The sequence below is a fragment of the Neolamprologus multifasciatus genome, chromosome 23 (assembly GCF_963576455.1).
Source record: "Neolamprologus multifasciatus chromosome 23, fNeoMul1.2, whole genome shotgun sequence".
NCBI classification, from domain to species: Eukaryota; Metazoa; Chordata; class Actinopteri; order Cichliformes; family Cichlidae; genus Neolamprologus; species Neolamprologus multifasciatus.
Genome location: NC_140460.1, coordinates 26,699,461 through 26,821,912, shown reverse-complemented (window position 1 = coordinate 26,821,912; position 122,452 = coordinate 26,699,461). Strand labels below are relative to the sequence as shown.

The window sequence follows — 122,452 nt, the reverse complement described above, 5'->3', positions numbered from 1 at the left end:
CTCCACTGTCAAACAGGTAACTGTCAAGTTGTCCTCACAGAGAAAAATCAGGAATTACAAACACAAAACAAGGAAAAGTACATTTTAAGGAGTGATTTGAAAGTAGATGGTGGGCTTAGTTCCTCTGCTAACTGTGGGAAAATTTTGGAGGTTCTCAGTAAATTTGTATTGCAGGTAGAATCAAGTCCATGCATGTAATAAAACATTTATTTCTATATAGTGCTGTGCAAAAGTCTTGACCCACCCTTCATTTGTTTGTATTTTGATTTAGATTTTTGTTGTATGTTGTTCGGAAAATGGTGCAGCGATTTAATAAAACATGTAAACATACAAGAGCAAAAACAATTCATACAATTCTAACAAGCTTGAAAATCAATATTTGTGTGTTTGGCATTATTTTCATGCTAAAGAAGGAAACCGTCACCAATCAGATGTTTTTAGATGGTATTACACGGGTGATCAAAATCTGATGGTGCTTGTGTGGTTCCTCTCTCCTGACCTTTCCTGTACATACTGTACATATCTCTCCATCAGACCAGAGTTTCAATCCAGTTCTTATGTAATTTGGCATACTTCAGCCTTTTATCCCTGTTTCTCCTCCTTAAGAACAGTTGGGGTCTTTGCTAAGTTGTCTGTTATGTGTAAACATGACACTGGCTCATTTATTGAGCTTGGTGCCTTTTTTATGCCTGAATGATTCGTAGTGTTAAGGGGCTTAAACAAACAAACAAAAAAGATTCCTCTGAAAATGTTCAGATACAAGGACTGGACTAAAAAGAACAGAAAAGCTTTTATTTTTAAGCCAAATGTTCTTCAAGGAGCCTGAAGAACTAATCCTCAAGACTACTACAAAAAATTAATAAATAAATAATCAAACAATTTGTACACAATACTGTCTCCCTTTGTTTAATCCGGTGTAATGAGTGTGGTGCATTTCATCCTTTGAGTTTTAAATGAGCTGGATGCGGGAGGTGGAATTCAAGAAATTTTCAACAGTCCAAACACAATGAGGAGAAGGCATGTTCTGTTTGCGATAGAAAATATTTTAATGTGCAACATTTCTTAGTTGGAGACCTTGGTCATCACACCCAGGATACAGGTGGAATTCCTTGTGATCGAGGACAGATCCTCCTTTCAAGTTTAATGAAAGGACCTCAACTTTGGAAACTGATTGGTTAAGGACGTAATTAACATCATATAGACAAGCCATAATATTGAACGAGGGGAACGTATAGTGGTGTATCACCTGTATAACAGCGGATGATAATCTGTACTTGCAGATAATAACAATGTGATAGAGACTTTAAAAAAATTATAATTATGGTTCATGCTTGTGGATGTGTCTAATGAGGACTTTTGTTTTAGGTGCTTCATTGTCAAGTATAAAAATATATACTTTTGTACTTTCACTTAAGCAAATTGGAGTCTAAACTGTCTTTTTTCAGTACTTCTTAAAACGGTTACTCACTATAACTGTTTTTGTAGGAAAGGTCATAGTTTAAAGGTATTTTGAGAAGATTTTCACTTTGAATAACAGATGTTCCTTTTTTACAGGTCAAAAAGAGCTTGTTGCATGTCAAGGGTGGCTCAATAAATCCCACTGGCATCACTGCTCTTTTTTTTTTTCCTGCTGGAAGGGGGAAAATCCATCCGGCGTATCCAGATCCTTGAACAATAATCTCAGTGTTTTGGGTACAATGAGATGCCTTAGACCTGTTTTCATGTGGAGGAAGGGGAGATCTTGTTGATTTTCAGTAGGAATTGGATTACCAATCAGGAGATTATATTCACTCCTGCCAGATTTTTTTCTTCCCCCAGCTGGTGAGGAAGATTATCTGATTCTTTAATTACTCTTTCAGGTCTTTTTCAGCCTTAAAACTTGCTACCTATGTGTCCTTTGTTGACTTTCCCGATGGTTTATTGTAGAAAAAGTGCAATGTAACATTCATAAACTCTCTCGTGTCTCTTGAAGTAACTGCTTCTCCCTTTTCTTTCAGCCCTCCTCCATGTGTGTTGATAGAAGCTGAAAAAGTTAAGAAGATTTGGCAGCTCAGCAGCAACCAGCCAGCCAGTGAGGGAGGAACAGGTTTCCGGTGGCCAGAGGCAGGCGGCTCACTTGCCTGGGATTAAGTGGGATCGGGAGGGATTACAGCCCTCCCTCCCTCTCTCTCTCTCTCTCCTGTTCAGCTCGATGAAAGCGTAGCGCTCTGTCTGCTCTCCTGGGAATATTTTCCCATCATATAAACATTTACCTGCTGCTGTGCTGGAGCTGACACCGGCAGGAGGAGGGTGACGGCGCGACAAGTCTTCGAGGCTGCAGGTGTAGCGGTAAGCTTTGCCAGGGTTGATTTGTTTGAAGAGAGGAGGGCTTGGATTGGAGGAAGGCCACAGGGATCATCCCGGATAGGTGTTTACTCCTTGAGGAGATCCTACTGGTTTATTCCTTAAAAATATCCACTTTTCCAGCAGCTATCTTGCTCTGTTACGTCTGTCTACCCTCACCCTTTCACTAACTTCACCCTCACAGTGGCTATGTGAGTATTTACAGACATATTGGGGGAAACAAAGGCAAAAAAAAATCCTCTCAGTATTATTCTTTGGTTTTATTATTCGTGTCAAAGTGACCAAATGTACACTGTAAACCATCTCAGATATTGAGATGATTTATAAACTCTGTATTGGCAGCTGCTGTCAGGTGTGCCTTCAAGCACTGATCCTGTTCACACTGGCTGCTGGAGCTGTGGTTGCACCTCTGCATGTTCATAAATGTGGTCCTCAAAGTTTTAACTGCACGTTTCACAGATGTTTTGCAAATTAACTGTAAGTTTGAACAAATCAAGTCTGAACCTGATTATGTGTGTAGAAAGGTTTTAATGTCATGCATGTAGACGATGAAATCACAAATTTAAAATCATTAACCTTCTAACATCCACCAGATCACCTGTGACCTATGTCGGTTCAGGGCTGAGTTAATGTCCACCTAATGTCCACCTCTAACTCTGACAGAAAAACTGTGACAAAACTAACAAAAGTCATTGCATAATGACTGAAACCAGCCCACTGAATGAACAATGGGCTGGGAGGTCAGTTCCTTGATCATATAGGTTGGGGAAACGTTTCTCCCACTGAAAACGCTACGTCCAGATGAACACAATCAACCTTTTGACACAGTTTATCATATTCTGATGGCTGCTTCCAGCAGGATAACACAACATGTCACAAAGCTCAAAATCATCTCAAACTGGAGGAGAGGAGGAGATTGGCATCATGGATGTGCAGCCAACAAATCAGCAGTAACTGTTTGATGCTGTCATTTCAACATGGTCCAAAAGTTTCCAGCAGCTTGGAGTTATTTTTTGGGCAACAAAAGAATCAATGCCGTGCCAGGAAGAGTTAAAGCAAGTCTGAAGGTAAAAGGACATCCAATTCATCTTGGTTAGGTAAGAAAGGCGTAAATCTTACTATAGCCACGTTTGATGTGGTGTGTGACCTTCTTGATGGATGGTACTGTCTAAATATTAATGTAGATACTTCACTTGGAGACCTAAGGATATCATAGACTCTATACAGGGAAGTCACAGTAAACTGAAGGCAGTTGGAGTTGTTGTAGTGTTATTAGTACATCTGTATTGTCTTTTTTTTTTTAATGCAAACCTCTTTTCTGTGCCTGTTTTGTTTTGTTTCTGAATATTTGACTTTTTAGCCCTAACCCTAAACTAGCTGTGGGTGATCTGGTGGATGTTAAGAAGTGAAGCTCATCTTTTAAAGCTGTACCAGCAGACCTTGTGATGTTTCTTGCTTTTTAAAATCTTTTCAAAGACTCGGCCACTCATGACGTGACAGATGTCGGTGGTTTTCATGAGACTCGAGTGACAAGAGGATAAATCTGAGCTCGTTTAAATCGGCGCATGCTATTGTTTCGTGCAGCGGTTCTCAAACTTTGGAGTCAATGCAGGAGGACATGGATGCTCTGGATTACTGAACCCCTGATTTGTTTTTTAAACCCTGTGAAGTCTGACTGCCACCTTAGCTTTCATGTTTTTGAAAAAAGGAAAAAAAAATGCCCTTATTTTTTCGGAAAGAAACTAAATTTTGCCATCTTTTTGCAAAGAACTACTTTGTTATAGCTTAGGGTTGGGGGTTAGGAGTATTTAGACCTCCCAGGGTTAACTGCGGTGAAAAAGATTACACCAGATGTAGCTGCTAGTTGTAAAATCCCTGGATAAGATGGAGCTGCTGGAGCTCTTTTATTCACTCCTGATATTTTTGCGCTAAATAAAAACAGGCTTATAGAGGTTTCAATGCAACTGTTTCATTATCTGAGTAGAAACGTGAGAGTCAAAGGCTCAGATGGTGTTTTGTACAGACTAGTAAGACACAAAAACACAATGCAAAACTAGACAAATGCCACAAGCTGCAGCAACTTCAGAGCTAATGAAGCCTAAAACATCAGAGTAAGTCATCCTGTCAGCCAGATGCTGCTAATCACTTGATTGACTGAATAATTAATAAGTGTGAGTACTTCTATAAATCAGGGTGTTGGGTGAACTTTGGTGTAAAGTTCACCCTAAGATCAGACCGTGCAATGCTCAAACTGGCCTTTTGTGAAATAACCGCCTGTTAAACCTGCAGACCCTCTCCTTCACCCTGCTGAGTTCTCGGTAGCTCTGAGGAACAAAGTCTGCTTTTACTTCACATGTTGTATAATTATTGTAATAATTATTATCATAATAATTGTTATTATTATCAATACTAAGTGGTTTAAGGTTTCCATATATTTAAGGGATATAATATACAGAATATGAAGAGTTAAAACTCAATCAGCTCCACCTTAAAAAGCTCCAGCTCTATGAATCGTCTGATCGAATATTTCAGGATACTTTTGCACAAATCTTATAATAAACTGATTTATCTCCAGGTTACTGCCCGTCCTGGTGAGCAGCAGCAGGTGGTCAGGGTCAAAGGTCAAGCTTTCTGTAACCATGAGGCAGGCGGTGGAGGCTCAGGTGTTAAATCCGCACTGTGAGTTGGGAGAACACGGTCAGTAGGAGTGTTTTATGGTTTACTGATAATGTGCTTGCACACGTTAACCACAGATTCAGCCTTCTGCTAACGTGTCTGAGTTTGTGCTGCAGGTTTGCGTCAGATCCTCTCTGACGTCATAGAGGAGGTGAGGCAGTCTGTGAGTCAGGACATCGACGGAGCAGAGATCCTCCACAGTCTGCTCAATGCCGCCTGGCTGCAGTCACTTCTCAAGGTCTGAAAACTTGAAAAACAGAATTAAAAATCCTGGTTTCAGCTGTTAGGTTTCAGCGTTCCTCATTATACAGGGTGGGCCATTTATATTGATACACCGTAATAACATGGGAATGGTTGGTGATATTAAAGTCCTGTTTGTGGCACATTAGTATATGTGAGGGGGCAAACTCCTCAAGATGGGTGGTGACCATGGTGGCCATTTAGAAGTCGGCTACTTGGATACAACTTTTGTTTTTTCAATAGGAAGAGGGCCATGTGACACATCAAACTTATTGGTAATGTCACAAGAAAAACAATGATGTGCTTGGTTTCAACGTAACTTTATTCTTTCATGAGTTATTTACAAATTTCTCACCACTTATAAAATGTGTTCAATGTGCTGCCCATTGTGTTGGATTGTCAATGCAACCCTCTTCTCCCACTCTTCACTGATAGCAACACCGCAGGAGAAATGCCAGCACAGGCATCCAGTATCCGTAGTTTCAGGAGCTGCACATCTCGTATCTTCACACCATAGACAATTGCCTTCAGATGACCCCAAAGATAAAAGTCTAAGGGGGTCAGATCGGGAGACCTTGGGGGCCATTCAACTGGCCCACAACGACCAATCCACTTTCCAGGAAACTGTTCATCTAGGAATGCTCGGACCTGGCACCCATAATGTGGTGGTGCACCATCTTGCTGGAAAAACTCAGGGAACGTGCCAGCTTCAGTGCATAAAGAGGGAAACACATCATCATGTAGCAATTTCAAATATCCAGTAGCCTTGAGGTTTCCATTGATGAAGAATGGACCCACTATCGTTGTACTCCATATACCACATCAAACCATCACTTTTGTTGTTCCAACAGTCTTGGAGGGATCCATCCAATGTGGGTTAGTGTCAGACCAATAGCGGTGGTTTTGTTTGTTAACTTCACCATTCACATAAAAGTTTGCCTCATCACTGAACAAAATCTTCTGCGTGAACTGAGGGTCCTGTTCCAATTTTTGTTTTGCCCATTCTGCAAATTCTGTGCGCCGATCTGGGTCATCCTCGTTGAGATGCTGCAGTAGCTGGAGTTTGTAAGGGTGTAAGGGATGTTCAACTAATGCCACTCTCCAGTGACATGCGACGAGTGCTACGCTGTGGGCTCTTGCTGAATGAAGCTAGGACAGCCACTGATGTTTCTTCATTAGTGACAGTTTTCTTGCGTCCACATTTTGGCAAATCCAACACTGAACCAGTTACACGAAACTTAGCAAGCAGTTTGCTAACTGTAGCATGGGAGATGGGTGGTCTCGTAGGGTGTCTTGCATTGAAATCTGCTGCAATGACCCAGTTACTGCGTTCACCAGATATCAACACAATTTCGATCTGCTCCTCACGTGTTAACCTCTTCGACATGTCAATGGCTGTGAACAAAGAGAAACTTGTAAATAACTCATGAAAGAATAAAGTTACATTGAAACCAAGCACACCATTGTTTTTCTTGTGACATTATCAATAAGTTTGATGTGTCACATGGCCCTCTTCCTATTGAAAAAACAAAAGTTGTATCCAAGTATCCGACTTCTAAATGGCCACCATGGTCACCACCCATCTTGAGGAGTTTGCCCCCTCACATATACTAATGTGCCACAAACAGGACTTTAATATCACCAACCATTCCCATTTTATTACGGTGTATCCATATAAATGGCCCAACCTGTACTTTGGATAATGCACCAAAATCTTTTATCTTATATGAGGAAAGATGACTTACACCAGATTTATATACAAATAACATAAAATGCAAAAAGCAGGTAATGTAATCTACAGTAAATGCAAAGCCTAAATGTCCTAATTTCCTTTGTTTTAGTTAAGAGACGGTAAAATGTGTCAGTAGACTTTGCAGGGAGATCAAGGGGTGGTTCTACAAGCTGCTGAATCATGGGGGTGTACTTAGTTTATCACGGGACTGCATGCCTCCCTCACAGTATCTAAGGTCAGATGTTTCCTCATTCACTGTAGTTTTGATATTTGTTTTTATTACTTGACTGTTTTCAGGTTTATGAGTGTTTGCAAAGATATCTAAGAGATTCTCCTGCACCAGCTCTGGATTACTCTTCGGGACTCTCGCTTGAGGTTCATCTTCCAAAACAATTTAATGTAGTTATCATGTTCAAATGTTGTTTGGTTGGGTTTTGTTTTTTTTAAGATATTGAATGTTTCTGTCTTTATAGTTGCTGATTGATATCAGGTCCTTACCAAGTTGCTCTGAAGAGGTCAAAGAGCTGTACCATCTTCTGCGACAGCCACACCTGCAGGTTAATCAACCGCTATTGGTTTCATGTTGAAGTACAGAAGACATTAAGGGCCTATAAGGCCCATTGTAGCTCAGGCATATCCGTAAATCCTATTTTTTTGTAGTTAAATTTTCATGTACTCATGTTTAGTGCATATTTTGATTAAAAAGGGGGAATGTCATTGATGATTATGTTGGTTTAAATAAATCAACACCCCTGAGTCATACTGTCAGAACCTTCGAAGCACAGACCAAGGAGGAGGAGTAGCAAGCTTTCATTCATTAGCCTTGTAATCCCGCTGCAAAACTCAAAAACAAGTTTTATTTGTTGTTATTTATCATCATTCTGATCCTTACTTAGAGTTTCTACGGTATCTGACTTTTATCTGATTTTGTGCTCAGCTCAGATAAAATAATAATTATGGGTTATTTTAACATTTATGTAGATGCTGAAAATGACAGCCTCAATCCAGTCTTACACATGGCATAGAAGCTGAGCATTTACTAGTAGCCCTGAAAACCCTCCTTGTTTGATCATCTGTAATAATAATAATTAAATTATTTAAATTTACAATAATGGATTACAAAGCAGTGGGAATTCAGACCTCATCATAGTACATCATAGTCATTTTTATTGTTCTCTGTGCTTGTCCTGCATGCTCAGTGCAGTGTTCGATACTGTCAACAATAATACTCTCTTACAGCGATTAAGAGCACACTGTAGGTATTACAGGTAGTGCACTGCAGTGGTTTGTATCATATCTCTCTAATAGACTCCAATTTGTTCATGTAAATGGAGAGTCCTCTTCACACACTGAGGTTAATTATGGAGTTCCACAGGGTTCTGTGCTAGGACCAATTCTGTTTACATTATACATGCTTCCCTTAGGCAGCATCATCAGAAGGTGTAGCATACAGTGGGGCAAAAAAGTATTTAGTCAGCCACCGATTGTGCAAGTTCCCCCACTTAAAATGATGACAGAGGTCAGTAATTTGCACCAGAGGTACACTTCAACTGTGAGAGACAGAATGTGAAAAAAAAATCCATGAATTCACATGGTAGGATTTGTAAAGAATTTATTCGTAAATCAGGGTGGAAAATAAGTATTTGGTCAATAACAAAAATACAACTCAATACTTTGTAACATAACCTTTGTTGGCAATAACAGAGGTCAAACGTTTACTATAGGTCTTTACCAGGTTTGCACACACAGTAGCTGGTATTTTGGCCCATTCCTCCATGCAGATCTTCTCAAGAGCAGTGATGTTTTGGGGCTGTCGCCGAGCAACACGGACTTTCAACTCCCGCCACAGATTTTCTATGGGGTTGAGGTCTGGAGACTGGCTAGGCCACTCCAGGACTTTCAAATGCTTCTTACGGAGCCACTCCTTTGTTGCCCGGGCGGTGTGTTTTGGATCATTGTCATGTTGGAAGACCCAGCCTCGTTTCATCTTCAAAGTTCTCACTGATGGAAGGAGGTTTTGGCTCAAAATCTCACGATACTTGGCCCCATTCATTCTGTCCTTAACACGGATCAGTCGTCCTGTCCCCTTGGCAGAAAAACAGCCCCATAGCATGATGTTTCCACCCCCATGCTTCACAGTAGGTATGGTGTTCTTGGGATGCAACTCAGTATTCTTCTTCCTCCAAACACGACGAGTTGAGTTTATACCAAAAAGTTCTACTTTGGTTTCATCTGACCACATGACATTCTCCCAATCCTCTGCTGTATCATCCATGTGCTCTCTGGCAAACTTCAGACGGGCCTGGACATGCACTGGCTTCAGCAGCGGAACACGTCTGGCACTGCGGGATTTGATTCCCTGCCGTTGTAGTGTGTTACTGATGGTGACCTTTGTTACTTTGGTCCCAGCTCTCTGCAGGTCATTCACCAGGTCCCCCCGTGTGGTTCTGGGATCTTTGCTCACCGTTCTCATGATCATTTTGACCCCACGGGATGAGATCTTGCGTGGAGCCCCAGATCGAGGGAGATTATCAGTGGTCTTGTATGTCTTCCATTTTCTGATGATTGCTCCCACAGTTGATTTTTCACACCAAGCTGCTTGCCTATTGTAGATTCACTCTTCCCAGTCTGGTGCAGGTCTACAATTCTTTTCCTGGTGTCCTTCGAAAGCTCTTTGGTCTTGGCCATGGCGGAGTTTGGAGTCTGACTGGTTGAGGCTGTGGACAGGTGTCTTTTATACAGATGATGAGGTCAAACAGGTGCCATTCATACAGGTAACGAGTGGGGGACAGAAAAGCTTCTTACAGAAGACGTTACAGGTCTGTGAGAGCCAGGGATTTTCCTTGTTTGAGGTGACCAAATACTTATTTTCCACCCTGATTTACGAATAAATTCTTTACAAATCCTACCATGTGAATTCATGGATTTTTTTTTCACATTCTGTCTCTCACAGTTGAAGTGTACCTCTGGTGCAAATTACTGACCTCTGTCATCATTTTAAGTGGGGGAACTTGCACAATCGGTGGCTGACTAAATACTTTTTTGCCCCACTGTACATTTTTATTCCCATGCAGATGATGCCCATCTTTATCTGTCCATGAAGCCAGATAACATATACCAATTAGTTAAACTGCAAAAATGTGTTAAAGATATGAAGGCTTGGATAATCTCTAATGTCCTGCTTATAAATTTGGATAAAACGGAGGTTATTCTATTAGGCTCTGAAAATCCCAGAAATGTGGTGGCTAACCAGATGCTGACTCTGGGTGACATTACCTTGGCCTTCAGTAACACTGAGAGCAGACTATTGCATTCGATTTTTATCAGGCTGTTCTAAAACTTCCCTGAAAAAGCCTTCAGTTGATCCAAAATGCTGCAACAAGAGTACTGACTTGCTCAAAGGGGGTCATCTGATTGTTGAGCTTTTCTCTCTAATATTGTGGGGTGTTTACCTTACAATATCCAATAAAATACAAGTACAAAGCACTTTGAGGCAACAGTTGCTGTGATTTGGCACTATATAATTGACATTGAATCCAACTGAAAATTCACATTTCTTTTCTGTATTTCATTAGTGAACTATAGTATTAGTGAAACTATGTAGCTAGATTTGCATATGTACCTGTGTCCTTTCTATTGTTATTTGCTACTGTTATTGTTACTGTTCTTAGTCTCAGTCTGGTTTGTCTGTTTTCCATCAAGGCCCTTCTTTCGGCTCATGATACAATAGCCCTGAAGGACTATGAGCCGGTGTTGCCCCCAATGCCAGAAGACCTGCCGGACGATGAGGAGGCCACCCGGATCGTCTGCCTGGTGAAGAATAAACAGCCACTGGTGAGATTCCTGAGCTAATACCTCCTCAACAGGCAAATGAAATCTGGTTTGTACAGATGGTTCTGAGCTGAGTAGAACATCAGTAGACCAGCTGTTTAGGAACTAAGCAAGCTTTTAATGAGGCAAAAAATTTTTGTTAGGTATGAATCTAATTTATTATTATCTCCTTAATTAACAAGCTTACTGGGATGAGGAAAATCAAAACCTTTCAGTTTTCAAATCAAAGAAGAAAGTATGTAAATTAAATATTAATTCAACGTAACTATGGCCAGTCAGTCCCCGAGACAGGGGGAAGTCTCTGGCTGTGTCTAGGGGAAACTGGTCGCAAATAGGAACATGGTGCTGCACCTAAACCCCCTTTTGATTGCTTTGGCTTTGGCTGGAGGTTGCATAGAAGACGCTAACAAACATTCACTAAATACTTGCTAATTGGCTGCAGGCTGTGAAGAGTGCAACACAAACTTACAACAGAGACCCTTCATCTTCAAAATACGTCACTGAATGATGGTCAGTGTTTTCCATGCAAACTATGGCCAACTCCAGCAATTCAATTCAATTCAATTCAATTCAATTCAATTCAATTCAATTCAATTTTATTTATATAGCGCCAAATCACAACAAATGTCGCCTCAAGGCGCTTCATAGATACAGAGAAAAGCCCAACAATCATATGACCCCCTATGAGCAAGCACTTTGGCGACAGTGGGAAGGAAAAACTCCCTTTTAACAGGAAGAAACCTCCGGCAGAACCAGGCTCAGGGAGGGGCGGCCATCTGCTGCAACCGGTTGGGGTGAGAGAAGGAAGACAGGATAAAAGACATGCTGTGGAAGAGAGACAGAGATTAATAACAGATACGATTCAATACAGAGAGGTCTGTTAACACATAGTGAGTGAGAAAGGTGACTGGAAAGGAAAAACTCAATGCATCATGGGAATCCCCCGGCAGCCTACATCTATTGCAGCATAACTAAGGGAGGATTCAGGGTCACCTGGTCCAGCCCTAACTATATGCTTTAGCAAAAAGGAAAGTTTTAAGCCTAATCTTAAAAGTAGAGATAGTGTCTGTCTCCCGAATCCAAACTGGAAGCTGGTTCCACAGAAGAGGGGCCTGAAAACTGAAGGCTCTCCCTCCCATTCTACTTTTAAATACTCTAGGAACAACAAGTAGGCCTGCAGAGCGAGAGCGAAGTGCTCTAATAGGGTGATATGGTACTACAAGGTCATTAAGATAAGATGGGGCCTGATTATTTAAGACCTTGTATGTGAGGAGCAGGATTTTGAATTCAATTCTGGATTTAACAGGAAGCCAATGAAGGGAAGCCAAAACAGGAGAAATATGCTCTCTCTTTCCAGTCCCTGTCAGTACTCTTGCTGCAGCATTTTGGATTAACTGAAGGCTTTTCAGTGAGTTTTTTGGACATCCTGATAATAATGAATTGCAGTAGTCCAGCCTGGAAGTAATAAATGCATGAACTAGTTTTTCAGCGTCACTCTGAGACAGGATATTTCTAATTTTAGAGATGTTGCGCAAATGGAAGAACGCAGTCTTACATATTTGTTTAATATGTGCGTTGAAGGACATATCCTGGTCAAAAATGACTCCAAGGTTCCTCACAGTGTTACTGGAGGCCAAGGTAATGCCATCCAGAGTAAGAATCTGGTTAGATACCATATTTCTAAGCTTTTCAGCGCCGAGTACAATGACCTCAGTTTTATCTGAGTTAAGAAGCAGAAAGTTAGTGGCCATCCAAGTCTTTATGTCTTTAAGACATTCCTGCAGTTTAACTAATTGGTGTGTGTTATCTGGCTTCATGGACAGATAGAGCTGGGTGTCATCTGCATAGCAGTGAAAATGTATGCTATGTCTTCTAATGATGCTGCCTAGGGGAAGCATGTATAATGTAAACAGAATTGGTCCTAGCACTGAACCCTGTGGAACTCCATAATTAACCTCAGTGTGTGAAGAGGACTCTCCATTTACATGCACAAATTGGAGTCTATTAGATAGATATGATACAAACCACTGCAGTGCAATACCTGTAATACCTACAGCATGTTCTAATCGCTCTAATAGGATATTATGGTCAACAGTATCGAATGCTGCACTAAGGTCAAGAAGGACAAGCACAGAGATGAGTCCACTGTCAGAGGCCATAAGAAGATCATTTGTAACCTTCACTAAAGCTGTTTCTGTGCTGTGATGAACTCTGAAACCTGACTGAAACTCTTCAAATAAACCATTCCTCTGCAGATGATCTGTTAGCTGTTTGACAACTACTCTTTCAAGGATTTTTGATATGAAAGGAAGGTTGGAGATTGGCCTATAATTAGCTAAGACTGCTGGGTCTAGAGATGGCTTTTTGAGTAAAGGTTTAACTGCAGCCACCTTGAAGGCCTGTGGTACATAGCCGATTATTAGAGATAGGTTGATCGAAGAATTAATCAATGGCAGGACTTCTTTGAGCAGTTTTGTAGGAATGGGGTCTAAAAGACACGTTGATGGTTTGGAGGAAGTAATTATTGAAGTTAACTCAGAAAGATCAATTGGAGAAAAAGAGTCTAACTTAACATCAATGAAACTAAGAGTAGCTGTAGGATTGTGGCATTACCAATAATCATTGTGGGATGATTATTGGTAATTTTTTCTCTAATGATAAAAATTTTATTTGTGAAGAAGTTCATGAAGTCATCACTAGTTAACGTTAAAGGGATGGTTGGCTCAAAAGAGCTCTGACTGTTTGTCAGCCTGGCTACAGTGCTGAAGAGAAACCTGGGGTTGTTCTTATTTTCTTCAATCAGTGATGAGTAGTAAGCTGTTCTGGCTTTGCGGAGGGCTTTCTTATAAAGCAACAAACTATTTCTCCAGGCTAAATGATGATCCTCTAAATTTGTGACACGCCATTTCCTCTCCAGATTACGAGTCATCTGCTTTAGGGTACGTGTTTGAGAATTATACCACGGGGTCAGGTACTTCTGATTAGAGACCTTAGTTTTCACAGGAGCTACAGTATCCAGAGTCGTACGTAGTGAGGAGGTGAAATTATTAACAAGATAATCGACCTCTGTTGGGGTAGCGTTCAGATAGCTGCTCTGCTCTGTGTTGGTACAGGGCATTGACGATGATAACAGTGGCTGGATTATATTCTTAAACTTAGTTACAGCGCTTTCAGAAAGACATCTACTTTGATAAAGTCCACTCTCCACTGCTGCGTAATCAATTATTGTAAATGTAAATGTTATCAAGAAATGATCAGACAGGAGAGGGTTTTCAGGAAACACTGTTAAATGTTCAGTTTCTATGCCATATGTTAAAACAAGATCTAGAGTGTGATTAAAGTGGTGGGTGGGTTCTTTTACATTTTGAGAGAAACCAATTGAGTCTAACAACAGATTAAATGCCATGTTGAGGCTGTCATTTTTAGCATCAACATGGATGTTAAAATCACCCACAATAATTATTTTATCTGAGCTCAGAACTAAATTAGATATAAAGTCTGAGAAATCAGACAGAAACTCTGTGTAAGGCCCAGGTGGACGATAGATGATAACAAGTAAGACTGGTTTCTGAGTTTCACAGCTGGGGTGGACGAGGCTAAGCATCAGGCTTTCAAATGAATTAAAAGTCTGTCTTGGTCTTTCATTAATTAATAGACTGGTGTGAAAAATTGCTGCCACACCGCCCCCTCGACCTGTGCTTCGAGATTTCTGGTAGTTAGAATGACTCGGGGGTGTTGATTCATTTAAACTAACATAATCATCCTGCTGCAACCAGGTTTCTGTAAGGCAGAGTAAATCAATTTGTTGATCAATTATTAAGTCATGTACTAACAGAGACTTGGAGGAGAGAGACCTAATATTTAATAATCCACATTTCACTGTTTTACTCTTTGGTTCAGATGTGGATACTGTATTGTTCTTTCTTTGTAAATGTTTAAGTTGTTTGTTGCTGGTTTTTAGTTTGTTTTTTGTCTTTTTGGAAGCAGACACAGTCTCTATGGAGATGGGTTTTTGGGGGGGTAGCAGGAGGAGAGAAGCTGCAGAGAGGCGTGTAAGACTGCAACTCTGCTTCCTGGTCCCAACTCTGGATAGTCATGTTTTGAGGGGTTTAATAAATTTGTCCATATTTCTAGAAATGAGAGCTGCTCCATCCAAAGTGGGATGGATGCCGTCTCTCCTAACAAGACCAGGTTTCCTCCAGAAGGTTTGCCAATTATCTATGAAGCCCACATCGTTTCTGGGACACCACTCAGACAGCCAGCAATTTAAGGAGAACATGCGGCTAAACATGTCACTCCTGGTCTGATTGGGGAGGGGACCAGAGAAAACTACAGAGTCCGACATTGTTTTGGCAAAGTTGCACACCGATTCAATATGGATTTTAGTGACCTCCGATTGGCGTAACCGGGTGTCATTACTGCCGACGTGAATTATGATTTTACTGAATTTACGTTTACCCTTAGCCAGCAGTTTTAAATTTCCTTCAATGTCGCCTGCTCTGGCCCCTGGAAGACAATTGACTATGGTTGCCGGTGTCTCTAGCTTCACATGTCTGAGAACAGAATCACCAATTACCAGAGTTTGACCCCCAGCGGGTGTATCACCGAGTGGAGAAAAACGGTTAGACACATGAACCTGGTGGTGTACCTGGGGCTTCTGTTTAGGACTACGCTTCCTCCTCACAGTTACCCAGCCATCTTTCCCCAGCTGCTTGGGGTCTGCCGGGGAACAGCTAGCGGGGCCTACGCTATCTTCGGCTGCACCAGCTACAGGGGCCTGGCTAGCTAAGGGTGAGAGCAGGGTGCAAAGCCGAGTCTCCAGATCAGTAATCCTGGCCTCCAGAGCTGCAAATATGCTACATTTGTTACAGATATCATTACTGCTAAAGGAGGCCGAGGAGTAACTAAACATCTGACACAATGAGCAAGAAAGTGCAGAAGGGACAGGTGAAGTAGCCATGGTGCTAACGGGTCGGCTACGAGCTAAGCTAGCGAAACAGTACAGAGACAGTTAGGGTTGCCAACCGTCCCTTAAAAAACGGAATCGTCCCGTATTTAGAAACAAAAGTACACGTCCCGTATTGAGCTAATAAGGGACGCACTTTGTCCCGTAATACAGTGAGAATCAAAAGTAGTCTATAAGTTTTAATGTAATTAACGCTTTGTTTGAAAACATAATTCCCAGCCCCGCCCCTGCTTTGTGACCAATGAGCTGACAGCACACTTATGACAATTCGAGTATGACAATTCAGATTACCGCTCATCTCATTGGTTGAGGAAAGGTCGCTTGCGGAGAAAATACCGGAAGACAACAGATGACCACAACAAAAAGCATGGCCAACAGGGAAACAAACGCCGACACTGCGGTGCAAGTCTCAGACGACAGTACACCTGAAGCTGGGCAAACACTGCGATTTTCAAACTGCACGATTGGCTCGCATGGGTTATAAGTTCGTAGGTCACGATGCAGGTCTCACACTATACCGCCCGATGCTCTGATGCGACCTGAGTCACACTGTGCCTCCATAAAATGAAGGTTATAACAGAAAATCTGTCGCTCGCTCTCCCTCTTTGTCTTTCACTCACACAGACACGCACCACCATCAACTTTGCTAAATTACTAATGACAAACATGATCAGGCAGCTGTGATTGAGCAGCAATGTAAATCCAACTATTTTCACGGTTGTTGTGGTCGTGATAATTTGGTGATGCCACATCGAAAAGGCTCGGATGAGCTTTCCAAAGTTCTACAAGTTGTGCCTCCATCGCTTGAGTCCAGATCACACGCTGCACAGCCGTGCTGCTCCGTCTTTTTCACCGACGTTTACGTGTTTGCGCGTGAGCAGTGTGAGCGGCTGCGGTGACACCCTCACGAGCGATTGATGATCGGGAGCTGGTCGTGAGGTGTTAATCGTTACCCTTCTCGTTACCCCACGTATACTACACGATGCACGATGAAGGCCAAAATCGGGCCGATCACCAAATTGGTCGCACGACTCAAAAATCGGCTCAAAATGGGCCAAAAATCGCACAGTGTGAGCCAGGCATTAGACCAGCAATGTTTGTTCCTCTCAGAGAAAGAAAAAAAGGCTGCAAAAGTGCAGGGAAGAATGGGAAAAGGAAAACACCTGGCTGGAAAAGTGCACGATAACATCTATAAAGCGCACTGCACTGTGTGCCGGCGCACTTTTTCCATAGGTGCTTCTAATGGTGGGCACATGAAGAACATGAGGGGCGTGAAAGCTCGGGGAACCCTTAACCAATTTTTGTCTACCAGGCCACGGCAGAACCAGATATGGTAAACACTGGTTTGTTTGTTTTTAAACCCTCTGGTTAAGGTTAAAATGGGCATGTGCAGTGAATATCAGCGCTATGTGGCCAGAAGTGTGATAATATAATTTATTTTGTGTAATAAACAACTGCAAGGATAGATGATTACAACAAATAGATGAGTAATACATAAAAGTAATACATAGATGAATAATGATGATGAGTTATGACGCGTAATCATGGGAACAAGTGGGTTTACAAACGGGAGCAAAAGCTGAAATAATGCCTCTGCTGAAGCCAATTGCACTAAATGCACTAAATGTGCACTGTTACAAGAATATTTTTCTTTCTATTGTTTTCTATTAATTTATATAATTTTAAGTTAAGCAGGACAGAGTTCTTTTAAAGAAAGATTTACTTTTATTATCAAAAGTTAAGCATGACAGGCTTCTGTTTAAGAAAGAGACCTGTTTTATTGTGTTAATGTTGTCATTTTGAGCTAAAAATAAATGGCTAAATGATTTTTGTTTCCCATGTGTTGATATCACAAAGAATACGCATCTACTTAAATCAAATTCAAGTCAAATGGTTAAAAAAAATAATTTCACACACAAAAAAAGAGCTAAAAAATTCACCACACTGGGAAGGGTGAAGACAACTGGGTCGCCCGGCCCTGGCCACGAGGTGTCCCTTATTTATTTTTCAGGGAGTTGGCAACCCTAGAGACAGTGAGTGAATACTTTGGCTATAAATTAGGTAGTGAGTACAGAGAAAGTGTGCTTCGGATGAAGCACGTGAAGATTATACTGTGAAAAAAGAATGTATTTAAAAGTTGTTAATTAAACTGCTAAGCAAATAAGCTACTCAGAAACACCACTGTGTTTGAGCAGGAACAGGAAGCGATACTATACCACAGAGCGAGCGAACACCAAGTGACAGCCATCTGCTAGTGTCTAAAGCAATCATAAGTAGGTTTTGAGTGCAGAGTTATTTTTGTGTACTGTTATTATGAAGGGATAGAGTCCAAAACAGTTTATTTTAAACATATTTATTTCTGATTTAATGCTGGATAACTTACATAGGAGTCTTTGGGGTTTGCTCCAGTTACCACTTTAAGCTTTGGCTTCATTTTGAAAGTGCTGCTTTGTTTGTTGTGTGCAGTGCATGACCTAAATAGAGGCATCCATACTTTTGAACTTACAAAAAGTTCATTGTATTTTAGGTGGATGCAGAAGTGGATATAAAACCAAAATCATGTGGAGAAGCATGAAGGAGTTACCTTTTTTTCAGGACTGCGTATGTAGGCAGATGCTCCTGAATATTTTAATATGTTGGGTTTTTGGCCAACTCAAAATAAGTCAAACAGCTGACAGTGAGCAGATGTTTGATTCATAATCTGTCATTTGTATAATTGTCTGTTGATGCTACAGATAAATTTCGAAAAGCAAAAGCCACTGGAATAGAAAGGAAACAAGACAGTTAGGAGACATCTGATGCTAATTTATCATCTATCTCTATATGTCTTAAATGCATGCAAATGATTACTTGTTCAAACCTTGCTTTATCCGAGTGGAACATGATTCTGTTGTCTCACAGCTTTGCAACCACCACAAAGTTGGCAAGCTGTTGCCCAATGCTTGTCCTCCCTGTGCAAAAAGCCCCAGAGGGGGGATCCGCCATCACTTGAACACCTTGAGGCATTTGACCCGGCAGAAGCTTCACAGGGGGACAGGGTTCGGGGTCCAGAACCCCTCAGCTCAGAGTTGGATGCTAAAAGCAAATGATTCGTCGTGGTGCAGAGTCCGGAGAGGAAGCTACCCGCCAACCAAGCCAATGCATCACCTGACAGAGGCTCGACCATACCCGTTACCACAATGTAAGCCTATGACTGGCTGCCAGGTGTGCTGCAGCACGCCGATGAGCCAGTGCAGAGTTTGTTACTCCAACATGTTGTGGGAGCAAAGCTCAAATCGCTCTGCACCTTCAGTCTGCAGTTCGGTCCTGATTGGTAAGGAAAGATCTGGGCCTTGTTTTCCAATGAGTACATCTTTGAACTGCTTTTATTTCAACCTCTAAGATGCTTTTGGAAAACAAGCTGGTTCTTCATCACTTCTAATTGCACTGTCTTCATCCATTCATCCATCCCATCCACTCATGGATTAATAATGTCTGTTTTCTCATTGGAGACGTGGACGAGCTCAACAGTGGAGACGAGTACGAAGTAGGACAGTCCACCGGTGCTCCATCACCATTTCCCCAACGTTTGACCATGACTCCCCCATGTCTCAGCATGCATGATTACCTCCAGCCAGGCCTGTCTCCAAGGTTCAGAACTAAAAGCCCTTGCATCCGAACAGCCCCACCCAGCCCCATGCGGCCTCACCGCATACTGGAGGTGCCGCCCGTGGAGCTCGTCAAACAGGAGAGTCTGGACGAGCTGAGGACGACTGTACAGTTGGCCGCCAGCTCCATGGAGAGCAGCACCAAAGACATAAAGCACCTTGGGGAGAGGATGGCAGCAGCCACAGAGCACATGTCGGTGACAGTGCAGGACAACTCGCAGGCTTTGCTCCTCCTCACGCAGGTTGTGGACCGGTTGCAGACGCTCCTCACAGCCACCAGATCTGAAGTAAACACCCTTAAAGCTGCTGAGCAGGAAGGCACTTTGAAGAAAAGCCCAACTCAAAAGCCTCAAGGGCACCAGTCCCCATGTTCCTTCAGCTCCTCCTCCAGCTCCCTCAGCAGCTCCTTGGACCCTCCTTCCACCTCCCAGTTGGGCAGCTGCCAGTCTCCGTCTTGTCGTGGATCTCCCTGGGACACAGTGAAATCAAAAAACTCTCCTGTGGCACAGAAGAAGCACAGCCACACTGATCTGGAAACATCCAAACATCAGCTTACAAATGGCCTGTTTGATGAGAAGTTCAGTCCCTTGAAAGGAGGTCGCTCAAACCAGAGGAAGAAAAAGAAGAGGAAGAAGGCGACATGAGAGCTGTCCAGAAAGTGGCCTTCTTTGGGTCCTTTGTAGGAGCACCGAGGCTACCCTGCAAACAGTGGTAGTTCATGTTTCTTTTGTCTGTTTCATTACATTTCATCTGTGGCAAATCAGCTCCAGTTTCCCTTCGTTTGTGTCACTATTACGTTATTTAGGCCTGAATTAAACCTTCAAGTCTCTTCTTGCATATCCATCGGAGCCACATGTGTCCATTTTATCTTCATTTGTCTGACCTGGCAGCAACTGTTTATTCTGTTTTTTTATTACGTCTTTCTCAGGGAGCAACTATAAAAAGAAACGAGATCACAGGAGAGATTTTTATAGCTCGGGTGATTCACGGAGGGCTTGCGGATCGCAGTGGTGAGCCTTTTTTTTTTTTTTTACCCCCGTTTAACCCCCTATAGCTAATGTTTGTTGTTTAGATGAGTAAACCCTAACTCTAATCTTAACTCTAGACTTTCACTGGAGGATTCCTAGATTAAGCCTAGTGCCAGACTAAAAGAAAACATCAGTGACGATCTACACTGGAAAACATCTGACACGTAGAGCTTAAAGTTATGCATTAATGCAAAACTGAACTTTCTGTGCTGAGGACAAATTGTTTGCAAACATCTGTTTTGGGGCCTTTAACTTCATCTTGCACTCTTTATTCTGCAGATGTACACAGACCATCTGATTGTGTTCATTTTCAATGTTGGGATGATTCATGTAGGAAGACACAAAAAATGTTCCTGGTCAATCTGCTTCCAAATTCTAGTGCTAGTTGCAATCAAGCACTTTATATAAAACATTGATCTCATCTATTGATTCGTGGAGCTCCAGGTTGAGATTTTTTTTTGGTCCATAATACAGTAACTTTACCTTTCTTTATTATGTAGTTTTCACAAGTGAAGACAAAATTAGCACCATGTTGAACTTTTTACTGAGGTCATGAATAAGGTGGTGGGTAGGGTCTGCACTCCTAGACAAAAGGATGGATCTTTGCTTCCAGAGAAGCTTTCCCCTGCTGACCATTAGGGGAAAAAAATGCAGGTTTATTGTATTTCTGCTTTGGCATCACTTTTCAGACCCAAAGCTTATACTATATGGGCAAAAGGGCTGGGCCATCTCCACATTAAATCTACAGGAGCTGCTCAGCCACGAAGCTCCCAGCTCATAGGTTTTGTGCTGATGTTAATGCTGGAGGAGATTTGGAGCTCTACAGTTATCATAAAGACAGGTTGCATGGCTAGGTGAATGATTTTATACACCTGTGCCAATGGGACTCAAAATACCTGAATTCAAATAGTAAAAGGTGTGGCCCCGTACTTTTGTCCATGCAGTGTACATCTATATTTGTTTTTGTCACATTTTGGGAGCATTTATAAGACAATCCTAACAAAGTAAAAGGTTCAGAACCAGAGACATGGACTGGTTGGGTTGGAGAAAGTTTTCTTGATGTTCATGCAGACAGGACTTTCTTCTTCTGGTTACAGACACATCCTCATGTGGCTTTTACCTTTACCATGAAAATAAATGTAACTTTAGACAATTTTAAAACATCCACACTGGTTATATAGTATACTAAAGAAGCTCTGACAGCGATTGGACCTGTAAGCTTTTAAATGACAAGTTGTGCTTAAATTTGATTGCTTTTGTTATTGATTATAACAATGTATTGATCATATTTTTCGTTGAGGTTTTAGTGTATTACAAACAAGAAAAACTACAGTAGATTAAAGCACATAAAAGTTAACAAAACTAAAGAAAACATGAAATGAAAAACTGATATCTTTTTTAATGCATGTTTGCGTTTGTGTGTACATAGGTCTACTCCATGCAGGGGACCGGATCATAGAGGTGAACGGTTTTCCTGTGGACGGGATGGAGCCTGAACAAGTTATCCAAGTTGTGGTGGGTCACTTGTTCATCAAATAAAATGTGCTCTTGCTGTTGTGTATTGTTTGCATCCAACATTGGTTCTGTTCATGCTCCATTTTGTTTTCTTACAACCAATCAGCAAGCTCGGTCGCATGGCACCATTATGTTTAAAGTCATTCCCATCACAGAAAGGCCGGTCCACAACCAGACCATGGTGAGTCATTTACCACAGCTCAATTATTATTGCCTCTGTTCACATAAAAAATATTCACCCCTATTTTGTGTGTTTCTCTTTGCTAGCTATACGTACGGGCCATGACTGACTACAGCCCTCAGCAGGACCCGGCCATCCCTTGCGCCGATGCCGGCATGAGCTTCAGAAGAGGCGACATCCTGGAAATTGTGGACCAGACAGATGCCCTCTGGTGGCAGGCAAAGAAACTACCCAGCAGCACAGCATGTGCTGGCCTCATCCCCTCCACCAACCTCCTCAAACGGTCAGATATGGTTCTTTTAAGCATGCTCTTCCAATCTTGGACTGCATGTAATAGGTTTTTATTTTGCTGTTTGGTTATTTTTATGGGTAAGGTGTTAAAATTCCCTGATTCATTCAATTCCATCTCCTAAAAGTCATCTTTAATTCAGTTCAATTCAATTTAACAGTATTGAGATACGAATTAATTAAAATGAACTGATTAAAAGAAGAAGAAAGAAAGCAACAATCCCTTCCCCTTTGAACAAGCACTTGGCGACAGTGGGGACAAAAAACTCCCTTTAAAAAGGAAGAAACCTCCAGCAGATCCAGGCTCAGAGAGGAGCGGCCATCTACCGCGACCAGTTAATGGGTTGTAAATTTATATACAACAAACATACTATAATATCTGCTTATTTTTCTTTTTGTTTTCCTTTTGGGGCTTTTCCTCTGACATATTCTGACTTTGACCCTTAAGATCTACTTGTTTGGTAACGCTGGCCTCTTCAGCTTGTTCTTCTTGAATTGACTGCTGCACGGTCTCATTTCGAGCCTGAGGATTTTCTAATTCAGTAAAACTGACCTCTTTTTCTTGCTATTATATGTCCAGACATGATCGAAATGTTGTGATGCTTACCAGGTCTTTAAAATGAGATAAATACAAGTTCAGATAAAGCATAAAATATGACATAAATATTACACTGTGTGTTTATTTGTTTAACAGAAATTCAAGCCAAAATAGAGAAGCAGTGTGTGAAAAACTAAGTACAGTCTACTGCTTCCATAATTAGGAGGGTAATTAGCACCCAGGTGCTGATAATCAAATACAATTTCTTTGTATGAGCACCTCTTTAAAGCAGAAGTGTTGGCAGTTTGCCGGTCTGGAGCATTCACTTATGTGATGTGTTTGTTGCTGGGATGTCAACTCTTGGGAAGATTGTGGTCCTGGGCACATTGCAGTGATTGACCATGACTTCCTCTGTATATCAAAGTATTCTAGAATCAAATGGGAGGGCGTCTGTCTGACAGCTGAAGCTTGGCTGAAACTGATCATGCAACAAGACCAGATTACTCTCTGTTATGTCCTACAATGTATAACCTCAGACAGCATGTCCTTTATCAGGTTAGGATTACATGAAAAAACAAAATTCATATTTGGCTTATTCCAGGATGGCCATGTCTGCACGAACAAGTGATAAAAGTGAGACTTTAAATAATAATGAAATGCTCTTCCACTGGGTTTGAAGCTTTAAATTTCTGATTTAGATTTTGTCGTTTGACATATTCAGATGACTGGATGGATGGAGCTTATCAGCTAATGCTTAAGGCTATTTAGCTAGCAGTAATATTTGTGATCCCAGTTTGGGTTAAAGCAAAGTATACTGAGCAGCCAACTCTTTATAGTAACCTCTAGTACAATTGAATGCTGAGCAAGGAATCTGAACTGAATCAGACTGAAAAGGGACATGTATTGAATGTATTCAGTGAGACTTAAAACAAGTAATTTAGATCATTTACTCCCCAAGAAATTGTTTCCTGGAGTCATACATGAAGTAAAAAATCAAATATAATTTGAATATATATATCAGGTCATCGGGTGGCTGTAGCTCAGGTGGCGGAGCAGGTCAGCCACTAATCAGAAGGTCGGTGGTTCGATCCCAGGCTGCCTCCTGGCTGCATGCCAAATATCCTTGGGCAAGATACTAACCCCATGTTTGCCTACTGGTGGTGGTCAGAGGGCCCGGTGGCGCCAGTGTCCTGCAGCCTCGCCTCTGTCAGTGCGCCCCAGGGCGGCTGTGGCTACAATGTAGCTTGCCAGTGTGTGAATGTGTGGGTGAATGACTGAATGTAGTGTAAAGTGCTTTGGGGTCCTTAGGGACTGAGTAAAAGCGCTATACAAATGCAGGCCGTTTACCATTTACCATATAATTTGGGAGCATCGCCTAGAAATGTCTTTTTTGACATCTCATAATATTTTACAGGAGGCATAAAAGTTGTCTCATCTTACTCTGTTTCTGCTTGTTGTAACAGGAAGCAGAGGGAGTTCTGGTGGTCACAGCCTTACCAGCCACACACCTGCATTCAGACCTGTGAGTGCGCTCAGGTTTTCTTTTAATCATCATTAAAGTCACTGCTTTACAGCTTCACAGATGAGTTTTCTTTGTTTTCTTCTCCATGCTTACTGAAGTGAGCACTGTAGAGGAAGGTAAGAATAGACTACATTAAACTTAATCAAACTTGAATCGTTCTATAACTGATCTGACCTTAATTATCTGTTTTTCCAACCACAGAGGAAGACTTAATTGCCATTGATGACAAATGTGTGGAAGCAGGTAAACCTTTACCTTCCATTTACTGTGTAATGTGGCTTTTATTCATCTTTTACACACAAACTAACTAACCACACAAAAACGTCTTTGCTTCTCTGTCTTTAACTTGTGTCTGTTTGTGTTTCCTGCCCCGATAGACGAGGAGGCATTTGATTCTGGTAGGTAAGTCTTTGCTGATGTAATCCGTTCTGTCCCTGAATTTGTTTCGTGCCCTTCAAAGGAAATTTTTATTGTTGTTTCTTTTCCAAACGTTCCTGCTGCCTGATGGGGGAATGTCAGAGGAGCTCAGAGAAGGTGAGAAAAGCTTAAAGAATTGTGTTCTTATCTGCCTCCCAAGAGTAAATTTATACATTTCTTTAATTTAATTAGTTATTTTAATTAGTAATTTTAATTAATTAAAAGAGCAGATCTCCTGACTTGTTATGGAGATAGGTCACATGTTCTTACTTGGACTGATATTAAATCATATATTAAAACAATAAAATTCAATAGTACAGGAGCCAGTATAGAAACACAAAATATGAGTCCTCTGTTTTATAATTGGTGTGTTGCATTTTAAGAAATGTAGCACTTGGTGTTTTTGTAGCTTATCGCCGGGGTTTTTCTTCTGCCGCAGACTTTTTTTCTGTTAATCCAGCAGTGCATCATAAATCCCTGAAGTGCTGTTTAATTTGCAGAGGTATTTTAGACTTTCCTGTAATTTACGTGTGGGAAATGGAGGCTGACGCAGTTGCTTTGGTTGATTTCAGGTCAAAATGATGCACTGTATTATTTTGCATGCTTTCTTTTTTTCATGTTTGACATTTTAGTGTGTAGGGCTTTTATTGGAGTCATTAAAAAAAATAACCAAGATTTTTACAAAAAGACGAGCCTAGCATTAAATGGTAGATAAAAAAGAGACCTTTTCATATGCTCCAACTTGCTTTGAGCAGCCATCTAGCCCATATGGTGATATGACCAGTGAAAGTTTACCCAAAATGCACTTTGAAATGATGCTTCTTTCTGTTCCTCCACTCTGATCTAGGGATATGACTCTCAGCCTGGGTGCGAGAGGTTAAGTTGAATCCCGGACTAGCCCCCAAAAGTGTTAGTTCTTACATCCATGGCTCAGAGAAACATTTGAGTAGCAAGTCTAAGAATTTTTAAATAATACAAAAATAATTTCTCACAAAGAAAGCAAATAAGAGAAACTGAAGCAAACTCACATTGCTTCATCAGTTTGATTGCTGTTGCTCCCAACTCACCAAAGCAAATTTCAAAAAGCAACTAAAGCCAAAGGTTGATGCTGATAGAAGAGAGAGAAAGAGCGGCCCATAGCATAGCTGCATCTGGCTTTATATGTGCAGCTGACCTTCAGGTTATTAACAATGACAGAAAAAAGAAAAACATGGTAGTAAACATGCTGGCTCAGCGAGGCACATGTAACAGTCACCGACACTAAACTGGTTTAGTTTTTGCGATTGAAAGATAGTTGAGTTTTGCGATTGAAAGTGTGGTATATCCCGTGATACTGCCTTCGCAGATGGTTATAGGAAAAACAAATTAAGTCTGGGCCATAAATTGTGAGATTTATATTTCAATGTAAAATTGGTTTGATTGCAGTTTTACCAGAGGTACGAATTTTTCAACATAATATTTAATAGTAGCGCTGGAAAAGCAAAGAAAATCAAGTGTAAGCATAAAACATTGACACAAAGCAGCTTGCAAAGTACCCCATAACCATAGCACAAATCCTCTGTTATAATTTGTAACAGGTGTGTTGCATTGTGGGAAATGGGAAGGATCCAGTGTTTTTGTGGCATGAACCACACCAAAGACTAAATACTGTATGTATGCTTATCTGACTTTTTTTTTTTTTTAAATCCAGCAGTGCATCATAAATCCCTCAAGTACTGTTTGAATTTGCAGAAATATTTTAGACTATTCTTTGTTTTAGGGTGGAGGCTTTATGGGACACGCGGGCTGACGTAGTTGCTTTGATTGGTTTAAGGTCACAGATAAAATCCAATCCTATGTATCTCTGTCTCGCTCCTCACCAACACACATTGGCTATCATCTGGACTTCCCAGGAACAACTTACAACTAATAAATCTAATGTAAAGGGGAAAAAAAGTGTATATATAGCAAATTTACAACTTAAAGTTCCCACATTATTACTTTAACGGTTACTATGCATCCTTGGACTCTGGTATTGCTTAGTTTTCAGTAATTTCAAGTAAAAAATTATTAACAAAACCATTTGGGGGTAATTTGACCCTAAAATAAAAATAATTGAAATACACAGAAGACTAGCTGTTGCAGAGATGATCTTCCCAGTGTGTCCCGGGCTTCCATTCCTTTCCTGAAACATCTCATGTAGGAGGCACCCAGGATGCATCCTGATAAGATGTCTGAACCATGAGGAGTGGCTCTGCATCATTCACTGTGTTTTGCAGAATTATTTTTAATTACGCTGTGTGCAAACATGTATTTTTTACATCTCTTTTATTGTTGTTACTGATCTTTTTTCCACATGTCTCACTGTGTTACATCCTGCTTTTTTTTTTTAATCCAAACCAGAGGAGGATGACTTTAGAAGCAACGTTGAAGGAATATATTTAGGTAAGCCTTCTCGAGCAGCAGATTATTTCTCTTATAATGTTGCTCAAACTTGTTGGTATATTTAGAGTTTAGTTCTGTTTCTGTGTGTGTTGTGGATCCATTTTTGAGGGTTATCTACTGACATCTGTTCTTTTTCATCAGCGGGCTTTAGGCGCAGCATGCGTCTGTGTCGGCGGCGGGCTCACAGCACCACCCAGCCGTCCTGCAACACCCGTTGCCCCAGCAGCTGCTACAGTGCCCTCAACAGTCCATATGAGGAGGTGGTTCGTTACCAGCGCCACCCGGAGGATATACACCGCCTCATTGTCCTCTTAGGTACAGAAAACATTTCAGTCCTTTAGTTTAGTTTCCCACATCTACACTCATAAGCCTTTTAGATACACCTTGATAGAATCAGGGTGGGTGCTCTTTTATCTTCAGAGCTGTCATAATTCAACAAGGTGCTGGAAACACTCCTCAGAGATTTTGGCCCATATTGACATGACAGCGCCACACATTTGGTGCTGTTCAAATAACCAGTATGAGATGATTTGAGATTTGTGTGAAATGGTGTGTTATCCTGCTGGAAGGAGCCATAAGACGATGATGATGCTCAGTTAGTACTACTGGCTCAAAGTGTGCCAAGAAAATGTCCTCCATACCGTTACACCACCACCACGAGCTGGAACTGCTGATAAAAAGGGAGGATGGAGCCATGTTTTCAGACCAGGCAACATTTTTCTAAACTCTGCATAACTTGGTTGTAACAAGTGGTTATTTGAGTTACTGTTGCCTTCCTATTAGCTTGAAGCAGTCACATAGAAAACTGTGACAAACTGGATATTATCTCTTTTTTGGATTATCCCCTGTAAACTCTACAAATTTAAGTTTAAAGAAAATCCAAGTAGATCACCCATTTCTGAAATCATCAGACCAACAACCATACTTCATTCAAAGACACTTAAATCATCTTTCTTCCTCATTCTGATGCTCAGTTTGAACTCCAGCAGGTCGTCTGGATCATGTCTAAATGCCTAATGTAATAACAAGCAGTTGAATGAAAGTATATACAAACAATTAACATGCGCGTGCTTTTTCAGGTCCGTCTGGTGTAGGTGTGAATGAACTTCGAAGGCGTTTGGTTGAGATGAACCCAAACATCTTCCAGGGACCAGTGCCATGTACGTAATCATCTTTTCAGTCGCAGACATCATGAAAGATTTTAATCAAATTCAAAAAAAATATTAAAAAGCAGAGTTACCTGAGAAATCCTAGGCATTTTCTTCTTTCTGGGCTCTTTGTGGTTTTGTCTCAGATTCTGTAGTAATCAGATTAAATGGTTGATTTTTCTTTTTTCCTTCTCCAGACACTACAAGAGCACCCAGAGGATATGAGGAATCTGGCAGAGAATATTTCTTCGTCAGCCGAGAAGTCTTTGAGAACATGGTTTATCACAACAGGTGAAGCTGTCTGCACATCCATAAGTGACACATTAAAACTTTAATGAAGTTGTGGAATGTAGATGGAACTGATGAGAGCTTAGCCACAATCGATAGATTTTAGCCCCACTGTCTCTGTCTTTTTTTGTCCGGCAGGTTTCTGGAGTACGGCGAGCACAAAGGGAACATGTACGGCACCAGCATCGAGTCTGCAAAGAAGGTTTTAAACAGCGGCAAGATCTGCGTCATCGACATTGAGCCAAACGCAAGTCCAACTCAGACACAGTAAAGAGAGCCAATAGATAAATAAAAGTGTTTTCATGTAAATTTGTATATCCTTGTTTAGGCCCTCCAGGCAGTGAGGACACACGAACTGAGGGCCTTCGTCATCTATGTTAAGCCTCCGACTCTGGAGCGCCTCAGGGAGACGAGACAGGACTCGTACATCACCACCAACTACTACGTCAACCGGCCATTCAAAGTATGACGCTGGGCTTAGTTGTCTGGTTAAAACGTCCACTCTTAACTTGGAGAAAAAAATGTTTCTTTTTCCTAATAAGATAATTATTTACATTTAGATGTGATTGCTATCATCCAATAGAGCATTACAAAGATATTGGTACACCCCAAACACACACAAGGGAAGGGATTTGATTTGGGAGGTCTCAAATTTTATAGGAACTTTTTCTTTACCCCCAACTTGACTTCTTCTGTTTTAATTAGAATAGGCAAAATCTATATCGGCCTATGAGATAAGTAGTCTTATCTTTGGTTTTACTTCAGGATGAAGACTTCCAGGAGATTGAGGAAGCAGCACGGAAGATTGAGTCAAACTACTGGCAGTTCTTTGATCATGTGATCATCAACGATGAGCTGCAGGACTCCTGCGTTGAGCTGCTGACAGCAGTGATGAGGGCGCAGGACGAGCCACAGTGGGTCCATGCCAACTGGATTCGACCCACGTCAGAGTCCTAGGAGCAAAGTAGAGGAGAGGACGTCGGGTCAAAGCAGTGATTTTTTTTTAATTTTTTTACTGTACAGTTTTAAAACATGAAATCGTGACATGTAAATTCAGTGATTGCTTTTCTAAATATACTCGTGTGTGTGTTTGTGTGTGTCACATGTGAGCTGGACTTTAAGTCTCTTCAAATCCCCAAAGATGAAATGAAGCTGGATCCAAGCTCAAAGAAATTCCTGAATTTGTGTCTGTTTGTCACAGTTTTGTTTTTTTATTTTTTTCAGTCAGCAGGAACTAGGGTTGCCAACTCCCTGAAAAATAAATAAGGGACACCTCGTGGCCAGGGCCGGGCGACCCAGTTGTCTTCACCCTTCCCAGTGTGGTGAATTTTTTAGCTCTTTTTTTGTGTGTGAAATTATTTTTTTTAACCATTTGACTTGAATTTGATTTAAGTAGATGCGTATTCTTTGTGATATCAACACATGGGAAACAAAAATCATTTAGCCATTTATTTTTAGCTCAAAATGACAACATTAACACAATAAAACAGGTCTCTTTCTTAAACAGAAGCCTGTCATGCTTAACTTTTGATAATAAAAGTAAATCTTTCTTTAAAAGAACTCTGTCCTGCTTAACTTAAAATTATATAAATTAATAGAAAACAATAGAAAGAAAAATATTCTTGTAACAGTGCACATTTAGTGCATTTAGTGCAATTGGCTTCAGCAGAGGCATTATTTCAGCTTTTGCTCCCGTTTGTAAACCCACTTGTTCCCATGATTACGCGTCATAACTCATCATCATTATTCATCTATGTATTACTTTTATGTATTACTCATCTATTTGTTGTAATCATCTATCCTTGCAGTTGTTTATTACACAAAATAAATTATATTATCACACTTCTGGCCACATAGCGCTGATATTCACTGCACATGCCCATTTTAACCTTAACCAGAGGGTTTAAAAACAAACAAACCAGTGTTTACCATATCTGGTTCTGCCGTGGCCTGGTAGACAAAAATTGGTTAAGGGTTCCCCGAGCTTTCACGCCCCTCATGTTCTTCATGTGCCCACCATTAGAAGCACCTATGGAAAAAGTGCGCCGGCACACAGTGCAGTGCGCTTTATAGATGTTATCGTGCACTTTTCCAGCCAGGTGTTTTCCTTTTCCCATTCTTCCCTGCACTTTTGCAGCCTTTTTTTCTTTCTCTGAGAGGAACAAACATTGCTGGTCTAATGCCTGGCTCACACTGTGCGATTTTTGGCCCATTTTGAGCCGATTTTTGAGTCGTGCGACCAATTTGGTGATCGGCCCGATTTTGGCCTTCATCGTGCATCGTGTAGTATACGTGGGGTAACGAGAAGGGTAACGATTAACACCTCACGACCAGCTCCCGATCATCAATCGCTCGTGAGGGTGTCACCGCAGCCGCTCACACTGCTCACGCGCAAACACGTAAACGTCGGTGAAAAAGACGGAGCAGCACGGCTGTGCAGCGTGTGATCTGGACTCAAGCGATGGAGGCACAACTTGTAGAACTTTGGAAAGCTCATCCGAGCCTTTTCGATGTGGCATCACCAAATTATCACGACCACAACAACCGTGAAAATAGTTGGATTTACATTGCTGCTCAATCACAGCTGCCTGATCATGTTTGTCATTAGTAATTTAGCAAAGTTGATGGTGGTGCGTGTCTGTGTGAGTGAAAGACAAAGAGGGAGAGCGAGCGACAGATTTTCTGTTATAACCTTCATTTTATGGAGGCACAGTGTGACTCAGGTCGCATCAGAGCATCGGGCGGTATAGTGTGAGACCTGCATCGTGACCTACGAACTTATAACCCATGCGAGCCAATCGTGCAGTTTGAAAATCGCAGTGTTTGCCCAGCTTCAGGTGTACTGTCGTCTGAGACTTGCACCGCAGTGTCGGCGTTTGTTTCCCTGTTGGCCATGCTTTTTGTTGTGGTCATCTGTTGTCTTCCGGTATTTTCTCCGCAAGCGACCTTTCCTCAACCAATGAGATGAGCGGTAATCTGAATTGTCATACTCGAATTGTCATAAGTGTGCTGTCAGCTCATTGGTCACAAAGCAGGGGCGGGGCTGGGAATTATGTTTTCAAACAAAGCGTTAATTACATTAAAACTTATAGACTACTTTTGATTCTCACTGTATTACGGGACAAAGTGCGTCCCTTATTAGCTCAATACGGGACGTGTACTTTTGTTTCTAAATACGGGACGATTCCGTTTTTTAAGGGACGGTTGGCAACCCTAGCAGGAACATATTTAGCACTTCTTCAACTAAAGACGCCCGCAGGACCTAAATTCAAACAAAACTGCCTCTTTTCCTGCCCTCCTCCCTATTCTTGTACACAGACCTCCAATAAAAGAAACCTATATCTAAAGCATGTTTGTCCCCTTTGGCCATGAATGATTTCTTGATCCATTCCAGTCTAAAATGACACATTCTCATGTCAAATGGTGGGTAAAATGAACAATTAACGTAAATAAACAAAAACAAAAAAGATTTGTATTTTTAAAGGTATGTTACTGTACACCCAAAGCACTGATGTTTGCTAATCCTTGAAAGTTAAAAATAAATAAATAAATAAATAAATAAATAAGATTAGCAGCCATGGTTAAAACAAACAATCACACACACACACAGAGATTAAAAGGGGGAGGGGCAAAGTAGTCTTCAAAACATTATTAATACCTGGAAGTTTAAATTTTAATACATTTTTTTCATTTTATTTTTGCTAAATGTTAAGCTACCGGAAATGCGTCACACTATTCCTAAATACATCCGGGCCACAACCCCGCCGCTCAGTGAGCGTAAACAAAGCAAAAAAGGAAAAGAAAAATCAACAAAACAGCGATTTATTCGCTTTAAACGACTGAAGCGAGTAAAACAAAGTTACCAGCTGCATAATATTAAACGAGTTATGGATACAGGAGGAGCAACGGTGAGAGATATGCACACATAATGCATGAAAAGTCAACATAACGGTTGTATTTAAATGGATGGCGTGATTTGCTCCCAACTGTACCTGTGGGGGGCAGAAAGCGCAGACAGTGTTTGTAACCTGCCTGTTTTCTGTGTAGACGCGGAGGGTGAGGGAGCTGCCGCCTCTCCCACAGGTGAGTAAATCAAACCTCATCTGAGCTAACAGCTCTGTAATCTCTGTAATCTGTAAACTCCTCTGTAATAACTCTTAATAAAAATCAACAAGAACCTGTTGATTTGTCACGTGGTGGCTGGTTTTTATTCATTTTATTCACTTTATGTTATTTACACGTTTATTTATCCAGACGTTTTCGGTCTTAAATTATGAGAAAAAGGTTATTGATAGAGAAAATATTGAATCAGTAGCTTATTTGAGAAATATTAAAGTGATCCACACTTGGTTTTACATTTCCTTTAATAATAATAAGTTTTCTTTCTGTAGCACCTCGCAAAATGTACTAAAATCATTAAGACATTAGAGACATACAGTCCTGTGCAAAAGTGTTGCGCCACCCCTCATTTTTTTTTCTTTTGTGCTCTTAAGCAACAACTTATTCAGTGAAACAGGAGAAAGTTGAGTAAAAGCACCCAGAGATCTGATAAACTCGTCACACAGACTTGAACAATCAGACTTGGTGAATTTAAAGCCTGTTTTTAAGAGATTTGGTTTTTATTTCTGAAAAGTGACATTTCAAAGTGCATTTTGGGTAAACTTTCACTGGTCATATCACTTAGTGATTTGGTTCTCGGTTTACGTGAGATGAAGTACTTCCTGGATGTTTTTACTCACCGACACACTCATAAATACACACTGCCACTCCAAGACGCTGAAAAAGGGGCTTGACCTGTGCTCGGAGTAATCCTCAGTCCTGGCAGATGTACTAACACAGATTTAGCCGAGGATAAAACAGTCAGGATGTCATGTGTCACTTAACTCCTGTCTCGCTGGTTTCTTGGGGGAGAAATGGCCAGAAAGACGCCGGTAAGATGCTTGCTTCGGTTGTTTTATCCAACTCTGGGTTATAACTAAAAGTTCTTGAACTTTTTATGTTAAAATCTTAACTTTTTCATTGGTTATGCAAGTGCTGATGGCTTAGATAATCTCTTATAATGGGCTTATCCTGTTTTGTAAGAGCAGCCATATCACTTTCAGGCAGTTTGTGTCTAAATTTCAAAATTACGTTTCTTTGGTTCTTGTGTTCTTGTTACTGAAGGAGTGATAGTTATTAGATATGTTTAAGATGCGTTTGATGGCACCAAAAAGCTTTCCAGTCAGATTTTCTCAGACTCTGGTGTGTCTAGTAGCGGTGTATACCGAAGGGTCAGTTTTAGGGTCTTGTTCTTGCAGGATTTCAAATAAAAAGGTCATAAAAAGTGTTTAGTTTTGTTTCTAGATTTACTAGAATGTGTGCATAACTTGTGTTGTTCTGTTGGTATGGACAGAAATTCAGAAAATATAACTGTAGGTCTTATTATCCCAATTATTTTTACATAGGTTTCTTTTTTGGTGTGACAGATTTGGGAATGAAAAAACTGCATTTAATGTGTTAAACTTCAACACAAATCTATAAAAGAAGGAATAAAAATGTTCTTTAGAGGGGTTTTTATGAGTGAACAAAGGGAGAAATCTGACTTCTGTGTTTCACTGTGTCTCTCCAGAGAGGCCAGCGATCTCTTCCCACGATGTCGAGGTGGGTAAACATCTTCATTTCAAGCAGCTACTGTGGTGTAATGCTAAATGACCTATGAAGCTTTTTTTGCCATGCAAGAGAGGTGTGTGTGTGTGTGTGTGTCTGTGTGTGTGTGTGTGTGTGTGTGTGTGTGTGTGTGTGTGTGTCTCAATGATCCAGGAGCACCCGGTGACAGTCTTTGTGTTTTCCCGCATGACGTCACAAGGCAAAAGTAGCAACTAAGTAATTTGGAGATAAGTGAATAAGAGGAACAATGGACAGGAAACTTTCCAATCCGATTTAATTTATATATATAGTCAGTCCTTAAACAGTGAGTGGAAAAGCACAGGACCTGAACTCTGATCAACTTTCAACACTGATGACGCAGCAATGGATTGCCATCATATTAAAGAAGCATGTAACAAAATAAAAATGAAATAATAATAATAATAATAATACTAATAATACCTACTGAATTAGAGGTCACAATAAGTCAGCCAGACTTCAGACTGCTCTGTATCTTCATTTTTTTCTACTTGGCTCTGTACAACATCAGAGAAAGGGGCTATCAGTCATATGGTCATCCCAGACTCAAAAGCCTCACACACCTGTCAATTCTAATATAGTTATGGTGGGTAAAAATGGTAAATGGCTTGCATTTGTATAGCGCTTTTACTCAGTCCCTAGGGACCCCAAAGCGCTTTACACGTTCAGTCATCCACCTGGTGATGGCAGCTACATTGTAGCCACAGCCACCCTGGGGCGCACTGACAGAGGCGAGGCTGCCGGACACTGGCGCCACCGGGCCCTCTGACCACCACCAGTAGGCAACGGGTGAAGTGTCTTACCCAAGGACACAACGACCGAGACTGTCCAAGCCGGGGCTCGAACCGGCAACCTTCCGATTACAAGGCGAACTCCCAACTCTTGAGCAGCTAAAACAGCTGCTTTTAGACAGGGGATGAACTGAAGGGCTGCACCAAAGCCCAGGATAAGATAAATGAGGATGATTTTGGACTCTGATTCATGCAAAGTGACTCTAGTAGAGTCCAAGAATAAAAAAGTGAAGTAGTAATTGAGCAAACGAGGTCCTCTTTAAACAGCAAAACTAAACTTTTCTTCTCTCTTTTCTTTGTTCTTGCGACCTGTGCACATGTGAAGTCAAGACACAGGTGGGTAAAAATATTTCTAATAAACGAGTTGCATTTCTTCTCAAACTCATTTTTTATGTGACTTAGCTTTATTTATTTATCCCTTCATGTGCACAGAAGATGTTCCAGCACCAAAGCACAAGAAGAAGAAAGCGAAAAAGGAGACAAATGGGGTGGACGATACAGACGGTAAGAAACAGCTTTGTATTCTCATATTTGATGCTTCACGAACATGAATTTAAAGGTTTGAAGGGCTTCTTTAATATAACCTTTTCATGCACCTAACTGTATCTTCACCGCTCACACTATGAGCATATTTCTCATTGTCATCCAAATTATCTTCAAATTGCCATCATGAGCCCAAAGAAAGCTTTGCATTATGTATTGAACTGTTGAGCAGTGTAAAACTGCACATATATAACAGCATTTATGTTCACTAAGGTCCTAAAAAACAAATTGTTACCATTAAAATTCTTCCATAACTCTGGAGAATAATTTTAAGTAAAGGATAACAACATAAAACCACAAAGAAGGAGAGTAGACTTTTCAAATTTGTCCTAAAATTTCTGTATAAAAATGTCAATTTCCTCATTTGCCTCCACCCACTGTTTAAAATAAAGCTGTAGCTTCTTGTGCCGCCTTCAGATCAGGGGATGGAGATGGGAGGCATGGGCAGCCGCAGGGCTTCTGGAATCGGGGATCATCTGACCCTTGAAGCCACAGTCGAGGCCCCGCCACAGAGGAGGAGGAAGAAGAAGAAAACTGCCACTATAGGTGAATTCAAGAATTCTGTCTCTGCTAGTTGTAGCTGCTTTATATTGCAAGGTAAGGACCCTGTAATAATACAGAGAGACCGCCAACAATCAGACAACGCCCTAAGAGCAAGAGACGGTGGAAGGAAAAACTTCCTTTTAACAGGAACAAACCTCCAGCAACCGTGTGCTGCCACCAGTTGGGGGTGAGGGGAGAAAGACTGTTTGATAATAACTTTAGCTAGCTCCATATTTTTAACTGTAGACTCTGCTGGAGTGGCTTTGCATGATTCACTGCTCAAAATAATCCTTATGGATCTTATTGTGAATCTTGCATCAGCCCCCTCAGTTCATCATCTGCCTGAAACAAGCTACTTTAGCTCTTCCCACTTCAAACCAGCTTTCTTATGATTGTCTGCCTCTCACAAACGGCAGGTGGGTGGAGCTTCTGCGACTCTATGACAGACTGCAGAGCCAAATTTAGAAAATAGTGTCTGAGTGTAAGCATTTAGAGCAATCTGAGGACTGAACTTTTGGCTGAAACTGAAACTTTGCCCATGTTGTGAACCCTTTAACGTTGTGTATGTGACAATCCTGGATTTCAGGTCTTGAGGACGACCACGCTGACCTGGTGAACGGAGACACCGTGGACCAGACCACAGATGGAGAAGAAGTGGTCAGGAAACCCCGAAAGAAAAAGTAAGAATTTATTATTTTAATACAGGTGCACTAATTGTGAAATTCTGGCTTGATATCCACATTTAAAGAAATCATTTGGCTGACAGTTGATTTTTATAATGTTGCTGTTCTTGTTTATTCACCTTTATTGACTCTGAAACACACAAGTGTTCACAATAAATTAATAACTGAGCTGATTTAAACCATCATTGAAGGAGAACAAATTCAAATGTATGCAGGGCCTCGATATTTGCAAGTCTTTAATGTTGTGACCTGAGAATAGTCTGGTTTTTAGTTTTAATTTTTTTTTTTAACTTGCCATACACTCTTCAGGAAGTCCAAAGTTGTTGAGACGCAGCTTCCCGATGAGCTGGACGTACCTGAGGATGACATCATCGCCGACACCCCTCCTCCATTGCCGCAGCACTCCCTGTTCGCCGCCCCACAGGGTCAGAGCCAGCCGGTCGGGAAGGTGTTTGTGGAGAGAAATAGTGAGTGACAGAAGAAGAAGAAGACGGTATTGATGATGAGGTTGTTTGTTTAACTTTTTTTATGTGTTTGCATGCAGAGCGTTTCCAGGCTGCTGAACGCTCCGAATGGAGGAAGACCAGCGACCCGATGGACAACATGGCAGACTTCCAGCACATGCAGCCGCTGTGGACCACCAGAGATGTTTCCATCAGAGTGCATGGAGGCTTCAGGTAACAGCAAAGTGTCTCCTGTATGACTTTAAAAATCCCGAGTCTGTCCTCTCATCTCAGTGTTCCTCCTCTCCTCTGTTCATGCTCCAGGGTGTTCGGTCTATACTGTCAGGGCTTCCTGGCGGGCTACGCCGTGTGGAACGTGGTGATGGTGTACATGCTAGCCGGGCAGCACCTCACCGCCCTGTCCAACCTGCTGGAGCAGTACCAAAGCGTGGCGTATCCCTCCCAGTCCCTGCTCTACATGCTGCTGGCCATCAGTACAGTGGCAGCCTTCGACAGGTAAAGCTGCACAATAGAAATCCATCATGGTTCGCCACGTTGCAGACAAAAACACATCACACCTTCTGGCAAATTAGAATCACCAAATAGCCAAAGACTACTGTGGGAGCAAAATGGACACAAAGAGAACACACGCAGACACGGTATTTGCAAGCAAAACTTTGGTATTTGTGAGAAAAACTTGTTATACATTTATATTTACAAGAAACAAGATATGAGCTTGCAAAACAATTTTTTTATTTTTGATATTTGCAAACCACAAAATTGGTGTTTGTATATTTTCCAGAATGTTAATATTCATAAAAAGGTTTCATAAAAAAATCATAAAAAATTTGATATTTGTGCACAAAAATGTTTCATTTTTTTAATATTTGCAAACAAAAAATGTGATTGGCTTGCAAAATTTTAGAATTTTTATATTTGCTGACAAATGTGGTATTTTCGATGAAAATGTTGCTATTTGCAAACAAAAAAAATTGCTTTTTAAAAACATATATTTGTAAACAAAACATTTTGGATTTAACAGTTGCAAACAAAAAACAGGTTTATTGTATTATAAATACTTTTGTATTTGCACATAAAACGTCACTATTTTGCAATCAGAACTTTCAGATTTTTATGTTTGCAAACAAAAAGTGTTATTTGTTTATTTTGCTAATAAAACTTTCTTATTTACAAACAAAACTTTTGATAGGAGCAGGTTTCTTAAGTAAATCTGCAACATCAGAAAAGTGGGGGTGCAGTTCAAACTGTACCCAGTTAAAAAGAACGTGTTGAAACTTTGAGCTCAGGTGAGGGGCTATAGAGCTGGGGTGGGACAGGGATCTCACTTTATAAATCTTGTAATTTAAAGTGTGAAGTGAATGAATACTGCATCCATTTACGCTATGAATTAGATGTTTGTGCTTTCTACAAATGAAACTCTCCTCAGGGTGAATCTGGCCAAAGGCCCCGTGGCTCTGCGGGAGTTCATCACGCTGGATCCGGCGGCTCTCGCCTCGTTCTGTAAGTCCTTCTCTGTCTGTGCGTCAGAAACACATCATCATGGGCTCTGTTTGGGATTCAGTTGACAGGCTTTGCTTTTTGCACACAGTGTATTTCTCAGCGCTCGTTCTCTCTCTGAGCCAGCAAATGACCAGCGATCGGATCAACCTCTATTCCAACAACACGGCACTACTGTGAGCTTGCTGGAATAATCTGATATTCCGAGATCATTAAAAAGTCTGGTTTTGATACAGAGACTGACCTGATTCTGCTTTAGGCCTACAGGGTTGGAGCACCAAATTCTCCACCCATGGGTGACTGTCAACCTGGTGGTGGCCCTGCTGGTGGGCCTGGCCTGGATTTTAATCGCCATCAGACCTGAGACAGACTACACGGAGGGTGAGAGAGAGCAGTGTGGGACGAGCATTTCTGCTTAAAAAAGGAAAATCCAACTTAAAACATTTATTTTTGTTTTCTTATCCTTCCTCCTCAGGTTACCTAATGGCCATGGAGATTGAGCCTCCAAAGTCAGAGGACAAATCAGAAATGACCGCCTGAGAAAATTAGGAAATTACTGTACAGCTTTTTTTGTCATTTTGCACATATTTTTGCATTTTGTCGTGAATGTTGTTTAAGTTATTTTTGTACGTTTGAAATATGTTCATTTCTTTTTAAATACAGAGATTTAAAGAACCCAACAATAGTTTTTTATCTCTTTTGTTTACAGTTGTTTCTCTACATGAAACCCATGAAAGAAAGCATTCACTGCATTCACTACACTGTTTTTCTGCTTGCCCAGGCTACTGAAGTACACTGAATGAGCTATGAAGAAATTTTATTTGAATTGAATTGATTTACATGGTCTAACTGCAAAAGCATTGCAACGTATCAAAAGTAAAAGTACTTATCATGCCAAGGAGTAGTTAATGGTGTTACTGCGCTGCACTGAAAGCTAATGAAATTAACCTGGAAGTGGAAATTCAGGCCAGTTGAAGTGCATTAACCAAAGGATGGCATAGCTGAGGTATAAACACAGAGATGAGTCAAAGCAAAAAAATCAAAAATCATCTGAGATCCTAAAAGGCTTCTAGAGAAGCTGAAGAGCAGCTGTGATGGAACTGAACTGAAAGGCAGCTAAATGTAATGCTGACCGCGGATTTTACACGTGACATCTGAGCTGAAGTGTCAATGTATCAGTTTTAATTTGAGCAGAATTCAAAGCGTTTTCTAAAAAAAACCAATTCTGAGTGAATTTGTGTCCAATTTTAGGTTATTAGTTTATGTCTGTGGACATGCGGTGTCTGGTCTTTTTTCCTGTGTGTCTTTGGCGTCATGTTGGGTCTTTTTATTGTAAACTTTGGTCTTTTTTGTGTCCCTCTGTAGTCATTTTGTGTCTCCAGTGTGACTGTAGTCCATGTTTATTTGCCTTATATCACCTTTCTGTCATTTGTATCACTTTGGTCATGTTTTGTCTCTGTTTTCTTGTAATTTTGTGTCTTATTTCATGTCTCTGTGGACATTTTGTGGCTGTTTAGTGTGTTGTTTTTATGTCTTTGTGCATGTTTTGCATCTCTTTGCTGTCACTTTGGTGTTTTTGTGCCCTTTTTAGTCATTTTTTCCATCTCGTTATGTTTTTGTTTCTCTTTATGTCATTTAATGTCTTTTTAATGTCCCTTTGTCATCATTTTGTGTCACTTTGTTGTCACTTTTCTTTTAGTTTTTCTTTTTAGTGATCCCTTTTGTAGTTGTTTTTTGTCCCTTTGGTGTCATTTGTGTCTCTTCTTGTCTTATCTTATGTCTTTCTGGTTATTTAGTGTCTCTGGTCTTGTTCCTTCTCCTTTTTATAGTTCTTTTATGTCCTTGCTCCTGTTTATGTGCTTATTTCTCATTTTTGTGTTTTTGAGTATATTTTTACTCATGTTGTATCTCTTTGTGTGATTTTATTTTTATTCTTTGTAGTTGTTTCTTATGCCTTTGCTCAGTGTGATTTTTTGTGTGTGTCTTTTTACATCATTATAAAATGACTTTATGGTCATTTTGTTTCCCTTTGAGTTGTTTTATGTCATTTTATGTATTTGTGATCATTTTGTGTCTCACTTGTCAACATTTCTGTTTCTTTGATCTTGTTTCGTGTCCCTTTGTCGTTGTTTTGTCTGTCTTTGCCCGTGTTTTGTGTCTCCTTGGTGTCATGCTTTTTCCTAAGATCCATTGGTTCGCTCTGCCTGCGATCCAGGCTGTATAATCGAACACAAATAACCGAGCAGTTGATGTTGACGTGGTAGTGATATATCTTGAGGGTTTTTGTGGAAACATTCAAATATACATGTATAAAAGTTAGCAGAAACTTTTAGATAACAGCGAGCAATCATGCTGGACTTTGCCATCTTTGCTGTTACGTTTGTCATCATCCTGGTGGGCGCTGTCCTTTATTTGTACCCGGTAAGTTCCTGCAAGTTTGGCGTTAGCTTGCTACATTAGCGGGCTGTTGCCCTCATCCCAGTGTCCTAACCAAAAAGCGCTTTTAAATGTTTTAGTTCTTGTTCACGAGTTGGAGCACATTATTCTGAACTATTTAAGAAATTTATTGAATAAGCAGTGTATTTTGCACATTTCGGCTCCCATTTAATACAATATTCATTGACCTAGTCCAGTGAAATCCAACTTCAAGAAGACGGAATGAGCGAAAACGAGATAAAATATTTTTTTTCCATTTTTATCAGTTTCCTTTATGTGTTTGTGTTACAAGCCGATTTGTTTCTAAACTCCAACTAATTTACTTCACATCCCTAAACAATATCATGTTCCATATGCGCATGCCTTTCAATAAGAAAGTGTTAAATTCGCGTATTTTTCAAAGAGGTTCTGAATGGGACCCGCTTTCTGACAGGCATAGCCATTATTTTAAATTATGTAAAGACTTAGTAGATATGTGGACACCACTGTGAGTAAAACCACTCATGTTTAATGACTTGTATTTGTGTTCAACAACAAAATCTCATTTCTAATCATATTTTCAGTCATCCAGAAGGGCCTCTGGTATCCCAGGTCTCAACCCCACAGATGAGAAGTAAGTTTTCATCTTTACCTTTATTTTTTCTGCTTCTGTTAACTCTTATTCAGTAACAGCATTTTGCAAAATATAGTACCTTGTGCATAATAATTAGCTCCTTAAGGGTCCTGTCATCCTGATAGCTTTTGTCAGTAAATATAAGCATATGTGCATCAATGTTCTATTTTCTGTTCTCCAGGGATGGAAACCTGCAGGATATCATCAACAGAGGCAGTCTGCATGAGTTCCTCGTCGGCCTGCATGATGAGTATGGCTCCGTAGCCTCGTTCTGGTTTGGTGGTCGCCCCGTGGTCAGCTTGGGCTCCGTGAACGAGCTTCAGCAACACATCAACCCCAACCACACCAGTAAGCAAACCAGTTTGGATCAGCAGCTTTTCTTACACTCAGGAATTTGTTGGGAAAAATATCTAATTGAAAAGAAGAACATCCTCATGCATAAATCTGCTGTTTCCTGCTTCCTTTTTAGCCGACTCATTTGAAACGATGCTGAAGTCGCTGCTGGGCTACAAGTCCGGGATGGGAGGTGGGGCCAGCGAGTCCATCATGAGAAAAAAAGTGTACGAAAGTGCCATCAACAGCACGCTGAAGAACAACTTCCCGCTTGTGCTCAAGGTTTCCAAAGCCAAGAAATAATTTTTCTAAAATAAATAAGAAAAGAACCAAAAACTTCCTCACACTTCCTGCTAACTGATATCTTGTTTCTTAGCTGGTGGATGAGCTGGTGAAAAAGTGGAAGTCATTCCCAGAGGGTCAGCACACGCCTCTGTGTGCCCACCTGCTGGGCCTGGCCATGAAGACGGTCACCCAACTGGCTCTGGGCGAGCGGTTCGGCGACGACACTGAGGTCCTTGCCTTCCGCAAGAACCACGATGCGGTGAGAAATTTTAGCACAAACCTCTATGCAGTAAGCTTTTGGCCTCTGGTACAGTCAGTTTCCTCTGATAGAGTTCACTTTGACAGAACTTTCTCTTGCTCTGAGTACTTAGACCAGAACATTATGCTAGAACATTTCAGAGGCCATTAAATGAAGCATGAGGTCCGACTTTGTCTGCTACGTTCACCGCTGGGGGACACAAAACTTTACTTTATTGGGATGCTAATCAAAAATGCACCATGCTAAAGTTCTGCAGGGAGTTTACGGCTCTGTAACTGATCATTGATTTTTATTATTTTTTTTATTTTTTGCTCTTCTGACTCACGCCTCCAGATCTGGTCAGAAATTGGAAAGGGCTACCTGGACGGCTCCCTGGAGAAGAGCTCCAGCAGGAAAGCGCACTATGAGAAGGGTGAGCGAAGGAGGCGTGTCAACGTGTGGGAGCGGCGTCTGGCTTTGTGTGGTGAAGCCAAATGGAAAGTCTGCAGAGGCTCCGATGTTATCTCTGTGTTAAGCCTCTTGACAGACAGACCGAGCACATTCACGGTTACCACCTTAATCAGCAGACAGGCTTTGTTTGGATAGGATCGATAGGGATTTACCTGCCAAGGACAGATGCTACTTTGGGTGCTGTCTGAAAGGGCTGCAAAGACTGCATTTAACGTGTAACCCCACAGACAGTGTCTGGCACTTGTTCATGTCACATGTACTGTCTTGATTAATATTTTTGCTAGAAAAATGGGAAATAGGTAACTCTGACTCCCAGTTCTCAAAAAGTGGCTCCCCAGGTGTGAGAATAATTTACCCTTTACCCTATTAGTGCAGACAGGGGAAGCTCACATTCAAGGTTTTGCTGATCCAGAGGTTTTTAAAGGGCCTGTCCAGCAGCTGTGGGACAAAATCTGTGAACTGTGCCGGGGTAGGATGTCAGATTTTGAGCCCTTGAATGTGGTCGGAGTCGCCACGGCTCTCATCTTGTTTTTTCCTCCTCGGTGGTCAGCTCTGTCAGAGATGGAGTCTATGCTGTTGTCAGTGGCGAAGGACAGGAAAGCCCAGAGGAAGCAGGCGGTGTTTGTGGACGCTCTGCTGCAGTCCAACTTCACAGAGCGACAGGTGAATGCTGATGAGCTTCTGCTTTACATCCTCAGCGCTTTCACAGAGGTAAGAAAAAAAAACGCTGAAATCTGGATTGTTTGTTTCAGATCATGGAGGACTGCATGGTGTTCACTTTGGCTGGATGTGTCATCGCTGCAAACTGTAAGTGGCCTGAATGAGGATGTGAAGCCTCCCAGACACAATTTTTATAAGCACAGTTTCCCAGAGTTGTCTGATGGACACTTCGCAATAATGTAATGAACTTTTAGCTCTAAAAGCAAACAAAAGCTAACTTTTATTTATCTTTTATTAGCAAAATGTTGTTTTATTCTGACTCTAAGATTACACACTGTGGTGTTTTGGCAGTGTGTATCTGGGCTCTTTGCTTCCTGTCCAATTCAGAGGAAGTGCAGGACAAGTTGCACCAGGAGCTGCAGGACGTATTGGGTTCTGATCCGGTTTCCCTCGACAAGATTCCTCAGCTCAGGTAAGACTTTTGGACTTTTCCATATTTAGGCGTTCTTGAGTCGTCCTTCACGCACGGTGCAGTCAATAACGTTGATGCGATCACATTTCCGTCCTCGCGTAGATACTGCCAACAGGTCCTGAACGAGACGGTGAGGACTGCCAAGCTCACCCCCGTCGCGGCTCGGCTTCAGGAAGTTGAGGGCAAAGTCGATCAGCACGTCATCCCCAAAGAGGTATCCGGTTTCCCGCCGTCTGCGGCTCTCAGCCAGATTATTTCAGCTGCACAAACACAGTGTTTGCTGTGTTAATGGTAAATAAGAACAGATAGAAACATTAAATAGCGTAAGAAACATAAACCGAGGATTTTATTTATTTATTTATTTTTTTAGATGCAACTTTTGAATGTTTATTTAAAGTCAAGCGAGTGATATTCCTGTTTTGTTTTATTTTTCTTCCTTCCCTATTAAAGTGTGTTATTCCCTCAGTTTTCCCAGCTGAGGTTAAAATACAGCAGTTTTGTTACACGTAAACACTGTTGTTGTTGTTGTTACTTTCAGACGTTGGTGATTTATGCCTTAGGAGTGGTTCTGCAAGATGAGGAAACCTGGAGCAGCCCTTACAGGTTTGACATTTTGGCTTTGACATGTTCTTCAGCCAGTTTAAAAATGGCTGCCAGTTCAAATCCCACTCATTCAATATCTGCAATACAAAGAAAACTGTACTGGGTCACTAAATTATCACTCTATAAAACAGGATCTGTAACGCTCATTCCCAGTACTTTATTTATATTCTGGGACTAGTATGGTATCTCTTACTAGACTAAGAGGTACCATGCTGTGCAAAAGTCCCTCATTTCTTTATATCTTGTTTCCAAGCAGCCAGTCTTACTTGTAATCTTTTTTAAGTGCTCTTAAGCAGTAGTTCTCCAGGCTTTCTTAAAGTGTTTCAAATCTTTCTTTGGACACTGTCTGCTTTTACACTCATTTTCAGTCCAGTCCTTGTACCTGTGGAATGAACCATCTTCAGTGGAAGTGTGTGTGTGTGTGTGTGTTGTTAAAACCTTAAAAAGGCATCTAACTCAACTATGAACCAGTGTCGTTTCTACACATAACAGGGAACTTGGAAAAGATTTTAAATCTGATCTTTGTCTTTAACAGACATAAAATAGCATTTTTCCAGAGCTATTAGCTGAAAGGTTGACACATCTCAGCGTGTTGTGCAGCATGTCCTTAAAAATGTTGAGGGAACTGAACAAGTTCAGGACAAAAAGATGCTAAGAGATGCATCTTAACCTTCAGCTTATCTGTCACTGTTCATGGAAGTCTCATCAGAAATGGTCTCAGTGGATGGATTGCTGTGAAGAAGCCATTCTTACTGAAGGGAATCAGGGGGAAAAGGTTGATTTATAAAAATTACACAAGAACTGGACTGAAAATCAGTGACAACATATCTGATCTTGTTAAAAGTAACGATTATAAACAAAGAAAAGTGCAGTCAGATTTTGATCCACCACGCAATACCATCTGGAAAGCATCTGATTGGCAGACGCTTTTTTTCATTTTTCAGCTTAACAATGATCCCAAACACACTGCCAATGCAGTAAAATCATAGCTGGATAGAAAAACACACAGTAGAATCAGTCATGGATTGGCCTCCCCAGAGTCTGGACCTCATCATTACTGAGGCAAACTTCCCAGAGGCTCAAATATGGATTTGGTGAGCTTGAAACTTTTGTTGTAGCTTCACCAGGGGTCAACATTTAGTTAATGGATTAGGACAAAATTTTACAGGAAGAGCTCAAATAATTTAGTTGATCATCAACACATCTATTTAATTTGTCCTCTATTTCATAAGTAACTTCAAAACTAATGGCATTTTGTCATCAGCCTTAGCTGTTATTTGTGGTGGTGGTGGTGGGGGGGGGGGTTTGAAGTTCATTCTAACCGGTGGGTGGAAATAAAACCTGCTAGCATTACCGTGTAGAGCTCGCTGGATTATCAGGTGTTTCCTGTTAAGTCTACAGGTGCACAGGTGCAGTTATCACCGGGCATTCATCTGCCTTCACCAGGTAACATAAACCTGCAGCCATCAAATAAACTGTAGTTAAAATAATGTGACAGCTTCACAGTGAAGGGCTTTTTTTTCTTCCAAGTTAAAGTTGTAATATGTCTGTTTACTGGCTTGGTGAATACTTCAATCCTCCCTCAGGTTTGACCCAGATCGATTCGAGGAAGAATCGGCCAGGAAGAGCTTCTGTCTGCTCGGATTCTCAGGGAATCAGACGTGTCCAGAGCTCAGGTAAGAGGAAATTATCCACACTCTGTCACTCAGACTGCTAATAGTGAAAGCAGCCTTTATTAGACCAGCTTTGGGAAGTTTTGATAACTATTTGAAGCTCTTCTACACCTGGATGTCCTGCATCAGTCATTATTTGGTCTCCGTTAGGTTTGCCTACACTGTGGCTACGGTCGTCCTCAGCACGTTGGTGCGGCAGCTGAAGCTCCACCGACTGAAGGGGCAAGTGGCCGAGATCCGATCCGAGCTGGTATCCGCACCGAAGGACGAAACCTGGATCACCGTCAGCAGAAGAAGCAGCTAAAACAAAGATTTAGAGAAAACGATGAAGAGCAAAGAGCAACACATTTAACATCACTGAATGAAATTACCAGCAGAGTATTCCCTGTTAGACATCATCGTAGTTTCCCATCATGATGCCAGTAGTTTGGACTGACACTCTTAATTTGTAGGATTTTAAAGGCTGTTTCACCCACTTTGTACCACCACTGAGGCCTTAAGCATGACATTAGCTTTTTCCGCTCAGAGGTTTAGTTTGTCGAACGCTTCCTGTCTCTTCAGGGAGGGAGGCTCGACGAGTAAAGCTCTGTGACGTCGAGAAAAATGACTTGCGCTGCTAAAACTTTCTGTATTTTCAGAACAGCTGGTTAGAGTCAGAGTCAGGGGGCTTGTTTGTGTCTCTGAAAATGAACCAAGCTGCATTTACACTTCATTCCTTTTTTTAAAAAAATTTTTTTTACATCCCGTATATTAAAAAATGGATGAAGATTTTGAGCTTGTGTCACTTCTGGTCTTTTATCTCTGTTGCTAGTTGCTAGTCCCCCCAGTTCTGGTGGTCTCTGGTGAATGCCAGTCTCTGGATCTAGTCCCCCCCCCAGTAAATCTCCCTAATGCAGATTATCTTCAGGTTCTTAAAGTTTAACACCATATAATGTCTCAAAAAGGTCTGATTTTTAAAGGTGACCACCAGCCTGGTGTTGGGCACGTTTTAAATGAGTCTGAGTCCATTATCGTTGGTGCAGTACGATGCTTGGGTGATGAAGGGTTAAAAGCTGCAAAAACTGGGGGGGGGGGGTTAGGTTTCTAAATGAATTAAGGACAAGCATGATTATATTTGCAGATATTTTTTAAATCTGCAATTTCAAAACACATATTTACCACAGCAGACAGGCCATTGCTTTCTCCTGACACCTCTTGACCAATGTTCCCTCTAAGCTGCGCACGTGCGCAATTGCGCACTGCTGGCACGGTCTCTGCGCACAGAAAATCTGCGTTGCGCAGAAAAAAAAATCTAACCTGAATTGAAATTAAAATTAATACTTTAACAATTCTGTTTTGCAGTGTTAGTCAGTAAGTGACTGGCTGCTCCCGTATGGGATTAGAACGATGCCACCTTATCCCATAGTCCAGCCATTGATGCGATTCACGTTCGTATATACGCAGCCAATCGACGTCGTTGACAGGCTATGACAGCGTCCTTATGTGCCGACACCGGTGTTTTAGCTAGCAAAGCAGCGTGGCTGATGTGGAGTGAAGCCATTGGAGATGTGAGCAGGACAGACGGAACAATTGATGGAAAAAGTGTGGACTTTATACCAGTTTTTAAATTGTGTTGATCGGCCACGTAAAACCAGAGTTATGATAAAAATATCTGCAATGTTTGGTTTTCTTCCTGAATACTATCGTTGTTTATATGGTAAAAACGGCGTTTTATAAGAAAAAAGGCTCGAAAGCACTCTCCGCCTGTGACCAAAAACAAAAAACCCCGCTCCCCCTTTCCTATTCGTCCAAAAAAGTACCATGTCGACCAATCAAAAAATTATATGGCAACATGGCATCTAGTTGTTAAGAAACGGGGGGAAGTTTAGGAGTGACGGCGGTGTTTTGAGATGTGAGAGATTTGCGATGTTTAGCGCAAATCTTGTGTAGTTAGTGTGTAGTGTAGTCAATAGTTGTGTTGTGTGCGTCAGAACAATGAGGCGACTGCTGAATGTTACAGGTGTTACAGGAGTGATACATCTGCTGCTGTCAGGCCTGCAGGTATCAGGCTGTTGTTCTCCTTTATCTTATAGTGGACAGAAATTATTTTTTGGAGTGGCACAAATAATTTGTGTGGCATCAAATTTGATGCAGAACAGCTGATTGTTCTGTAAATAGTTTGAAATGTTTATTTAAAAATGCATTGGCTGCATTTAAAAACAAATAGCTGCAAAAAAACTTTGTTGTTTGTCAAACTGAGTTTGAAGAAGTATATATAATTCGTTGCCCAGCATTGGTCATTATTTACTGTATTTTGCAGACAGGGAGTTACAGGACTCTCTCCCAGACCACAGACTCATAATACAAGTCAGAACTTTATAAAAAGAAAAGAAAGAAAGTTGTGTTTTCAAACTTGAAGTTCAAGTTATTTTTACTTCCAATAGTCTTAACCTATTACACAGGTCAATAACTAGATTTTTTTACATTTTCACTGTAAATTGGCTAAAGTAGTTAATTAAAGGTAGTCTAACATAAATGTAAATGCTGTAATTTGATTTGATTTTAATAAACCATGTTACTTGGATGGATTTGATGCTGGCGTGACCACAGTGCACACGTCTGCTGTTGCTCACAGTGGTCCAAGGGACCGCTCAGGGAGTTTGTGTGTTCACTCAGACACATGAAAAATTAGAGGGAACAATGCTCTTGACTGATTTTTCTCTTTATTGTTCTTGCCTCTGCTGGAAACAAAACAAGTGAAGACTTGTTTTTTAAAGAAATACAGAACAAGTCTTCATAATCCTTCACAGATATGTGTCTCCAAACCATCACGCTGCGTGATGCCGTAGGCAGGCATCTCCAAACTTTTGCACATCTGAACCTGCCGACACACCAGGGGTGGAGCTGCTAGGTTCTGGTGGTCTCTGGTGAAAGTCAGTCGAGCTGCAAAGCACTGGGCTTTGAACACAGATCCTTGTAAAGGATGTCGGGCCCTCGGGCCACCCTCATGGAGTCTGTTTCTGTTTCTCTAGTTTGGAAAGAAACATGCGCATGAGCATCTTCTGGGTTGATGAGCCTTTCTAGCATCATGGTATCTTGTCCACATCCTCGAGACTGTGTTTGGCAGACATTGCCTCATGCTACCAGGAAAAATCTGAACTAGAGAAAAAAAAAGTCTGACCACAACCTACTAAACCTTTTGTGGGGGTTGTCTTCTTGTTGCCTCTCCAGTTGGAAACACTGATATCCCTGAAGATCCACCAACTTGTGATGATCGAGTGCTAAGCAGTGTGTATTTCCAGCCCACATGTGCAAGACATTTTAAATTAAATTGGGCCTGAAATGTATAATTAATCAATAATAGTTGTTATTTTGTTTATTGGATCAACAGGTTGGTGTATAAGAGACCAGAAAATAGTAAAAGCATCTCGGCTTTCTACAGGGGGAAGGAGGCGCTTTTAGCTCCAGAAAGTTAATTGAGTGATTGTTGCAGCTTTGAGTTAAATGTTATGAGAGCTTTACAGAAGGGGAAGCAAAATCCTATTTTCTTCCCCTACTCCAGGCTGGCTTCACAGTAACTAAAGCCTTAAAGAGTAATAAAAAATGAGTCCAGGAAATGTATTACAGGTTTTTATTTAGTATAGTAGGTAATATATAGTTATGAAATGTTTTATTCCCTGGGTTAAATATTTCTGAATTGAAAACTAATTTTAAAAAAAGACAGAAAGAAAGAAAGAGAAATAAATAACCTCTGAAGCACTCAGCGGTGGGAGTGTGCTGTGATGCCGCTCTGTTATTAATTTTGGGAAGCCCGGCTGTGGGGAGAGCCCTGCGGTACCGCGGGCGGCCACGGGGGCGCTAGAGAGCGCACCTCTCCGCTAAAGATGTGAAAATGGCGGAGCTACAAATGCTTCTGGAAGAGGAGATTCCAGCGGGACGAAGCGCGCTGCTGGACAGCTTCACTAATTTGGAAAGAGTCGCGGAGTACTGCGAGAGCAACTATGTCCAGGTAGGCTGACACAACCGTGGAGGGGAAGAAGGTGTAGTTTGTTTCTTTTTTTTTCTCAATGGAGCGAAGTGGTGCTAGGCTAACTGATGCTAGCGCTGCCGATGCGGTGCAGCCGTGCTGTCAGCTAGCCTCGGCTAGCGCAGCAACAACCTGCTGCCGATGCGTTTTTTGTTTGTTTGTTTTTTTAAAATAAGATAACAAACTCATAATGTGGCATTTCCCCACCCGATTCATGCCGCTATTTGTTTGCCTCTGTATAACGATGTGTGTGAGCTGTGCATCCCACCGTGGTGGGTTAGCCGGGTAGCTCGTTAGCTTGCTGCTCGTCATCACCCCTCAAACCACCGAGCAGGCACCGTGAAAATCGATTTCTGTGCTCCGTGCGGGGATCAATCACTGCCAGCCAGCTGATCAGGCTCCGGCCTCAGATGTGGGACGCGATATCAAGGCAGATTAACCTCTGATAGGCTGTGACAGGAGACAACCCGCCGTGACAGCGTTACAAACAACTGATTTATGATGCTGTTGATGTAGCAGCCACACTTAAAACCCTTTAAAATGCTCAGCCTGAAGCCATTCATGTGTACCTCCGTGCAGGAGAGGGGAGGGGGTGATGTGGATACATTTCTGCCTGTGTGTGAGTGCAGCCATTCAGATGCTTTGAAATTCTGCAGGTGTGATCTCATCTCATTTCGGCATCTCCACTCATCACACACTCGCAGGCCAGCTTTCAGTAGGTGAGAAATCAGGGAATAAGCTAGGACACAAGGTGTGATGCTTAAATCTGACATCCCTGATGAGCTGGGCTGATCAGGTCTGACAAGTTGCCCTGGAAAGAAGAAGGAGGAGGAGGAGAGAGGTGGTGGATGTTGGCAGCTTGCTGTCTGGCAGGTTGCCCTGTGAGGTTTTCCCAGCTGCTGTCAGATGGATGTTATCACTTATAGATCAGCTGGACAGAAGCAGGAAGCATCAGGAGAATGTTTAGTGTGATGCTTCACCTCTTATGTTTTCATATTTTCTGTCCTTTTCTGTTTCACTTTAAAGCAGACTTCTTACAGCATTAGTCATTGAGGAATTTAAACCTGCTAACTAATATTTCGGGTTGTCATTCACATGATGCCACAGGTGTGTTTGCTGGAACTCCACGCCCAGGAGTTGTTTGCAGTCAAGGGATGTTTCACTAACAAAACCAACCCCTAGTGTGTGAAGTGTTTGTATTCACAGACTTCAAATTCAGTATTATGTTGTTGTTGTTTTTTTTATAAAGGACACAGTGTTGGTTGTCACTCATGCTTGATGCACTGATCTGGTCCGGTGCTCTGAAATGACCATATTTAGTGGATAATTGAGTGTTTCCTCTATTTATCAGTTACTTTCTCTCAGACTCTTTCGACTTTTTAATTCATGGAGTGATCGTTAATCACAAAAGTCACTTTTTTTTCTTTCTTTTTTTCCGTGCACTGTTGGCAAACACTGTGCCGTCAAAAGAGCATGAATTCTGTTTGGTTTACCAGCCGGCAAAAAAAGAACCGCGTCCGTGCTGGTCCTACGCCTGCTTGCCTACCTACCTGTCTGACCCGAGGCATTTATAGCCTAACTACATTCTTACAAAACCCACAAACCAAAGGGGCGACAACTGAAATAATGAGCAAAATATTTTCACAATTTTCTTTGGTGGGGAGCAAAAGTAGTCCTGCAAATGTTTTCAGGATCACTACGTCTGTCTTATCTTTGACGGCTGATTCAGACTTTTGCGGTGAAGGATTGTGGAGCCTATAACACAACCTACCCAAGTTGCTGAGGTCATTGCCGTTATGTGTGGTCATGTCCCGGTGCTTTACATGTGGTGACAACCGTGATAGAAACCAATAAAATCCTCTTTGTTCTGGCCATGTTTATCCCTCACGTCTGTTCTGATGGTTTGAGGAATCTCTTACATTGACATGTAATTCGTAATCCTTATACTGAGGCGATGATTGTTACTTTTCTGGTGTGTGTGTGGACTCGGTTGTTAGTTTTAAGCCATTTTGGATATGTTGTGATGTTTATTTTTGTTAATTGTGGTTCCCATTAGAGTCAAAAAGATGAGGATAGAGTGCTACTTTGTGGTCGACAACTTTCTTACTGTATGAGCCGGTCGTTGGTTTCTCAGCCGAATCTGCCACTCATCATTTCAAAAAACCACAATGTTCAGCTCAAGAAGGTAAAATCGGACTTCTTTCACCAAACATACAGTCTGTGGTTTGATGTTGTCAAGACAACGTGATGAAACATTGTTCAGAGGAATTATTAAGCTTTGGGACACTTTTGGGTGTTTGAAGCAGAGATCCAGTTAGATATTGACAGGAAGCTGTTCGGTCACTGTATTCGCTCTGAAATGACTATGCAGAGTTGTGGTATATTTGTAATGTGCTACCTTTACTTGGTGCCAGAGCTCATTATGATATATTGTTTTCAAGAGGCCCAAAATGTGCTTTCTAACAGCTGTGGTAGTATTTGGCTGAATGTTTGCCATACTGTTTGTTCAGAGGCTTGTTTTACTGGTCCAACTCGTGTAGAGAGCAGTGCTGCTGCTGCTTTTTTTGTTACGTGGTGGCTTGAAAGCAGCCTTGTCCAAACGTTACTGCTACCCTTGAGCCAGTACAAATGAGGGGACATGTGTTTTTTAGGGCAAATAATTGTTTTAATTAGCGTTTTTCTGACTTAACCCTCTGGATTCCATCAAAATCACTACCCTCTCAGCTTGTTTGTGGCCAAAAATGGCCACCCCTTGTTTACGTTTACAAAATGCTATAAAATTCATATATATTAAGAAAAATTCCCACTTTTTTTTACATGATTTTTTAGATTAGTACCAGTGCTGTTCATGAAAATCAAAATTTCATTCAAATTCATAATTTAACCCTTTAAATACCAGTTAGATCACATAATCCTAGGAACTCATAAATGGAAAAAATCACAAAACCCCAATTTTTTCCAAATAAAACATGCCATCTGATTTACTTTCTAACCATGATGGAGGTTAGATGTATAACAATAATTAAAAGTATCAATGACTTTTATACATCTTTGTTTTTTTGTGCAGTGACAGAAAAACATAAAAACTTCCTCTCAGCTTGTTTGTGGCCAAAAATGGCCACCCCTTGTTTACGTTTACAAAATGCTATAAAATTCATATATATTAAGAAAAATTCCCACTTTTTTTTACATGATTTTTTAGATTAGTACCAGTGCTGTTCATGAAAATCAAAATTTCATTCAAATTCATAATTTTAACCCTTTAAATACCAGTTAGATCACATAATCCTAGGAACTCATAAATGGAAAAAATCACAAAACCCCAATTTTTTTCCAAATAAAACATGCCATCTGATTTACTTTCTAACCATGATGGAGGTTAGATGTATAACAATAATTAAAAGTATCAATGACTTTTATACATCTTTGTTTTTTTGTGCAGTGACAGAAAAACATAAAAACTTCCTCTCAGCTTGTTTGTGGCCAAAAATGGCCACCCCTTGTTTATGTCTACAAAATGCTATAAAATTCATATATATTAAGAAAAATTCCCACTTTTTTTGACATGATTTTTTAGATTAGTACCAGTGCTGTTCATGAAAATCAAAATTTCATTCAAATTCATAATTTTAACCCTTTAAATACCAGTTAGATCACATAATCCTAGGAACTCATAAATGGAAAAAATCACAAAACCCCAATTTTTTTCCAAATAAAACATGCCATCTGATTTACTTTCTAACCATGATGGAGGTTAGATGTATAACAATAATTAAAAGTATCAATGACTTTTATACATCTTTGTTTTTTTGTGCAGTGACAGAAAAACATAAAAACTTCCTCTCAGCTTGTTTGTGGCCAAAAATGGCCACCCCTTGTTTACGTTTACAAAATGCTATAAAATTCATATATATTAAGAAAAATTCCCACTTTTTTTGACATGATTTTTTAGATTAGTACCAGTGCTGTTCATGAAAATCAAATTTCATTCAAATTCATAATTTTAACCCTTTAAATACCAGTTAGATCACATAATCCTAGGAACTCATAAATGGAAAAAATCACAAAACCCCAATTTTTTTCCAAATAAAACATGCCATCTGATTTACTTTCTAACCATGATGGAGGTTAGATGTATAACAATAATTAAAAGTATCAATGACTTTTATACATCTTTGTTTTTTTGTGCAGTGACAGAAAAACATAAAAACTTCCAAAAATGGCCACCCCCTGTTTACATTTACAAAATGCTATAAAATTCATATATATTAAGAAAAATTTCCACTTTTTTTGACATGATTTTTTTAGATTAGTATCAGCGCTGTTCATCAAGACCAAAATTTAATTCAAATCCAGACTTTTAACCCTTTAAATCACAGTTAAATTACATAATTTTAATGATTTACAAAGGGATAAAAGCATAAAATCCCCATTTTTTTTCTAAATAATACATGCAAACTGATTTATTTTCTAACCATGATGGAGGTTAGATGCATAGCAATAATTAAAAGTATCAATGAGTTTTATGTATCTTTGGTTTTTTGTGCAGTGACAGAAAAACAAAAAAAATCCCTCTCATTTTGTTCGTGGCCAAAAATGACCACCCATGTTTACGTTTTCAAAATACTATAAAATTCATATATATTAAAACATTTTTCTACTTTCATTGACTTGATTTTTTAGATTAGTATCAGTGCTGTTCATCAAGACAAAAAATTTAATTCAAATCCAGACTTTTAACCCTTTAAATACCAGTTAAATTACATAATTTTAATGATTTACAAAGGGATAAAGGGATAAAGGGATAAAAGCATAAAATCCCCATTTTTTTTCTAAATAATACATGCAAACTGATTTATTTTCTAACCATGATGGAGGTTAGATGCATAGCAATAATTAAAAGTATCAATGAGTTTTATGTATCTTTGGTTTTTTGTGCTGTGACAGAAAAACAAAAAACCCTCTCATTTTGTTCGTGGCCAAAAATGGCCACCCATGTTTACGTTTTCAAAATACTATAAAATTCATATATATTAAAACATTTTTCTACTTTCATTGACTTGATGTTTTAGATTAGTATCAGCGCTGTTCATCAAGACCAAAATTTAATTCAAATCCAGACTTTTAACCCTTTAAATACCAGTTAAATTACATAATTTTAATGATTTACAAAGGGATAAAGGGATAAAGGGATAAAAGCATAAAATCCCCATTTTTTTTCTAAATAATACATGCAAACTGATTTATTTTCTAACCATGATGGAGGTTAGATGCATAGCAATAATTAAAAGTATCAATGAGTTTTATGTATCTTTGGTTTTTTGTGCAGTGACAGAAAAACAAAACAAATCCCTCTCATTTTGTTCGTGGCCAAAAATGACCACCCATGTTTACGTTTTCAAAATACTATAAAATTCATATATATTAAAACATTTTTCTACTTTCATTGACTTGATTTTTTAAATTAGCACCAGTCCTAGTCATGAAAACCAAAATATAATTAAAATTTAGATATTATACGCTTTGAACTGGGTGTGGTTCCCAATCAGCCAGAGTTCACACCCAGTTTCACACCTTGGCTCAGGCGATTAGAGGATCATCAGGGGGTCCCTTTGTCCCTCTTGGGGGGGGGGACACTCCCACCTTCTTGCCATATTGCCAGAATAAATGGTCTGGAAGCTGTTAGGTTTACTTACAGCAGTAGCAACGTCTGCACCTGCATAAACTCCAGGACACGTTTACAAACAGTGTTTGTTGTTGTTTGCGCTGCAGCTGCAGGTTTGAACTGTGCAAAATGTCCTGTGATTGGGGTTTTTTTTGTTTTTGTTTTTGTTTCTAGAGTTAATATTTTGGGTATGGTCTCTTTTTATGAAAAATACAAGAGTAAAAGTGCTTTTCACATGTGCTTCAAAGCTAAGTTTGACTGGGAACCTCAAAGCTCAATATCCTGCATCCACAGGAATTCACTGCAGCCTATGTAATGTTTGATGCGTCATTATTTATTCCAGTCTATCTTGCAAATACATGTTTGTGCTGCAATGTCATGCACAAACACAAACTATCAGATCCTTAAGATCAAACCTATGTCAAAATTGTTTCATTATATTGGTCCATTGGAATGTGGTAACCCATCAAACGCCCCTAGTGGAAACCAAGAATATTACATGAAATTGCTTGCTTGGCACAAAATGGGCCAAGGATGTCATTTGGTGAAAAACATTAAAAACTACAATTTTCATGTGTTGAGTTTAGAATGAAAGCAATTTTACCTAAATCGAATGATATAGTACTGCCAGTAACAAGGAATCAAAAAAGGTGGTTATAATGGGTTTCAATTGGCCAAAAATGGCCACAATCAGTAAAATGGGAACAATTTGGTGTATAGTGAATATTATTGACATTATTAAGGAGCTGATGTTGAAAAATAAAAAATTTTAATAAAATACACACCTTTGGAAAGTTTCATTCCATTTGCATTAACAGAACAAAAATGGTTGAAAACCGAAAAGTGAAGTGGCCAAAAATGGCCAGATAGAAACCAGAGGGTTAAAATGGGTTGAATGGTTTAGTAATGGAGTAATATCCATCCTCTCTTACCGGATACATATCACTGGATTAAATCCGTCTCTCCTGTGCCAGCAGGTGCTCTCGTGACTTTTACCACATAACCTGCTTGTCCTCATTCTATAGCAGCGCTGCGTCCTCCGCTCTCCTGTAAATGATGTCATTTGTTTGCAGGCCGTGCCAGATGCTTAAACTAGTTGGATTAGGTGTGTGTGTGTGTGTGTGTGTGTGTGTGTGATTGTTTAAAATTTAAAAAGTGTGCTGCATGTTTCACATGAAAGGGAATAGACTGATTACTACAGAGGGTGCTGCTCATTGAAGTCGTCGGGACTCCCCGGATTGTTGCTTGATGCTGCCTCTCAGTTTTTTGTTTTGTTTTTTCTTCCCAATCTTATGTCAGTTTAGCCCAGATATCCTTTCATTCTGATTCGATGTGTTTGTACATAGGTTTCCTGTCAAAACTAACAAATAAATAAATAATATAGAAGAGAAGGAAAGATGTGGGCTTTCCCATTATCCTGGCATCACAGCCCTGGATTTTGGGGAGTTAACAGCACAGCTTAAATTTGAATTTTAAAGTAAAATCAATAAGTCAATATCCAATCACAGCCTAAAGGCTGCTGCAAACAATGCAGGTAATCTGCTGCTGTCTCTCACACACAGGAAACTCTAATGAGCAGTTTTGTCACCACTAATTTTTGTTGGTTACACTGCAGATTATGTGGAAACGGCGAGCTACAGCAATCAGACTTTTGCAGACCCTCAGATGACATTTTAATGAAGCTTGTTTTATCCAAGCTTAAATCTACAGCCTAACGATGGACTTTTTTAGAAGCAAGAACGATCAAGTTTGTTCTGCGTCTTTAAGAAAACACCTTGAAAATAACTCTTTATTAAAGTAGCTGCTTATGATTGAGGGAAAAAACAGAAAGGAGTAATCTGAATATTTTATTACTCTAAAATGCTCAGAAAAATTGGTTAAAAAGCCGTTAATCATTGCTAAAAGACTAACATTACTTGTTTAAATCTAAACAAAGGCAGTGCTTGATCACATAGACCAAATTAAAGCTGCAAATTGCCACATTTGAGAAGCAAAAATGTTTTTATTTTTTTTTGTGTCTGCTTTTTCTTTCATTCACACCATTATGTGCTGGCTTTGTGCTGCAGCTCGACCCCGCATGCTGCGCTCGGTGCAGTGTCACAGAGGATTAAGGAACACAGTTTCCCAGCAGAAACATTAGCCGATCCATCTGCCCTTTGATGTTCCTGTCGACGTGCCCACGCCGTGCCCACGGCCAATCGGCTGCCTCTGAACACTGCTTTCACGCCGGCTGCAGCTGTTTTACCTGCTACTCACTTCACTGCTGCTAAGCTCTTTTCTCTTGCTTCACTACAAATTTGCTGCTTGGTGCTGAAACCTTTTGCTCTCCATCCTGCTGACACTGACTGCATTCAGGCTCCATTTTTTGTGCACTGCTTTTTGTGTTGGGATGATATTTTCTTTAGCATTGAAGTAGCTCTAACCTCTTTAATGCCTTTTTGAAGTGCTCATGTGGGGATTTATCATTAGTGGGTCAGCACTGAGATAAATGGTAACTATGTGCTGGGTTCAACATAACCTGTAGCCCCATTAAATCATCCTTCATAAGGTGTGTTTGGATAATTACATGGAAAGGGGTTTTGTTTTTTACAAACCCATAGCTCAGCTAATTTGGAATCAAGTTCCAATGAAAGCCGTCTGTCTCTGTTCACCATCCTCTCCTTGTGCAGAAGGCTGTGTAGCCTCAAAGCTGAGGTGCAGGTTCTTCCTGAGGCTGTGAGGTTCGTGTTTGTAATCTCTTGTATGACAGTAAATGAATACTGAATAAGAAGGTCCTAGATTAATTTTCAGCCTGGGAACTTTCTTTTGAAGTGTGTGTGTTCTTTCTGTGCTTGTATCGTTCTCTTCTGATAGTCCGTTTTCCCCTCAAGGGCTAAATTATACACGTGAGGTTAAATGGTGATTTCAGCCACCAGTGGCTGTAGGCTAAAATGTGTGTATAGTATGGCTGGGCCATATCATACCGTTCACGGTAATACCGGTATAATGTTGGGCAACGATAAGAAAATGAAATATCACAATAGAATATGGGTAAAACACGCATGCGCAGTGCCTCTGTTTTCATACGCAAATGGCGGAAAAAGCAGGCGGCGACGCAGAATGAGAAAAGTGAAAGCGCATTGTTGAATGAAACAGATGAACCAGAATTGGTTTGTAAAAATGCTGCAACTTTAGTGGTGTGGAACTGGTTTAGCTTTCATCTGTCAGATACACAACAAAGCACTATTTTTGGTAGCGCATGCTAGCGGGCCGTCGTTATTACCGTGTTTTTTGGAAAATACGGCACACTTAAAATCAATCCTTTTGATTTTTCTGATCAACAGTGCCCCTTATAATCCCGTGTTCCTTATGTATGAATTCTGGTTGTGTTTACTGACCTCGAAACAATTTTATGTGGTACACTCGCTCGAAAATCTGTCAGATGTTTTAGTACGACTTTGCTAAGCTACGAAGCCACACCGCTTGATGGATTGTCGGAGCATTACAGCTATCGTAGGCAGGAGCCTTGCGGAGTGATACGTACTGTGCTTCAACATAATATTACCGTATTGTGTGTGTATAACCTCTTAAGTTTTGTGGATATTATACATGGTTATGCTGAGGCTATGTCGGCCAATTTCCACTGGAAATGCCTTTTGGTTAAACTGTCAGCAAGGAGTTTGCATTTGCACTGTTAAATCTTTATATAACTTATAAATCTGCTTGTTTAAGTGAAAATACATTTTTTTTTTTTTTGCTCTAATAAAGTTGTGGAGTTGTAAAGTATTTTGTCTCGTGTCAATTATATCGTCAGTTATATCGTTATTAGGGCTGGGTATCGTCACTGATTTCTAGAATCGATTCAATTCCGATTCACAGGGTCCCGAATCGATTCGATCCACGATTCGATTTAATTCGATTCGATTTAATTCGATTCGATTTAATTCGATTCGATTTAATTCGATTCGATTCACTTTGATTTGAATCTGGGAAATTTTGACAGTCAGAAATATTATAATTCAGATCAGTACATTTACATATTTTTGTATCTATAAAAAGGAAGCTGACACTTTCCGGACTTTATCAAAGGTGTGAGCATCACAGCAGAGGCCTTTGTGTCAAAGTAGCTGAAGATAAAACACAGAAAAACATGAAGGTGATTTTCCTGTTCTGGGATTTTATAAAAATTTTCTGCAGTAGATCAAAAACGAAAGAAAACCATTAATCAACACATGAACATTACCTCTGAAGTTACAGCGGTTTTATTAGAGACACGGCTGAGCGTTTTGCATTTTGCATAATTTTAAAAAGTTTAAATTTGTTCGGTATTGAACGGCAGAAATTAGGTTTTATTTTCGGAAGTATATAAAACGAAAAAAAAAACCATCGGCCGACAGCGCTGTAAACAACGGTAGACTTGTGCGTAACAAACAAGCGAATAATGCAGAAAACAGTACAGAGAGAGAGAGGGAGAGAGAGGGAGAGAGAGCGCGCGAGAGAGAGCTGTGCATCGTGGTCGAAGCAAAACAATAAAAGTCAGAGTGAATTCATGACGCTGTTTATGTGAAGCCTAGTTTGGATCTTCTTTTGCTGCTGGTTCGGTCAATATTGTTTGGAGAGAGATAAAACTAACAGCTTTAGAATCAGCGCATAAAGGGCGTGAACACAAAGCACGGACCGCCGACAGATCAGAATCAGCGCGCTGTCGGCTTTCAGCCCCGACTGTGAGAAAGGTGACATCTCACTGACTCTGATCCGCGGGCTGCGCTGTGTGTTTAAGTCTTTGTGCAGAATCCATGTTCCTGCTCTCATTTACTGTCTTAGCTGTTTGGTGGTTGTTGAAATTTTGTGAGATTTCACCAGAGATTCTGGCATTTCGGGCAAAATAAATTTATATTAAAAAAATCGATTCATTATCCAAGCCAGAATTGATTTTAATCAATAAATCGATTATAAAAACCCACCCCTAATCGTTATCACAAATTTTCAAATGTATATCGTGATAAATATTTTTGGTCATATCGCCCTGCTCTAATGTATCGATGTGCACACAGTTGCTTGGTTTGCATGCTGACATTTCGGCAAACACTTTCTGACTGGCGGCAGGGTCTTTGAAAGGACTACGTTTTCAATTACTACTATTGTTACTGTTATTCCTAAACATTGTTGTGTACTTTTTATGGACCAATTTTACAGAATTAACAGCCTAATAACATCTTTTTTTTTTTTTTTCTTTGAAGAGATGCTGGCATTATAATAGACATTTTATTTGAGTGGATATCACCTTTAGCCTATAATAATATGTATCTTGCTGTTCCTGCTGCTACAGTAATCATTAGGGCACTGATGATAGTACAGCACTGTAATGCAAAATTGTGCATTCCTTTATGTTTTGTTAGAAAAATGGGAAGTAAGTGTAGTATGTTATTGAAATGTGAACACAAAGAAAATGTAAAGAAATGAGGACTTTTGCACAATATTGTAGTACTCATTACAGAAAGTGTTTGACACAAAAGCAGAACATCTTTTTCTCTGACGGTTTAGTCTTCCTATGTTTCTGCACTTGCAGAGAATAAATGTGCAGATGTTTACTGCTGTTCTTCCTGTAGAAGCCAAGCGGACTGGAACAATCCATTTATATTCTGCTTGTTTTTGTCAGGGACCAAATGCAAACACTGTATTCTGGCATGTTCTGGGTTCTGGCATGTTTCAGAGATGCCAGAACCCTGTGGGGGTACCAGTCATCTGCTGCAACCTCTAATCTTTGTAGCTGCCCACCCTCATACAGCAGGCTAGAAGTAGCCCTGGAATTGTGTAAATGCCCCCTGTGGGATTTCCTCTGTGTTTTGACATGGCCCTTATCTAAACTGTTAGACTCATCTGAGTACAACAAGCACTACAAAATATGCAGGAATCTTGTAGTGTAAAGGTGGCCCACTTAAAGTCCGCATTTTTCAGAATGTCCTCAGGTAACGCAGGCTGTGTTTTCCCCTCTGCTCCCTCAGTTTTCATCACTTTGTAAAACCTGCATTGTTTGCTTTCCATGAAATGCAAATCGTGTCTTTTGAAAGTCAAATATCCATTTCTCTTCTTCAGTCTCCAGACAAGCAGAGGGCGCTGGAGGAGACCAAGAACTACACCACCCAGTCTCTGGCCAGCGTAGCCTACCTGATCAACACACTGGCCAACAATGTCCTGCAGATGCTGGACATCCAGGCCTCGCAGCTCCGCCGCATGGAGTCCTCCATCAACCACATCTCACAGGTGAGGGAAGTTAAACAAATCAGGCTTTTGACTCACCTTCCAAGAAGGAATCCCCTCCATCAGTTCTCAAAGCACAATTAACAGTTAAATATGGCCTTTTAATGCTCTTTGTCCTTTTCTATTGGGTATTAAGCACTCTGTAAGCCTGATTAATGAGGTTTTAATCGATTTTTACTATCCAAATGGACCAGACGCTGATGTGACTGTGTGGATAATGAATGTATAATTCAGTGTATCTGCATTGCAGGCAAATACGTGTGCTGGAGCTGCACGCTGGATCGAAAGATAAAAGGGTTTCAACATGCAACAGATACTTCAAAGCAATCAAAACCCTAAATTATGAAACACTCTGAAACACCTCTTCCTCCTAATAAAGTCTTGGCAGGCTTTCAGGACTAAGTGTTTTAATTTTAAAAAATGAAGAAAGAAATGAAAACATGCCTCTCATCCTTAGACGGTGGACATCCACAAAGAGAAGGTAGCACGGCGGGAGATCGGCATCCTCACCACCAACAAGAACACGTCCCGTACGCACAAGATCATCGCCCCGGCCAACCCTGAGAGGCCTGTGCGATACATCCGCAAGCCCATCGACTACAGCCTGCTAGACGACATGGGCCACGGAGTTAAGGTGCTGATTCTGGTCTTTTTCCCTTAAATTTGGCCAAAAGTAGTCTTAAAAAGTCACCAACCACAAGCCAGTTTATAAGAGTGATGTGATTATTTTTATATTTTATATTATAAAAATAATCAGATCACTTACTTAAATACTTAATACTTAAATACAATACTTAAATATTGATTTAAGGGATAGAATTGTTTATATTGGTATTTTTTTGCATGCAGTACTGTCAAATACTTAACTTTAGGGGTCAAAAGAAGACCATGGAAATGTGTTTGAATGTCGGAATTAATCCAGGCTGCTCACTGATGAAAATCTAAAGATAAGCAAAGGACTTGTAGAGGTCATGTTCTTTATTATTAGGTTTCAGTGGTTTTCAAAGTCAAGAAATCTAAGAAAAAAATCAATGACTCAGGCTTTTCACATGGACGGGAAGCCAGTGACGGCCAGGACATTAAGCCTGCCACCTGCAGCTAGAAACAGGCTTTTCTCATGATTTTATGTTTAATAAAATCATGGGAGAGGCTGATTCTTAAAGCTTTGTTCCTGCTGACTTTCTGAACAATGACAAGCTTGTTTATACAGAAAACTGAAGCGCTGGCTTTCAACCTTACGAAGGTCGAATGCCTCAGATTTTAAACACTGAGCTATTGTTGGCCGGATCTCTCCAGCTCGGCTTTGTGCAGCACAAGCTTGAACAACTGTTGTTTTCCTCTCCTCCTTCACACACTAATCACCTGATTTCTTCTCTCTCTCTTTATGCTTGCCTAACTTTATCTTTGTTACCAACCCTAGTGGTTGCAAAGGTTTAAGGTAAGATTTCCAAAGTAAGAGCCCCAAACAAGGAAGGGCTTTTTGTGATTTGTGGATGTTTTGAATTGTTGTGTCTGTGGTTTCTTTTACATTTTTGGTTTGTTTGCAGTTAAAAAGGTGTTTGCTTACAGAGATTCAGATTATATTTCAGAAAAATGCTTTAAAAATGAACTTGTGACAAATCCTTTGCTTGTCACATTTTAATGCACAAAAAAAAGTAGAAATATCAGTATTTGCTTCATGTTGTCGTTTTTGGAAATAAAACCTGGAAAAACCTTTAAAGATGCAAAATTTACAGCTGGTATGAGAGGAAATGCAAATGCATTACACCATAATTTGGAGCATATTTGCATCCATGTGTCGCGTAAACAGCAATTTATTTTTGATTACTACAACCACAATTGAATCACAACAACCAGCTTTGTATCATCCACACCAACTGTTATGATTTTATATTTTAGTTGATGATGATAATAATATTGTGTTACATAGGAGAACCTAATTTGACTCTGACACTTCTGTTTTGCCTTTCAACAGACTGTCTGACTTAGATAAGCCTACTGAAGGCCGTCTCCCTGTACTTTGTCGTGCTATGACTAAAAAAAACCCCAAACTTTTATGTGCTTTGACCTAATTTAACATTTTAGCAACTTTTAATTTGAATTTGTGGCAATTTGTGAATCTGTGGCAGAACGTAAAGAAAAGCAGAACGTTTCAAGACCTTTATTATCGTTACCCAAAATTCACGATGTTGTAGTTGGAGTGTAAGAACCAAGTTAGCTTAGCAAAAAAAAACCCCAACAGAAAGCTGGTTGTAACGACCAAGTGTGCAAAGGCAAAATCTATCCATCAACTTCTAAAACCAGCCAATTAGCATGTAATATATTTTCTTTCTTTTTAAACTGCTTCAAGTCTTAGTCACCCACATTTATTCAGCATTCATATATTATCTATACCTAAGCACTTTATCTAACATTCATACAATCACACTCATACTCGCTGGATGCAACTCCTCCCAATGCCTCCATGCAGCCGATGCAAATTCACCAACCTTCCGATCAGTAGATGACCTGCTCTTACCAACTGAGCCTTTGTGTGGACGATGGAGATGAATTCTTGTTACTTGGGCAGATGTTGTTACCTCCTCATGCTAAGCTAACCTGCCTCCTGTAGGAGTGCTGTTGATCTTCTCTTCTAACTCTCATCACAAAATAAAGGATAATTTGAAGGTTGACAGCTGTGTAAGAAGTCTCATGGTTAACCAGCAGATTTCTAAACTAATGTTCACCTACCTGCCACAGGCCAGCGCTCAGAACATGAAGGCCGGAGGAGGCGGACTCCCGCGCACCAACCCCCCCACACAGAAGCCCCCGAGCCCACCCATGACGGGGAAAGGGACGCTTGGGTATGTAAGCTGTGCAACCACCTTGGTGTGTGTTGAGACGGACGTACGGCGTGCAGAGTCGATTTTGGAAGGGTAACGACAAGGCCCGTCATATGGACGTGGTTACTCCCAGTTTCATCATCGCTCCTTTACCTCCTGGTTTAATTAGTCTCTTCAGGGTGGTTTCAAATCTGTTTTAGGGCCAGTTCACATTACAGTGCTGCTGAGACAACCTGATTTCTTTTATACAAGAAATATTTTTACATCAAGCTGCATGCTGAATTTTGGATTTGTTAGGGTTTCTCACTCTCAGACATGCACCATGCATCTTTTAAATAGGTTTCCCTAAATTATAAAGAGTTTTTTGTGCAAGTGTGTTAAAGTTTGCTCTTTTTGGGTTGCTTAAAGTTGTCTTGTTGGTGTTTGATACCCAATTTAATACCTGGCTTTTTTCTGGCATTCAAGACCAGAACAATGATTTTTTTAAAATCCCTTATTTTAGGAAAAGAAACTTTATATTTTGGGGTTTGTAGAAGAAGAGATTGTTTTGGTTTTGGTTGTCATCTAAAGGAAAAAAAAAAGCTCTTTTATTCTATTTTTAGTTCAAACACGTTAAACTCCTCCTGACTGAAATTAGATCAGACATCAAAATGAAAAAGCATCAAATGGAAAAAACAAACAATAGTGTTAATTTTAATTTCTATCAGCTTCACTTTAAGAAGACAATTAGCTGCGTTAAACCCATCAAATCCTGCCTGCCTAGCAGTACAGATACATGGTTGATATTAGCCTATTTTGCCCTGTCACTATTTATATCCCAGCACTGGTGTATGCATGCTGGCTGATGAGGAAAAAGAAACTGATGTACTTACATGCTTAACTAATATTTTTCCAACTGATTGATATAAATTATCTTTGCAAAAATAAGGGTGAAAATAAAAAATTAGAATAAAATGCAGAAGATTCAGTTTAACAAAATGGAAAATGTACAAACGCCGACCTTCTGTCCAAATTTAGCTTCTATATATTAAAGACCTGTGGTACTTTCGGTGATCGTCAAGTTAAGTACAAACAACGTACATTTAAAATGGCACAAACAAAAAATTGCATTCACAGGGGGGTTGCTGAATACCAAAGTCAACTGACAACAATAACAAATCTTTTATAAAGTTTGTACATGTTAACAATCAATTCATGTGTGACGATCTTTGGCTGACCCATTAATGAGGAAGTAAGGTACATATTATATATATTGCACTGCATTATATATACAAAAGTAATGATCATTATGATCACAAGGTATTTAAAGCTAAAAAAATTTTTTTTTTTTTTAAATCTAAGTGTAAATCATATAAGCTGTGATCTCATTATTTCTTAAAGGCATCTTAAAAAGGAAAAAAAAAGTTATATATATATATATTTATTTATATTTTAATCCCGGATTAGCCCCCATTCTTATTGCATTTTGTTTATTAAAATTGAACTTTTTTTTTTCTAGTTTGCTCTGGTAATGTCATTTTCAACTGATTTAGTCTTTTTCCAAAAATGTCTTTTTGAGGCATCATCATTAATTTAACTATAAAATGTATCTTTCAGCTCATATCTTGTTCATGCTGTTAAGTAATTACGGTGAATGTATTTTATCTTAACCATTAAATTGAGCACTATCAGCCAGATTTATCCATACGGGCAGGCTGTGACAGGTTAATGGCTTTAATAGACTTTAAGTTTAACTGTATAATGTAGGTGTAGTTTTGGAGCAACTTTAATTAGAGTATCACTTTTCACTGATAGGTTTTGTGGTCCTTTCTTAGTGTTGGAGTATTCTAATGTTATGTTCTGTGTGGAAGCTGCGGAGGTGTTTGGTGTTGTCTGTCTTGTGCCTGACTGTTGGAGGTGTGTTTTATCCCACAGGAACTCTGCTAGTGTACCTCATAATGCTGTGTGTATGTATGTATGTCTTACCCTTGGGACAGTCCTATGTATGAAGTGCTGTTTGTGTTTCTGTGGAAAAAGTGTGTGTGTCTCCTTCTGTCCCTTCAAGACGCATGTCGATCAACCACAGCTCCAACCCTCCATGACGCACCTTCAGCCGCAGCCTGTGGCTACAGGCGGACATCCTCTGTGTGATTTTTAATTTGTCGCCTTCTCCTCTGTTACTCAACTTCCTCAGTTTTCACTTTGAGTTGTGTGTTTGTGACCCAGCTCGCCCACTCCTGGCTGCCCCATATTCCTCATAGCAGCGTTTTGCCATGGCAACAGTGCTCAGAGATGGGTCACCCCACTGTGTCAGCTGGGAAATTTACATCCAGCACATCTTATTGCAGGCCCAGATCAATGAAACCTCAGGGTTATGTTTTTTTCTATCCCTCCCATCAAAACTGATCATCGTAGAGCTGCTGCTGGCTGAAAAACCACATTTCCAGGTTTTTATTCAAGGAGTTTATAGTTCAGAAGATGTGGGTGGGAACACTTTAGGGATTTAAACCTGTTGCTCTGATTTTATTATTTTAGTTCCCTTGAACAATTTCATAAATTCAGGATTGCTTTTGCTAATTTACACTGAGACTCTAAGTGTTGAAGTTACTACATAACTCAGGAATTGTTGCTAAGTGACTAAAATTATTGAGTGGCATCATAATATTTCATACAGGAATACTTTTTTGTTTTGTTTTTATCATCATTGTTTTTATCATGAAAAAAGAGTATATAAACACAAACTGTACTAGCAGTAATACGGATTTTTTTTTTAAATTAAAATTTTCTTTGTTCCAATCATTCTTGAAAAAGGTTTAAATGCTAGCATCAATTTAACATCATGAAACAGATGAGCTTGTGACTCCATAACACTGTGATCCATGAAAAATACAGTCCCTTTTAAATATCTTTGAAGTTAGTGCCAGCAAGATGGGAAAAAACAAGCTTCATCTCTCATTGATCTTCATCAGGGGTGTCAGACTCAGTTTTTGTAATGAGCCACATAAAGCCCAGTTTGGTCTCAAGGGAGCCAGGCCAATAAAGCAACTGCACCATAAACTGCCTTTGTTGTTATGTAAACCACAAGTAAACTTTGTCTTTGAGTGAACTAGGGGGTCTATAAAAGCACAGTACAGTTACTGTAGAGCTTTTAGAGCCAAACGGATAACGTGGTTTTACTCTTTATGATAAGAATTGGAAATGCTTGTCACATTTTCACTCTAGCATAATGCTAGTGTAACCTAACCGTGAAGGGCAATGCACTTTGTTCAAAAGCTAAATGTATATAAAAACTAGATTGCAGTTTGCCTCTGGTGGGCCATGTCTTGTCATGCTTATTATATTTAACTGACACTAACCTGAAACTAGCTCGTACAACGTTTGAAATTTGCAGTCAGTCTACCAGTTTTGCAATAGAATGAGGTTGAGCAACAAGGCCTGCACGACAACAGTTTAACTGCAAAATGACATAAGAACTCAGTAACTTTGGGTTTATATAGGATACAACAGTTGGCAACCAGTCCAGTTGCTTCCCCTGTTGTAAAGAAACTAATTGCAGACTGGTTGGAGACTGACTCAAGTTGATTGCGAACTTTCACCAACCTGTCTGGGAGTGATTGCAAACAGTCTGAGTCGGACTGGGATTGTTTGCAGACAGGTTGCGATTGTTTTGTGATTTAATGTGGTTTTCAAATGCAAAAAAATGTAATTGCAATCAATGGGCAACCACAACCACGTCCTGTTTTTATCCTAGTGTGACTGAGCCATAAACCACAATTGTCCAGCTGTAAAATAGATACATTTTTACGTAAGCAATAAATATCTTATAAATCAACAAATCAAACATGTCAGTAAAACTAGTTTTAGTTGTAGTAGTTGCCTGATTTCATTAAGTGCAAACAAACTCACGGTGTATCTCCTTGGGAGTGTGTTTTTCAGCTGACAGCAGCCACGTCATTTCTGACTCTGCCCCCCTCACCTGTGGACCCCAGCCAGCCCCAATGTTTCACCACCTGTCATCACCCACTTTTTTTTTTTAAGTTTGCACTTGTTTGTTTCTCGCTCTCCTCCTCCCTCTCCCCCTCCCTCTCCCCCTCCCCTCCCCCTACACTTCTCTATGGATGCCCTCCTTTCTCCCCTCCTCCCCTTCCTCTCGACTCCTGTCCTCCTGACCCTCTCGCAGGCGCCACTCCCCCTATAGGACGCTTGAGCCGGTGCGTCCACCCGTTGTCCCTAACGACTACGTCTCAAGCCCGACGCGCAACATGGCGCACCCCCAGCAGAGCCCTGCACGCACTGCATCTGTTAATCAGAGGAACCGCACGTACAGGTACCCCCACCCCACTTCCCAGCATGCCTCTCTACACTTTTTAAACAAGCCCCCCACCCCCCTTTTGCCCCACTCTACTTGCCTTTTCTTCTTCTCCTCTCCTACACTTAAAAATGCGAGCCAGCTTCTGAGCACTACCTCTGATAACCACTCTTACTTCCTAAAACTCACATCCAGGCCCACATCAGCAACTCCAGCTCCCAGGAGAAGCCCAGACTGACAGATTATTTAGAAACCTCCTCACCTGTTTGCTCCCCTTGCTGCTCAGATAACAACAAAGAAACAAGCATGAGGTAGAGATGCAGAGCTTTATTTAGCTTGGCTAGACACAGGTTCCTATGGTAATAGTCATTAAATAGGCAGCGTCGCCCCCACAGTCCTGTCAATCCACTGTCAGCTCATCTCCCAAGATGAGGCTTTTTCATGCCCAACACGGAGTGATATTCTTAGATCCACCCTGCCTGCCGTCTCAGAAGTAAAAGCAAGAGGGGTTTTGGGAGGGGGAAAACAACATGGAAAGTTTTGTCATGGCGTCCCATCTGTTGGCCAAACGTTTCAAGTATTTCTAGAAATAGGAAAACTTCCCCGACTCTCCTCTCAGCACGAGTGTGTATCTGCTCCACTCCATCCATAGCTCATCTTCTTCATCTCTCAGCCATGCGCTCTCCCGCCTGTCAACAGAAAGTCTGCCCCATGTGTCACAATCTTTCTTGCTGCTTTTACGGCGTCTCATATCTGTCTTTGTCCCGTGTTGCCACTGCGTCACCTGTGTCATGTGTTCCTGTGAAGGCTTCCAGCTGCCCCCTCTTTTTCTTTTTAATATTGTCACTGTCACATAGTCATTTCAAAGGCATACAGCTTACGCTAACACATCAATGCTCTTGAGGGTGCTACATTAATGAAGTGAGTTATTAAGAAAACAGAAAAGACAGCTGAACTGTGTGTTGCTTGAGGCTGGTTGCAGATTGAATATAAAACTGTATTAGAGAGGTGAATTATTTATAGATCTAAATTTCACTTGGAAGTAAATGATGTGAGCCTGGGAACAATGTCAGGAACTTTCAGGAAATGTCTGTTTTCCCCAAAGGATCAAAAATCAGCCGGGTTCAGTGTAAACAGTTACTCCAGCATCTTTTCAAGATTGGGATTGGGGATCTGAGTTCGACAAAACTTTACAAGACCAACGTGTGTGTGTGTGTGTGTGTGTGTTTGCATTTTTATGTGTGTCAATATTTTATTTATTTTTTTAGAAAAGAAAGAAGTGGAGGTTAGAAAACAAAGCACCATGTGATATCCTGAGTTGCTGGCGTGCCATGCTAATATTGGTCACTGATTAACATTGCAACTGACCAATGATGCTGTTGTAGCAGTCATTTAGCATTAGCCCAGAATTTAGCTAATGCTATTAAAAGCTGTCACTAGCAAAGCAACAAGAGTAACCTTAATTTGGCTAACCACAAAGCTAATTTTATAATGTATTTGGTATAAAAGGTTGATCGGGGGAATTTTTTTTTTTTTCATTCACACTGTGAAGGTCTTGTTTTGCCTGTTTGATAAAGTTTTCTGTAGTTGAATCTGTGGAAGCGTTACCAAGTTTACTTTTGAGTGTCACTTTTCCATGCGTCAGTAGTTCTCAAAGTTCCTGACTTTTGTTCCTGTGGCTCTGTAGTTGGGTTAAAAAAAGCTCCATACTGGTTTGAGGGCAGACTGCAACCATGTTACATGTAGGCTGTATTATTTCCTGATTGTGAAGAAAAGGTGCAGTTTTTGTTTTGTTTTCTTCCAATTTCTGCTGGTGTGTTTGTTTGTGGACTGACACGTTTTTGCCGACCCATCGACAGCAGTGGGAGCAGCGGAGGCAGCCACCCCAGCAGCAGTCGCAGCAGCAGCCGAGAGAACAGCGGCAGTGGCAGCGTGGGCGTGCCCATCGCTGTTCCGACCCCAGCCCCGCCCACCGTTTTCCCAGGTAACCCCCTTTTTTTTGTTCCCCTTCCTCTCTTTGAGCTGCAGGACCTTATTGTGACTGAAACGTACTAACTACACTAATCTTCGTTGAGTAATCTGGGAGTACTGCTCACTCTGGCTTTCATTAGTTGAATCGGTGTGCACAAACTCTGGATTGAATTTCTCTCCCCTTCTCACCCTTCTCTTAACCTCCCTCACTTATCTTTCCTCCCCCTTTGTATCCTTGCACGATTCCCCATTCAGGTTCAGCCCCTGCCCAATCCAACGCAACCAAACCTCCCCCAAACACTGCCACAGCCCCTGGGCCCCCTTCCTCTGCCCTAGACGGCCCCCCACAAGCCCCCAATCCCCCTGTAGAGATCCCGCCTGTACCCCCACCCCCTCCCCAACTCCCTGCCTCCACGGTACCTACTGGCACAGGCCCTGCTACTTATGGCAACCCTGCACAAGGTGAGTGCGACTCCCTCCTCACCCCCTGCACGCCCTCCATCCCGCCCTCCGTGATGTGCTTGTATGATCCCAGTGTGCTCATTCATCACCCTAATTTATTTACTTATTTATTTTTCATCTGGAAGTCTGAATTAGTTCTTGAAAGATTTTCAGATCTAAAATTTGTTTCAGTTTAAATTTAGAAATTCAACCTGTTGAATGTTTTTAATGGCGGGAAAAAAGGATTTACTGTACCTGCGATTACACCAGTCATTTTCAAACTACAGGTAGCTGTGCAGAAGACACAAAAAATGAAGTTATACCGTGGACCTGAATACATTTCAGCATAAAAGCTGGCTTAAGCAAAAATTATTACAATAAGTAGCAGAAAATAACACGCAAAACATAAACAATGATAACAATTTATAAACAGTTGAAACACAAAATTATACATGACAGGATTCAGATGAATAAATTAACTAGGATACGACCACAACTATTACTCTCCCTCAATGAATACCGTAACTACTGCTGCGATCCCTCAATGATAACAAGTAGTCAAGTACAACTAGGTTCCCTTGACGATGACTTCAACGACGACGTTCCCTTGACGATGACTTCAACGACGACGTTCCCTTGACGATGACTTCAACGACGACGTTCCCTTGACGATGACTTCAACGACGACGTTCCCTTGACAACTACAACGATGAATTCATTCCCTTACAACTATGACAACTACATTACTTAGACTACAAAGACAACTATTACTCTCCCTGAATGAATACAATAACTACGGTTGCGATCCCTAGATGACTCTGCTAGTCTACATTCACTTGTTAACTACAAAAATCCATTAGTCTTCATATTGTCCAATTCAGGGTGAAGTAAAGAATAAGTTTCTGTTGTAAATGGCTTTGACACTGCTGTAAGCCAATTTATAAACCGCAGTCACTTAGTCTGAAGTACTTTTAGTGTGAAAGTAATGGACAGGAAAAAGTCCTTTACACAAGCGGAAAACAAACTAATACTAAGTTGAAATGAGCAGTTTAAACTGAACACAATGAAAATGTCAGTAATTTTAAGAAAAAGGCAGATAAGGCTTTAATGTTTAAGCTGGTACCTGATCATTTAAGTTGCTTAAAAAATGCTAGAAACAGTGAAGTGGTTATACCTGTCGAATGAATTCTCATGAAAGCTGTAAATTCCCAAACATTTTGTATTTAAATTCGAAACTTGAGTGAAGTTTAAGATGATTATCTTTCAATATAACTGCAGTTTGTTTGGCCTGTTCTCTGCAAAAACAAATTTGAGTGTTTTATTTCAGACCTGGCAGTGATGCCACTGAAGTACTCAGAAAACCTAGAGGGCTCTGATCGGTGGAGCTGCATTATTTTAATTTGATGGTCTTCTATTCAGGATGTAGACTGGATTTAAAGCTCTGATGAGCACTGCGGTCGGTATTAAAAAGAAACTCTCACCTCATAAGGGCTGCACACATGAATTAAATATTGACTGCAAGAAATGAATTTAAAGAAGATGAGTCTCTTACCTGGGTGATTTTACTCAGTGTTAGAAAATACTTGTAAAACAGGTCTTTGACTGCACATGTCTTTGCTGTAGTCTGTGGAACAGACAAAACAAACAAACTTCCACAAGTCCTGTTTGTGTGCAGCTCTTGTGCCATCTGCCTCCAACTTTCCATCATCCCGCTGCTGCTGCTAGATGCTCCACTCGTCCTCCCTCTCAGCCTCTCATCGGCCTACAGCATCTCTGTCATGATGATGTTCTGATATTTAATGCATGAGCTGTGTGGTGATAATGCTTTCTTCCTGTGTGTATTTATTTGTTCTTTTCTTAATGGTGTCCAGGTGATTTGTTCTTTTGTTTTTCTGTGGCTGGATGTTGTAATTATCTGGAGGGTGGAACTGCTGTTACCCAAATGTTAATATTGAATTGGCTCAGAGAGAGATTTGGGACAAGTTGAGGGACGTGTTACTCAGTTGTTGTTGTTTTTTTTTTTTTTGTCTTTTTTTTTTGTTGTTTTCCTCACACTTCATTTAAAGGTGAGATGCGCAAAAAAAAAAGGTGTAAAGTGCTAAATTTTCTAGTTTTACCTGCTGTTTTTCTGTAGAAATTTCTGCAGAAAAAAATAGAAAATTTGTAGCAATTTAGCATTGAACCAAACCATTTAAGTATGTTTGGCTCAAAACAAAGAAATGTTAAACTTTGCAAATGGAAAAGGTATGATTTTTTTTTTGTTGTTGTTGTTGAAAAACTGCTAAGTTTTGATACAAAATCCAATGAATTGCTCCTATGTGGCTGTTTAAAAGAACAGAACTTGAATAGATCGTTGTTGGATTTCAGAGCTGTATTCTTCTAATAAACTTGGTGTTGTAAGACAGCAGCATGATCCTGCTGCCTGCACTCCCAGACTTACGTGGCTCTCTGCTGCCCCCTGCTGCCCCCTGCTGCCGTCTTCTCTCAGGTGCTCCTCAGTTCTACAGCATGAACCGCCCCGCGCAGCAGCCTCAGAACCCTCCGGTGGGAGGCTCCCTGCCATACCGCCGACCCTCGTCCGTCACTGGTCAGCCCAACGTGACCCACAACCAGAACCAGCTTAACGGGGGGCCACACTTTGCCCAGAACCAAGGTACTGCGTGCATGTGTGTGTGTGCATATGTGTGTGTGTGTGTGTGTGTGTGTGTGTTACTGTTTCATTTTTGGATTCCTATAGATAAGATTTTCATTCCTTATGAAGTCTGAACATAAAAAAAGTGTTAACATTATTCTTTGTCCTATAAATAAAGGTTTGGGCCAATGGTGATGCATAGGGATGGGTATCGTTTAGGTTTTATCCGATACCGGTGCCAAACCGGTACTTTTGAAACGGTGCCGGTGCTTAAACGGTGCCCAAACCGGTGCTTAAAGAATGGAGAACACAAAATTGGTCCAAAAACCTCTCATGTTCAGCTGTTTTTTTGTAAAAAGATAACAATGTTAGTCTTTTCTGCAGGTATAGGGCATATATGGTATCACTCTGGGCTGGAAGCAGTGCTTAAACAATGGAAAAAACACAAACTTTGTCCAAAAACCTCTCATGTTTAGCTGTTTTCCACTTTTTCTTCGGTCATTTTAGCCTTTTTGGCCAGGGTGAAGGGAGTATCTGCCATCAAACAAGAAGACAGCCGCATGTAGCTATGATGGTGTTTGCTAGTTCACCTTACATGCATTAATTTAATAACGCGGTTAGCCTACTCAACGTAAATTACACACGAACAACATTAAGCTACTCACGCAGAGAAGAACGGCTGCTGCTGCCATCATCATTTCTGCTACACTGGCAGGGCTAGGTTCATCGGATTTAAAGTGTGACCTCCTTTGACAGTATCAGCTTAAAGCACTTGTTGCAGGCTGCTGAGTTTGCATCTTTTGCTGTGAAGTACAGCCAGACTTTTGACCGCTTTGCCTTTGGCATTTTTAATCTGTAGCTCTGCTCTAAAAGAACGTACGTACCTGGACCTGCCTACTATCCTCGAAACGTAAAATGATTGGCTAGAATCTAAAGTGTATCATTCCATACCAGTTGGTGGCAGTAATGCACCTTTCAGTTGTTTGCCAACCGCCAATAGAAATGTAAGGAAGAAGAAAGTGTATCACAGCTCAGGAAAAAAAAGCACCGAAATAAAGCACCGAAATGTGCGCTGCTTTTCGGTCTGGTTACTACTGTTTATGTCAGAACCGGTGCCATGATGGCACCGGATACCGGTACCCATCCCTAGTGATGCAGCTAATGGTTGTATAATCAGTTAAATTGCAGACGACCTTCTAGTTAGTCGTTTTATTTATTGCTATATAAAATAGTGACTTAGGTTAAACACAATAAAACTAAAATATATTTGGTAGGTTAAGGCAAATAATCACACAATTTTTCTTTTTTCTTTTAAGAATCGATCATTTTCCATATCTTGATGGATCTTCGCAGCTCTACACACACACACACACACACACACACACCATGCTAAGAAGGAGGAAGTAAATTTGTCTTTAACTTAAATAGACCAACCAATGTTACACTCTGGCCACTTTATTAGGTACACCTTTTCACCTGCTCATTTACAAAAATATCTAATCAGCCAGTCACGTGGGAGCAAGTCAGTGCATTTAGCCACACAGGCAGGGGTTAGGTGACCTGCTGAAGCTCAAGCCAAGCATCAGAATGTGGAATAAAGGTTTAAGTGACTTGAACATGGCATGGTTGTTGATCTGAGTATTTTATAAACTGTTGATCTGCTGGGATTTTGCAGCACAACCATGTCTAAGCTTTACAGATGATTGTCTGAAAAAGAGAAAATATCCAGTGGGGAGCAGATGTCTGGGTCAAGATGCTTTATTGGGGTCAGAGGAGCATGGTCAGACTGCTTCAAGCTTCAAACTTGTACTTGAAGGACTGGGGCTCTTCTTTTAGAATACAGGCGGCCAGGATTAGTTACTGGTAAACTAGAGAGATGGTTTAAAAAAATGGTAAAATAAAATCTAATGAATTCTTATCTGTGCTCTGCTCGTGAGCATCAGTGTGTGAGCAGTGCATGATAAAGCTGGATTATTACCTCTGTTTCACTCCAACAGCCTGGTCTGCTGATTTAAACTTCATTGAACTTTTAGGGTTTTTTTGTTTTGTTTTGTTTTTTTTGAAGAGGCGGGGGTTGTGCCTGTATTTTCTATTAAACCCTCGCCTGTCTGGTTTTGTAGTCTGCCATTTCCCATCTGCTTCAGCGTCCTCAGCGGACTTCACCTCCTCACCAGCTCTCTGTCTGAAGAGCTGTTAAGTCTTTGTGTCTGCTGCTGCTGTCAGTCCTGCGATCTTCACCCATCAATTATTCCTTTGATTAGACTCAGACGCTTGTCTGACAGCCGGATGAAGAATGAGGACTTTAGGGCTCACATCATCTTCCTGATTGATTGAAGAAACATTTGGATCATAAAATGTCTATGAAGCTCTCCAAAACGGTTCACTTTCCTCTCACAGAAGTTCAAGAAACGTTTTAGTTGTTAATTGTATTATTAATTATTGATCGGATGACTTTTACATTTTCTGGTTCCATCTTTTAACATGTGACAATTGCTTTGTTTCTTGCCAATTCTTTGGATTCTCTTAAAATTTTCACAATTTTCTTGTCTTTTTCTTCTCTTTTTGCTTATATTTTTTGGCATTTCATTAATAAATGTATAATTAAAGTAGCTGCAGGACTCTGATGAGAACTCTGTTCTATACTAAGTGTTCTTTAACTCTCTGCTGTGGTCTCTAACCTCTTCCTATTCACATCTGTCGCCTTCCTCTCTGGCCCCACCCCCTCCTCCTCCTCTGTGTATTGATTTCTGATTGGTGATAGCAGGCCCGCTCGTGCCCCCACCCCCCTCCATGCAGATCACCCCTCAGCTGCCTCTGATGGGCTTTGTGGCCCGTGTTCAGGAGACTAGTAAGTGGCCTTTAGCTCTTTGCACCCTCTGCATGACCTCCACTCAATCCCCTGTAGTGTGTTGGTGTTGGTGTCTGTGTGTGCGTTTTTGTTATGTGTGAATATTTTCTCAAGTAAACAACCACCAACATCAGCTGCTGCCCTCACATTCAGGCTTCGTTCTGAGCAGTTTTCTTTAAACTGTCTGAAACGTTTGGAGATTATGCCAGAAGTATGATTATAAGCTCCAGAAGACTCAAAGCGCGATAATTGATTCAAATCAATTATATATTTCGGGCCTAAACACTCCAAGCATAGTATGACACTATTTTGCATGACAACATTATATTGATACAGGTTCACGAAATACAAAGGTTTTCGTTCAGAAGGAGAACGAAGGTCACCTGCTGGACTGTGATTTCAGTCCAGCAGGTGGTGCTGTTGACTGTTTTCATAGTGAGGTTGGCACCATCAGGAAGAAATTGGCAAAATGGGGGGACTTCTTTCGTCATCTGAGGCAATCAGAGAAGCACTTTCTGCATTTAACTCGAAGACATGGACATGGATGTCATGTGAATGTAAAATACTGCAAACACGAGGGCACTGTCAAACAACACCTGACAGATTTACCTTGACAAAAGAAAAAAAACACAATCTATCACCAACTTTATGTGCAAACACCTGCGTTCATGCAGCTCAAGATATTACAATCCAGCTGTCTGACACTGTCACAGAGGAAATCAAGCAGAAATTGTTGGGTTATTTGGAACATGTGGAAATTATGTTTGTTTTTTTCCTTTCTTTGGACTACACCGACACCAAGTTTGCATTACAGTGCAACAACTACACCTGGAGCCAGACTTCACACTAGCATAACAGAAGTAACTATTCTGCCATTGGCAGCTGTTGGATCTACAGCTGCCTTAATTTGCATTTGGATTTTTTAAAATGTGTCGAGGCAGGTTCAGACGTGCTTTAGGGTTTGTGGTAACCATGCTATAGTACTGTAGAACTGCACATGACTGTTAAATGATCTAAATGAGCACTTTTTCAATAGCATGGAGACAAATGTTATAGGATAGAGTTTAAACTAACGTTTAGTTTAACAAAACTTGCGATCTCTTTCTTGTGTGGAGCAAACTTAAAAAAACACCAGTACGAATAGAATTATCCAAAGGAACTAGAAGGAAAGCTGTAACCCTGTCAAAGTGCGTCATATGTCAGGAGAAGGTGACCAATGCTAATGTGGTGCCAACAAAAGAGGAACTTGGAAACAAAATGATTCCTCCTTAAGCAAACAAACCACATGGTGCAGGCCAGCTCGGTGCTAATGAAGTTTAGTGCAAATCCAATTTTGTGGAAAAAAGAAAGTGTGTGAAGGCCAATAATCACAAATTTATGATGTGTGAGTGGATAAGTGAACAGTGTGGTGGCAGAAAAGCTCTCAAAGTTTTTATAAAGGAAATCTGGGCCCAGGGGTCTCAGTTAACCTGATGTCTGCTTCACCCACCATCAGCAGGCAGGTTGGGTGCCTTCATGTGAAAACGCCTTGTACCAGTATGCACAGCACGCTGGGAACATAATGACTTTTGAGTGTTCGTTGAAGATTTTAGTTCCCCTTTCATGGGTTTTGCTCCAGAAACGTTTGAAACCACTTCTCTTACTGAGTAAAAGTAATGCAGAGCATGTGAGATTATGGACAGCACATCAGTTCCAGATGTCATGCTTTTAAAAACCAAGGGCTCATTTTTAGTGTAAAGGTGCAAAAGCAAGAAATGGAGAAGTGAAACTGGTCAGAGGAAAAGTATTTTAGGTTTTTCCCATTGGTTAAAATCTGAGAGGGATTTCGAAGCCTGAAGGTGGTGGATTGGCAGCAGGTGGTGGTGGTTGACTGCTCAGTATCATGGGTGTAAGCAAAGAGTGTGAAGCATGATTAGAATAATGAGGCGTTTGTGTCGTCTTTCTGTAAATGCATGTTGAGCTGCTATGTGCACTTTTTGTTTTCAGCATGTTTGTCCTCAGGTTCTATGTAAAACTGACAAACACCCAGCATGGGCTGCTTCTGCATGACCGTGAGAGCTCCGCCTCTGAGCTTCTTCTCGTCTCTAACTGGTTGTCTCTCCCCCCCCCCCCCCCCCCCCCCCCCCCCCCCCCCCCACTACCCAACCTGGAAACTACTCCTAGTCTCAGACGTGCCACCTCCGCCAGCCGACGAGCCGGTGTTTGAGGAGCCCACGCCTCCTCCACCGCCACCTGAAGACTACGAGGACGATGAGGATGAAGAGGAGTCGGCGGTGGTGGAGTACAGCGACCCCTACGCTGAGGAGGACCCGCCCTGGGCCCCACGCAACTACCTGGAGAAAGGTCTGCCTTTGCTGGTCAAGGAAATGTGTGTGATAAAATAAAATGTTGAAAGTGTAATGTGGAAGATTAGCGGGTCCAAGAGGGGGAAAATGGATTCAGGGAAGAATTTAAATTAAACAAACTTGAATATTTTCTGATAAAATAAGCAGAGAAAAATGTGTAAATGAGGACAATTTGGCAAGAAAAATGACCAGAAAAAGTGTTTCATTTATTAATTAAACAAAAATGGAAAAGGATTTCTTGCCATAAATTTACAACTTGTCAGAAATAAAAAATATTTTTTCCTGAATATTAGTCCAGAATATTAGTCCACTCCATCTTTATTTCCATATTTTATTCCGTCATCCCGCAGTGGTGGCCATCTACGACTACACCCGCGACAAAGAGGACGAGCTTTCGTTCCAGGAGGGCGCCATCATCTACGTGATCAAGAAGAACGATGACGGCTGGTTCGAGGGCGTCATGAACGGGACCACGGGCCTCTTCCCCGGCAACTACGTCGAGTCCATCATGCACTACGCTGACTGAGCGGCGCCTCCCTGAGCAGGAGAGGAAACGGGAGGAGCACTTGTTGGGGATGGGAGCGGGGGGAGGGAAGGGTTAAAGGTCAAAGACTTTGATCGAACAGAGCATGATCACCTCCGGGCGAAGAGAGCAAAGAGCAGGGAGGCAAAGAGGAGGCAGTTTTTGGTTTTTTTGAAGAAGAAATTGGACATGACAGACTCGGTCATTCTCGTGACTTAGTCGCCGCTATAAAACGACCACTACTCTAGATATAAGCTTCCCTGTAACGTTTCTTTCTTTGTGACTTTGTTTGATTAACGAGGAGGACTGGGCGGTGATGGGTTTGTTACTTTTTGAGAGTTTGTTTCACACTACGGGGCCACTAAATTGATTTCTGCTTCTTTTATGTTTTTTATTCCTTGTGTTTTTAGCAGTTTGCCCAATATTTATTTGTAGTGGGGGGAAGATGAGCGGGTAGATGAGGCTTCGGAGAAAAAGGGCTGGAGGAAAATGCCTTCAGGTTTCGTTATTCTCAGACACTCCAGATGCAACAGCGATATCCTCAGTGAGACGCATGGATGGGCGGGTGAGGGCACGGAGCGTGCCAAAGCTGATGAAGATAAGCACATCAGATGTCTTAATGTGATCCATGAAGCTAGATAAAAGGGGGAAATCCTCCTTAAGAGTTCTTTAAATGATGAACTTTGCTCGTTTTTGTTCCGTTTGCGTGGTTAAAGCAGACGAGTTTAGTCACTACATGCTTTACTTTGCAGTTTTCAGGTGAAGGAATCGTCATCCAGCCCTCAAATCAGAGAAAGGCGTGGATTTAAAGTCTGCAGCTCCCGTAATAAAGTTGGATGAACAGTCGAGGCGAGCCGTTTACTTTTGTCTTTATTCTATTTCTTTTGCCGTTCACCAAGAGTTGGCGGTCGAGTTTTGCTTACAGAGCGGCAGACTGCATGTTTGAACTCATGGAAGGAGAGGGGGGGGGCTAAAAGCTTCTTTTTTGCTCTACTGATGATTAATGTCTTAATATTTTTAGATATGGTGTGGTTTTGGTTTTTGATATTCACCCACGACAAACCACGACGACGATGCATTTAGGTCATTTCTAAGATGCTTGTGCCATATTGAAGTGTGTGTGTTGCTGTTTCAGAGGTTATCACTTCATTTTGCAATAAAAATCGGCCGGAGGGAAGCGGGACTGTCGTCGAATTACAGATCTTTAGTTTTTCCCGAGCTGTTTGAAATCAGAAGCACATACATTTGTAGTGAAAAGTTTAAAAAAACAAACAAAAAGATGTAGAAGAAATATTATAAATGTGAAGATGTATTATGCCCTCAGACACAGGAATTATTGAATATGAAAAGAAGCCAGCTGTTGTGTTTTGAAACGGTTTTAAGTATCACATTATGACCCCGATACTTTTGGTTTTTAAAAAAAAAAAAAAAAAAGACAGTGAGTTTAGGCACCATTTGTCCTCCGTACAGTTTTCAATGCGCTTGGCTGTTGGGTGTTTGCGAGGGCTCAGTGCTTGTACTTCTGTCAGGATCTTTTTATTTTCTACTCCCAAAAAAGGAAAAAAAAAGAAAAACAACAACAGCAAGTGGGTCTGTATGTGAGTCTTGCATGCCATTGTTATTATCTGTACTGGTGTCCCTGAAACCTACGTGGCAAGATCACCCATTTCTAAAAAGGCAAGCAGCCCTGCAGCTCTGACCAGGTACCGCCAGCCTCATCCAAAGAGACTGTACAACTTTACTTCGAGCCCACGTCCAAGGAGCCGCTCGCTGACCTGTGGGGGAGGAGGGACAGAGGGAGGGGAGGCACTCGGCTTCCTCCTCCCCCCTGACAGTAGCCGTCATCAGTGGTGAAAAATCGTTTTTTTTGTGTGTGCATAAGCTGCTAGTGAATCCTGCGGACAGACTGCAGGCGGGAGATGAATGAGAACTTTGACTCTTGTTGCATAACACTCATAAACTGACACTAAAATATATATAAAAGGTATCTGAGTGAGGCCCTCTGGTCTGCAGGATTCACAGCTTCCTGGAGTCACAGACGTCCCCTCGGGATGTCGAGTTTAACAGTCCATAATGCCATTGTGTTGCACAGTTAAAGTTGAATTGCAGAAGTATCATATTTGTAAAATCATGAGAACAAAGACAATAAAATTATTGAGATTTATCGGTGGCGTCTCATCTTGCTTCATTAATGTTTCTTTGCTGTGCAGAAATGCAAGTGAGAGAATCACATCCAGTTTAAAAGTACACTGGGGGGTAAAGACTAAAAATTAAGCAGAGTCTACTGAGAGTTCCCATGTCTCAGTCTGTGCAGATCAGTTTATGATAAAACTGGATTAAATGAAGCACCAAATCACAACAATAGGTGCCTCAAGACGCTTTACGTTGTAAGGTAAAGACCCTACAATAATACAAAGAAAGCCCAACAATCAGAGGACTGCTAAGAGTAAGCGGTTTGGTGACAGTGGGAAGAAAAAACTCCCTTTTAATAGAAAGAAACCTAGAGGAGAACCAGCCTCAGCGAGGGGCGCCCATCTGCTAGGACTGATTTGGGGTGAGGAAGACGGGACAGAAGGAAAACAGAAGAGAGGCAGACATAATAATAACTAATGATTAAATGAAGAAAGGTGAGTGAAGAAGAAACAGTGCATCATGGCAAGTCCCCAGCAGCTAAGGCCTACTGCAGCATAACTAAGGGAGGATTCAGAGTCACCTGATCCAACCCTGACTATATGCTTTATCAAAAAAAAACCTTTTAAGCCCGTCTGTCTCCCAAATCCAAGCTGGGAGCTGGTTCCAACCTCCCATTCTACTTTTAAATATCCTAAGAACCACAAGTAAGCTTGCAGTCCTGGAAGTCCGCGAAGTGCTCCATTGGGGTGATATGGTACTGTAAGGTAGTTAAGATAAGATGGGGCCTGATTATTCAAGAGTTTATATGTGAGAAGGATTTTAAACTTGATTCTGGATTTAGAAGAGGGGCCAATGAAGAGAAGCCCATATACGCTCTCTTTCTAATGTTTTTCAGTACTAGCTCCAGCATTGGTGGATCAACTAGTTGTTTTAACAAGCTGTAAAAAAACAAACAAAACTATAACGGCTACATGTAAGCAATCTGTTATACAGTTTATGCAGCTGTGGTTAAATAAGAGCTACATTTACAGTATTTGCAGTAAACCAGGTTCAGAAAGGGCCAAGGTTCCCTGTTCACAGGAGCCTTGTAGCAGGTTTAACTGGTCCTGGTGTTCAGAAAGAGAAGGCAGCTTTCCTTAATATTAAGATATTGACAATTTAACTATTTGCCTTATTTTATACACTGAGGTGAGAACTTTTACATCACCTTTATATTTGTGCATCAGCAAAATGTGAAACTCAGTAAAGCTGAGGGAGGCTTCTTAAGTTATTGAGTGCTTCATTTTTCAAGGCTTAAATAAGTCAACCAAAATAATAAATGAATATACTTAATTAAAATGTCTTATTTTTTTCAAGGAAATGTAGATTTAGATTTAACTGAAGAAGATGGTTATAACCTTTTGTGCAGCCCTGTGTTGTGATACAGACAAATGACAGGAGGCCTGGCTGTACAAGAGTATAAAGGCAATTTTGTGTTCAGCAACTGTTTTTAGAAAGTGTTGCTACAATATTTAGAGGCTTTAAAAGTCATTACAGCAGCATTTCTTTATTTTGTAGCAAAAATGGAGACATACTGTTTTCTTGTGATTAATGCATGCAGAAAAAAATGGCACAATATTTTAGCAGATTTAAGATCTACAAAAATCGGAGAAACCACAGCGTGAAAGTGAATTATTTTAAACTGTGTGTAAAATAAAAATGTGCTGCACTTGCCACAACCTGCTCTGGAAGTTGTTCGACCAGTTCTTCACAAAGTGAAATTTGTTTCCTCCTGGATTTTTTTTAAAATTTGACTTTCATTTTAATGTCAGATCTTCTTTCTCTAGATTAGCAGCACCTGCGACCTGTTTTATTCCCTTTATTCCAACAACTTCCACATCCTAGAATTATTTGTGGGATTTGCACCAGAATGGTGGATTCTTTCCCAGCTCTTTTTATTAATTCAGGAAGATGTTACCATCGTGCTCTTTGGGTTTTATGATTCTGGTGGTGGCTTTGAAGACGCTGGGTGGTAACTCAGGTAAGTTTTGGATACTCTGTGCAGAAGTTTGATAGATAATTAAAAAAACAGGACTGGGACAGGTTGGTGTACTTTTCACTCTAAAGGGAAACAGTCCCACTGGTACAAAAGTTTCAGGTAAGCAAACAAAAATATAACATGTTTATATATAATGTTTGTGTTCATGATTAAAGTCATACTCTGCACTTTTGGCAACCAACCACAACCACGGGACTGGCTGCCATACATACAAAAAATGCTACAGGTACAACAAATGAAGTGACAAATGACATATTTATTGTCATATTTATTATAAACCAGAACCAGAGAGCACTGCATGTTCAACACAGTTTGTGCCTAACTTCACCAAAGAACCATTTTGTTGGTGTGGAGTGTTTGTGTATAAGTGTGTTTTCTCCTCCTTGTCATCAGTCTCATAGCACATGTTTACTATCCAGAATAATGTTAACGTCCTGTAAGCTGTACTGTGCATACTTTTGTTTTGAGTCTGCCCGGCTGCCCGAGGCTTCGCTTGTGCTGCTTTAAGTTTTAAGAATACACAATAACAGTAACACTGCCATGCAAACAAATGTTCATAAATAAAATTAATTATTTTAATGTGCTGTTAAGCTACAAACCTGATTAAAAATAATAAGAGTAACATAAAGTATTTGTGATGTAACCTACCAATTATAATTGTATTAATATATTTAAAATTAGTGATGACATCGTGAAACACTGAAAGGTTTGAAGCAACTTAACAAGTTTTCTAACAGTCTGACAGCCAACTCCACAGTGACCCCTAATGGACACTTTTGCTACCATCACATCTTGGTAACGTAATTCTGTGAAACAACGAGACAAACCAGTGCTGCACATCTGCAAATAAGGCTCCATATTACAGTAAAGCAACCTATCAGTAATTAAGACTGACACATGTTTTGGAGAAATCCATGTGTACAAACAAGGAAAGAAAAAACTCTGAGACTGTTAAAGGCCGAAACCTGTGACTGTGGTGAATGGTTCACTTCACTAAGGAAATCCTTGCTGTACTTCGATGGTAATCAGTGTTATGCTGTAAAAGAAGATCTTTCAGTGGTGCAAATTCTTAACAAACCTGTGATTACTCAAATAATGTTGACTTTAATCACATGGCATAACCTGTGCATACTAACCCAAACCATTTAATTACCAGTTTTCACAAGTATGTTCACTTAGATTTCAGTGCAAAGTATTGTACATTTCACTTCATTCACTAGTGATGTGATAAACAGATTCATCACATAAAATTACAATGTTGTAAAAGGCTGATGTATCATCAAGATGAATGTTTACACATTTTTGTTTTGCACATGGAATTTATGTCTATAAATTCATAAATAGTTACAGTGGATCTGCTGCTTAAGCTATTTAGCGTGATCAATAAGTACTGTAAGTCACAGGTGTCGAACTCCAGGCCTCGAGGGCCGGTGTCCTGCAGGTTTTAGATGTGTCCTTGATCCAACACAGCTGATTTAATGGCTAAATGACCTCCTCAACATTTCTTGAAGTTCTCCAGAGGCCTGGTAATGAACTAATTATTTGATTCAGGTGTGTTGACCCAGGGTGAGATCTAAAACCTGCAGGACACCGGCCCTCGAGGCCTGGAGTTTGACACCCCTGCTGTAAGTAGTAGGGGTGCAACAATACACAAAATTCACGGTTCGGTTTGGTTCGATACTTTGGTGTCACAGTTCGATATTTTTTCGATACAAAAAAAATGTTCATGCCTTTTTAATTTGTCATTTATTAAAATTATAAATATATATTTTAACTCAAAAGTACAGTTTTTAAATTTAATGTTGCTGAAACAACAAAGTAATAAAATAATAAATCTATCTGATTGAGGAATCACTCATCTTTGGAAAAGAGAGTTTATTACAGAGAAATGGCTCTTTCCAAAATAAAAGCTATACTATACGCTTCTTCTGGGCTATATTCTCAGCAGCATATTAAACATATCAGGTCCCCATAAGGAGAATCATGTGCTAACGGCTGTCTAAATGACTCGGGTAAAGTTTGTAGCTTGCGTGCTTGTTGTTTTTGTCTGCTTCCACTTGTCTTTGCACTAGGATGATGTCAGAGTAAATGTGCAGTCATATTCGTTGTGTTCCACCCCTAGTAAGTAGCATAAATTTGCCTTTTCTTATAGAGTAAATTAAATTAGTTAAAATTCCTCCCACAGCTGACTAGAGTCAAGAACACATAATAGAAATGCTAAAAAAAAAAGAAAAGAAAAAAAAAAAGGAAATTAAAACAGAGCAGTCAGAGTTTTCAAAGCGTTCTGGGGGAAGCTGGGGACACTGAGTCAGAATGGTTCATGCAGTGGTCGGTGTCCACCATGGCAGAAACCCCCAAATGAGAAGTAAAGAGTTCTGTCAAGCTGAAGGAGTCCTATTTAGCTTTTCTGGCCCATAAAACTCTGGAGGTGGGTAACAGTCAGCCTCCTGGTAGGAGTCGAGTTTGGCCATGGAACCAGACTTAAGGGTGGTGTTGAAGCAAAGATTCAGGTAGGGGAAGCTGCTCAGTGCTGACTTCCAACTCCATGAGTATCGTGCTTCTTAACCTCTCCCTACACTGAAAAAAAAAGTTCTTTCAATTTACTTGATTTTATTGTGTACATCGGTCCCACATAATATGAATAAGTATGATTGACTTAATTTTCCACTTTCCCTCAAGTAATTAATGCTTGTCAAATCAAAGTATTTTATTTACATCAGATTACTTAAAAAAATCATGTTTGATGTACTAATATTAATCTGTTATCATAATATCAATGTATTGCATAATGTCAATATATTTTAATGTTTAACACCAACTTATTTTTATTTGCCAGTGGTACGCAATGATATTATGTAATGTAAACACATTGCAATTATGTTCCTGCAACACAACTTATGGCTTTAAATCCTACTTAATTTTTTCAATTGAAATATTAACTGATCATTATTGACAAAAAAGGCAAAGACTGAGTGCTACTGAACAATTATTAATTAAGTATAATTATTATTATACCTTTATTAAACTGTAACAGCAGTGAAAGCAGCAATTCTGCCACGAACAAGTCCAAAATCACATCCATATAAACTTGTTAACACATTTTTAAAGACAGCCAGCAGAAATAACTAAAAGAAAAAGTTAGTTTGAGAATATATTTGCAAATATATCACAAAAAACTGACCTTAGCAGCAAATAAAAGAAAGTGCTTATAGATGATCCTGTCATCTCTTACATATAACATTTGTATTAATTACACAATTGAAAATGTAAACTAAATTAAGACTACCTGAAAAAAAGCAACATGCTTTTATGAATAAACATATTTACACAAATATAACTTGTGTATTATTTGACAACAGTTTCAGCTTCTGTACAAGTATTTATCTGTACAAGATTTCAACTTAGTTGAGCCTTAAATGACATTGTTACATAACTAATACCAAACACCTACATGAATTTTAATCTTCATTTTAAACATGTAAGCAGGACATTAAGGTTGACTTAGAACATATTGCTAAAAATCATCAGTAAAAATTTCTTACAACATGATACCAAAAGGAAAAATCATCCTGCATTGCAGTCACATGAGGGGAAAGCAATAAAAACATAAGCAGTATAACGTTACTGAACACAAAATGAAAAACTGCAAAGAATTGCAGAAGTGCAGTCTTTGACTTCTCAATGAAACAGATGGTTTTTGAAAGCAAGAACTTTAGAGAGTTTAGCTCCATCCAGTTCCATGAAAACCTTCTGGAAAACATCAAAGTTGTAGCGAAGGTCAGCAGGGTAGGCAAGGTTTAATGCATACATGAGTCCAAATAGCATTATCACAGCAAATGCTACATTATCCAAATTCTTCGCCACCCTGATGCCTGCGAGGACAACTCTTGTTCATCTGCTGAAGCTTGCTCTTTAAGAAGATAAATTCGAACAGTGGTGTCTTCAACAGTCTCACTGATGGCACGTTCTTCCATGCCCTGTAAAAAAGAAGCCATGTTAGTCATTTCATGCCAAGTAAGTAATATGACACACTGTGGAAAGTCCGAAAAAAAAAACAAAAAAACAAAAAAAACACAAGTACATACCACATACTCCCAGATAAGCATGCCAGGGTCTTCACCCATGTAGATACACACTCCCTTGACAGACGCAGCATCAACATCTTCACACTGAAATGAAATGTATGTAATTAGCATCTTCATTCAGCCCTTGTCCTTCATTTAAGTTTTAATAGTATACTTTACATGAATGTTTTTAAAGTAAAGGCACACAAATTAATAATAGGTTTACTGGCAATTAATAATAAGTGAAGGTTAAAAAAACAAGCAGATGTAAAAATACAATATGCGAGAATTTATCATGGGAAAACATTTGAAATTCAGGCTTTATCACTTACATTATCCATTTATGCCACAATTCTTTTCAGTATTAGTCCAAGCTCTCCTCTTCTGTTGACCAACTTCACCAGGTTGTCCAAGTGGAGAGCCAGCTGAGCCACGAACTTTGTCTGAGGGGGGATGGTGGCAATTCTCTTAAACTCAGCGTTGATCTGAAAACATGAGCACAGAGGAATGAGCTTCAAAGGTTTAATACCTGGAAGAAGGTCACAATCACTCATGCTGAAGAAATGGGCTGTCAAATAACAACTGTGCCTTAACCATTTTAGGCTAATACCACAAGAACTTGTGGTATTAGAGTTATGAGGCAAACCTTAACTTAGATCAGACATAAAAAAAAAAGAATTTATTTAAGGAAATACATGCGACTGAACCTATTACACTTATATGAACACCTTTTATTTCTATATGCCTTTTTAAAGTCACAATGTGGACTGATCCAATCTCATAGTCAACCAATGGATAAGTATCAAGGAGTTCACAGAGTGAAATGAGAGTGAATATTCTTGATGATACTGGGCTGAGCTCAAAAGCTCTGTCTGTACCAGCCACCAAGCTCTCTCACAATGTAGAATATGCTGTGGTACAATGCAGATATGGTTTTTCAGTGTTCTGGCAATCCACCTGCTGCCCTTTGGGCCAGTACCATTCCCTTTCTATAAGTTATACTCTTTATGTCACACACTGTCCAAGGTCAACATCTAGAATGTCAGGGAATATGTACCTAATGACTTAAGCTATCTCCTCTTTAAGTCTTTAACTCTTTAAATCCACAAGAAAGGCCGATACAGCTGAGCCCTCTAATTCAGAATTGCCAAGAGATGGGGAGTTTAGATGGTAAGCTATCATCATCTGATGTTTTGACTTCTGTAATGATAAAGGTAAAAATTCCACCATCACAAAAAACATTAATTTTAATTGAAAAAAGGTATTTATTCCAGTCCAGAAGAGCATCTTTCTCTTATTTATACATAATGTTTTGAGAAGCAGCTCATGTATGTTCTACACAAAGTAGAAAAAAAAAGGGGGGGGGTCCTAATTTTTGTTAGGACGATGTCGGAAAATTCACAATACATCACTTAATAAGACATACTCTGTTGAACAAACTTATCTCCTTGTAGATATCTGCTGTATTATTTGGGCTTGACCAATAGAATAGTCAAATAAGTGACACTTCACCTAAAACAATGACTAAATGGAGAAATGATTTGGCATTTATGGGCACAGGTTCTTAAACCCACGTTTAAGGTGGCAGGATCCTTATTATAACTTGAGTGCGTGTCAGCAGCAAGAATTAGGGTATGGCACTGTGGGGCTCCCACAGCCGGACTAATTAGCCACTGTAGCCATAACTAGCACGAGTAACACAAACACTATTGCGCTCTCTCAGTGATGTTTTAACTTGCTAAGCCATCAAAAACGTCAGTGCTCTCTGTCACATGCATAAATTCCATATCTGACCGACAACAGCTGCAATTTGATACTATTTTTCAGTTTTAGCCACAAAGCTAATATCAACTTTAGCTAGCACTGTAAAAACAACATGTAGATACATTACAGATTACTTTTCATATAGCATGCACTACAACAATTCTGTGAAAACGTACCCAACTAAAACAAATGTATTTAAATTACTTACCTTCTCAGTATGCCTGACTCAGTGCCAAAGGTTGCATGCCGCTAAACAGTTTTCCAGAATCTGGCGGTCAATTGCGCTCTCCTTAAATTATGTTGTTGTCTTATTGGATAAGACTCTAGGTCTTATTATCCAATCATATTTAGTTGTTATCTTTGAATATATTGCATCATTTCCGGTTGTGGTCAAACATGATTACAATGGTTTTAGTATTTTAATTTAGTCACTTTAAATCAATGCAAGAAAAATGAGTAGTCTCAGTATTGTTTAGAATCAAGTAAATGGTACTTTATTTAATCATGTAAATAAGAGAAACATGAAAGGCTTGTGTAGCATTAACTAAATTCATTTGTGCAAATTCAAAAGCCTGCCAATTCCCATTTTTTCAGTGTAGAAAGGTTTATGTCAGGGTGCTGGAGATGAGAATCTGACCATTAATCATATCAGATTGAAGAGGAATTGATCAGCCGGTTGACACGTGTTTTGTGCACTTCGACATTCTACTACAATTATGGGGATATGTGGGGGACGCTCCGGGAGTGGCTTTTTGTTACAGGCTTTATGATCCCTGATCAACAGTCAGAGCTTGGCTCACAATGGTGGGTGTTGGACTCCACCCAGGCTACCCTTTGTCATTGATTCTGGAAGTAATTTCTAGGCACAGCCGAGGGATGGAGCAGATTATGTTTGGTGGTCTCAGGATCTCATCCCTGCTGTTTGCGGATGATGTGATTCTATTCTCTTCATTATCTCCTGCTTTCACTGGGATGAAGGTTTGTTGCTGATGGCCGGTCGTATGGAATATGACCACAGATACAAACAGGAGAAGATCTCAGAGAAGAAATTCTGCAGAGGTTACAACTGTCAGTTGGCTTGGAAATGCCTCGGTGTATTTTCAAAAGACTTGGAGGAGGTGGATGAGAAGAGGGAGGTCTGAGCATCTACACTTATACTGCTGCCGCCACATCCTGGATGTCTACATTGCATGAGACCAAACTGTAAATCAAAGTAATAGTGCATTTAAAGAATTGAATGTGAAACTCTTAATATGTTGATTTTGCAGAGAAAGAAGGCATCTACAAGAAAGTGGGTGACAAAGTCGTCCTCACACCAGGCTCTGTGCCTGCTTCCATCACCAGGATCAAGTGGACACATGATCAAGATGTTGCTCTGGAGTGGACCAGACGAGAACCTTTCACCTCCTGGCACTTCCGAGGTAAATTCACTCAAGATTTAAATCCATATACATACACAGATTACATATTTTTAATGTTTGTATGTAGCGTATTTAGAAAAAAGTCTTGACTCTCATTGTAAAACTACAAAGCATAAAAGTATCCTTAAATATTTCCTTTAATTTAACCCTTGAACATACACCAAACATGAAGGTTTTGGTACTGACTACTTTTAAATAAACGTAAACCTTTGCTCAAATAATATTTTAAGGGACACATTTACGCAGACCAAGAGACTAGTTGTTGATTGCCTGACAACCATCGGTTGCCAGAGAAAAATGTGTTTTCTCTGACTGATTGGGTGGCAAGTAGTTGTGGGAATTTGCTGACTGTAGAAAGGTGAAATTGGTCGCAAAAGAGGTGTTTGGTGCTCGACTGAAAACCTGTAAAACTCAAAAGTGTGACACAAACTGGAAACAGAGCTCATTTGCCTTCAAAGTAAATGTTGCAGCTTTTGAAACATGTTGATTTTGCAGGTAAGGCAGAAAAGTATTTCCATTTTTCCAAGTTTGACTTCCACTCACTGGTTTGTTGGCAAGTTAGTTACATCTTAAGTCACACAGACAATTCACCGCCTTTATGCAAACTACTGGTTTCCACGTCAATCTGATGTTGACTTAAGCAATCACAAGCAGTCTTGATGCCTGCTTAATCATCCAGGTAAGAAAATCCCAGCAAGTTGATTCTTGTCATCTGAACATAACATATTCAGTGAGTAGAAGTCTCTCGTCCAAGTGACTTCTTCGCTCTTTTTTGGTGACTTCACTGAAAAAGACCTGAAGAAGTCACTTGGATGAGAGAGGGAATGTTTCAGCCACTGTACTTGCTACACCAAGATGGACAGAATTAATTTTCTGGCACCAGGAGGTTTGTGGTGAAGCACCCTCTTTGTGAGTATTCACCCAGGGACATCCAGGGACCTTAGGCAAACACTCAACTGGCCAAAGACAAAATATCTTTCAATAGCAACCAGAGGTTGCAAGGAGTGTGTAACTTAAGCCTTCATTAACAAGCTAAGTAGATTCTTTGGGGTAGGTTTTTTGTTTAAACTGTTATGAGGTATTCAAAGGAGCTTGCAAAGAAAAGCGTCTGGACTTCTTTGAGTTACTTGAAGACGTTTCACCTCTCATCCGAGAAGCTTCTTCAGTTCTAAGGTCAAATGGTGGGGATTAAAACCTTTAAAAACAGATTTAAACCGAGTGGGAGTTTCCCCCCGCAGAGGGACAAAATTACCCCCTGATGATCCTCTAATCGCCTGAGCCAAGGTGTGAAACTGGGTGTGGGTCCCAATCAGCCAGAGTTTCGGGTGAGTTCATTGTGAAACCTGGCCCCACCTTATCATGCGAATTCCTGAGGTCAGATGGCCCAGGATGTGAGTGGGCGTTAAGGCGTCTGGGGAGGGAACTCAAAACTGGATTATAGATGGCAGACAGCTGGTGTTGTAAACCACCGCCTCTGTTCAAAGATGGTCACTCACAGTGGACATAGATGCTTCTTTCACTCCTCTTTCAAACCAGTTTACCGGAAGCCCACACACACAGACCAGTACCTCCTCTTTGACTCCCATCACCCTCTGGAACACAAACTTGGAGTAATTAGGACCCTACACCACCGGGCAGAACATGTTCCCTATAAGCCTGAAGGAAAAAAGAAGGAACACATGAATGTAAAGGAAGCAGTCAAAACATGCGGCTATCCTAAATGGGCGTTCCTAAAGTCAGCAAAAAGGCACAGAAAAGAAGATCAGACACCAGCGAGGGAGGATAAGAAGGACAGATGCAACAACATTGTCATCCTCTATGTAGCCGGTGTATCAGAGAAACTCAGGAGAGTTTTCTCCAAGCATGACATCCCGGTGCATTTCAGACTGAGCAACACGCTCAGACAAAAACTGTTTCACCCGAAAGACAAAACTCCAAAACACAGACTTAACAATGTGGTGTTTGCTGTACAGTGCAGCGAGGAATGCCCAGACCTCTACATTGGAGAGACCAAACAGCCACTTCACAAGCGCATGACACAACATAGAAGAGCCACCTCCACAGGACAAGATTCAGCTGTCCATCAGCATCTAAAGGTCAAAGGTCACTCTTTCGAGGATGCCAATGTTCACATTTTGGACAGAGAAGACAGATGGTTTGAAAGAGGAGTGAAAGAAATCATCTATGTCCACTGTGAGCGACCATCTTTGAACAGAGGCGGTGGTTTACAACACCAGCTGTCTGCCATCTATAATCCAGTTTTGAGATCTCTTCCCAGACGCCTTAACGCCCACTCACATCCTGGGCCATCTGACCTCAGGAATTCGCATGATAAGGTGGGGCCAGGTTTCACAATGAGCTCACCCGAAACTCTGGCTGATTGGGACCCACACCCAGTTTCACACCTTGGCTCAGGCGATTAGAGGATCATCAGGGGGTCCTTTTGTCCCTCTGTGGGGGGAAACTCCCACTAGGTTTAAATCTGGGACTCTCCACCATTTGACCTTGGATGAGAGGTGAAACGTCTTCAAGCAACTTAAAGAAGTCCAGACGCTTTTCTTTGCAAGCTCCTTAGACTACGATGACCTGGATGACTGAGAACCTTCACAGACAACCTTATGAGGTATAAATAACTCTCGGATTCCAGTGATGTAAATTTCATCTACTGGTTAGCACCTTAAACTATGAAGTTTAAGGTAATTTCTGTGCTAATATATTGAAATGATCCACGAGGATACCTTCATACTTTTAGATGGCTGTGAGGTGGATACCTCCACTGGGGTCCTGACGATCTCAAACTTGGCTCTAAATGACAGCGGCAGCTACACGGCGGAGATTAATGATGAAGTCATGAGCACAATGGAAATCATTGTTATCAGTAAGTGGGAGGAGGAATTCATACTATAGCTAGCACGGACTAGTTCACCCGATTTTAAGTCAAATTCTTGTTGGTTTTCTCCCTTTTCTACCAGCCACTGTCCCTAATCCTACTGTGTCCACATGGTGCCACCCTGAGATGTCCTACTGTACTCTCACTTGTGAACCCAACGTGACAGACGATGCCAAACCGATCACCTATTACTGGATGATAGGTGACATGGTGAAACAGTCTCCAACCAATCAGTTCAACATCACACAGGTATAAACAGGATCTGATTACTGAATCACATGACAGCTCTGTTGCTTATTTTTATCATTTTATCCAAACCTAATGAATCCAAAACTTTTTTTAATTCTAAATACTTTCAAGACATTTTATAGCAGTTTTACGTGCATTTGGCCTTTACACAATGTATAAAGAACCTGTTTGCTTTTCCCTCATTATTTAAAGACCAATAGTGACCATCAAGTAAAATCTTCAGTTTATTACATATATACTATATTGTATATGGAAACACTTATAGACTAAAGAAGATAACAGCTTAAATGCTGAATTATGTATACTGACAGAAGAGTTATCCAGATTTTCAGACCTCCAGTGTGCAGCCTTCATTCGAGAAACAAACAGCAGCGATTAAAAAAAGAGAGAGAGTTGATGATCTGTTATCTCTGATTGGGGTTTTACATTTTGTAACCAGCTAAAGCAAAAGAAAGCCTGTCTGTGTTGAACTTTCTTTGCAGTACAGCGGTCCATCGTTTATCTCGGGAGGTACGTTCTAAAAAATAACCTGCCATATAGGTGAAGTAGCCAACTTTGTTTTTTTTACAATTATTATACATGTTTTAAGGCTGTAAAACCCCTCACTACACACTTTAGACACTTTTCTCAGACAGTCATGAACATTTTCACACTTTTCTCTATTGTTTAAACACTCTCAAAATTCAAACCTTTGTAGAAAAATAGGTCCAGTATTATAGAATGAAACCAAACCGTCAACATTGTTGTGTTTGTTGGGGAGAAAACTTACAAACATACAGTACAGCACTTCAGAGTCACACTGCTAGAGATCGAAGATTTATGTTAATTTGACAAGCTGAACGCATTCTGTACTGGACAGGAGACACAGCACGAGATTGATTGACAGTGGTCTACAGCCAATCAGGACGCAGAACTCAATGCACTGTAAGGAAAAAAAGCATGCAAAATTGCACCAAAAAAACCCCCAAACAAAAACAAACGCAAAACAGTGAGGCCACGAAAGGTGAACCGCGTTATAGCAAGGGACTGATCAGCTGTTTTTATCTCCTATGTGTATACAACCTGATGAACTCCTCATGAATTTTGTATTTCCTGAAGAATAAACCACATTAAATGTGCGTTTTCAGGTAATGTTTGCCTTTTTTTTTTTTTGAGTCTGCATTTGGGTCTTACACCGATCTTGGCACGTCCAAATCCACAGACACACACACACACACAACAAAAAACAAACAAACAAACAAAAAAACAATTAGGGTGCATGTTTCAAACAAAGGATCAGAAAACGAATACGTTCAGACTATCAAATGATTATCATTAGCTTCATGGAAATTAAGTCAGTAAGTTGGAGGGAAAGTTCTGACAGATTTGAGCGCCACAAACAAATTCAGTGACTGGCAAATGGTAAAATTCAATATGTGGTAAACAAAACAAGGACATTTGTTTTCTAATTAAAATGCCATGTGTGTTTATGAGCTCCTTTTTTCTCTTCATTTGCAGGCAAACAGAGAGCGTTTGATAAGCTGTCAGCTGGAAAACCCAGTCAGCTATGAATACAGTGAAAAAATCCTGAATCCACTCTTAATCAGTGAGTTATCAGCTCAACAAATTATATATGATTAAATATTACATTTTATATATGAAAAACAACAGTGACTGTGGCAGTGCATCTTTTTATTTATTTTTTATTTTTGTTTTTATTTTACACGTATGAAAACATAATTCTTGTAAAATTAATTTATTCCTTTTCTAAAACTTTTCTTAGGGAATCGGGCTTTACTGAGCTTACCATTTGTATGGATTCTGGTGTTCCCGTTTGGCCTTATTTGTTGTAAATGCTGGTAAGAATCCACAAAAGACTCTGTACAAGTTTATCAGCATTATTTTATTGTACTGTATTGTTCTCATTTAATAATTTTATTTAGATCTAATTTGATGGACTTTTTCCATTTTATTTTTTTTTAGTTCTTCTTTGTGATTCAGCTTTGTGTTGTGAGGTACCCCTGCTCTAACTGGTTGTCTTTTTCTTCTTGTCCACCTAAAAAGTTGTTGTACCCGCAGGACCCGAAGGCACCGCTCCTCCACTGCTACCAACACTGTGAGATAGAGCAGTGCTGGATCAAACTGTGATGATGAGGATGAAGAAGAGTTGGTGTTGCATAAACCACTGGAGAAAAGTCTGCTTTAACTAATCCTGGAAATACAGGAAGAGAATAATACGGAGGCTTCGGAGGACAAACAAACCCAAAACAAAACAAATATATATGTATATATTATGTGTAATAAATAGTAGTAATAAATAAAAGAATATATAACCAGAGATATTTCTATTAGGAAAAAAAGAAAATGTCAGAGTATGAATGTCCATAATGTGTTGTACAGATAAAGTTCCAGAAGCATCTTACTTGTAAAATCATGAAAAAAATAAAACTTTTCATTATAATTAACATGACTTTGTACATTCATTTAGCTTTGTTAACATAGTAACATCTTGATTATTGTTTTTTAATGTTTTGTTGTTACTAATCAGTCTGGGTGCAGTCAGGACTCAGCAACTTACAGGGCGAATGCCAAGCTTGAGAGGTTGTGTGAGGACAAACAGGATTTAAATACTTTGTCAACTTTATAATCAGCGTAAATAGCCCTCTAAGTCTATGTGATATACTGTGTGGTATACCATTGATGTATTAAAGTAGAGTTGGTATAAACTGTGGCTATTTGCAAACTTATGTCATGTTATCACATCACATTTTGCAAAGTATTTGCCCTCAAATATAGTTTGGTAGATACAGGCTTATAAACATTTGCATTATTGGAAATGTGCTTCAGAAAATGACCTTGGTCAGTGGACCAGTTTGATTTCCTGTTTTTTTTTGTTTTTTTGTTTGTTTGTTTTTTTTGTTTTTTTTGGGGGGGGGGGGGAGGGGCGACACATCTGGACACACCCTTCAGGTTTTGTTTTACATTTTTTAAGTCTCACTTTCGGTTTGTCAGTGACGCAGTTCAGCTTCCCACTCTTTCGCTTCTCTGATATATTCGCAGTTTAAATATTATCTAGTTGTCTCTGATATTATTAGCCGACTCTCTCTTGTTCTTCGTCTCGTTTATGCCGTGATTTAAGAGGATGTTACGATCCGTGGGGTTAAGAATTCTTCTCTTAAGCGTGGGGTTGGTCCTTTCAGGTAAGTTGGGCACTGAGTTTTCAGTGTGGTGAACAATGGCGCACAGCTTCATACTAACCGTTTATGTTTTATTCTTAGTGTTATTTACATTTCGCCACCGTGTTAATGGTAATGTAAAGGTGGGTGTTCATGGTGAAACGAATGTATCGCTATTCTGGAGGCATTAAACACGAACCCGGAAATAAACGAACTTTTTATTAGTAGTTTATTAATAGTGTAAGCTGAGGTATACTTTAACTGGTGGAAGAATAACATACGAGTTCGAGTCAAAAGATATATCCATATGATAAACATTAACTCCCAGGTGCTGCTAACACATAATAGGTGTGAAATGGAAGTTTTTAATGTTATGTCGCAACAACCCGCTTCAGGACGACGCCTGGTAAATAGCTGGTGAAACAAAAAAGCACAGAAATAGTTGAAATATTCTTCATATTTATTTCTGAGGTGTCTGTAAAGCAGACACATCTGTTTCACCAGCCAGTCCAGCACCGATTAATCTGCAGCACCGGATCAAATTAGAATAAAACCGGTCCTTTGGGTAGGATGGATTGTGAGGTAGGATGGAACACCCGGCAGCGGCCATTTTGAGGTCATTCATTCCAAAAGTCACCATCCCGTCATTTGTAGGTTTCATTCGCTCGCCCAGAAAGTCAAATAAAATATTTGAATGTGTTCATGAGCGTTTTAGGGAACAGTAACATTGATTTTATGATGTTGTATATGTTTTATGTCTGACGAACCGATAATGGGATTGTTCCTTTGTGTGAACTTACCAGTACACAAAAGAATAGAACTCAAAAGTGAACTACATTAGTTAAGGAGTATTAATTAAGGAGTATTAATTAAGGAGTATTTTACTCTAAGATCAACAAAACAGGAGCACAAGATGGAAGATTTGTTGTCAATCTCCTTCAGAGGTGAACATTTTGTAACAAATCTGCAGTAATTCAATTCTGTATGCTGTACTCCAGTATTCCCTGTTATGCTCCAGTTATTGTTTTGATGTTATCAAAATGCTGTTTTTGTGAATATTTGGGGAAGTTTATCCTATTTATTTGTAGATTTTATAACCAATTAATTCCAATCTACTGGATTTCCTAGCACCAGAAAACCATCAATAATATTCAAAAGTACCTTGTATTTGTTATATTGAAATCAGTTGAATTCATTTAAATGTGTTTAAATGTGATAAAATGTAAGTATGTTTTGCTGATGATGCTTAAAAGCAAGCAAAAAAAGACAAAATCTGATAAATGTAATTCTTTACAGTGCTCTCCCATATAAACTGGGATTATCATTAACATTTTTGGAGCATTTTGCAGATGCCACACATGCAGCTAAACTGTGTTTATTTAGTTCTGCAAATTAGTTTTGTAAATAAACAAAATGTTTGGTTACAGAACTAAATATGAAAAATCATGTTGATTTTGGTTTTATTTTGCCATAGACAAAGATAGTTTCAAGAAAGTGGGAGACAAAGTAGTCCTATCTCCAGGCTCTGTGTCTGATCCCATCACCAGCATCACGTGGAAACATGGCCCGGACATCGCTGTGGAGTGGTACGGAGGTGAAATAGTTCCGTACCGGGACTTCAGAGGTACGTATGCTAAGGGGTTTAACATCAAATGCATGCAAGATAGTGGCTGTAGATTTGAAAGATCCTGGATAAATGGGAAGGCTGTCCAGAAGGGCATCATGTGTGGAATCTGTGCGAAATCAAGAATATGGATCAATCAGCTTGTGCATCCAAGGTTTCTTTTGAAGATATATTTCTAATAAAAAAAAGATCTTGATCCCCAAAATGAAGTGGGATCAAAAATAGCTAAATTGACTTATCTCAAAGAATTGAAAATTCCTTTTTAAAACATTTTTTCTGTCATTGTGCTGTAATGAATTAACCTCTTTCATGGATTTGATGCATTTTAAAATGATAAATTTATGCTGCACAGATAATTGATAATTGGTTCATTACATATATTTACTATAATCCATTAAAATAATTATCTAATTGGTTAATTATGTAACTGTGATGTTTTTAGGTCGGTGTGAGGTGAGTACTTCCACTGGAGCGCTGACCCTCTCAAACGTGACTGTAAAGGACAGCGGCACCTACACAGCAGAGATCAACAACAGAGTCATGAGTCCCACTAAAATCACTGTTCTCTGTAAGTGGACGAATTCAGACTGAAGTTTGCTTTGACTCTTTTTTTCACCATATTTAAAATAAAAAGCTTGTTTGTTTGCTGTCTTTAATTATCAGCTGCTGTCCCCAAACCCACTGTCTCCAAATCATGCAACCCTGAGATGACCATCTGTACTCTCACCTGTGAAACCAGCATCACAGATGACACCAAACCAGTCACCTATTCCTGGATGATAGGTGACAGGCAGACAGCTCAGCCTTCAAGCAACCAGCTCACAATAGCAAAGGTACAAACAGGATCTGATTGTTCACATAACACGTCAGCTGCTCATTTTTTTCCAGACAATTCCTCACATAAACCACAGTATTAAAGCAGTGCCTAAAAAATATAGAAAACTTAATACATCAGAAAAAGAAATGAATCTAAATATTTTCAACAATTTTTTAAAAATCTTTTTTTAGGTTTATGTTCCTAAAAATGTACCTGTATGTTGTTTCACTCATTTTTAATAATTGAGATTTTTGATCATTATTTAAAGTTTTAGGAAAATGACAATAACAAAACATAACAAATGAAAGTAAATAAATGACCACAAAAAATAAACACAAAACAATAGAAATGTAAATAAAACACATTTTTTCTACTTTTCACACACTAGCTGAAACAGCCACTCTTAAAATCAAAAATTAAAACAAAGCCAACACAAACAACGATAATTACATTTACACATTTCTATGTACCAGCATATTTTAAAACACAGTGAACAACATAATCTCTGTTTTATACTACTCGAATAGTTTACCTAGATTATACATATACGTGCAGTGTTGGGAAGGTTACTTTTAAAATGTACTGCACTACAGATTACAGAATACATGCCCCAAAATGTATTCTGTAAAGTATTCCGTTACCTTACTCAATGAGAGTAACGTATTGTGAATACTTTGGATTACTTAATATATTATCATGCTGTTTACAACTACATGAATGTACTATTACTGTGATTTATTACTGTTACTGAAGGTCCGCGGCTCCGAACCGTAGTAAAGGTGCTCAGGGCGACCGTGGCTCAGGGGAGCGCATCTGTAACCAGAAAGTCGCTGGTTCGTTCCCCGGGCTCTCTGTGTCCTGGTCACTACCGCCTACTGGTGTTGGCCAGAGGGGCCAGAGGGGCCAATGGCGCGCTTCTGTCAGTCTGCCCCAAGGCAGCTGTGGCTACAACTGTAGCTTGCCTCCACCAGTGTGTGAATGTGAGAGTGCTATATAAATGCAATCCATTATTATTATTATTATTAAAGAAACCTCTGGCTAATACGTCGGGTTCCTTGACGGGCTCTTAGCCAAAAAATAGCTTTACTTTGTTGTCTGGGAGACAGAGAGAGGCGTTGAAAGGCTGCTCCAACGGAACTTATTGTTTTTGGAGGAAAACACGAACACGGTGTACAGTCGAGTCTTAATAGCTTACTTACAACTGGGCTCGTCAGGCTCTCTTCTTGGCTGCAGTGGTTATTATTATATTTACATGCTTCCAGCTCCCATTTTTGCTCGATGACAGCTCGTACTTTTCCACTATCCTTTTTCTCCCTCCTCGTGCTCACAGACACATAACGTGTATGGCAGTCCATTCTCCCTGCAGCACGGACTACACTGCCCATGAGGCCACATTCTTTAGGGCTATGCCTGTAGCATTCTGCCTATTAGCTTAGCACAACAACAAAAAGGCGCTCTCTCACCCAGGAAACACGCAGAGAGAGAGAGCATGCCACCCTGTAACCATGGCAACCGTAACGCTACAGAACGTAGCTGTCAAAAAACCCAAACAGTCCTGACCCGCCACAATATGAAACAGGAAAATACCGCTGTATAATCCATTTATTTCAACAAAGTAACTGTATTCTAAATACCACCTTTTTAAACGGTAACTGTAACAGAATACAGTTACTCATATTTTGTATTTTAAATACGTAACGGCGGTACATGTATTCCGTTACTCCCCAACTCTGTAAACATCCTTTTTTAATATTTGTCCAGACCCTCAGGCATTTTTGGTGCATGTAGTTTAATAAACAATCAGTTCATACCTAGGATATGAAATCAGGGTCACTTTATTGGGTACACTTTGCCAGTATTGTTTTGGATCCCTTTTTGTCTTCAGAGCCTTCCTGGCATAGCTTCCACAAGGTGCTGGAATCGTTCTTCAGACATTTTAGTCCATATTGACATGATTTGTCCCCACAAAGGTGCTTTATTAGACTGAGATTTGTTGACTAAGGAGGCCATTTGAGTACAGTGAACTCATTGTTATGCTCAAGAAATGGCCTGAATTTGTATAGCGCTTTTTACTCAGTCCCTAAGGACCCCAAAGCGCTTTACACTACATTCAGTCATTCACACACACATTCACACACACACTGGTGATGGCAGCTACATTGTAACCACAAATGCCCTGGGGCGCACTGACAGAGGCGAGGTTGCCGGACACTGGCGCCACTGGGCCCTCTGACCACCACCAGTAGGCAAACATGGGGTTAGTATCTTGCCCAAGGATATTTGGCATGCAGCCAGGAGGCAGCCTGGGATCGAACCACCGACCTTCTGATTAGTGGCAAACCAGTTTGAGATGATTTATGGGAACATACAGGAGTGGTGAATACCAGATATATAAAAGCAGCAATCGAGACGAGGATATCTGATATCCTGAGGCAAAACTGGTATTATGAAATGCTTAATATTAATCTTTTTATAAAGTGCAGAATATTTAAGCGAGAGTTCCAACTGCAAAATTATGTGTGTAGTTTAAATCATTCCACTTTTTAAGGTTTAGATGCTGATTTTTTGATATCCTAGTAGCTACATGCAGATTTTATGACTATTTTAAACGTTTATGTTAACTTCGGAGCTTGGGTAACATGGATATGAATGTAGTCATTTTAAGTTAAGACAAAAATATCTGTCTGTGTTTCAGGCTGAGACTAAATGCGAATAAAATATAGACAGTGTGTAACTCTAAGGATATCGTTGACAATTGCAAATATTTCTAAAGAAATTGTGTCTTTATTTGGACATGGGTGATTTGTTGACAGATGTATTTAAGATACCTTTATTAGTCCCACGAATGGGAAATTTCATAAGGCTGCCAGCGCAATGGCGGCGCCATCTTAACCTTCCGACCATACATACATTACGCAAAAACATCACATGGGGAAGACAGGTCAGAGGGGTATAACAATGGAAAACATGAGGAAATAACTCCCCCCAGACTGAGCTCCAACAGGGAGATCAGTTTTAGAACAGAAAAAAACCACCTCTGCACATAGCACATAAAAAAAACTCTTAATACATCATAGAAACACATGACAAGCAACAGGGATGGGTAGAAGGTGTGAGACAGCCAGTGTAGACAGTGCATCCGGGCCTGCAGCATATGCGCTGGTCTCCTTGATCCACCGTCTGCATCGGAAAGGAATAAGCGTCGAAGGCATTTGGAGGGAGATCAGTCCCATTCGTGGAACTAATAAAGGTATCTTATCTTATCTTACTTATTTCTCCTTTTTTGATATTGGCAATAAACTAAAATAAAAGTGGATGGAAATGGTTAGTCTCGCACTTTTATTTTGTATTTTCTGGAAATATAGTTACATTTATCAGGGTGTATGCAGCCATCTTTGAGCCTGTCCCTGTGCTATTGATCTGTTGATTGTCCACACATAGACAAGTGTCCCATAATCTGTTTAAAATCTAATGAATGTGTTTGGTTTATGTGCTTCTCTCTTTTCTCTTTAATTCTAGAACGATACAGGATCTGTTGAAAAATCAATCAGCTGTCAGCTGGAAAACCCAGTTAGCAGTGAAAAGAGTGACAATATAATCATTTCATTTGCAAGTGGTGAGTTATCACACCAATATGTATCTGTGGCAGAAAGTGTTTCTTTTGACTAATGATGGATTTTACAGCCATTTAAAGATTGGGAGAAATTGTTTTGGTAATCATTTGCAGTTTTATTAATTTATTCTTTGTTCTTTTATTTTTGTAGGTGATTCACTGTATTGGATCATACCATTAGTGATTGTGTTGCTTGCGTTGATAGTGGCTGTAATTGTCTTTTTTCTTTGCAAAAAATACAGAAAGCGAGGTAAGAACCCACAAAACAATTATGAATCTTACTTTCTTTTTAACATCTTGATTTATTAATCATTATGCAAATGTGCATGATGAATGTTAGGTGAGGTTAAGACACTCCATTATAAAAGCACAGCGTACTTACAATAAGATAGGAAAATATTGTTTTGCCACAAAATTACCAAAAAAATTACACAGTACTTTAAATTACTTAGAGAACAATGTGTCTCCTTCCTGTAAAACACCTGAAGTCATGCACTTTGTAAAATGACTTGAAATTACTTGCACACTATGCTAACAGTATATATTTTTTTCTAATTAGTTCTTTGTTTATTGTAAATGTTACTTATTTTAGTGTGCCTAGTTTTAAGTATGTTTAGGTAAAAATAATTACTTTGTAATTTAAAATAAGTCCACATAATTACAGAGGAATTATAGGGCCATATTAGAAAGTGTTAATAAAATATCTCGACATGTTAAAGAAACAACCCAGACAAGCCTGTACTACAGATAGTGTGATAAACCTAGGACTCGTGTATTTTACTTACAGATTTAGTCTCAGGGTATAACAGAATTGGTGAAAATCGTCATATTTGTGTGTTTTCTTCTGTATCAAAGTCATCCAGTCACACTTGTATGTAGGTTCATTATAAGCACAATTTCTAGGCTAATTTTAATAGTGCTGAATGCAAACATCTCTATCTACAACTATCCAGGCTCAAAAATCCTCCAAATTATTAGACTTCATCTTTATGTATTCAACAGAAACACATTTTAAAGCCAATTTCAAAGATGTGACTGATGGATGAAAACAAACCATGTAAATTTCCTCTTAACTTCATGTAGATGAAAAGCTGAACATTAAAACAGTAACAGCATCCTTTGCTCATAATATATGTTTGAGCTCAACAACCCCAAAGAAATAAGCTAAAATCGCAAAACAAGCAATGATTGATATTTCTGTCAATCAATAAATGTCTTTGTCTTCAATTCCCCAGAAATCAACACACAAGCAAATACACCAGACGGTAAGATAATACAGTATAAAGCCTCTATATAACTTATATTAGTTGGTGGTGTTAAAACTGGGATTTATTAAGACATATGGGACAGGGTCCACTGGTCTGGGAACAGTAAAAGAAGAAGTTTGGTAGGCCAGTTGACTGACCAACTGCTGACATGTTGGGCCCAGGAGCCCAAAACAGGCAAAGCATATTTGCTAAAATAGACCCTCAATAATGATTAGTTTGCTCTTACAGACAGCATGTCTTTCATATGAGTAAAGCATTGTTTTTGCTGCTTGCTTCCACCACTGGCCTGTTTTAGACTATGTCAGAAGAAACTAAACTCACTATAAATGATTCTCTATTCTCATAGATTAAGCTGGCAGTATATTAGTTAACAGTAAACATTGTTTTAGGGTCATTTGTCTGTTGTGTTACGTCTGTGTCCTTACAGAACTACAGTGACACTGAAGTTAAAACAAAATACAACATCACCAGCAGCAGTATAGTAAACTTTACACCAGTTTACCAGTTACTGTGCTGTTCATGACATACATTTCATTTATTATCTGACAGAGACGGTACAATTGGTTGGGATACAGAGTAATGGAAGTGGTGAGTAAAATCTTATTTAATGGGGTAAAAACAGTAATAAAGTAAATGTGACAGCAGGTGATGGATGTTTAAGGTCCTGATATTTCTTCCAACACCAGATTTGTCAGCCCAAGGAACATCATCTTCCTCTGTGGTCCCAGCATTAAATTCACCCAACAATGGTGAGCAAAATGTTTTCATAACATATAACACATTTGCAACATGTAATCACTTCATCTTGTATAACTTGTTTTTTTTTTTTTTTAAAGTAGCATCAAAGCTGTGACCGTAGCATTGACCTGTATGAGCCTTAGAACTTGCAGGTTTAGCTGGACGGATCTGTGACCTGCAGGCCGAGCAAAAATGCCTCCTGTGTTCATTAGAAGTGAACAGAACGTTTGCTGTGTCTCATATGTACTGTGATTCTGTTTTCAGTAGTGACAGCTCCTCAGATACACAATAAAAACGAGTTGATGTCCGCAGATGATGAAAATGAAGCAGGTGGGTAAAATCAGGGGAAAAAATAACAAATTATGTGATCAAACACACATAATTGTTTGATCACATTATTACAACGTTATTACAATACACATAATTATCGCGTTCGTACAATTGTACGAACGTGAAAGTTTTTTGTTACAACGTGATAATTATGCATATTATAATAACATGATAGAACATCGTGCAAACATGAAAAGTATATTGTTAGAACAATAAACTTTTTATCTTATAAACGTGATATTGCTCTATTTTTCTTTTGCCTGGATGGCAGCTCTACACTTCCGTTTCAACCTGTTAGGGTTGTGATATTTTATTTATCATTTATGTCACTTCACAGAGACGTCAAAAACTACCTCAGAGGTCAAGGATGAACCTAGTCAGGACCAAACACCTGCAGCATCCACATATTCCAGCAGTAAACCTGGTGAGTAAACTGGAAGTGAGATGAGTACGAGTTTAAACCACATATAATCAGACAAACACACACTTATTCAAAACTCTGCCTGGAATACTGACAGATCAGCTGACACTTTTCTGTCCAGTGTTTAAGTTGATCATTTCTAAATGACAAATCTAACTTAGATCCTGATGTTTGAGATTACATTAGTTTCTGAGACTCAGCAAGCTGCTCTGAAACAAGCCAGGAATGTAATATTGTCTAAGATGAAGATCTGCAGGCATATTTTCTGAACTTAACATCTGGTTGTTTTTGTTTAGTTTGTTTAGTTTGTCGTTGATTCTTTAAATGTGCGATGGTTTGACAGACATGCCAGCGCTGGACTCAAAGAGCAATGAGACGTCAGATTCTGAGCCAAAACCTGAAACTGGTGAGAAAAAAAGTCGTCACAGCAGAGAAAAAAAAGTATTCCTTAATCTTTCTGTTTTATTTTTAAAACCTCAAATTTGTGCTCAATAAGTCACCTGTAGATGACCTGTAATGTGTATGACAGACAAACAACAACTTATCTAAGCTAATTTCACCGCCCACCTTGCAAAAAAGGGTGAATGTGTCTGTCGGATGAACCATTGTGCTGAAAGATTTTTCCATATTAAACAGACAATCTACAGGAACCACAGCAGGGCCCACAGCCATTTATTTTCATGAGAATTTAAAATGTAATTTTAGAAGTCAACTTTTTTTAAATGTGATTTAATCCTGAGGGATCGATCTGTTAGTGTTGTGATATTTTATTTATCATTTAATCACTTCACAGAGACGTCAAAAACTACCTCAGAGGTCAAGGATGAACCTAATCAGGACCAAACACCTGCAGCATCCACAGATTCCAGCAGTAAACCTGGTGAGTAAAGTGAAAGTGAGATGAATATGAGTTTAAAACACATGTGCACAATCAGGACAACTTCATGTTCTTTTTTGTGTGAGTTAAAAAAAATGTGGCTAATGCTGTTTGATCTGTTTTAGCCGTTTTATTTTCTGAGACTCTGCAAGCCACTTTGCAAGCCACCTGCACCTGCATATTAGTGCTTATGACAGAAACAAGAATCAAACTAACAAGCAAGAGTTTGATCAATACAATTTGACAGAGTGAATCCTTACATTAAAGTGGGATGGGTCTTTGTATCACCTAACCAGAGATAGAGTCCGTAATAATCCTTTGACACAGGCACCTGAAACATTTTTAGCTAGCTAAAGGCATTTTGTTAGCATTTAAGCTCTCAGCTGAATGTTTTGCCCTCCAGTGGTTTTTCAAATGTGGCACAAGGCTCTCTGTCTCCACTGGATACTATAACCAGGATTTTAAACAATCTTCTGACATTTTACAGTCAAATAAAAAGGTCAAGAAACAGGTGAAACATCATACAGCAACTCATAAACTACACAATGGATTTGATGTGACGGTGCAAAATGTTCAAACTAATGAGATCAATGGAGGATTGGCTACTTGGTGCATTTCCTACTGACATGAGGGCTTTGTTTTTTGTCCTGGTGTGAATTTGATTAGAAATATTTTAAATCTGAAACGAGCAGAAGCACCTCTCAGACTCACCACAGTGTCTCCAAAGAGTGCTGTTTGTGGAAACTTGACTTTTTCAGTGAACGTGTGAATGTAAGAGGCTTTCATACTTACAGTCCCTCTGGCTAATTGTTATTTGCGTGTCTTCTCTGTATGCTAGCATGTGTTTTAGTGTACTGTGGGGTAGAGCTGCACGATTAATCGTTAGAAAATCGCGATCTCAATTCATACTTATGTGCGATCTCATTTCCAAATGACAACGATTTAAAAAAAAAAAAAAAAAAAAAAAAAAGACGACGACGATTGTACCGCATTTTGATCCGGGACGTAATCTGCATGAAAACAAGCGCTCACTCTTCCTGCTCAACAAATGACAAGGGCGGAGCCTTATACCACGTGATACAGAAGCTGGCTGCTAAAATTGGCAGGGAAAAAACAACGGAGAGCACGTCAGGGATGACGAGAACGTGACAGGAGAAAATCCGTCCCGGTCAACCACCCAAACATCAATAACGGGAACCTTATACAGCGCTTCCTTGTACACGTCGAACTCCCGCAGGCACAAAGAAATTACGGAGGCTATTACTTATCACCTGACCAAAGATATGGCTCCATCAACACTGTGCAAAACGAGGGATTTAGGAAAATGATCAACACCCTAGACAAATGCTACACAGTGCCGTCCCGCAACTATTGTTCTATAGCTGCACTACCTGCTCTATACACGCAGTGTCGAGCAACGGTGGAGACGGAAGTTCAAGCAGTACAACATTTTGCGGCAACGACAAAACGTGAGACATTTATTGTTTTTATGTTTATTTACTGTTTTTATGTTCAGTCTCAACTGTTACGAAGTTGATGTGCAGTTAATAAGTGCAATAAATATTTATACTGGAAAAGAAAATCGTGAGAGAATCGTGATCTCAATTCTAAGCAAAAAAAATCGTGATTCTCATTTTATGCAAAATCGTGCAGCCCTATTGTGGGGTTTACACATTCACCTAATAAGTCAAAAATCTGTGGTTCAAGCCCAGGAGGAGACACATTGAGGGTCGTGTCAGGAAAGGTCACACGGCATCTCTTATGACAAAGGGACGCGTCACTTTCAGTGTGTATACACGTTACACAACAAGTTTGGGCCTGAAAAATGTAAATTTGGGCTCATTTTGTCGCAACGTACTCGCCGTGTAATAGCCTTTAAAGTGAGGAGAGTGTTTCACAAAACTAATTTTCAGCCTATTAAAGTGCATCTTATACTGTAGGTTTATCCCACAGGATTAGGTCACATTTAAAAAGATTTGACTTTTACAATTATAATTACTGAGAGCTCTCAACATGTCACGTGAGTAACTTGTTAAGACCAGTGAGATGAGTGGCACACTGTCCATGTGGGACATTTCCTGGGGGCCAAAGGATCATTTCTGCCAGATGTGAATTTAGCCAGTTGTGTTTTAGCTGAGGGTGAAAATATATTTAAAACCACAAAGTCAGCATTGAGCAAATAATGTATGAAGTATATTCCAGGTTAATTAATCACTGGAAACAAATTAAGCTCAGTGGTTAATATGTATTTACATGTAAATGTGTTCATTACAAAAAACCTGTCGCACCAAAATGACAAAAAAAATCAAATAATATGAAAGTATTCTTAAACTTTTTGTTTCTGTTTTATTTAAAAAACATTGAGTTAATACAACCTTTAAAGTGCTCTGGGTCAATCTGACTGTAAGTAAACTGAAGGGGTTTCAGTGACATGTTTATATTAATGCATAGGTTCCAAATGTACGCTCATTTCCAATAAATTTGTCAATGAATTTGAATTTGTATCCTTTTAACAAGAATTAAAAATATCATTTTAAGAGTCAGCCGTGTGACAAACTGGCAGCCTGTTTATGTAAATGTGATTTAATCCTGAGGGATAAACCTACAGTATGAGATGCACTTTAATAGGCTGAAAATCTGTTTTGTGAAACTCAAACTGGAACTCCGTGACAGATCTGCTGTTGTTCTGATGCTTTTTTGTTTTTTAATCACTTCACAGAGACGTCAAAAACTACCTCAGAGGTCAAGGATGAACCTAGTCAGGACCAAACACCTGCAGCATCCACAGATTCCAGCAGTAAACCTGGTGAGTAAACTGGAAGTGAGATGAGTACGAGTTTAAACCACATATAATCAGACAAACACACACTTATTCAAAACTCTGCCTGGAATACTGACAGATCAGCTGACACTTTTCTGTCCAGTGTTTAAGTTGATCATTTCTAAATGACAAATCTAACTTAGATCCTGATGTTTGAGATTACATTAGTTTCTGAGACTCAGCAAGCTGCTCTGAAACAAGCCAGGAATGTAATATTGTCTAAGATGAAGATCTGCTGGCATATTTTCTGAACTTAACATCTGGTTGTTTTTGTTTAGTTTGTTTAGTTTGTCGTTGATTCTTTAAATGTGCGATGGTTTGACAGACATGCCAGCGCTGGACTCAAAGAGCAATGAGACGTCAGATTCTGAGCCAAAACCTGAAACTGGTGAGAAAAAAAGTCGTCACAGCAGAGAAAAAAAAGTATTCCTTAATCTTTCTGTTTTATTTTTAAAACCTCAAATTTGTGCTCAATAAGTCACCTGTAGATGACCTGTAATGTGTATGACAGACAAACAACAACTTATCTAAGCTAATTTCACCGCCCACCTTGCAAAAAAGGGTGAATGTGTCTGTCGGATGAACCATTGCGCTGAAAGATTTTTCCATATTAAACAGACAATCTACAGGAACCACAGCAGGGCCCACAGCCATTTATTTTCATGAGAATTTAAAATGTAATTTTAGAAGTCAACTTTTTTTAAATGTGATTTAATCCTGAGGGATCGATCTGTTAGTGTTGTGATATTTTATTTATCATTTAATCACTTCACAGAGACGTCAAAAACTACCTCAGAGGTCAAGGATGAACCTAATCAGGACCAAACACCTGCAGCATCCACAGATTCCAGCAGTAAACCTGGTGAGTAAAGTGAAAGTGAGATGAATATGAGTTTAAAACACATGTGCACAATCAGGACAACTTCATGTTCTTTTTTGTGTAAGTTAAAAAAATGTGGCTAATGCTGTTTGATCTGTTTTAGCCGTTTTATTTTCTGAGACTCTGCAAGCCACTTTGCAAGCCACCTGCACCTGCATATTAGTGCTTATGACAGAAACAAGAATCAAACTAACAAGCAAGAGTTTGATCAATACAATTTGACAGAGTGAATCCTTACATTAAAGTGGGATGGGTCTTTGTATCACCTAACCAGAGATAGAGTCCGTAATAATCCTTTGACACAGGCACCTGAAACATTTTTAGCTAGCTAAAGGCATTTTGTTAGCATTTAAGCTCTCAGCTGAATGTTTTGCCCTCCAGTGGTTTTTCAAATGGGGCACAAGGCTCTCTGTCTCCACTGGATACTATAAATTTTCTGTTTTACTTTTAAAACCTCAAATTTTTGCTAAATATCTCACCTGCAGATTACCTTTAATGTCTATGACATACAAACAACTTATCTAAATTAATTTCACTGCCCACCTTGCAGAAAAGGGTGAATGTGTCTGTCAGATGAAACGTTGTGCTGAAATATTTTTCCATTTTTAACAGACAATCTACAAGAACCACAGCAGGGGCCAGAGAGGACAACATAGGACCAGAGACTTCTTCCCCGAGTGTAGAAAGAGCCAAATCTTTATCCTCAGTCACTTAAGGACTGTTTGTATTACATAAGCACACAAGGTGGAGGAAGGGAGAGGTTACATGTTTGATATTTAATGCTGTATGTGTCAGAAAGGCTGTAGTATCATTATTGCTTTTTCTTCCTGCCCTTGGATAATAGTGATTTTAGCTCTGAAAGTGCAAAGATTCACCAGGGACAGTGCCGAGATCATCAGATGAGAAGTTTTAAAAATTCCTTTTAAATTATTATGGTCATTTAATGAGTGCTCTGTCAAAAAACAAAAAAACAAAACAGCGATAAGCTGCCTGAGAAATATTAAGATAAAATAGGTGCAATTCCAACAACATATCTTTTTTTTTCCCACTTTGAATTGAGAGCACTGTCATTAAATGCACTTTGTTTTATAGTCTAAAGACAGAGCACCTTCACATGTAAAGCTTTTGTAAGTAAACAACTACAATATTTTACCTTTTATGATTCTCTTAGACTTAAAATACTTTACTTTTTTGAGACACCTCTCCTGTGCATTAGATCAATACTGGCATCACCACACCAGGATAACATTAATTTAGGGAAAAACAGGAGGAATTCATGACACTTTGCAAAGCCTTCCAGTAAACTGATTCCTTTTCGGGCCTGTTGTGGCATGTTTGAAACTCCCTGCGCTTGAAGTGTCCTTTCATTTCTATGATAAGCAGCATCTTTGCAGTTTGCAAAAATTGCATGATGATATTTTAATACTAGATGAAACAGAAGAAGGGAAACTATATGAGAATTTTATGTGTGTGTGTGTGTGTGTGTGTGTGCGTGTGTGTATATGTATGTGACGTTCATTTTAAAATAAGATGTTCCTTTTATTCTGCTACTCTGACTGACTTTATGTGTGTAAAAATCAGGTTTATAATTGAATATATCTTTATCCCACCTTGAACCTTTATAACACTCCTTAGTGTCACCTAAAAGCAGCACTGGTTGAAGTATTTCCTTTAAACTGGTGGAATACGTTTGAACACCTGGTGCGACATTGAAGGTTACTGTTAGTGGTGCTTAGTGCTCCATTACAAATGGACTCATGGAGACCTGGAATGCATTTGAGATCACTTTTATAGATTTTTCACTTCACCAGTCTCCATGCTCAGTCACATATTACATATTCCAGAGGTACAGAAGAAGAGGGGAGGTGTTTGTACCATGTGTGTGACAAACTAGTTCATGCATTCATTACTTCAAGGCTGGACTACTGTAATTCATTATTATCAGGATGTCCAAAAACTCACTGAAAAGCCTTCAGTTAATCCAAAATGCTGCAGCAAGAGTACTGACAGGGACTAGAAAGAGAGCAGATTTCTCCTGTTTTGGCTTCCTGTTAAATCCAGAATTCAAAATCCTGCTCCTCACATACAAGGTCTTAAATAATCAGGCCCCATCTTATCTTAATGACCTTGTAGTACCATATCACCCTATTAGAGCACTTCGCTCTCGCTCTGCAGGCCTACTTGTTGTTCCTAGAGTATTTAAAAGTAGAATGGGAGGGAGAGCCTTCAGTTTTCAGGCCCCTCTTCTGTGGAACCAGCTTCCAGTTTGGATTCAGGAGACAGACACTATCTCTACTTTTAAGATTAGGCTTAAAAATTGAATTGAATTGAATTGAACAGCTTGCTCTTGAACTTTGAGTTCTTCCAGCCTGAGTGAGGTATTTTGTAGTGCTATCACAATTAACTTGAATTTCACTGGTCATAGGACACATGTGGTTACTGACTGTGGTGCACTGAAAGTGAAGTGGAATGTGTTAAGAGTATTTTTTACAGATATTTATTTACTTTACACTAAAAACAGGGCAACAGTGTCAGTGTTTAGACTTTAACTGTAGAAGAAGGTAATATAAAGATATATAAATAATATAGGACTTATAAATGAAAATGCCAAAGATCAGACATGTGTGATGTATTCACTTTTTTTTGGCACTGTAGGTGAAAACTGTCATTTTGTACCCTGTGTTTAATGTATTTAAGGATGTGAATGTACATGAATCCATTATTTGTCAGAGGTCAATTGTTAGCATTTTTACTGGTAGCTAGTATCATATTTGTAAAATCATGAAAACAAAGACAATAAAATTGAGATTTATTGGTGTAGTCATGTCATGCTTCTTCCTTTGATAAATATTTTCATTCTATCAATTACAGAATGGCAGGTAAAGGCTGCACTAGATATTCCATGTGATAACTCTGATAGGGTATTTATCGAAGATTGGTAGTCACACTTTTTACTCTTACATGAATTGCTGATCCATGAAGCATCTTTCAATAACCATCAACATCAAAGCTTAAGATTTGCTGTCTCCTTTTCCTGGTATACTTTTCATTTTTGCAATTAATTGTAACAAAAAGTAATCAGCCACCAACAACACACTGACGAAAACGCTCATCTTCTATAAAAAGCCTCAAGGTTTTGCAAACCAGTAGATGACGTCTTTTAAAAGAAAAACAGGTAACCAGAGATTTTAAAGCTTGATGCATGCTTGATGATCCAGGTAAGAAAAGTTTCTGGTTTCTCAATTTCAAGTTTGCTTGATGTAGCAACCCTGTGAAGCCGGACTCAACCTGTACTTGTGGCTCACCACAAACTATTTTGCCAACAGAGAAACTTCCTGGCCACAAAAATATTTCTCACACTCACAGGCTGTGAGTTATGTGTGCCAACCAACTGCAAATGATCTCTTGGTGAACATTTTAAGCTGGCTACGACATAGCTTTAGCTTACTAGTAAGAAAAACTGGTTGAAACCTAAGCAAAAGTATTTTAATTGTCTATTCTTTAAATGATTAGTGATGTGTGGGCTTTTGTCCCAAAAACAAAAATACAAAAAATTACTCTGACCTATGAACATTAAAAAAAATACCTCCTGCGTTCAAAGATTTGTGCCTTTTCCATAAATTGACTACAGATTGCTAAATCTAGCTCACTGTTGCATTAGATAACCAGTCTGAGGCCCAATCAGGACTCAGCAACTTAAAGGAGCAAATGGCACATTTGAAAGGATTATTCTTCATGTTTGAGTTGTGTTTTGTTGTTCACTCAACTTGAAAAACCTCAATGTTTCACAAACTACAAGATGACGTCACTGTGGCTGCTCTCTGTGCTTGTTAATCTGAAGCAGAGTTCAGATGCTAGGCAACTGGGTTATTTTTTATTTTCAGCTTCCTGTTTTATTTTTAAATTTAAATTTGTAACAGCTCAATGGTGTACGCATCAAATATATTTAGAGTACCTAATGTAAAATGACTCACTGTGGAATCATATCAATATTATTAATGATGAATGATTATTAATGTAATTAATATTGCTGTGCAGATTATATTTGGTTACTTAAACTTTAAATCACGTCTTAAAACCCACTTTTATTCTTTGGCTTTTAACTTCAGTGAGACATAGTTTCTCTTTCAATTGAATTAGTTATTTAATTAATTATTTTTACTTTTCTTTTATTTATTTTTTTATTTAAATCTGATGTAATTTTATTTTATAGTTCCAATGTACAGCACTTTGTGTCAGCTGTGGTTGATTTAATGTGCTTTATATATAAAGGTGATGATGATGATGATGATAAACTTCTGGTTATTTTATAATAATACAGCGTAATTCATTAGGCTTATATTTTAAATATATATAGATATATAAATGTATTCAAAGACAACGTAAATGAATTACACACATCATATAAACACTTGAATATGTAAAAGTACAACCAAACTGTATTTCAGTAGATGAGTCATTGAGCCACCCTCTGCAGAGGAACCACCTTTTAATTCCTCTTCTTGTCTTCAGTTTGTCAGTCTCTGCTTGTTGCACTTTTTTCACAGTTTATTTGTAGCTTCCTGCTGTTGTTACTGATATTATCAGCTTTGCTGTTTTCGGTCTTGTTTTTGACTCGTTTGACAGCATGTTTCTGTCTGTGGGACTGATGATCCTGACCATCGCAATGGGAGTCATCTCAGGTGAGTTGGGGAATTTTGTATGGACACTTAACAAATATCGTCTCAAACTAAATGTCATGTTTTGCGCTGTGTAGCAGGCAGGAAGTAGGACCCAAACCTCAGTCTCACTCAGTTCACTCAGTCTCCGAGTACTGCAGTACTCGGAGACTGAGTGATTAACTAACTGAGTGATTAACTAATTTACTATTTACCAAATATTAGAACATATCAATTGAGTACTCGCATGTGCTATATTCATGACTGGGTCACAAATAATTCACACTCTATCTGGTTGGGGATTGAAACCTCTTTTTCAAAGTATACATTAAGGGACTTACTGTTCTTTAAGAACTTTAAAGATATTAGATTGAGCTGTGATAATCCAGTCACACTTAATACACTTAAGGCCTGGCCGTCAGTATGTCGAATTGAGGGAAGGTTGAAGTTAACATCTGTGTTTACCCCTATTGTGAATAATCTTGACTTTCAACCGGGGATGTTTGATATAGGTTTTAAGGAATGGAAGAACAAAGGAATTCAGAGACTAAGGGACTTATTCTCCGACAATGTAGTTATGCCATTTGACCAAATGGTTGAGAAATATTCTCTCCTCAAACATGACTTTTTCAGTTACTTACAGATAAGGCATTATATTTTACATAGTACTAACTTTAGTGAGAGTCATGAAGTCTCTCCTGTTGAAAAATTATTATTTTTAACAGACAAAGAGGTACCTGTGAAGATATTTTATAAGGCTTTATATTCTGTACTTTCAGTGATGTCACAGAGGCTTAAAGGCACATGGGAAAAGGAGTTAGGTATAGCAATTGATGATGAAGAGTGGAAAGATGTCTGGAGTTATGCCAAATCAATCTCAGTTTGTAATCGTACCAAAGCAATACAGTTAAAAATCATACACAGAATGCATGTATCCATATTTCGCAGACATCAATATAATCCTACCCTTTCACCCATGTGCCTCAAATGTAAGACAGAAATTGGTACCCTAACTCACAGCTTCTGGTCATGTTTGAAATTGCAAGAATATTGGTCTAATGTGTTCTCTGAAATGGAGAAGATTCTCGGTTGTGAATTGGAGATGGACCCTTTGTCTCTTATACTGGGCCTCCCCAGCCGGCGATTAATATCCAAGAATAATAGGAGATTGTACTGTGTTCTCACCTATGCCGCAAGGAAGAATATACTACTCCAATGGATTTATGAAAAAGCACCAACTATTAAAGGTTGGCAGAGATTAGTGTTGGATCTAGTGCCATTGGAATATCTTACATGTATACTGCACTCAAAAACAGATCAATTCTTTAAGGTGTGGGAACCAAACTTGAATTATGTGGAACCTGATGTTTCTAATATTATGTTACAAGGATTCTCTTGAGTGTTCAAACTGCAACGTACTACTGGGACCACAGGTATTGTATTCTCTCTTTATTTATTTATTTTTTAGATGGAACTGAGCTGGTGTTCTGTGCTTAGTTATCAGTCTGTTTGTTTTTGTTTTGTTTATTTGTTTTTTGTTTGTTTTTTTATTTATTTATTTTTGGTTCTGAATTGTACACTTTATTATGTTATGTAATTATGTACTATTTGTGAAAACAGAAAAACTAATAAAAATATATATATAAAAAAAACTAATGGTTAATGGTAATGTAAAGGAGTGGTGGGGGTGTTCATGGTAAAACGGATGTGTCGCTATTCTGGAGCCATTAAACACGAATCAGGAAGTAAACGAACTTTTTATTAGTAGTTACAAACTTCATTGAAATCAGTTGAATTCATTTAAATGTGTTTAAATGTGATAAAATGTAAGTATGTTTTGCTGATGATGCTTAAAGGCAAGCAAAAAAAGACAAAATCTGATAAATGTAATTCTTTACAGTGCTCTCCCATATAAACTGGGATCATCATTAACATCTTTTGGAGCATTTTGCAGATGCCACACATGCAGCTAAACTGTGTTTGTTTAGTTCTGCAAATTAGTTTTGTAAACAAAATGTTTGGTTACAGAACTAAATATGAAAAATCATGTTGATTTTGGTTTTATTTTGCCATAGACAAAGATAGTTTCAAGAAAGTGGGAGACAAAGTAGTCCTATCTCCAGACTCCGTGTCTGATCCCATCACCAGCATCACGTGGAAACATGGCCCGGACATCGCTGTGGAGTGGTACGGAGGTGAAATAGTTCCGTACCGGGACTTCAGAGGTACGTATGCTAAGGGGTTTAACATCAAATGCATGTATACACAGATTATATACTCATGGTTTAGTGTTAGAAAGAAAGTGTGAAGCCACAATCACTTAATAGATCCAGAATAAATCCTTAATTTAACCCTGAAAGGGGCTTTGTATAGTGGCCTTAGATTGGAAAAATCCTGGATAAATGGGAAGGCTGTCCAGAAGGGCATCATGTGTGGAATCTGTGCGAAATCAAGAATATGGATCAATCAGCTTGTACATCCAAGGTTTCTTTTGAAGATATATTAAAAAAAAATTCTTGATGCCCAAAATGAAGTGGGATCAAATACAGCTAAAGGCACCTATCTAAAAGAATTGAAAATTCCTTTTTAAAACATTTTTTCTGTCATTGTGCTGTAATGAATTAACCTCTTTCATGGATTTGATGCATTTTAAAATGATAAATTTATGCTGCACAGATAATTGATAATTGGTTCATTACATATATTTACTATAATCCATTAAAATAATTATCTAATTGGTTAATTATGTAACTGTGATGTTTTTAGGTCGGTGTGAGGTGAGTACTTCCACTGGAGCGCTGACCCTCTCAAACGTGACTGTAAAGGACAGCGGCACCTACACAGCAGAGATCAACAACAGAGTCATGAGTCCGACTAAAATCACTGTTCTCTGTAAGTGGACGAATTCAGACTGAAGTTTGCTTTGACTCTTTTTTTCACCATATTTAAAATAATTAGCTTGTTTGTTTGCTGTCTTTAATTATCAGCTGCTGTCCCCAAACCCACTGTCTCCAAATCGTGCAACCCTGAGATGACCATCTGTACTCTCACCTGTGAAACCAGCATCACAAATGACACCAAACCAGTCACCTATTCCTGGATGATAGGTGACAGGCAGACAGCTCAGCCTTCAAGCAATCAGCTCAGCATAGCAACAGTACAAACAGGATCTGATTGTTCACATAACAAGTCAGCTGCTCATTTTTTGTCTGCTTAAATGTATCAATTTGCTGTCATTTATCTGATTAGCCATGTAAGCCATGTCAGATAAATGCATTAACAAGAAGTTGAACGGGCAGAGGCTATATAACCCAATCTAACGCTAGCTTGAATAAAAAGTGAATAATGCAATGCTGTCCAAATTGAGTGATGCTTTGTTAGACATATAGTATATTAATACACCTCACATTAGGCACATAACAATAGTGGATGGAAATGTCAGTCTCACACACTTTTATTTTACATTTCTTGTAAATTCAGTTACAATACTGTTGATATTTTGATTCTCTACAAATAAAAAACTGTCCTGAAATCTGATGTAATGTGTTTTGTTTATGTGCTTCTCTGTTTTTTCCCTCTTCATTTTTAGGATGATACAGAGTGGTCTGGAAAACCAATCAGCTGTCAGCTGGAAAACCCAGTCAGCAGTGAACACAGTGATGATGTCATCATCCCATTCACAAGCAGTTAGTTATCACACCAACATATGTGCATCATTCTTGTAAACATTTACAGTTTTATTAATTTATTCTTTCTTTGTTGTAGGAAATTTGCCTCTTATGTTCACGCGATTAGTATTTATTGTGTTGCTGATTGTGGTGGCCCTGTCTGGCTTTTTTATTTGGCACAAGCACATCCAGGTAAGAATCCAGAAAAAGATTACAGTTACTCTGCCTGCGTTTTTTAAAATTGCATTTTATTTATTTATTTATTTGTATACTTTTTCTTTTTGTTATTAAGATTTCAACTTACAGAGATTATTTATATTATTCTTTATTTTACTGTATGTTTGAGCACTGATTACATCAGAGACAGCAGGAAAGAGGTCAAAGAGGAGATAGGGTGGAAGTTTTGTGCTGAAGTTGGTTTAAAACGGCTCAGATTTAAAGATCAAATCTATTAATAATACATATAATATCCTAAAAATGTACATCTTTTGTACAGTTATTATATTTAAAAAAAATTCTATGGCAGATGTCGAATAATATCAATAAAGCTAAAAAGAATTTCATCACATAGAGGAAACATGCTCAGCCTGAGCGACCTGTGATGAATCAAATGAATTCTGAGTCAGTTTCAATCGATCTCTCAGTGAGATGGACACAGGTGGGACTCACAGGGTGTGACAGATGCAGAGTGATGGTTGACGGTCTTTTTTTAACATTTAACAGTGACTCTTGCAGAGGACCAGGGAATGCATCCAGGCTCCATCAATGATCCTGCTGAATACAACTTGATCATATTGAAAGGGAATGCTAAAACTACAAGAGCAAATACAAAGCTTAGTGCCCACGTGGCTCCAAAATCAAACAAATTATTCTATTAAAACTTTTCATTGAAATCCTTAAAGACTTTCATCCGTTTTATAATGGATTTAAATTGCCCTGCTTGGTAACGCTCAGTTATCCTGAGATCTGCAGTACATATGTACATCTGCAGTACATTCATTTTAGACTTGTCAGAGGAATCTTTACAGTGAAACACTTTTCGTCATTTAACTGAGAAGTCTGCAGAGACGTCAAGCGATGAAGAGACACCCATACAGGAGTGAAAACAGGAGGACGAGACAACAGAAGCCAGAAACTGAAGACTAGAGGTTCCTCCTCAGTGACTGTGACCTTTGCAGCAAAATGGGGGTTAAATGTACAGAAATGATACATTTACAAAGTACATCGCCAAATAAAACTGTCCTCGGTCACTGAATGGGTGGAGGGAACTTTCCTATTGGTCAGTATGTTCTGTGTGTTCATGCAGAAGTGGTCAATGTGAGAGAAGAGAACAGAAAATGTTACTGTGTGTGTCTGTGTGTATCAGTGGTCATCAAGACACATACACGCACACACAGGCGGAGACTTGTGCGCTGAATTTGGTAGATATGTTGTTTTTTTAATATACTACAGATACCATGTCAGTGTCGCCACGTTCAGTCTTCAACATTTACAGATGATTGATGGTAAAATTTCAAAGATCTGCAAAAATGTGATGAATTTTCAGTCCTTTATTGGATATATTTATGAATGTAATCCTTGTTTACATTGTTGTGCTACTGCAGGCGAGTATCCTTATCTGTCCACCAGAGGTCGCCATACACTCAGATGGTTCAGCTTTTACAAGTGGACGGTCTGTAAAGCTAGACAACAATAACTGGATGTGGGGGTTTACTTCCTTATTAATGGATAGTTTGGTTTCAGAACTTAAACGTGCAATAAAACAATACAAATCTCCAGCTGACATTATTTAAAAACGAACTTGTATCATGTTTTATTAACACTGATGGAAATTGCTTTGTGTTTATAATAAGATCCAGATTATGTGAGCATGTTTAGTGGCAAATTGGTCTTGCACATATTTTTTTTTATTTTGGGTGCAGGAATGAGAAAGCATGGAACAGCTGGATCTTTTCTTCCTGAGTCATTTAATTTGTCACTGTCCAAAATAATAAATCACTGAGTCACAGTAAGCGAGTGAACCTGCATTTGATTCTGTTTGGAGTGATTTACTGGAATATCTATTTTTAAATTTTTAAATTTTTAATTCACTCTTTGCATATTGAGGTCTTGCATTCATGTGATTACTAAACACGTGACATTAACCTATTTGCCATTTTGGATGTGTGACAGTCATAGTGACAATGTAAGGCCTGAGTCACATAGACCCAACGACCAGTCAGCACTATGCCCCGAGGGCAAAATCTCTATTCCCCGAACAGTTGGTAAAACTTGCCTTGCAGTTTGCTGCGATTCCTCGTTGTTTGAATGGAAGATGCTGACTTGTCTACAAACACTCTGTAGTGAAATTGTTCCTTTAAAACTGGAAACGGAGACCGTTTGCCTTCAGAGTAAAAGCTGCACCTTGTGAAACATATTGGGAGTAGCACATAGGTACAACTTTTATGTTGAAGGCGAGCATTCTCCATTTCCTGTTTGGATCACACTTT

At 39.6% G+C, this 122,452-nt stretch overlaps 7 protein-coding genes and 1 pseudogene across 27 annotated transcripts in view; 7 read left to right on the top strand and 1 right to left on the bottom strand.

Annotated features, from left to right (window-relative positions):
* The first annotated feature begins 2,045 nt into the window (after window positions 1-2,045).
* mpp4b (MAGUK p55 scaffold protein 4b) lies at window positions 2,046-30,013 on the top strand. 6 transcript variants are annotated; one of them, XM_085150567.1, is made up of 22 exons: window positions 2,046-2,328; window positions 4,919-5,040; window positions 5,136-5,257; window positions 7,289-7,366; window positions 7,465-7,548; window positions 10,694-10,825; window positions 20,364-20,445; window positions 21,893-21,978; window positions 22,085-22,159; window positions 22,246-22,442; window positions 24,449-24,507; window positions 24,606-24,623; window positions 24,709-24,750; window positions 24,885-24,905; window positions 25,027-25,041; window positions 27,307-27,348; window positions 27,490-27,663; window positions 28,428-28,508; window positions 28,694-28,787; window positions 28,923-29,031; window positions 29,113-29,247; window positions 29,550-30,013. In XM_085150567.1, the coding sequence occupies exons 2-22, from the start codon at window positions 4,983-4,985 to the stop codon at window positions 29,739-29,741; spliced, it is 1,896 nt and encodes a 631-aa protein (XP_085006693.1). In that variant the 5' UTR covers window positions 2,046-2,328; window positions 4,919-4,982; the 3' UTR covers window positions 29,742-30,013. The 6 variants fall into 6 exon arrangements, 4 of the variants coding, with proteins under 4 accessions (XP_085006693.1, XP_085006694.1, XP_085006692.1 ...); XM_085150566.1 differs by lacking the exon at window positions 2,046-2,328 and adding an exon at window positions 2,342-2,534 and having other exon boundaries at window positions 4,919-5,022; XM_085150565.1 differs by lacking the exon at window positions 2,046-2,328 and adding an exon at window positions 2,342-2,534.
* Window positions 30,014-32,005: 1,992 nt separating this feature from the next.
* On the top strand, window positions 32,006-39,652 carry LOC146491707 (transmembrane protein 237A-like). Its single transcript, XM_085150581.1, has 14 exons — window positions 32,006-32,692; window positions 32,832-32,867; window positions 34,393-34,424; window positions 35,565-35,575; window positions 35,672-35,743; window positions 36,200-36,328; window positions 36,912-37,005; window positions 37,318-37,475; window positions 37,553-37,685; window positions 37,776-37,967; window positions 38,899-38,972; window positions 39,061-39,145; window positions 39,229-39,350; window positions 39,445-39,652. Exons 1-14 carry the CDS (start codon window positions 32,507-32,509, stop codon window positions 39,507-39,509), a joined length of 1,389 nt encoding a protein of 462 aa, XP_085006707.1. The 5' UTR covers window positions 32,006-32,506; the 3' UTR covers window positions 39,510-39,652.
* Window positions 39,653-39,768: 116 nt separating this feature from the next.
* cyp20a1 (cytochrome P450, family 20, subfamily A, polypeptide 1) lies at window positions 39,769-49,126 on the top strand. The gene is made up of 13 exons (XM_085150580.1): window positions 39,769-41,390; window positions 41,969-42,018; window positions 42,200-42,366; window positions 42,488-42,633; window positions 42,728-42,895; window positions 43,229-43,307; window positions 43,896-44,008; window positions 44,098-44,152; window positions 44,357-44,477; window positions 44,580-44,691; window positions 45,016-45,080; window positions 46,667-46,756; window positions 46,904-49,126. Exons 1-13 carry the CDS (start codon window positions 41,319-41,321, stop codon window positions 47,055-47,057), a joined length of 1,392 nt encoding a protein of 463 aa, XP_085006706.1. The 5' UTR covers window positions 39,769-41,318; the 3' UTR covers window positions 47,058-49,126.
* A 1,434-nt stretch (window positions 49,127-50,560) lies between these two features.
* Window positions 50,561-82,698, top strand: LOC146491705 (abl interactor 2-like). 10 transcript variants are annotated; one of them, XM_085150570.1, is made up of 12 exons: window positions 50,561-50,741; window positions 62,500-62,667; window positions 63,122-63,298; window positions 64,085-64,102; window positions 65,404-65,507; window positions 69,646-69,792; window positions 71,634-71,758; window positions 72,001-72,207; window positions 74,675-74,839; window positions 77,583-77,666; window positions 79,830-80,009; window positions 80,362-82,698. In XM_085150570.1, exons 1-12 carry the CDS (start codon window positions 50,625-50,627, stop codon window positions 80,535-80,537), a joined length of 1,668 nt encoding a protein of 555 aa, XP_085006696.1. In that variant the 5' UTR covers window positions 50,561-50,624; the 3' UTR covers window positions 80,538-82,698. The 10 variants fall into 10 exon arrangements, with proteins under 10 accessions (XP_085006696.1, XP_085006695.1, XP_085006697.1 ...); XM_085150569.1 differs by having other exon boundaries at window positions 50,562-50,741; window positions 77,580-77,666; XM_085150571.1 differs by lacking the exon at window positions 64,085-64,102 and having other exon boundaries at window positions 50,562-50,741; window positions 77,580-77,666.
* A 1,707-nt stretch (window positions 82,699-84,405) lies between these two features.
* On the top strand, window positions 84,406-97,450 carry LOC146491703 (CD48 antigen-like). Its single transcript, XM_085151654.1, has 7 exons — window positions 84,406-84,687; window positions 91,802-91,954; window positions 94,707-94,832; window positions 94,927-95,093; window positions 96,591-96,678; window positions 96,856-96,931; window positions 97,137-97,450. The coding sequence occupies exons 1-7, from the start codon at window positions 84,618-84,620 to the stop codon at window positions 97,195-97,197; spliced, it is 741 nt and encodes a 246-aa protein (XP_085007780.1). The 5' UTR covers window positions 84,406-84,617; the 3' UTR covers window positions 97,198-97,450.
* LOC146491704 (uncharacterized) lies at window positions 87,778-90,050 on the bottom strand (annotated as a pseudogene). Its single transcript, XR_014872412.1, has 3 exons — window positions 89,102-90,050; window positions 88,791-88,874; window positions 87,778-88,682 (listed from the first exon to the last, which is right to left on the bottom strand). The product of XR_014872412.1 is annotated as an uncharacterized LOC146491704 (transcript).
* A 599-nt stretch (window positions 97,451-98,049) lies between the features above and the next one.
* LOC146491702 (uncharacterized) lies at window positions 98,050-112,613 on the top strand. Of its 4 annotated transcripts, none has more exons than XM_085151647.1 (17): window positions 98,051-98,272; window positions 99,723-99,872; window positions 100,315-100,440; window positions 100,536-100,705; window positions 104,209-104,305; window positions 104,454-104,552; window positions 105,538-105,567; window positions 106,120-106,158; window positions 106,257-106,319; window positions 106,573-106,638; window positions 106,976-107,062; window positions 107,403-107,465; window positions 107,853-107,939; window positions 110,656-110,742; window positions 111,083-111,145; window positions 111,533-111,619; window positions 112,250-112,613. In XM_085151647.1, exons 1-17 carry the CDS (start codon window positions 98,215-98,217, stop codon window positions 112,291-112,293), a joined length of 1,416 nt encoding a protein of 471 aa, XP_085007773.1. In that variant the 5' UTR covers window positions 98,051-98,214; the 3' UTR covers window positions 112,294-112,613. The 4 variants fall into 4 exon arrangements, with proteins under 4 accessions (XP_085007775.1, XP_085007773.1, XP_085007776.1 ...); XM_085151648.1 differs by lacking the exon at window positions 98,051-98,272 and adding an exon at window positions 98,280-99,192; XM_085151649.1 differs by lacking the exon at window positions 111,083-111,145 and having other exon boundaries at window positions 98,050-98,272.
* Window positions 112,614-116,026: 3,413 nt separating this feature from the next.
* The window catches only part of LOC146491701 (pregnancy-specific beta-1-glycoprotein 8-like), an 8,328-nt gene continuing 1,902 nt past the window's right edge, over window positions 116,027-122,452 (top strand). The window contains exons 1-7 of one of the 3 annotated variants that reach the window (XM_085151652.1): window positions 116,035-116,319; window positions 118,371-118,520; window positions 119,062-119,187; window positions 119,283-119,452; window positions 119,885-119,981; window positions 120,061-120,155; window positions 120,687-122,452. The exon at window positions 120,687-122,452 is cut by the window's right edge and continues 1,320 nt beyond it. In XM_085151652.1, coding sequence (XP_085007778.1) covers window positions 116,265-116,319; window positions 118,371-118,520; window positions 119,062-119,187; window positions 119,283-119,452; window positions 119,885-119,981; window positions 120,061-120,155; window positions 120,687-120,689 — 696 coding nt within the window. In that variant the 5' untranslated portion in view covers window positions 116,035-116,264 and the 3' untranslated portion in view covers window positions 120,690-122,452. Of the gene's footprint in view, window positions 116,320-118,370; window positions 118,521-119,061; window positions 119,188-119,282; window positions 119,453-119,884; window positions 119,994-120,060 lie in introns of those variants that run through there. The other 2 variants (XM_085151651.1, XM_085151653.1) reach the window with 2 other exon arrangements.

Coding starts and splice junctions, on each gene's coding strand:
- LOC146491703 (XM_085151654.1), top strand. CDS start 84,618: ATGTTACCATCGTGCTCTTTGGGTTTTATGATTCTGGTGGTGGCTTTG. Junction 91,955..94,706: donor CACCTCCTGGCACTTCCGAG/GTAAATTCACTC, acceptor TCATACTTTTAG/ATGGCTGTGAGGTGGATACC. Junction 96,932..97,136: donor CTTATTTGTTGTAAATGCTG/GTAAGAATCCAC, acceptor CCACCTAAAAAG/TTGTTGTACCCGCAGGACCC.
- mpp4b (XM_085150565.1), top strand. Junction 5,258..7,288: donor GGCTGCAGTCACTTCTCAAG/GTCTGAAAACTT, acceptor GACTGTTTTCAG/GTTTATGAGTGTTTGCAAAG. Junction 10,826..20,363: donor TGAAGAATAAACAGCCACTG/GTGAGATTCCTG, acceptor CGTCTTTCTCAG/GGAGCAACTATAAAAAGAAA.
- LOC146491707 (XM_085150581.1), top strand. CDS start 32,507: ATGCGTCACACTATTCCTAAATACATCCGGGCCACAACCCCGCCGCTC. Junction 37,476..37,552: donor GGTGTTTGTGGAGAGAAATA/GTGAGTGACAGA, acceptor GTTTGCATGCAG/AGCGTTTCCAGGCTGCTGAA. Junction 38,973..39,060: donor GGCGGCTCTCGCCTCGTTCT/GTAAGTCCTTCT, acceptor TTTTGCACACAG/TGTATTTCTCAGCGCTCGTT.
- LOC146491705 (XM_085150569.1), top strand. CDS start 50,625: ATGGCGGAGCTACAAATGCTTCTGGAAGAGGAGATTCCAGCGGGACGA. Junction 50,742..62,499: donor GCGAGAGCAACTATGTCCAG/GTAGGCTGACAC, acceptor TCTCTTCTTCAG/TCTCCAGACAAGCAGAGGGC. Junction 62,668..63,121: donor CCATCAACCACATCTCACAG/GTGAGGGAAGTT, acceptor TCTCATCCTTAG/ACGGTGGACATCCACAAAGA.
- cyp20a1 (XM_085150580.1), top strand. CDS start 41,319: ATGCTGGACTTTGCCATCTTTGCTGTTACGTTTGTCATCATCCTGGTG. Junction 44,153..44,356: donor ATGTGTCATCGCTGCAAACT/GTAAGTGGCCTG, acceptor GTGTTTTGGCAG/TGTGTATCTGGGCTCTTTGC. Junction 44,478..44,579: donor GACAAGATTCCTCAGCTCAG/GTAAGACTTTTG, acceptor GTCCTCGCGTAG/ATACTGCCAACAGGTCCTGA.
- LOC146491702 (XM_085151647.1), top strand. CDS start 98,215: ATGTTACGATCCGTGGGGTTAAGAATTCTTCTCTTAAGCGTGGGGTTG. Junction 98,273..99,722: donor CGTGGGGTTGGTCCTTTCAG/GTAAGTTGGGCA, acceptor ATTTTGCCATAG/ACAAAGATAGTTTCAAGAAA. Junction 107,466..107,852: donor TGAGCCAAAACCTGAAACTG/GTGAGAAAAAAA, acceptor ATCACTTCACAG/AGACGTCAAAAACTACCTCA.